The following is a 117,123-nucleotide window of genomic DNA, read 5'->3' as shown; positions in this document are numbered from 1 at the left end:
TCTCCCATAAAAAATGGCTCTGCGCTATCTTGCAGGCCGTCCCTCCCTAGGACCCGCTAATTCGGTGATTTTTATCCTGTCTGTTTTCCTTTTCTCCCCTCTGCCCTGCTGCAACCTCCCATCACTCCTCCTCGGGGCGGCTCCGGGGTCGCACTGATGGATGGCCCCCGGCAGCGCCTGCATGGAGGAGGTGATGGCTGGCGAGGGGGCTTTCAGCACGGTCCGACCCCCTCTGGTGGGTCTGACCCGGCCATTGCACCGGCCTCCGCTCCGAGGGGATGCTCTTCCCCAGGGCTGAAAGCCCGATGCGGGAAGGATCACAGCAGGAAGGGTGCAGGCGATGGGGGAAGGCGCGCGGAAGAAAACCATGAGGCACCCCAGGGCCCTGGGCACCAGCAGTGCCAAGTGGGGTTGGGGACAGAGACGATAAAGGGGCTTGGCGAGACCTGGGGAGTGGGGACAACCCTGGGCTCGCTTCTCCCTGTGCCACCCCCAGGGAAAGGGAGCCCGCGCTGCCCCGGGGGGGTCCTCCAGCTCCCCAGGAGCCCAGACTGGTATTTCAGTCTAGACGTGCTGCTATTTTTTCAGTCTAGCAAATTTCCTTGATGGCCCAGTGGTGAAGCATGAGCACGCTTGGCACGCTGGCACGGGCGGCTGCTGGAAGGTGGGGGGTTCCTGCGGGGGCATGGGGAGCAGAAGCTGGGCAGAAGGCCTGCCGAGGCCACGGGGGACCAGGAGCTGGTGAGGAGGTGACCGACGCATTAGGCACCCGCTCCTGGGGAGGCAGGAGAAATGTTTGCACTGCCAGGGGAGGGAAAACTATGCAAAACTTGAAATTTGCTCATAAAACGAGGCTTGCTGGGTGGAAAGCTTGCCGCATCTTGCTCGAGTGTTGGCCCAGTCTTCAGAGGGCTGCAACAGGCTTGCGTGAAAAGCTTTATTCAACAGCTGCCGATGTTCCTGCTGTGCTGCGTGCAGCCGCCTGGTCCCGCGCACCCGACAGAGTTGGGCTGGGTAAATACTTTGGGGGGGCAACTGGCTCGGCGCTGCTGGAAATGTCGCGGTGACTCAGGGGTCGGTCCCTTCCCCTTGATGCTGCGGGCACCGGGCTGATGCTTTTACCAGCCTGCCTGCCCCGGCGATGCTCCTCTGTGTGCCACCTGTCCCAAGGGACCCCTGACGCCTGCCTGGGGACCGGCTGGGCGGACAAAGGCGGCTTTCAGGGCCCTGGCGGGGCCGGCCGTGCTTGGGCGGCCTCCGAGATGTGTGAAATTCGGCTTTCGCCCGGCTCCTTCCTGGAGCGGAACTGTTCTCAGCGAAACCGTCCCCGCCAGCCGACCTAATGGCTTTTCTCTGTGCGCCCGCATTAATGAACGCGAGGCCCAGCCTAATCGGAGGGAAGCCATGCAAGTAATTGCTTGAATTTTTAATTCGGGGTTATGATAGGGGAATCAAAGTCACACGGCAGCCGCTGAGGCTGCCCGTGGCTCCGCGCCATTGACTCCTGCAATTTGCTTTTGATTTTTGCCCTCCTGGCTCCCCCCATGGCCCAGCGGAGACCCTGCCAGGGGCCGGGGCTGGACCCTCCTGGGGAGGGCACCCAGTGGAGAAATGCATTTGGGGTGGGGGTCCCACCTGCAGCGGGGGCTGGGGTGTGCTTGGCTAGCGTGGCCATGCCCACGGGGGGCCCTTGCCGCAGGTGCGAAGCCATTTGCAAACCTCCAGCGGCATTTGCTTGCCTCCAAAAACCCTCTCCCAGCAACGGCCGTACCTGCACCTGACTGCCCTGCCTACGGGGAGTTGGGGGTTATTTTTCTTTTTCCATTATGGCAGCTCTCACCCTCAGCCCAGGGAGCCGCCAGCGGTGACACCCTGCCTGGTGCACAGCCAGTGCCACCGTCCTCACACGAAGGGGCGGGTGATGAACGGACGGGCACCCATAACCATGGGGTGAGACATGGGACGGCGGGGCTGACCAGGGTTTGGGTTGGGGTACCGGGCCAGGGCCTCCCTGTGATGCAGCTGGGGCTCGCACCAAAGCTGCCCCCAGGGACGGGTCCCCCGTCAGCAGGGAGCTCCTCCAGCCCCGAGCATCTCCTGGGCCGCGGCACGCCGCCACGCTGCTTTTGTTTTCCCAGAAAACAACCCCACCTCCCGCACTGGTTCCAGCTCGCTTCCCTCCTCTTTGTCTAAAAATTAATAAAAAGTCAGAGGACGCGCGGCTGCTCGGTAAAGCAGAATGGCATCTGTGAAATGTCTGCCCCGTGTGGGGAGCCCGTGGCTGGCGAGGCTGCCCCTGCCTCCCTGCCCGGCACCGCTCAGGCCCAGAGTCTCGGGAACCGGGCGCGCTGGGAGAAGCCGTGCTGTGCCAGTGCCGTGCTCCGCACGGCCATGCATGAGATGAACCCCGCACGCACGGGGCAGCCTGGCTCCTCTCGGGGAGCCGCTGGCTGGCGGGCTCTGCCCCGTGACCCCGTGTTTGGGGTTTGGGCTGCTGTTGTGGTGTTCTTTATGCCGCGATTCCTGGGCAGATAGCATTGTTTGCCCTGACACGTAAGCCGGTGACAACCTGCAAGAGCTCTGGCATGGATTCCGGCTGCACAGCTCCCAGCCTGCCCCGCTTCCAGGGCCTTTTTATAGCCCAGCAGAACTTGTTTTGCTGTGGCAGCGAAGCAGAACCTGAGTGTGGGCTGGGAGCCGCGGGGGGACATGCGTGTGGCTCACGGTGGGTGCTGGGTCACGTTCACACCTCCCTACCCCAAATGCCCCCCACAGCGGGACCCTGCTCCCCTATGGTCACCCAACTGTGGTGCTCGCCTCTGGCTCAAGACTTGGGGAGGTCGAGAGAAGCCCCCAGGCTCTGAAAACGGGGGGTCTGGGGTTTTGGGGGTGTCCCAGAGAGGGCTGGGAGCATGGTGCCGGTGAGGGGATGCAGTGACCAGGCCACCAGTGCAGAAGGGCATGCTGCCATGGCCATGGGACACGCCGAGGCGGTGCTGAGCCCCTGCCGTCTGTCCCCCCGGCAGAGCAAGGGGACGCCGAGCAGCCCTGGAGGGGTCCCACCTGCGGGCGAGGGGCCGCCAGCACCCCGTGCCCCCCCGCCAGCAGCAGAGCCTCGGCAAAGGACAGGGAGGTGAAGCCGGATTATGAAAGTGTTTCTTTGCTTTGCTTTTGAGAAAGGAGAACTTCAAAGGGGCCATTTATCACCAGACAAAGAGAGTCGCGAGTTATTTGCAAAGTGTAAGGGAGAAGCATTAATTATCGGAGTGACAGACAAACGCTGCTGCCGGGTGTCCTCCTGCCCACCCCTCCGCCCTGTCCCGGCAGCCCCCTGGCAGCTCTCGGCAAGCGCCGGGTGGCACCCGTGTTCCTGTCCCTGCTGCCATGCCACCCCCGGCTCCTGCCTCGTCTCCCCTCCACCTGGGGCTCAGTGTGCCGGGTGGTGCCGCGGCGGACCTGCCTGGCTCTGGGTGATGGGACCGGGGCAATGGATGTCCCCAAGGTGGGTACACCTGCACTGCTGCTGCAGCCAGAGGGACAACACAGAGGGGTTCCCCATTGTGTCGCCAGCGCCGATGCTCTGCTGAAAGGCTGGGAGCTGCGGGCTGGGAGAAGTGCTGCCAGCAAAGTCCACCCGGCGCCCCAGCCCTGCCCGAGCGCTCCTGTTGGGCGAGACGAGACCATGGTGGAAACCAGGCGGGGGAGAAATTCGGTGCCTGAGCAGCTGGGAGCACCTCTTTCCCCGCAGCAGCCCAACTTGTCCCAGCTGCCTGCAGGGCTGGAAGCTGAGGTTCGCCCAGGATTCGCTGTGCTCGGAGCCAGGGGACACATGGGTGGAAGAGTCCTTTCTTCACCCCTGCCTCGCCCTGCGGCTCTGTGACCCCTCAGACATGTCCCTTCCCCAGGAACCCCCGCCAGGCCTGCCCTCGTGCCGAGCAGGTTGTGCAGCGTGGCCGGTGACAGGGCATCTACGGGGTGTTGGTGTCAGCGGGGTCTCTGTGCTGGGGACTGCAGGTGACAGCTGATGGTCGTGGCCAGCAGCCAGGCTGGGGGACGGGGACAGTAGGGCTCAGCCCAGAACTGGGGCACCAGACCCCTACAACTGAGCCCCTGTCTCAAAAGCTCTGCAGGGGGAGAGCCACGGCTATGTCCATCATCTGGGAGGGAGAAGACGAGGAGTGAGAGCATTTACATCCCAAAGTGCCAACAGATCCAGCCACCCTCGGAGGGTGAAAGTGGCATCCATGTCACCGTCCCTGCCACCTCTGCAATGTTGGAGGGCTGCAAATAATGGGGTGGCGGGGGTGCGTGGGCTCCCCGTGGCCCTGCTGAGCGAGCCCCGCGTGGGGCGGGCAGCTCTCCCTTTCATGTCTGATCCCTCCCAAAACCACAGCTTCCCTTCACCCCGCACGGGGATCAACTGCGGGTCATATTTAATAAAGGTGGGGATGGGAGAAGGCTTCAAAACATTACGTCACCTCGGTGTGGGGGAGGCGGAGGCAGGCAGGGAATGCGAAAATCTCGTCGCAAGTGGGGGCGGAGGAGAAAAAATATCAGCGAGGGGATTTAATGGCCCTGTTTTGGTGGGAACTCTCTTGCCCACTGCCCGCGAGGTCAGAGGCAGTGTGTCTGCACGCGCTCAGGCGTTAAATGAAACTGTAAGAAAAAAATGAGAGGCATATACGAAATGTGTAAGCGCGTCCATGGCAGAAATCCCCTGGTGCCGCATGAGTCACAGCGCTGTGCCCGGCTGGCCCACCACGGTGGCTCACGGGAGAAATCCCCGCCGGTCCCCGGGTCCCGCGGCTCCCACGTCCCTGCGTTGTCCGGGGTGAGGGTGGGCGCGAGGCTGCCCCAGCGGGGACATGGGGGTGCCCTGGCAGGGTGCCCCCGCCTGCCCCAAGGCTTCCTCTGCCCGAGATGCAGCCTCACGGTGCCAGGAGCAAAGTCCCCCGTGCCGCAGCCTTGCCCGTGCCTGACCCCGTGGGGCTGGCCACGGCGGCCGCGTCTGGCATGGGCGGCTTCGCTGCCCAGGTGGGAGCTGCTGCCTGTGCTCAGGGCAAACGCTGCAGGTCCCTCCACGGGTGATGGAGGAGGCTGTGGCTGCAGGCGAGGGATTGCCTGGCCGAGGCAATTGTGCCGGGACAGTTATTCCCTTGAGGCGATGGGCTTCTAGTTTGGTACCGGGGAGCCTCTCTGGTGCTGTGAGTGATGGGGGAGCGGGAGGCGAGGCTGCCTCCAGCCATGGGAGCCGGTGGCCAGCACCAGGCACCCAGACCCTCCCGCGACACGCGTGGGCTGCCTGCAGACCGGGTAGCTTCGGAGGGCTGGTGGGCAGAGCAGAGCATGTTCGGCTTAAAAAAAAAAAAACAACCCTGTGCAGCCGTCCTGTGTTCCCAGACGCAGTCACCTCCTGGTGAAAGCTCGGGCTGATGCTCACACCGGGCTGGTGCCTTCCCCCGGCTGGGAAACTATGTGCTCCCAGCCCTGTGGGGCACCCATCGGCCCCCCGAGCCATAATGACCACGCTCTTCTGCTGAGAGGAGTTAATGAGCTGTGCCGGACAATGATGGGAAAAGGCCGATTGCAGTGAGGCTCCTGACACCGCTCGGAGGAGCTGGGTGTGGAGGAAGGGGGAAGAGCAATAGGGTGAGAGAGATGGACCAGAAAACGATATCCACTTCATTAGCCAGGTGGCTCCAAATGTGTGGAAACAGGACAAGGTCCAGGTCACCCACTGTGACAGAACATTATTATCATGCGATGCCATGAAGCCTGTGCAAAGACCAAGTCAAAGCTCACCAGCCCACTTGAAAGGGAGAGGGGATCTTCTCAGAGCAAGAGCCAGGCTGTTCCCAGGCCGGTGGCAGGGTGGGGGGTATCCGCAGGCTGGCGCAGCCTGTGCCGGGGCGTCTGGGCGCTCAGCCCAGCTCCTGCTCACCCCCGGGCTCCTGCAGAGCTTCCTGCAAGCTCTGCCCTGGGCAGGAGTCTGCAAAGGGGGCAGCCGTGGGAGGACAGCCCAGGGGGGCACAGTGGATGTAAGCTCACGTCCTGGTGGCAGCGGGTTGTTGCTCAGGGATGGCAGTAGCTCTGCGTGGTCCCCCGGCCTCAAAGGCGGGTGGGTGGTTTGGCATCTCACCGAGCACTTGGGATCAGGGGAGCTTTGGGGCGATCAGAGGCTCGTCGTGGTGTGAAGGATGAGAACACCTATGGGTGCAAGGGACCTGGTGGGCACGTACCACTCGCTTGCCCTCAGGGGTGGGAAAGCCGGGCACAAGGGGGACGCTTACCCAGCAGCCTGGTCCCTGCACCCTATAGACACAGGGAGGCTTGTCCATTTGGGCGCTGAACTCCTTCGGAGCTGACCTGAGCAGGGCTGGCATCGGGAGAGGACCAACCCGCCGGTGCCAGGCACAGCAGAGCCTGGGAGCACAGCAGAGCCTGGGAGCACCCCCCACCCTTGCCGCAGGCGCAGCAGAGCAAGGGCTCGCCCTGTGCAGGATGGGTGCGAAGGGGCCTTTGCATCCCTGGCTGTGAAGCCCCGAGCACGCCGGAGTAGAGCCGGGGAAGATGCTCGGCCGGGCTGGGGGCTCCAGGCTGGGAGCCAGGAGGGGGCTTTTGGGGGTTTTTTCAGTCCTCTCTTCTATAGGTTGTGCTCAGTGTGCCGTGTGCACATGAAAAACCCCGTACAGCCATCGTGCGCTCGTCCACAAACTCCCTCCCAAGCACACAGAGAGGTTTCTTGCTCCCTTTGGGATACCCTTGACCCCCAGCCCTCCCGCCCCTGGCTGTGGCTCTGCCTCCTGTCCCCCAAAAGGGCAGGGGGGCTCCGAGGGCGCTGCGCTGCCATCCTGGCCCCGGGCTGCTCCAGTGCTGCTCCACGGAACAGGAATGGTTTCATCTGACTCTACACCAGTGTGTTCAATCCCTGCAGCTCCCAACATGCTCGCTCCCGCAGGCGAGCTCAGGCTGTTCCCAGCCAGGCTGCGGGGCTTTTCCCTTCACTCTCCCTGGCTCTGCTGGAAGCAAAACTGCTGCCAGCTCCCCAGAGTGTTTTGCCGGGAGGGGGACCTATGGCCAGTGGCAGCAGACACCCGCAGCCGGGCTCCCGTGGGGCTCCAAGGCTGCGCTGCAACGTGCTCGGGGTCTGCCACAGGTGCTGGTGGCTGGCAGGATTTTCTGGGGGCCTTTGTGGTGGGCAGGCAGCTACAACTTTGGGTACCCTGTAAAAGTCCAAATCTGGGCTGGAAATACTGGGTTTAAAGCTATCATCCTTTGCCAGGGCTGACGTCCAGGTGCCAGCCAAAAGCGGCAGGGAACTGGGCTACCAAACTGAAAGTGCTTTGGGAGGCTGGGGGGGGGGTCATGACCAGAGATTTCGGTCACTAGCTCTGCCTTCCCCTGCAGGGTCCCAGGCCCCTCTGCATTGTGCTCTGGGTATGGTGGTGCCCCTCTTGTATTCGCATCTGCTTTAATTTAAATGAACTTGCTGATTTTTTTGCGGGGCTCGGTGCATTTGCAGCAGTTTGCTAGGAAAAGCAGTTTGCGCTCAGATCCCAGATCCCGGCTTGGGTCTCTTCTTCTGCCCGCTTCCAACCTCGTTCCCTCCTTCCACCCTTGACGGCTGCCAAGGTTCAACGGGGACTTTGTGTCCCCTGAGCACCCCTGTCCCCGCAGGGTCCCCTTTGCTAACTTGCCAAGAGTCCTTCCACGCTGCGCACAGGTAAAATGCGGTGAGCCTGTGCTGAGCCTGTCCCCAGAGCTGCCCCACAGCGGCGGCCAAGACCCCCGTTGGAAACCCCTGGCTTGGGGGTGCTCTCCTGGGGCCTGGATCCTCACAGCCTACACCCGCTCTGTGCCGGGGCTCGTGCAGCGGGACGCTGGGGGGAGAAAACTCCCCTGCGGGGCCCGGGGGGAGTTTTCTCAGCTTGGCCCCCTCGCAGCGCGGAGCGCAGCGCCCGAGGGAGCCGAACCCGCCGCGCGGTTGTCGCCCGGCCCCGGGGGTGCGGGCAGAGGGGTGCCCGTCGCCGCCCTGGGGCGGTGCAGGGCGGGGGACGCCTGCGGCGCCGGAGGGGAGAGCTCGTCCCCGTCCCCGGGGTGCGGCTGGCACCGGCACCGCAGCCGCGCACCGAACCCCCCGACGGCAGCCGGGGCTCCAGCGCTCGGGGGCCGCCGTCCCGCCCGGCCGCTGCCCCCGCCGCGCCTCCCGCTCCTCCGGGGCCTCCCGGCGGCCGCGGGCAAAGTCCGTCCCAGCGCGGCCGATAAGGGCCGGGCCGGGGCGGGGGCGCGGGGGCCCGGGCGGCGGCCGGAGGAGAGGCCTGCCGGCGCTGATTTGCATAAGGTATATTGCCTAATGGTGGCGGTCATGGCTTGGTAGAGGGCGGCCCGCGCCCCGCAGCAGCCCGCCGGCCGGGGCGGAGCGGCAGGCGGCCGGAGGGAGGGCGGGAGGCGCGGGGCGAGCGGCGGGGCGCGCCGCCGGCGCCCGGGAGGATGGTGTCCCAGCTGAGCGCCCTGCAACGGGAGCTCCTGGGCGCCCTGCTCAGCTCCGGAGCCACCAAGGAAGGGCTGATCCGCGCCCTGGAGGACATGGTGCCCGCCGCCGGCTTCGGCGTCAAGCTGGAGAGCCTGCCGCTCTCCCCCGGCGGGCCGCCCGACGGCAAGGCCGCCTTCCCGCCGCTGGCCAACGGGCACGGCAAGGGCAAGCTCTCCGGCGACGAGGGCTCGGAGGACGGCGACGACTTCGACACGCCGCAGATCCTCCGGGAGCTGCAGGCGCTCAACACGGAGGAGGCCGTGGAGCAGCGGGCCGAGGTGGACAGGATGATCAGGTACCGGCGGGGACCGAGACCGGGATGGGTACGGGGCGCACCCCGCAGCGCGCCGGGGTCCGTCCGCAGGCGCTCGGTCCGACGGCAGGCGCTCGGTCCGACGGCCCCGGCCCCAAGCGCCCTGCCCGGGGGTCGTTCCCGGTGCGCCCTGCCCGGTGCTCCCTGCCCGGTGTGTCCTACCCGGTGGCGGGTCCCGGTGCGCCCTGCCAGCCCCGTGGTTAATCCCGGTGCGCCCTGCCCGGTGTGCGCTGCCCGGCGGCGGGTCCCGGTGCTCCCTGCCTGCCCCGTGGTTAGTCCCGGTGGCGGGTCCCGGTGCGCCCTGGCCCGGCGGGGCTGTGCCGCGGTCCCCGCGGTGGCGGGCAGCCGGGCGGGCTGGGGGCCCGCTGCGGAGGGGAGCGGGCAGGGAAAGGGGCCGGGGCAGCGCAGGCCGGAGCCCGCCGGCCGCGTCCTCCCGCCCCGTCGGGTGCTGCCAGCCCGCCCGTCGCGGCGGGGCCGGGGGTGCCGGGGCCGTGGAGGCTCGGACCGGCCGCCGGCTCCGTCCCTCCGCCCTCCCTCCACGCCGGGAGATAAAACATAAACTGCAGCACGTGGAGCCCGGGGTGTTATTAAATTATTTCTATAAATCATCAACAGAAAGATACACAAAGGGCCGCGATTAGGGCGAGCGGAGCGGCGGGTTATTCATTGCCGAGGTTGTAAATCGGCCGGGAGCGGGGAAAGAGGAAACCCCCAAAGGCGGCGGGCAGGGCTCCCGCCCGTCCCGGGGATGCGGCTCCGGGACCCGCTCCGAACCGAGCCCTGCCGGTCACGGCCGTGCCGCGCCGCTGGGAGCGGGGCCGCCGTCGGGGCGCGGCGGAGCATCCCCGGGCCCAGCGGGCACCGCCTGCCCCGGGCCCGTCGGCATCGGCTCCCGTCCGAACCCCGGGGCACGGGCGGGGGCAGCCGCCGCTTCTCCCGCAGCCGGGGGCGTCGGGGCTATCGAGGCTCCCCCGACAGTGCACCCGGGGCCGGTGTAAGCGGGTGGGGAGCCCCTCGGGGCCGTCCCTGCGTGCAGCAGGGGCACTTCTGTGTCCCCCCCCCCACCTTGCACTGCAGTTCTCGTACCTGTCTCGGTGCCCCAGCGGCACCCTGAGTGCGGCACTGATCCTGCCCACCGGGCTCAGCCCCTCCGTGCGTGCCTGTACCCTCTGCCAGCCCAGAGAGCCCGGGGTGAGCCCCAGCTCTTGCCCCCTGACAGCCCCGGTGCCTTGGCAGTGGTGTGCCAGGGCCCGGCAGGGGACAGGGATGCCGCCATGGTAGGTGCGGTGCGCGCAGCGCTTGGCTCCAGGCCTGCCCCGGTACCGGCAGGGCAGACGGTGCCTTTTGGGGCTGGGGCTGGGTAGCGGCACCCATGCCTGCCAAGGGGCTCAGCTGGGACACACAGGGTGTTAAAGAGGCTCTGCGCGAGGGAGAAATCATTGCAGGCCTTTGCTGGGTTCCCACCCCTCCTGCGTAGCACCGTGCCCTGCACCTCTGCGTGCTCCTGTCTGTCCCCAGTCCCCCCCTCTTGCTGGCTGCCTCCGTCCCCGGGGGTGCCTGGGGTGGCAGTGGGGGTGCAGAGGAGGCTCTGCCCCGGGATCGCTGTGCTCCCACAGGTGTTTCTGTGCAAAGTTTGCCTTTGGTGCAAACAAGAGCAGGCACATGTCCCTGAGGAGCCTTTGCAAAGAGCTCGTGTTTGCTCTAAGAGAGGCCTTTGTACTTGGAGAGGGAGCCGGGTAGGGGCGTAGGGAACCATTTATTGCAGCCACGCACTGGGGCTAAACCGCCGCTCCCCCGGCATCAGCGTCCTGACCCCAGGGCCGGCTCGAGCTCGGGCTGTTCCCGCGTCCCTGGGGGTGCTCAGCCCCGCGGCTCTTTTTGGGACCGCGGTGCAGGCTTGGCTGCCCACCCGCGGCGCGGGCGAAGGCCAGAGTTGCCCATCACAGTGCCGTGGTCCCGAGCGGTTCGCCCTGGCTGTAGCCCCTCGGCAAGCAGCGCCTTTGCTTGGGCCCGTTCATGGCGCCCAAAGGGCTTCAGCTGATGTGGGTGGGAGAGGGGCGAGTGCCGCACCGCGGGCAGGCTGGCCCTGACGCTGGCACAGCGGTTTCTCGCGGATCCCGGCCAGGGGTGTACCAGCGGCACGCAGAGCCCGGCTCCGGGGCGAGACGCCCTGTGGCTCCCTCCCTGCCCCATCCCACCCGCCGGGGCTCGCCCAGACCCTGCTCGGGCAAATAATATAACCCAGGAGCACCCAGATCCCATGGGCCTGCGGACTGCAGGAAAGCCAGCCGCCCTCGGGGACCCAGCCGGAGATGCCCCAAAGCCGCTCCGAAACGTGTGGGGAGCGGCGGGCGCAGCACACCTCCCCGCGCCAATTCCCTGTGTGCACAGGGAGATGCAGATTAGATAGATCATTTCTGTAGGGAGCCGGGTTTATAATCCATCTGTATAAATTCTTGGCATATTTCTCCGAGGATGTGGAGTGTATTTACCTGTTTTCAAGGCTGACAAAGGGGGTGAGAGGGTCTGGGAATCCCTGGGGAGAGGGACGGGCTTTGCCCCCCACCTGCGTGTGAGGCTGGGGTGGGAAATGCCTCTTTCTCGGTCTGCGTTGGTGGCCGGGCTTCGCCGGGGTTAATTTTGTGCAAGAAAAAAAACCACCTTTCCTTGATTTTGGTGAAGAAGGACCACGGAGCCAGGGCTGTAAACTGGTTTTCCAGTATTACAAAGCACTGCTGGGTTGGTTTGGGGTTTTTTTTGCATGTAAAGTCCTGGTGAAGATTGGACAATTAATGTGTTTTTTCATTTTGGTGACAGAATAAAAAAAAAAATGGGCTTGTGTTGAATCAAAAGGTTTTCCTCCCTGGCTTTTTAGGTTAACCAAAAAAAAAAAAAAAAAAAAGCCAAACAAACACTCAAACGTTTCATTTTGGGTCAAGTCCAAACATTTTGTTTAACATGAAACAAAATGTTTGGGTTTGGTTTCAGGTTGTTTAACCCTTTTGAATACGGTCAAGTTGATTTGTAAAGAAAAATCACTGCTCAGAAATTAAGAGCCAAATAATTGTTTTGAAAGCGTAAATGTGAAACATGCTGGAAATATCAAGGTAAAGCCTTTCTTAATAAAATGGAGGGAAACTCAGGGACTTTTTTCCTAATTCTCACGTATTTTCTCCCAGCCAAAATGCTGCCAAATTTTATTTAAATTCAGAAATCATGTCTGAAACCCCCGAGTCACTTGTTTGACATTTTAAAAGTGTGCTCTCTTGCACTGGCTCACGATTTAACTCTGGGAAAATGATGCCCTTGGCTTAGTTGTGAACCAAACTGCTATTAGAAATGATAATGAGCTCTGTTCCATTAACTTATTATTAATCAGTAATTAGCAGGATCAGTTAGGTGACATGAACTGCTCGTGACAAAAGTCCATGTGAGCCCCTCGGCTTGGGCACGGTGGCCGGCACGCTGGCCGGCGGGCTTTGCCCTGCTTCGCTTTCCCGTCCGGGAAGGAGCGGGCGGAGGAGAGCTGCGGTGGAAGGACATTTTCTTCACGTCCTTCTCGTTGGCTCCCACCTTCTCCTGGGGCAGCATGAAGACCTCAGAGCCCCGAAACCCCCTGTGCCGCGACTGTCCCCGTTGGCTCCTGGTGCCGACTGGCTTCCCCGCGCCGGCAGCCAGCGCCCGGCAGAGAAGTGCCCCTGCCTGCTGTCGGCACCCATGTTTGCTGTGGGGGCTGCTGAGCCAATGGCCCGGCCACACGCTGCCGTGCGTTTTGGGGACGGGAGCAGGCTTTTCTGTTTGCACCGTGCTTAACCCGATCGGGGGTCCGGGCTGTTGGGAAAACCGGAGTCGGCGTGTCCGTGTGCCCGTGCATATATACAGCTCCGCAGGTCTGCAGTGCCGTGCGACCATCGCCATATAGAGGACACCATATATACGGCGGGGTTCCCCTGCCCAGAGGATGCAGGACTGGGCACAGGGACAACGTCTCTAGGAGGGCTCCGTGCCCTCCTTCCTGGGGTCTGACAAAGCCCCCGCCGCCGTCAGCGGGCTGGCCCTGGTCGGGTACTTTTGCTTTGGATCCAACCAGCTTTGTTTTCACGCTGCATTCAGGACAAAAAGTAAGAAATCTACTTGTTGGGTTTTTTTTTTCCCCTTGACAAGTTGAAGGATCCAAAATAAGTAATGAATTGGGAAAGCAGTCGGATGGTTATTCCAAGCGCAGCGTTAGAGTATCGCATTATTTGAGTGCATGACTGTGACCAGGTTCAGGCTCCACACCGATTTTTCAGCATTAAGGCACTTCCTTTTAGTCCAGCGTCCTCCTGTAGCGCAGAGTAAATCCAGGGGTCTTGAGTACGGCGAAGGCGTGTTGGCCTGTTCCTCTGCCCTCGCGTTGTGCTTTCGTTAGAGCTAAAGAGCGCAGACAGCATTTTCATTTTTGGCTGTAATTTTGTTTGTTCCCTAGATTGGTGTCAGCTACCCCAAGGGCACCGAAGTAATGCGCATTTAGAAAAGAGTCATTTTACACCTGGATCTCGCAGGACCCAAATTCAAGCGTTTAAAAAATATTCAAGAATGACTTAAAATTATTGGGGGGGGGTGTTTGCTTTTCTGTTCAGGGGCTTGTCTGGGTTTGCGTGCTTGGTTTGACCTTCTGCATCTCAGCCTTTTGCATGTGGCCCATGTGTACACTTCGCTGTTGTGGGAGGGTGGAAATAGGGTTTCTTTTAAATGAATATTGAGATTTTTAGGTAATTACTCCTGAGGGATTGGAAGGGAGAAGATAAAGCAGCAAGCGTGGCCGGTGGTGTTCGGTGGCCGTGTGGGGGACTCCGCCAGTCCGTGGCAAGCCTGGGGGCCCGGGGCGCAGTGCGGGTACCGCACCCGGGAGCGGGGGCAGGAAAAGCATCCCCAGCACCTCCAAATTACAGGTTTCTCTTTTTTCAGAGAAATATCCATATGGGCTTCCCATATCCATACGTACGTGTGTGTTTGTGTATCCCATTGCGTGTGCGTATCTTCAAAGGGAGAAACTGCAGTGAACGTAAACCAGCAGCAGTTAATGGGTGGGCTGCATTTCTCCTTGAAGGATCTGGAGGTGCTTTACCAGCATTAATGAGACCTCGATGTGCCCCGTCAGGACACCGGGATCCTCTTCTCCTTCCCTGGGCGAACAGCCTGGCGGGCATCCCCAGGGTGGCCGTGGCACCCCGTGAGGCCCTGTCCCGCCAGCCCCTGCCTCCCTGGGGCAGGATGGGGCTGTTTGGGGGGGCCGGGATGGCGGTCGGAGAAGGACATACGCTCAAGGGATCTTGTGTCCTTCTGAAACAGGTTTCAGAATAATAATAATGGGTTTCCATCATGGGAAGAAGCAAATACCGGGCACTTTTCCCTCGCCGGGAGAGATTAACCCTTCGTTTCCCTCCCCCCCGCAGCGAGGACCCGTGGCGGGCGGCGAAGATGATCAAGGGGTACATGCAGCAGCACAACATCCCACAGCGGGAGGTGGTGGACGTCACCGGCCTCAACCAGTCGCACCTCTCCCAGCACCTCAACAAGGGCACCCCCATGAAGACGCAGAAGAGAGCCGCCCTCTACACGTGGTACGTCCGCAAGCAGCGGGAGATCCTCCGGCGTAAGTACCCGCGCCAGCACTCGCCCTTCGGGGCTGGCGGGGGGGAGAGGGGGTCCCCGCGTCCCGGTCCTGCCTGCGGGTACCTGGCACACCCGGAGCCGAGCGAGGAGCAGCCCCCTGCCCTCTTCCCTGGCAGAGCCCCCGCCAGCGCCCACCGCTCCCTGTGCCCGCTGCGGCTGCCCGGGGATCATCCCTGGCTTTGCCGCTAGACCCAGGCTGCCTAGCATCTTCCCCAAAATGTTTTTACAAGTAAAATGAATTTAAGGCACAGGAAAACTGGGCGAGAGCCCCTCTTGGTCACAGTAACACTGTGCGAGTTCCTCCAAGCCCATCCACGCAGCCGAATTTCTGCATATCGTTAGAGGTGGGAAAGCAATTAATAATTACACGCGATTAGATGCCTTTCCCACCTCTGTCCACTTTTCCTCTCTGTTTCTCGAGACTGCTCATTTTCTGCGACTACTTGCAAAAAAAGTAAAGAGAGAGAAAAGAAAAAACTGTAAATTGCTCCTGTCTGTAGCATGGTCTCAGGCAGTCCGTGCTATGTAAAATGCAGATGATTTTGACGAAGTACACAGACTATTGCTTTTGTGCACGTCTCCCACCAACCCCTGCTCCCGGGCTGGTCCCATATCGCTCGAAGCAGCCCAGTTTTTGGCTGAGGTGCAGGCTGGGGCACTGACATACCCCTTAAAAGGGCTCTGCCTCCCTCCTCCTAAAGGATGCGATATCCAGTGGACGGGAAGTGCAGAAAAGGGTTTAGCACCAAATACCATTGCTTTGAAAACACACCTTGAGACGTTAGAGCAAACAGAGCCTGCTCCAGCCTTGCCCTGCATTTCCCCCCTCGTCACAGGGGGAAAAGCCATTATAAAAAGAGGGAGAATTCCCCTGCAAAACTGAGAATAATAAAACCCTCCCATTAATCTCCCTTTACTGCCGTGGTGACAAGCGCCGGGTCTGAGGCGGGCCGCCGGGGAAGGTCACCTCTGGTGCCTGCCCGCCCTGGGCACGGGGCCGGTGTCCCACTGCGCTGGGACGGGAGCGGGAGCCAGAGTGGAGCTCTGGGCGAGCAGAGAGAGGCACCCTTTCGGGGGGCTTTGCAGTCGTCCTGCCTGGCTCCTAGCTTGCAAAAATCCTCCCGAAACAAGTGCACGCCGGCAGAGACCCAATCCATGAATATGCATGCCTTGAGCATGCCTCCCCATTAAACACCCGTCCTGGAGGGATGGTAATAACTCCCCCACCAGCGTGCAGGGCTGGCCCCTTCCCTGGGGTGGGTGGCAGGGAGGACCCGGCTTGCTCCAAAGCGTGCCGGGGCCGTGGGCTTGGGGTGCTGCGGGAGGGGACACGGGGGGGCCGCCTCCGCGCGGGATGGTGACTCTGAGCAGCGGCTATAGGCCAGCTCACGTCTGCTCCTTTCTCTTTCAGAGTTCAACCAGACAGTCCAGGGTTGTGGAAATATGACAGACAAAAGCAGTCAGGATCAGCTGCTGTTTCTCTTTCCAGAGTTCAATCAGCAGAACCAGGGGGCTGCCCAGCTCGACGACACCTGCTCTGAAACCCCCAGCAAGAAGATGCGTCGCAATCGGTTCAAGTGGGGGCCGGCCTCCCAGCAAATCTTGTACCAAGCCTACGACCGCCAAAAGAACCCCAGCAAGGAGGAGCGCGAGGCTCTGGTGGAGGAGTGCAACAGGTAAAGGCTGCCCCGCGCCGCTCGCCACCTCCTCGCCCGCCCCGCAGCCTTTCTTCCAAAAACCTCACACGATGCCGAGCTCCCGGCTCACAGCCCCGGCTGCTGGCTCATGGCATGGCTTTGCTGAGCTGCCTGGCCTCTTTTTGCCTCGTTTTCCCCATCTGGGTGACATCTGGGGCTGAGCGAGCTCCATGCCGGGGTGGGGATGCCACGGGGATGTTGCAGGGATGCCACGGGGATGTGGCAGGGATGCTGCAGCGTTACAGCAATGTCAGAGGGAGGGGGGATGGCTTTCATGGCATGGATGTAGTTGGAAAGAGCAGGCGGGCTTGTAGGAAGGGCTTAAACGCCCACAATTCGCATGTCCTCCCGAGGCCCCCTGCCTGGTGGTGCTGGCGGAGGCCCCCCCAGCAGCACCCTTGTTCCAACGTGTCCCCTTGCACGCGCAGGGCTGAGTGTCTGCAGCGAGGGGTGTCTCCCTCCAAGGCGCACGGGCTCGGCTCCAACCTGGTGACGGAGGTCCGCGTCTACAACTGGTTCGCCAACCGGCGGAAGGAGGAGGCTTTCCGCCAGAAGCTGGCCATGGACGCCTACAGCTCGGGCCAGCCCCCGCACAGCATGAACCTGCTGCTGTCCCACGGCTCCCCCCACCACAACCAGCCCAGTGCCTCGCCTCCCAGCAAAATGCCAGGTAAGCCCTCGCCGAGGGTGCTCGGGTGATGGCGTTGGAGCAGTTGCAGCGCTGGCTCCCGTTTCTGCTGGGAAAAGGGGTGCCGAGCCCTCGGGGCTGTGCATGGGTGGCCTCGGGGGAGAAGATGGTCACCCTGGTCCCTGCCGCAGCTTCGAGGGGTGGTGGTGGTGCGGAGAGGAGCAAGTGCTGTCGCTGCCGTGTTACGGCCGGGCGAGCCACCTGGCGGGGGCTGGATTTCTGCCCTGCCGAGGAGAAATCGGCATGTGCTTGGTTGGTTTAATTCACCGGAGTCCCTGTGCAGGTTGGGCTGGGCAGGGAAAGGCTGTGCCTGGCAGGGAGGGGAGGCGGGCTGCTCCGCGCCTGACGTGTCAATGCTGGGGCCTTGGGATGCAGCCCACTGGTGAACACTGGTCTTGGGATGGGGTGGGTGGGGCTGCGCACAGGCGATGCTGCAAAGCCCGTGGGAAGACATGGCAGCGTGTCCTGGCCTCGCTGCAGGGCTGGAGCTGGCCCAGGCTGGGTGCAATGGTGCTGCACCGTCCCCATGCCAGAGCGGAGGGAGGTGGATGAAGAAAGCTGCTCGGGGGTGCAGGGCTCACCCCAACCTCCACCTCTCCACACCACGGTCCGGCCCCGTTATGCAGAGTGAGGAACCGGCTGGGGAGAGCAGACCCGCCGAAAACTTCCGGGGGATTTAAGCAGCAGATAACGCTGCTGGGGAGGGGGCTGTGTGCCCAGGGAGGCTAATCAGGGCAGGCGGGGACGGCGCGGCATGGGGCGAGAGACATTGTTGGGAAAACAATCCCCATTGTCCCCCTACCTGCCCTCTGCAGCCAACACGCCAGCCCCCGGCAAGCAGGAGCGGGCACTCGGTGGCGGGGGGTCAGCGCGGGGTGGCAGGGGCTGCGCCCCAACCGCCCCACGTCCCCCCTTGGCCACGGCACCAGCACCGGCACAGCCCGGCCGGGGAGGCTTAAACCAGCCGCCTCTTGGAAATGATCCTGCCTGCCTCGTTACACACACCCAGCTCATTACAAAGGCAAATTAAAAGAAACCCGCGCGGCAGAGAGTCCCTGCGGGAAGGGCAAAGGTGCCTGGGGAGAGGAGGCTGAGAGCTGGGGACCGTGCCAGTCCATGGCTGGACACCAGTCCTCAGGCGTTAGCAAGCGAGGGCAGCCCCCAAAGTGGTACCCAGGGGATGCACCAGCCCCGGGTGGGTGCGCAGCATCCGACCCAGCTCCCAGCCGTGGGAGGGACAGGCAGCATCCAACCCACTCCCGGGTACCGCTCTCCCTGTAGGGCCGGCCGGCGGTGACCAAAATGTGACCCTGCCCCAGGAATGCCCCGCACAATGGCGGGGACAGGGAGGACGTTTGCCCTCCTGTCACCGGCTGATTGCTTACAAGGTGCCCTACAAGCACATTGTCAGCAAAATCAGCTGTTTTCAGTGTCGGCTGGCGGGCTTTACAATACCCCACCAGCATGCAGCCCCACGTTGTCATGGTGTTGTCCCCCCCCGTGCATGCTTAATTGACAATTAAGCCGGGGCTTTGAACGAACCCCGCTGCCTTTGATGTGCCCCCATCCTGCCAGCGCGCATGCAGGCACCCCGCGAGAGCCTTTGTTTTCTTCTATTAGGGGACGGCAATTACTGTAACCGCGGGCATTTATCTTGGGGCTGGAGGGCCGTTAAGCCCCAGCCTTTATTTTCCCGTTGGAGCAGTGGCCAGCAGGAGCTGGCCGCGGCTATAGGGCTGATGACAGCCCATTCGGAGGGGCTTTTGAGCAGGGCAGGAGTGATGGCTGCAGTGGCGGCGAAGGGCCCCTCCGGAGGGGTCAGGAGGGCTCGGCTGCGGGAATTTGCTGGTGGCCAGCGCTTGTATCCATCGGCCTTGCTGAGGAGGAGGAGACAGGCATGGTGAGGGCCACCGAGGGGTTTTAGGGCTGCTTTGGGGGCGATCGGGAGGGATAGAGCTCAGCCTTGACTGCTTTGGGGTCGCTTGGACCAAACTGGGTCCAGCAGGCTTGCAGCTCCCAAAACATCACTGGGTCCATCACTGCTTAAAGCTCCTTCAAGAGACGTTTGGGGACCCGCTGCCTCAGCGGGGTGCGGGGCAGTGCTGATGGGGCTGGCCCCGATGCCTGGCTGACCCCATCCGGGGCTGGCCATGCTGGGATTTGAACTGCCCTTGCACCGCGTGCGGCGGCGTCTGGAGCGCTCAATGCCTTAACAGCTTAATGACGGCGCTGGGACGCTGCCCGTGTCCTACCCCTGCGTGGCCCCATCCCCCCCGTGACGTCCCCCGGCAGGAAACGATGGGGCTGGCGGCATGGGGCAGCTGCAAAATCGCTCCCGTGCCCGCAGACAAAGAGGGATCGCCTGCTCCTCGGGACGTCAATGGGGTTTTGCGAAAGGGCGTAATGATGGCCGGGCTGGGATAAGAGCTGTAAAAGTCAAACATCCTCCCAGCCTCTTCTTGGGGACCCATCTGTCAAGCCTCGAGCCGTAGTTTTTAACTATTTGGAGGTAAATACTTAAAGCCTATCTATCTCAGAGGCTTCTTTCAGACTCTGGACTTTTCCCTTCCTATGGGGTATTATCAGCGATCTTGGTTCCCTGTTTGATTTGAAGGTCACTCGGGGCTTTATCTTGGTGCCATGCCGTAGACTCTGGCTTATGCCATTTTTATCTTCAAGAGCCCCGAAGACAATCAGCGCATTGATGAGATTAGGTGACGCACCACCCTGCTCGCCAGCCGCCCCCTGCCTCCCGCCCTGCATACAAAGGGCCGGCCGGCGCCCGTCAGACCCCGCAAAGCCCCGTCCCCGCGGCCGGGGGTCGCAGCATTGCCTCCAGCCCGTCCCGGGGGGTCCTGCACCGAAAGGTGGTCGGGGCGTGCGTCCATCCATCCATCAGTACCTGCTCTGCAAATATCAGAGTAGCAGAGCAATATCAGAGCAATCGTATACATATATATGTGTGTGTGTGTATATAGATGAATATACATTACTTATATATATTTTTAGATATCTCTATAAATGGAGATAACAAACATAAAAATAACTCAGTACCACCCCTGAGATTCTTCCTAAACCCAAAGAGCAATTTAAGTGTTTTAACTTTTTCTTAAAGAAGATCCCGTCAATAAACCCTCGGTCCAGAGGTTCTTCGGTTTATATCTGGATCCTACACGTTGTTCCCTGGGGTATGTGCTGGTTCTGACTGCGGACCCGGTGCCAGCGGTTGTAATATTTTACTGTTGGGTGCATTGTGGGGCTCTGTGGGTACAGTGCGCTGTTAGGAGCTTTTCCCGGTTTTATGGGGGGTAATTAGAACTTTATGACAGCAGCGAAATGGGAGGGTCCAGTGCCCATAAACAGGTTTATAATGGATATAAACTATGCACCTCTGTAACTTAGCAAGATTAACACTTTAGGGACAATTTGAGTGGCAGCCCAAAAATCAGAGCTGCCCTCGGCACTGCCTGGATCTGCATTTGGGAGGGTGAAACAGTCCCGTCACCGACCCGGCCGCTTCCATGATGTCAATAGGTGCAGCATCGCTGAGTCCAGCGTGACCCCAAAAACGACGCTTTGCCTTTCTTGCCTCGCTGCCGGGCTCCTGGTCCGTGCCGGCGGCTGCATCCCCGCAGGTTGGGCAGAGCCGGGACTGAGTCCCTGCCGCCGCCTGAATCATTGGTGACCAGGCGCGTAGTGTGGCCAGGTCCATTTTGGGGTTGGGCATCACCGGTGATTTGCAGGATGTTTGCGAAGCTCCGGGCAAAAGTGCAGCCTGGTGCCAGGGCAAGCAGCGGGCGCTGCTGCCGGAGGAGGTCGAGATGTGCTGCGCGATGGCGGCGGTGGCAGGGGCTCCTCATTTAAAAGTACACTGAGTTTTTTTTTTAAAAAAGTACAATTTAATCGTATCAATATGACTTAAAGCAGAGGAGAGCCAAGCTGCTTCATTGCTTTTGCCTGCCAGACACAAGACTGGCATGTACCTAGAAAATGGCACAAGCCTGCAATGAAGACAGCAAAGTTATCGATTGCTGCCCTAAAGCCCCCCATTGCTCTCCCCACCTCAAAAGCCGGGTCAGGGGAATGGGTCTGGTACCCCTGAGAAGCTGGGGGGTGCCAGGTCTGGTACCCCTGAGAAGCTGGGGGGTGCCGGAGCTGGCTGCGGGAAGCCGTGGGCGCATGGGACCCCCCACCAGCCGGGCTGTGCCCTGGGGGCCGCAGGGTCTGGGGGCTGTCACGCTGCCCGTCCCCGTTGGCTGAAACACAGGGTTAAGGCTCCGGGAGCCAGACCCCGCGGCTTGTCTGGAAACATGGGAAAGCAGTAAAACATTTCACGGGCAGTGCAGCTCGGGGGCCGCACAATAGCCGGGTCCCATAAACAGACTTTTATATTATGGCTGTAGCTCCAGTAAAAAAAAAAAAAATAAAAAGCCTTAAAGAGGGCAGGCTCCGCGGCCGGGCCCATTCCCGGTGATCCCCATCCAGGCTGCTCTCTCGGGCGGCTGCAGGGAGAGGCTGAGGCGGAATAAATCTCTTTGCACGGGGGCTGCTTCCAGCTGCGGAGGCACGGGAGAGTGGCGGGAGAACAGTCGTGTCAGGCTTCAATGGCTCCTGCTCAGAAACCCTGGACCACAGAGCCCCCCGCTCACTCCGTGAGGAAACCTTCATGTCCCGGTGCAAACTGCCGGAGCTGTCCCCATGCATTCACCGGGGCCGGCGGGATCCCGTGGCGGGTCCCATGGCGGGGGTGAGTGGTTGTGCTGCCGGGGGACACCTGACTCCCGGAGCAAGCACCCCCTGCGATGGCAGAGCGTGCCAAGGAGGGTTTGCTGGGGAGCCGGCGGCCGGGGAAGCCTAGGCACGGGTTACCTGCCCTGCGGCAGTGTGCTGCATCCCAGCGCCGTGCAAAATGGGGTCCTGCTGCTGCAACAGATAGAGCCCAAAAGCAAGAAAACGGGGGCTGGCAAGGTGGCTGGGGAGGAGTAGTGTGCACTTGGGGGCAGCCCGGGAAAAACCCTGAAGGTGGCTATTGCCCAGGTAGATGCTTTAGGCTAGGCTGGGCTGGAGCTCGCCGAGTTTGCTGGGAATGGGGAGCTTGGAGGAAAGGTACTCGCCATCATCGGGGAGCTCTGTTTATTATAGCAGTGACAATAGCAACAGCAATAAAGCCTTGTGCTAGTTTCCAATATTTATTATCTAATCTGCCCGAATCCAACCCAACTCTGAGGGCATATAAATAACAATACCTGTCCCATTCTAGGATGGGAAAAACCCAAGCCAGGATAATTGATGGCTTCCTATAAGGCTGCAGGGTAGCTGTAGCTGAAGAGCTTTTACCCTGCCCAGCAAGCGGTTTCTGGGCAGAGCCAGGTGCCCACGGGCTTTGGGGACGCAGGAGCCCCCCGCCAGCACAGCCCCTGCCTGCGCAGGAGCGGGGTCCTCGGTGGGGCTGGACAGTGGCACCGCTGCTGCCATCCCTGGAGCCCGACCTCGCGCTCCTCAGGAGAGTTAATCTTCATCAAGAGTCGGAGTTTTCAGCAGTTTTATCTAGAGAGACCAGTCACCAGACTATCTGAAAATCTCAGCATTGGTTATTGTTTCTCAAACAATAAAAGTCTTGTCCTTGGGATTACAGGGAAAAGCTTGAAAATCAGCTTTTAACATTTCATAGGTTTTTAAAGACAACTTCATAACTCTGGGTGTCTTGGCTCATGAGTTATAAGCATCCTCAGTCAGGTGTAGCATGATTTTGGGGATTAAAATGTGGGGTTTTTTTTCTTACTGAAAGCTTCACCGAACCCAAAAGAGATTGAAGATTGAGCAGAAACTCTGATTTTCTTTCCAATAGGAGCTGCCTGTGCTCCTTGTCTATCTTTAAGATCGAGCTCAGAAGAAAGGGCTTTATTTTATCTCCCCTCCCATTGTTTAACCAGCGCTGCAGGATCTCAGACCAGCAGCGGCTGAAGCACACTCTGCACGAGGCCGGGACCGCGGGGAAGAATGTGTGTGACAGTGCCCTGGTTGAGTAATGTTTACCCTGTTCATGGCAGGGACGTCCACTCGGACCGGCAAATATCCACCTGCCAGAGGACATTCTTTTATTATCAGGGATAAAAGGGGTTTGCTGGGAAATGATCAGGAACCAGACATCGTGGGGAGATTCCTATCTGTGGGACGTGTTTAACCAGCTGATGGGGAAAATTTGGAGGCGATTAAAGAGTGACTTTGTCGTGGTTTTGGTGAAGGGCGCGGGTCTGTGCTTTTGGAGCTTGTGGAAAGCTCCCGGACTCCAGTTACCATTTCTTTCCTTTTTGTTAATTCAGAGATTTTTTAGAGTAGCCCTTAGAGCATCCTTCGCCGAGCCAGCCTGCATCAGCTCTTCCCCTCAGACACCTGGGAGAAGGAGATCCCAAAATCCCAGGAGGAACATCCTTTACCTGGGCGGGTTTTGTAGCTGGGGGTGTCCATGCTGTGCCAGCACGGCTGGGAAGCTGCCGGCATCCTCCGCAGGCTGAACCCCTCCAGCTGGCGGTCATTTTGGGGAGCTGTCCCCAATGCCCCCGTGCAGTGGCCGAGGGTCATGGGCAGACGATGCTCTTGGTGGTCTCAGTTGCGAGGGTGGGCTTCACTGCCGTGGTTTTCTTTCCCAGGAGAGCTGTGGGCTGTCCGTCCGTCCACCGCTTCGATCCCAGGGCAGTTCAGTGAACCCGGCTGCGAGCACGGTGCCGGACTCCTCGTAATAAATGGCTTTTCGCCGTAGTCGTCAAGGCAGCTTTGTAAAAGACGCTTTTGTTTCCCGTGGGTTTTCCTCGGTTAATTATTTGTGATCTGTAGATGCCTTTCCATGACACATGGCTGATCATATGGTTATCAGCACAGGGCATTTTAGCCAAATTAAATATATTTATATAGAAGACCTGTGCTTGAGCCAGATTTCCCTCCTCGGCAGTGGTGGGCTGCGGTCCGATTTGGAAGTTTGCGTGTGTCTGGTCCCTCTGTCTTCCTGAAGTAATCTGTTAATCATACACTTGTCGAGAGGGAGTCGAGAGGGAAATCGGATGCAGAAGGGCCTGAGAAAAAAGTGAGAGCCGTCGCTGTTTAGAGCTGGGCAGCACTGGGCTGGCCGGCGGCCGCGAGGAGCCAGGCGAGCCTCGCAGAGGGAAGGGCTGGAGGATGCAGAGTCGCTCCCCACGGCTCAGGGCCCTCAGGCCGGTGTCCGAGAGCCGCGGGGACATCGCAGGAATTTGCATGACGGGTGCAAACTGTGCAAATTAAATCACAAGGGGTGCAGATGGGCGTGCAGGCTCTTGGCCCGGGTTGGGCTCCCACGGGAGCAGCTCTTTCTGCCCCACAGCATTGGGGCCCACGGGCAGCGTGGGGGCTGTAGCCCCAGTGGGCGCTCAGCATCCCTCACCATCAACTTCTTGCTATTATTTCGGAAGACGGGACTGGGGAGAAGCTGGGAAGTGGCACTGCAGGAAGGGGCACGTTGTCCGGTGCTGTCCCTCCCGTTTATCGTTCAAGGGTGTCATTTAGGAGCTTGCACGTCTGTTTGCATCCTCTTGCCGCGCATGCCGAGGGAGCCGGGGAGGGGTGGGGGGGTTTCCCCTTTGCAGGGCCACTTTCAGAGGGGGCTGGCATGGCCAGGGCACACTCTCCGGGGTGCCTGTGGGTGATGCCAACGCCTGGTGGTGTTTTGCAGGGGTCCGGTACAGCCAGGCGGCGAGCGGCGAGGCGGCATCCTCCGGGGCCATCAGCCACCACGGTGGCGGTGCCATGGTCACCACCAGCCAGGCGGTCCTGCAGCAGGTCTCCCCAGCCGGATTGGACCCGGGCCACAGTTTGCTCTCGCCCGACGGTAAAATGGTGAGTACACCTGGCCTATTGTGGCGGTGGCACTGATAAGATAAGAGGGCCCAGCGGGCAAAGCAAACACGCTTTCCCCGGGTTTCACACGCGGCCCGCGCCGAACAATGGGGCATTGTGGGGCTGGGGCCGCGGCGCGGGCGCGCAACCGTCCCCACCGCCCGCCTCAAAGGCGGCGCTCGGCCCCTGCGCTCCCCGGCAGGCAACGGCGTGTTTTCCGAGTGCGGCCCATAAATCTGACAGAGCCTCGCTCGGGTTTTTATTGATTGCATGCCTTGCAGATTGAATGTGCGCTGGGTGGATCACTGTTTGTTTTCTCCTGCCAATGACATGCGTATCGATAAAATGCTCATTCATTATTTTTTCCCTAAGCCCTCCCAAGTTTGGAGCTTCGCCGGGGAAGCGCTCTCCTTGCGAGCAGGGGCCTTCTTGTCCCAGGGCATCACCCAGGGCATCTAACCTGCTAGTGCCAGCTCCAGCCCCGGAGCTCCTGCCTCTCCCTGTCCCCTTCCCCACGTGCTCGGGGCTCTGCTGCAAGGGCTCCGCTGGGCAGAGCTGCAAACGCCAGCGGTGGCAGGCAGCAGAGATGGGACATCGGCATCCCTGCCGGGTGCCTGATGCCTCCCAATGCCGGGTGCTGCACGACCACTGCAAAAAAAGTGGTTGTAAATGCAGGGCTGGGCTGGGTTTCCCATGCCCGAGTGCTCGGGCTGCTCCTTTCTGTGGGTGCCTGGCTGGTGCAAAGCCCTTTGGAGGAGTGCATGAAGGAGCGGGGCGAGGAGGGGGCGCAGGGTGACGGGGAAGGACGGGATGGGACAGGAGAGCACAGCCCTTCCCCGGAGCAGGCTGCCAGAGGTTTGCGTGTGGCCGCTGCTTTTCCGGGAGGAGGTTTTTTTCTGCTGAAAGCGAAAGTCAAACATGGCACTGGGCGGCGGGGCCGAGCCCGCTCTTTCCTGGTTTTCACTTCCATTTTCGGAGGGTTGGCCCTCTTGGGCTGTCGCGTCGGTCTCCTCGCAAAGTTGGGTTGCTGCAGAGGGGCTTGGCATCCCCTCCCTCAGCTACAGCACTGTTTAATTTGCCTTTCCTTCTGCCACTCTCTGGCTCTGGCTCGTGAGGGTCTCCATGCAGCCCCTCGGGCTCGGATGCTGACCTTGCAAAGCCAAGCGTCCCCCGCCAAGCAGGGGAGATATTGCAGAGCAAAAACCCAGCCCTCCCAGCATGCTCCCTCCACCCCGAAAGCACCCATATCTCCCCAGGGGTGTGTTGAGCCTTACAACCCTGAGCCTTGAAGTCATAAAATGAGTCAGGAATAAAGGCAGCAGCAAGTAGGCACCGAGTGCCCGGGGCGGGGGTCCACGAGGACGAAGCGATGCAGAGCTTGGTGGCAGAGGCTGTCAGCACCCCCCCTGCCAGCTCTTTTTGCAGGGGCCATGTCTGAGGGGTGGGTTTGCAGGAGCACAGAGAGGGACCCTCGGACGGGGCAGAGGGAGCTCACAGTGGCCGGGCAGCACAGGAGAAGGCTGCGTGGAAATGCAGCAGATTAAACTGGGAAAAGCAACTTGTTGAAGTGCAGTAGGCGCTGGCGTGCGGCAGCAAAAGCCCTGCTGAATTATCCCCGCTGCACAGACACTGCACAGCGCCGTCAGGGACCGCTCAGGTCCTCAGCAGCATGCAGCTCTGCCAGCTTATCTCTGATCTTTAAGCAGGGCTAGCTAGTGCTTGCAAGTGATTTAATAAAAATATGCTGTAGGCTGTGGTTTCTAGTAAGTAAACATGTGCCTTTAATACCCCACATGAAACCAAAAGCTGCCAAGGAAGTTGCTGCATCTGAAGGCAATCGATTTTTTCAGGGAGGAGCGTTACTGAGGCTGCAGAAAGCTTTGGTGGTTCACCCTTTCATGCTCCAGTGTTGCCCTTAGCCGTGGTAGTGCCAGAGGGTCTCCCCCGAGGGTCCAGTGTCTGGAGGGTCTTCTCCAGTCATGCAATCTCCAGAGGTGATTTTGGGTGCAATGCTTTGGGTCTAAACCCCCCGCGAAAGGAGCCCAGGCTGCAGGTGAGCGGCGTGCGCTCGCCGTGAACTGTTTGACTTGTGCAGCTGAGTGTGGTGTAACCTGGCCTTGAAGAGACTTTGAAAGTGGAAAATACCGGATCAGGAAATATGAGTCACTCCCGGGCTTTGGAATTTATTGATGGATTTGTTTCAGTTGCAGCAGGGCTATCTCCAACTCACATGTGCGAAATAAACAAGGTGCTGGGACTGGTGTCCAGAAATGTCACACAAAGAGCCGCAAGGTTGGCTCTGAATCTGGATCGAGGTTGCTCAGTGCAAGAGGTCTAATGAGAGGGATTAGGAGAATGTGCAGCAATTAAAGAAATAAGGCACTTAACCCCATGTTTGTCCTGTGGACCAGCTCCAGTCCTCTCAGCATGCTCCAAGTGCCTTTGTGTGTCTGATCCCTAAACACTGACCTGAAATCCCGGGAACTGGCTCTGGCTGAGTGCACCTGGCCCATCTCACCAGTATCCTGCCCATCTGCAAAAGTGGTGACTAAGATCATCACCATGAGGCCCTTTTTATCTGCTTTCTGTCTTTTTTTTTACTCCCCGAGTTTGTATTTCCCACTTTCCTCTACAACCGTGGTGGTTAGAGGTTAATGAGTGTTGAGAGTCCTCAGCTGTCCCCGACAGCAGGAGCTTGGACTTGGGGGGCAAAATGGCAAAGGCTCGGGATGTGCCGTGTCCCGATGCCGTGCTCCGGTGGAGCTGGAAGCCAGTGCCAGCAAAGTCCTTCCCCGCTGCTGCTTCGCTATTTATTAACACGAGGTTCAGGCATCCCAGCCAGGGTCTGCAGCCCCGGGGTGGTGGGAGCTGTGTGTGCTGAACTGAAGGTGCCCCAGTGAGGCTGCAGCCCACTCGCCTCTTGGGAGGGGGCTTTGCTGACCCCCCCTCCCCAGTCTCCCTGCTGAAGCAGGCAGGCAGCAGTGGAGGGGGCCGGGAGCAGCCCCCTTGGCTGTGCCTCTGATGATGGCTGTCCTGCCTTGCTCCTTGGCAGATCTCCGTTTCGGGGGGCGGGCTGCCCCCGGTGAGCACCCTGACCAACATCCACAGCTTGTCACACCACAACCCACAGCAGTCCCAGAACCTCATCATGACGCCGCTCTCAGGAGTCATGGCCATCGCACAGAGTAAGCACGCGCCCCGAGCTCCCCTCCGCGCCCCGCGTGGACCCCCCTGCTCCTACGACGGGGAGGAGGACACCCTGCCCGCTCGCGCCGGCGCTGACGTCCCTGTTCTGCTCTCTCCCTCCTCCCAGGTCTGAACACCTCGCAGGCGCAGAGCGTACCTGTTATCAACAGCGTTGCCGGCAGCTTGGCAGCTCTACAGCCGGTCCAGTTCTCCCAGCAGCTCCACAGCCCGCACCAGCAGCCGCTGATGCAGCAGTCACCCAGCCATATGACGCAGCAGCCTTTTATGGCCACCGTGACTCAGCTGCAGAACTCGCACAGTAAGGGTCCGGGCGGTAGCTGCCAAGGGAAGGGCCCAAAAAATGAGTTCAGATGGAAAATAAGCTTGTGCTCTCTTCCTGCTCTCCCCTGCCCAAGCTTGCGCCCTTGGCTGCCGCCTCTCTCCTGCGGGTACCAGCTGGCGCGGGGCTGCGAGCGGGATGCATGGCGGTGTGGGGTGGCCACATCCTGCCTCATCCTCTCCTTCCTCCGTGCCACCCGCCGTGCCGCATCTCCCGTACCGCTCCACTGCTGCCCTGTGGGTGGGATGCAGCCCCCAGCAGTGTTTTGTACGAACTTTATTTTTCCTTCTGTGTTCTTACTGCTAAAACACATGCTTTGCCAAAGGAGGTGGCTGAGCCTGTTGCGATCCCTGCAAAGCAAACGCTCCCCCGCTGTGCCCCGAAGGGATCTGGCTTCACCCCTCGGGCTCGTCCATCATCCCGGCCCCATCCCTGCTCCAGCACCGGGCTCTGCAGAGCTACCAGTGTCTGGTCCAGCCACCGCCCTTCGGTCCCCACTGATTTCCCTGGGCGAGCTGGTAGCTGAGAAAGTGGTGGCTTAGAGGCAGGTGGTGGTTTCTTTCCGTGGCTTGTTTTATCTCTTTCGTGTCTCCGTTACGGTCGTTCCCACCCAGCACCGCTGTGACCTGCCATAACGCAGCACTCGGCTGCTCTGCCCCGGCGCGAGGGCTGTGGGTGGCTTTTCCGTGACGGCTGCTTGTCTCCCTCCTCTCCGCAGTGTATGCACACAAACAGGAGCCTCCCCAGTATTCCCACACCTCCCGCTTCCCCTCGGCGATGGTGGTGACGGATACCAGCAGCATCAGCACGCTGACCAATATGTCTTCCAGTAAGCAGGTAATGGCCAGGCAGACGTGGCCGAGGGTGTGCAGGGGTGGGCGTGCGGGGGTGGAGCGGGGCTGTTTCTCCCCTGGAGATGGGGCTGGAGGAGGGTGTAGCAGAGACCCCGTCCTGCTGCCTGTGCTGGACCTGCGTGTGGGCAGCTGAGGACGAGCCTCAGGGTGCTGAGAACCCCGTCCCAGCCCCTTCACGGACACCGAAAAACCTGCTTGCAGATGACAAGCGTGGTGGGGATTTGGGTGATGGTCTGGCTGTGCTGGATGAAGACTTGTCTGACGCCTGGTGGTACCAGCCAGGCCATGCTCATCCCTGGGACAACTTCACCGGGATGGGAGCATCCTACTGGGGTTCAGATTGGGCTGAGAAGGTCAGGACTAAGCAGGCTCTGCTGCCTTTGTGTCCAGGGTAAATCGGCCCTCGTTGGAGTCGAGCGGAGGAGCTGGGCTCCGATGCACCCCCACTTCCCCCAGCCTGTAAACCTTTATCATCTGCCTGGTGCTGGCGCAGGTGTAAGGCAGGACTTATCCTGGTTCAAATCAGGTGTGCGAGGACTTACTCAGACAATAGTCGCTTTCTAAAAGTCAGCTCTGGGGACTGTGGGAAATATGTGGCCCTTATTGATTGCTAGATAAATAAGAGAGAGCCTTGAACTTGCATTCAGATAAACTTTCTTACTGAGGTTTGACAGGGGAGAGGAAAAAAATGTCTGCAATGACCATAGAGTAAATATGGTGTGGGACTGCTGTGAGACACCCCCCCTGGATGCCCGGCGGGGGGCAAAGGAAGGGGCTAGGGCTGCAAAGGGGAGAAGCTGGGAGAGGGGCTGCCCGGGGGTTTTGGGGTGCCCGGGAAGGGGTGATGAATGCCACCGCCCCCGGCTCGGGTCGGGCTCCCGTGCTTTGTAGTGCTCGGGGTGACCGTTTATCTGCGCCCGCGCATCTCGGTCCGGGAGGCGGTCAGGCACGGCCGCGCTCCTCAGGAGCACCATTTCCTCCGCGCGGCTTTATCAGCCCATCTGGTGTGCGCTCAGCCCGAACTCCCCCTGATTAATTGTGCTCTCCCGCCACGGGCTGCCTTTGATGCCGGGCTGGCCGAAAGGAGCCCTGGGCACACAGGAAATCTCCCTGGCAGGGAGATAGCGCCCAGTCATCCCCGCTGCCCGGCCGGGCGCTGCGATCAGCCTACCTTGACGCAGCCCTGCCCGGGGTGGTGGGGGCTCCCTCGGTTTTTCTCCCTCCATTACGCTTTTGCAGTTTAATTAAAGCAGGAGGAGGCCTCGCGGCTCAGGAGGGGGGAGATGGGGCCGGGCCCCCGCGGCTGCTGCGGCGAACGGGTGCAAAATGCCGAAGGGGCACGCACCCACCCCGTTAGCCCCCCATACATGACAGACAAGCACGGGTTGGTCCTGCAAGCTCCGGGGGCAGGATCTGGCCCCTGTCCCCCTGCACAGGGCCGGAGCAGGCGCTGGGGTTGTGTGTCCCCCCCCGGCACAGCCTCCCAGCCCCTGGGTTCTCTTTTCCTACCAACCATTTGACGTTCAAGCTAAAGCTGGAAAAATTTATCCTTGAACATTGGGGTTTTTCTCAGTGGTCACCCATTTCGGCAACTGAAGTGCTGCAGAGGCAGCACGGGGGCCCGGTAAATGCTGCTCACCCCCCAGATGGCTCAAATACCTAAATATTTTGGTGATATGGGCTTCTGTTGCTGACTGGGGCTAACAGGGGCTGTCCCTTGGCTCTTCCACACTTTGCCTTGGCATAAGGCAAGCACGGCTGGGCACGAGGATGCCCGGCAGCGACAGGCTCCTCCAAGGTGGCCAGAAAAGGCAGGAGGGTCACTTGGATTCCCAGGGGAGTTGCAGTTTTCGGAGCGCAGTTTGCTGGGCGAGGGCTGGGGGCTGCTGGTGGGAGTGCACAGGTAAACCCAGGGGGTGCACAGCCCACACGAAACCCCAAATCTGGGGGGCTGCGCTGCTGCTCCCTGAGCAACCCCCTCTTTGCAAGAGGAGAGGCATCCTTGTGCAAAGCAAAGCTGCCACCATTCCCCGGCGGCTCTTCTGCACCCCACAGCCCCTGCGCCAGCCCCTGCAAACCCGCTCCGTGGCAGAGCCCGGCTGCTCCCGGTCCTGCCGGCGGGGATGGAGGCTGGAGGGATGTCCCCGGTCCCCCCTCAGGTGTCCCCTCGCAGCCCGATGCTGCAGATCGCTTATCAGATGATGCTGTTTAGACCTGGAAGGGGCAAATACCTCCTGGTTCCTTTGACAACGCTTGAGGCCAAGCCACCATTTTTATTACGTTAGCAAACACCTGATAGCCGTGGCCCGTCCCTAATGACATGTCACGGGAGGCTCCTGGCGTCTCCTTATCTCCACGTTACGATGTTTGCTGTGCGCTCCAGCCCACAAGGTCACCCGCAGCTCCCGCCCCCCCACCCCACCGGTGACTGGGGGGACCCCAGGTGGGGCACCCACCCGAAGGGATGGAGAAGGGGCCTCTGCGGTGGGACTGATGCGGCAGCGGGGGCTGCTCAGCTCCCTCCCCGGAGGTGACAGCAACGCCGGAGGACAGCGATGAGCATGGTTGCTGGCCCCACTCCCACCCGCGCGCAAGCTCCTCATGCCTGGCTGCTCTTCACAGCGCTGCTGAGCTGCGTGGCACAATCTCTGCAACAGCCTGGGCACAAACAGGCCCTTTTTTTATTATTATTATTTTTGGGAGGGGGTGGCAATATCTGGCTCAGAAAATATTTTCCCACTGCCTCCCCCTCGGGGGTGCTGGGGAGGGCTCGGGGCCAAACAGGGCTTGTGCGGCACCACCAAGGTCCCGGGGTGGTGTGGGAGGTGATGCCTCCAAATGCTTTGCAGTGCCCCCAGAGAGCCCCCCACGGTGCTGCCTTCACCTCCTGCCTGCCTGCCGGTCACTGTGCTTGTTCTCTCCCTCCCCAGTGTCCCCTGCAAGCCTGGTGATGCTCCACACCTCGCTGCTTTTGCACATAGCAACGGGATCTTATTTTCCACAACATCCCGCCGGTGACCCGCGCGCCGAGCCCGGGGAGTCGCCAGAGCGAAGCCCAGCGCCGCAGCAAGGAGCCCATCAACCCGAAACGGAGCCGGAGGCTCGAGACTCCCCGCGGCCCTTCCGCGCCCTGCTGGGGACAAGCTCGGATTTGCGGGGTGCCCACCCGGGACCGTGCCTCTCCTTCCCTCCGTGCAGTATTTCCAAGACGTGTCTTGGGGATTTTTTTTCTTAAGTATTTGCCTTCCAAGAGGCCGTTGGCTCTCCCGAGGAACTAGGAACAAGCTGTACTGGGAACTGGCAGAAGGGGAAGATGGATAATATTTAAGTTATACTCCTCCACCCGACGGACTGAGAGGGACTTGGGTCTGTTACTTGGTGTTTGGAAGGAGGAATTGCATGTGCTGTTGAACTGAGCCAATTAAACTGTAAATATAGGTACAGTCTGCTCCATCCTCGCCCTTCCCTCCTCCTATACATAGAGATTTATATAAAAGAAGTAAATTTTGTCCAATGGTTGTAAACTACTGTAATCAAGTGCAATTCCCCCATCTGTATATATTGTTCCCGAATCTCTTCTCTTTCTCCCTTTTTTTTTTTTTTTTTTTTTGGTAAAGGTCAGAGCTGAGCATGGTTTTGGTTTTGTATTTCTCTTCTTCATTTAAATGAGTTAATTTACGAGGAAAGAGCTGGGCCTATGCAAGGACACCGGTCTGGCAGCACTGGTCTCTGCTCTGCGAGAGGACAGCCACACGCGTGTCCTCTGCACGGTGACATCCCACATGAAGAAAGGGCACAGGACGAGCTCAGCGGAGCCCCGGCAGGACCTGGACGATCCGTGTGGGGACAACTGCCGCTACAGAGATCTCAAGGGACTCTTCTGCTTTTGGGGACTCTGAGATGGACTGTTGTGGGGTGGGGAAGCACTCGGCAGCCCGGTCAACACATCCAGACCACTGGGAAGCGTTCGTCGGCGGCAGTTTTCAGGTGAGCCTGCAGCGTTTGCTGCTACAGAGGTGAATGAGGCTGCAAGAAATTCTGGTGGGATCTTCCTCAAATGGAGTTCAGAGACTGTCTCCCCCTTCTCCCCTCCTTGGGGCGTGGAAGGGACTGGGTGCCCAGTTACTGCCTCGTCTCCTGCCCAGTAAATGGCCAGTACAGGTGGCTTATTTTTCGCCGTTAGCAGGTTGATGATGAGCCTTGTTGGCTCCACCCTTATCAATAAACACGGTGCTCTCGTCCTCATGGTGTCACCTCTGAGCTGCAGCTGGACAGACGGGCGCTGGGCTGTGATGTGAACACGCCGGTCCACGGTCCCCGCCGGCTGCCTGCCTTGTCTCGCCTGGCAGCGGCTCTTGGAGGAAAAGCTTCGCAGCAAGATCTCCAGCTTGTGAATGAGCCCGCCTCCGCGGTGAGGGCACATCCCAGCTGGGCACCCACTGAGAACATGGGGCTCCACACCCTCCAGAGCCCTGAAGGGGTTTAGGTGCCCAAGTCCTACCTCCCAAAGCTGTGGAAGCTGTAAAAGGCATCGTCTCCCCTCCCATGAGACACAAGCTCCTCCATACCTGCTCCCCTTCGGAAAAGGGTCTCATGCTCCTCAGTTGTGTACATTTTTTCTTAAACTTTGCAGCGTGCACCAACTGCTGAGAGTGATTTAGAGAGGTGGAGAGCAGTAGAGGTGCCCGTGGACGGATGACCACTGCTAAAATGAAAAACACTGGATGCTTTCTTTGGGGCAAGAAAGGCCCTTTTGCTCTGTGTTCGTACAATGTCTAGCGCAGCGGGACCCTAACCCTTGCTGGGACTAATAGGAGTTGCCCTACGGTGAGTAAGTCATCACGAATTGGAGACCAATATTCAGAATGACATTTAATTTAATGTATACCATAATTAAATACCATTTCTTCTGACTCATTGGTGCCGTGTGGTCTGTAAATTTCCCAGTCATCATCTGCTGTGGTTTGGCAGACATCGGTCCGGCAGGCAGCGGCAGGCAGGGACGCAGGCTGGCAGCAGTGACATGTCCCTCCTGCTGTCCCTTGCAATGCTGATCTAGGTTTCTACCTGCCTGAAGGTGGTGAGTCAAGTATTTCATATGAAGCCCCAGGTATCAGCCAAAAATAGCAAGAGGCTCTAGGAGGTTGGGAGACCCGTGTCCGCACCTTCCTAATGATGCACTAATGATGTTGCCCTTAGTCCAGCACAGTTTATTCCTCATCCTCTGCTAACTTTAGCAGCCGAGTGTTAAGCAAACCAATTAGGAGCTGAGTGCCAGACAAAGCCAAACCCCATCCATTTTGGATACTGAGCCCATGGGTCAGTAAAGCACAAGGGGGAGGCGGGAGGGTGTGCTGTGGTCGCTGTAAAGCTTCTGAAGACCTTTGATTGTGAAGAGCTGACATAGCTGCGTGACTCAGAGCACATCAATAGGAAAGGGTGGACCTTCTGAAGCAGCAGTGCAGGGCTTTGGTCTTAATCACCTTCAAAAATGCCTGGTTTTGGTTTGGAACCCTTTTTTTTTTTCCATAAGTTAGGTGTGGGCTGCTGTGGGAAAGGCTTCCAGAGCAGCAATCTGGTGCTCACCTTTGTAGCCGGAGCAGGACACCCTGATAAAAACCTTCCCACGGAGTTTCTTTGTTTCTGTGATTTTTAGCTACCCCAGACAAAAACTGGAAGCGCAAAGCTGGAAGAGGACGGGAGGCATGAAGACTTCTTGGTCCCTTTCGTGCAGACTCGGAAGTGATGCCCTCTTTTAGCAAAATTTGGAGAGAAAAGATGCAGGTTTTAATCTGAGATCCCCTTTGCACCTCCCTGCTCAGCAAGTCCTTTTCAACACACCGAGTGCCAGGCTGAGCCCTTTTCAAATTCTGCTCCTAAATATTGCGTTCCCACCGGTCAGGGTGGAAATGACTTGCATTATTCTACTTATGCCAGCTGTGTTTTGCTCCATGAGTGGCTAAGCTTTCCCCAGCTGATGCATACCCAGCACCGAGTCAAATTGGTCCTGCAGGGGCACAGGCAATCCAGTGGGAAGGAGCAGGGAGAAAGAGGCACTATATAACCTGCTGCATCTGAGCCGATGCTCCAAGGGGAGCAGTAACTTTTGGGGCTTGATTTCTGCACCAGCTTTAGGATAGACGCAGACTGAGAGGTGTGGGGCGTGGGGTGTGAAAACTACGTGTAAAGCACTGTTTGGCGAGTGGCCTGGTATCATCACTGCTCTCCAGAAAGCCCCACGGAGAAGGTAAGTGAGAACTTTGGGGAAAGGAGACTGAGATGCAGCCCCACCAGAGAGGGACCTGGAGAGGGAAGTGGGGGACGGAGCCAAAAGAAAACTGGGAAAAAAGGCATCCAAACAAAGACACTGATGGAGAAGGTGACTACCGTGGAGCAAAGAGTGTGTGACAGAGCAGGCAGGATAAAGTCAATAGTGTGAATAGAACAAATTATTAAGAACAGATAGTATTTACCCAAGAGGTGTGAATTTACGAAGTTGCCAAACAGCTTGTTGTGTGCTGTCACCCACCCCTGGGTAGCAGGAGACGGGAAGGTAGAAATCATGACTGGTTGCTAGAGGATGCTGTGGATGTTACACATACCAACGCGTTCTTGGGTTCCCCTGATTTGGATTTAACCTCTGGCTGAGGAAACCTTTCTGCCCAGGGAAATACCATCCAAAACTGCCTGCCTGAGCAGCCTCTGCAGCAGCTGGCCTGGGGCTGGGGCTGAGGCTGTCCCTGCCCAGACCTCACCTTGCACTGGAGAAGCACTGGGTGGGGTGTTTGCTCCTGCAGACACCCTGGCTGCGTCATGAAGTTGTTGGAAAATAAGATGTAATGTTAAATGAGGCTCCTGGAATATATTTTTTTTATCTCCCATTGCTGTTGGGCACGTTGCGCTTGTCCGTGATGCAGTTGTTATGGAGCAAAGAAACTAGCAGAAACATGACTGTTCATTTATGGCCAATAGAGTTTTACAGGGCTGGGTGATTATTTTACAGTTCAAAGCTGTACACAAGGGAATTCCTTGCACATGAGGACCCGCAGGCTGCCATGAGCCTTTATCGGTCACTCTTCATGTTCATAACAAACTGCAGCCTCCTTCATGGCAGAGGACAGGGACACCGCTGCATTTAATTTGAAGTGCAGGTGTGGGTGCCAAGGAAAAATCCCCCAAATCCCAGCGTTACAGAGGCCAGGGGGTAACACTCAGGGTCAGGGCTGTCGTGGCTCTCTACGATGCGAGGACCCGCTCTCTCCAGGAAGGTATCGCTCAAAGCTCGCTGTGTTTCGGTGCTCCTTCCCCAACCGGGATGCACAGGCTGTGGGGCAGGGGAAGGGCACGGACAGGCATGGGGAAGCCCCGAGAGGTGCGGAGGTGGGATGTGGGAGGGCTGGGCAGGAGTGTGATCTCTCCAGAGGAGAGCGGAGCCCGGTGATAACCTGCCTGGACGGGTAAATCCCGTGCCCCGACTGCCTCCTGTTTGTGCTGCAGCACCGGCGATGCTGCCGGTGAAGTCACTGGGTCAAAACCAGGTAAGCGCCGCCCTCGCCGCCTGCCCCAGAGCTGCGATAGGGCTTTATCAGACCGCGAGCACGAGCCCTCGGTGTGGGGCTGCGGCCGTCCCCAGGGAGCAGGGCTCCTTGGCGCTTATCACCTCTGTAATTGTGGGGAGGAAAGGAGCCAGGGAAACCCCGTCCAGGGCCAAACCCTGCGTGCGGGCTGCTGGCCAGAGGGCTGGGGCACCCTAGTGCTGGGTTCTCCATCCCCAGGTGCATGACGGCAGCCCGGTGGTGGTGCAGACCTCGCTACCAGAGCAGTGCCGGGGCTCAGCCGCCATTCCCAGTGCTCCGGTGCTGGCTGGGCTCTGGCCCTGCTGCAGCCAGTCCAGCTCACATCGGCCGGCACCGCGCACGCGAATTGCTAAGGAAGTCCCAGGTCGTCCCCGTGGAGGAGCAGACGTCCTGCTGGCCATGAAGGCAATGGCCTCTCCAGGGATACCGAAATACAGACGAGCTATTTCAGCAACTTTAAAAATGTCATTTGGCGTGCATGTAAACGTAACGCGCAGTTGCACAACAGCACCCAGCTCCAAACGTGTGGTCTTTCCAGACTTGTTCTGCCAGTCCAGCCAGATGGCCGGATCTGCTGGAAATTTCGGCAGGAAAACCAGCAGCAGCGGTGTGGGGCTGTGCAGAGCCTTGGCTCTGCTGGGGCTGTGCTCCTCACCGGCGCAGCCTGCACCCCGCACACCATTGCCCAGCGGTCCCAGCGCTGCCTTCCTGCGCGACAGGTCAAAAGGGAAAGCATTGTCAGTCCCCTGCGGACAGCAAACACGCTCTGCCCTTTGAAGCCTTTGAGCGGATTTGGTTGGGCTGGTGGCGGAGTTTGAGGAGTACACAGAGAGGAATGCAGAAAGTGCTTGCGTTGGGAGGCCGGGCTGTTTGCAGATGTTGCCAGCTCCCTGCTGCGCTGCGGTCTGGCCACGGGAGCACGTATACGGAGCCAGAGGAGTCCCCGCGCCAGGCGGGTGGCAGCTTCGGGTAGCGTGCATTGATCCCATCTCCTGCTGACATGGGGTCTCCATGATGCGTTTGCAGGAGGTCTTCACAAGTCTGTGAAAATGTGAAAAGGTTTGATGGGGAAAAGAGATGTGAGTCATAAAGACCAGCAGCAGCAAACAGCACCGTAACAGTTTACTGTCCTAAACCAACGCGTTGCTGCACGCTCTCAGCTGCCAGAGAAAACCTCACTCTCTGCCTGCTCCAGTGCATCTCCCATTGCTCCTGCAGCTCTGGGTGCTGACCTCCACACCTGCTGCTGCGCTGCCCCGCACTGGCCTCCCCCCAACAGCCAAGGGACCTGCAGATCTGGGGGCTCACCGGTCTGCAAAGATCTCAGGGAGCCTTGATATCCCACTGTCCTCCTACCACGACAGGCCAATGCGTTCAATGCTCCGCATCCCACGGTGGAGCAACCAGGGCTGCCGCTCCAGCTGCAAGCACCAGCAGGTCCACCCCTGCAGGCCTGCATACCCACCGCAGCAGAGTCCGTCCAGCAGACCCTGTGAGCTGCTCCGCGCTGTTTGCTCTGCAAAAGTCCTTTGCAGGCAGACGCTCAAGTCGCTCGCTTGCCTTCTCACTGCGAGTGCTACGAGAGCTCCCGCGCAGATGAGATGGGCAAGACACCACCCTGGGTCCTCCGGGGACAAAGGACGGACGCTTTGCAGAAGGAGTCTGGTTTCACCGCGTGTGGTCAGGTTAAACCTCTGGCGTGAATAGACTGAGCCGCGGACTGTATTACATGGGCTGGGGAGCTGGGCTAGCTACTCCTCAGTGCCGATAGGTAAACACCTAAATAAAAGCTCAGAGCCGATGTTCCCAGAGGCAGAGCCCCATGGGAGGCTCCAGGTCTCGGCCGCTCAGCGGCACAGGGAGCCCAGCTCCCCTCGGCGCTTGCAGGATGCGCCTTCGTTTAATCCTGAAGGGTAATTTACCCCTGCTGCGGATGGTGGAAGGCCGACAGGTCCTGCGGCAGCACCGGGGCAAAGGAGTGATACGTGCTGCCACGAAGGGTTCGGTGGAGCCAGCAACGGGAGTGCTGTGGGAGCCACCAGCAGCGGGGGGGAGAGGTCTCTGACCCCCTGGAATTTATTTCTCTGACCCAGGGATAAAACTTAAAAGTCAAAAAACCCAAATGTGCACTAAAGAGTTGTCCCATCCCAGTATATGTGTAATACAGAGCCACACAAAACCTGAACCTCAGACATTTTACGTTATCTTCTAATTCAAGGAACTTTGATTTTACTTTTATATTCAGCAAAATTAATTGTCCTCTCTGTAATTAATATGCTGCTCAAATGGATTCTTAATTACAGATAAATCACAAATCTACACACTCAACTGTTATGCTTTTCAAGTAATAAAAGAGATCATTTGTCTTCCTCAGATGAACAGAGACCAACCAGCACACCATTTCCCCCTTTATGAAGAATTCATTTGCCTTAGAAAGAAAGTCTTTAAAAAAACATTGCAAGGATTTCTTGAATAGGGGATCAAAGCTCCCACACTGCTGGAAACCATTTTTGCTAAATAAGATGTGGGTAAAGGAAAAAAAAGTAAAAGTTTTTTGGTAGTGGTTGGGATTACGACACCCTTGGGAGGGACAAGGACGTGGGGTCAAGAAGTTGTGACCAGGTTAGCAACACAGGGAACAGAAGGGGAGGACAAAGGAACAGAAAGTGGAAATGGACAGATGAATGAGGAAGCATGTTTCTTTGCCGAAAGAGAATGGATGCTACATCAATTCATACCGAGAGCTAAAGGATGAGGGCCTGTTAATGGATTGGGGGACACAGCAGGGATCAGAGGTCATGAGTGCACTCAGCTAGGCTAATTGACTGTTATGTGCATATTAGTGACGATAATGTAGCAGGACAGTGGGACGTGGGGAGCAGATATGCAAAAGTTCCGCTGACAAGCGCTGTCCTGTAATTCCTGTCTTACACCTGCTAAACAAATGCGCGCACGCACACACAAGACAGTGGCCTTAGCTGGCTTTCTTCAGGAGGGGAGCTCACGGCGACAGGTAAGCATCTCTGACCTGATTGTGCACGTGATGAAATAAACTTGCTCACCAGATTTGCTTTGCGATCTTACGGGTTTTTATTTCGGTCCTACGTGTTGGGCATGGCCCAACGACCTGACCGACGCATCTCACCTGGGCTGCTTCTACACCGTCGCAGAAGTCCCCTGAGCACCCCTGTGGGATGGGGGGGGCTGCTTCGGGGTCGGGAGTGTACCCTGCTATCAACCACCTGCCTGTACCTGCTGCGATCCCAGGGACTGTCTGCAAAAATAACAAATGAAAGGGGAAAACCACACAGCCTGGGCTCTCCCCCACGTCCCAGTCCAGCCCGCGGGCGTCCTGCCAGCAGCTCCAGGCAGAACGAGGCTAGCGCTTACCCTCCTCTGCTATAATTTTATGCCAGCCCCGGTGCGTCGGAAGCGCCGTGTTCCCAGGCACGTACGAGCAGGTGCAGGGGGTTTAATATAAAGACCACGAGCCGGCCCAATAAATACCGCGTTCACCCCGCCCGAGCGTGACTGTGGCTGGGGGGGCTGTCGGTGCCCCCCTTAGCTGGCACAGGCAGCTGTCTCCTGTTTGCTGCGGTGCAGATGGAGTGAGAACACCCTGGCAGGAGGCACTTTGCTTTCTCTTTACTGGTTTGGATCAATTATAGGGAACAAAGCAAGTCATCCTTTGCCTTGTGGGGTTTCTGCAGCGTGCACCTGAGAGGGGTCCTTCTCTGGGAGGCTTTAGGTCACTTTGCTCAGCAAAGCAGGAGCAACACAGAAAAAAGAGTGAAATCAGCTCCAGCCGATCCGGATACGGGATCAGTTTTGGAGGTCAGGTGCAGTTTTGAGCTGACTTTTGTGGAATCGAGATCCAGCCTGGCGAGCACTGCTAATAAAACAGGATTTCCCAGGTTACATCAGGCTGCTGGAGCATTAATCACCGCGTCCGTGGCTGGGCTGAGCTGAACGGCCTGTGCTCCTGCACCACGCGTACCCTGCAAAGGCCTCGCTGGTCATCTGGTGTCAGCGCTGACTTGGCAATTAGCGCCGAGTAATTGATAGAGCAGCATCAATCGTTTAGCAAAGCTAAACCCGACGCCATGACAAGAGCGCTTTTGATTTGCATTAACTTAAGCTGCTCCATTTTTGTATTTCACCGACTTCTCCCTTTCACCCCGGACACACGACGTGACCCATCGCAGCCCGAGTCCCGGCGCTGGCCCCTCCAACCGCTCCAGGGCAGATCGACTTCGGCGTAAGGCAGCTCGGCCCCCGGGGCCGCACGTGCTGGAAGATGGGAGCGTGCTGCCGGGGGCTGCTCCTGCCGGAGGGTCCCTCGCTCCTGGCGCACGGCTTTCTGCCCGCCTGGCACCCAGTGCTGCCGCCTCGGGAGCAGAGCTCCTTACTCCAACCACAAAGGGATTTCCCAGTCGACCAACGAAGAGAATATTTCCCCTCTCCTCACTCTTGAATCTGTTGACAGCATCTCTTGGTGAGTGATGGATATTGGAGATGATTTATAGTTCTTTGTTACACAAATGCCTCCACATTCTTCCCCGTCCTCTCACAGCAACCATTAGTCACTTTTCCCAGCGGAAAAGCAAGAGCCTCAGCCCAGGAACGGCCCGAAGGACGCGGCATCGAGTCTCTCTCCCCGCACTGGCTTCATTCGCTGTAAATACGCCATCGGCAACGGCTCAGCTCGGGGACGCAAACGAGGGAAGCGTCAGCATCGTGGTGCTCTGCACCCACCCAGGTCTCCATGCGGCTGCTTCCACCCGTCTGCCGGGAAGTCAAAAGGTTGGCAAAGAAAAAGGGCTATAAATCAGGCAGATCGGGGCTGCGGGGAGGATCGCGTTTATGCAATTTTTCATCTCAAAGTTTGTAATTAAAGTAGTGAATGTTACAGAAGGAACAGCCGTTGCCAGTATCTTTTAGGGCTCTTGGACTTCGGCAATGTAAAAACGTTTAGCCCTTGAGACTTTTATCACATAAAATAGTTTTTGTAATGCTGCTTGTTGCTTAATTGGATTTCTGTTTGTTTTACTTCAAGAACACCAGGAAAAATATCTGTATTGTTTGATCTGATACAGAGTACTAGGAGACTTACCTGTACTATTGGGTCTCACAGTTTATCATAATGAATAAATACATGAATTATATAAATTCTGATCTTAATCTATGCAAAGTTTCTTGATTGCCCTGAGCAGCTGAGCCAGTTGCTCGGTTGCTCCTGCCATTGCCTCTAGTGCTTCTTTCTTCAAGCACAGTTGTGATGCCGGATTGTATCAGTGGAAATCGAGGATTAAACAAATTAACTGGGAACATTCCTGACTTTAATTTAGGTGTCACTGGGACTGCTAACCGGTTTCATGTCAAACGCACGCTGAAATGCTCTGTCGACGTGGGTCTTAAAATCAGGAGGGTGGTGCAGGGTTGAGCCCCAAGTATTTTTTGACAAAATAGGCTTGAACCGAACCGAGAGAGAACATTCCTCTGCTTTCACGGGGAAAGGCAGGGCCACTTGTCGCAGATCACAAAGGGACTTCCCCGTCAATCCACGAAGAGAATATAAAACAAGGGATGATCCAGGCAAAGAAAAGTGCTAACAAGCCACCGTTTTGCCTCCGCCGAAATATCTAGGACCTAAGTTTACATCTCCAAGAGGCAGAGTGGTTGCGCCCAGCGGAGCTGATAATCCCTACTTGCTGGCGCTGTGATGGATAGAAGAGAGGTCAGTCCTTCGAGACCAGCTAATGATACTGTAAATCACCAAAGCACAGACATGTGTGAACAAAAACTTCCCACAAAAGCTTTTGTCCCCTTATTCAGCTGAGCCCTTCCTTAAAAACAGCTGAAGCAGTCAGCGCAATTAACTTGCCATCAGGAATACACAAAAGGACAAAACGCTGCCATCGGCCTATAAAGATGTAGAACAGTTTTACGGCTCATATGCCGGATTCGAGAGTTCTGATGCGTTCAGACCTCACGCAGATGATTAAAAATTAAAAAATAAAAATAAAAATAAAGGAAACAGGGCATCAGCAAACACCACCCTGCTGTGGGTCCCTCCCGGCCGGCCCCTTCCAGACCCCCCGTTCGGGGGGTCTGGAAGGGGCCGGCCGGGAGGGATCCACAGCCACACTGCCGGCCCGGAGCTCCCCCCCCTCGGGGCTGTGGCCGGCCTCTGCAGCGGGGAAGGGGTCGCTGCTTTCCGCCCTCGGGCTGTGGGGAAGGCCGTGCCCCCCGACGGGGGTGGCTTCTCCCGGGTGCCCCGGGCCCGGTGCGGCCTACAGCGGAACGCGGCCCGGCGGAGCCTAACGGCGCGGTTGCCATGGCAGCGCGGCGCCATGACGCCCCGCGGAGTGGTTGCCGTGATACCCGGCCAGGCACGTGCTCGGCCCCGCCTCCGCGCTCCCGGAAGTGCTCGCTACTTCCGGGGGCGCCTTGAGGGGGTGCGGCGGCATGGAGGCCCAAGAGCTGTTTCGGCGGCTGGGTGCCGGTGCCCGCTTCGACGTGCGGCGCTTCGGGCAAGATGCGCGGCGCTTCGGGGTGCGGCGGCAGCGGGGGGAGGCTGGGAGGGGTCTGGGCCCCGTCCCTTCCGCCACGCGGGTCCCCGGGCCCCGTCCCTTCCGCGCGGCGGACCCCCCGGGCCTACCCGCGGCCCTGCGCCAGGCGGTCGGGGAGGCGCTGGGGTCTGGCCGGGGGCGCCTCGCCGCATTCCCTGCTCTCTCCCCCAGGTGATAAAGGGGAGCGGCGGCAGCGTCCCGCTGGAGAGCCTCGACTTCTTCGGGCGCAAGGAGGGAGCCCCTCCGGGGTCTGCCGAGGAAGGCTGGGGGCTCGCAGGGGCTGGAGAGGAGGCAAAGGGTGGAGACCAGCAGCAGGAGGACGGAGCAGGGAATAACGACGGAGAGATGGCAGGAAAGAGAAGAAGAACCGTAGAAAGCAGCGGAGGGAAAAGGAAAAAGAAAAAAACGCGAGGTATTTATATATATACGTACGCGTGTCCCAGACAGAATGCTCTGATGTAGTTCCTGCTTCTTGCTTGTTTCAGTTCACTTCAAATCTGCAGGTACTGTAGGTCATTTTACCAGGGGAAAAAAGAGGCTCCTGAGTTCTTTGGCCGGCCTCTGTCAGAGCTGATAAAATAATTGGGCCAAGATTCAGTGTTAAGGCACGAGGATGTGGTTGCCATCCTTCTGGAGTCTTCGCTAACTTCAGCGAGAATGAGAGAAAAAAGGTTTTGAGGTGACCTTTTTTACCAAATAATTTTTGATTGAATTTTACTACTGGAAATCTCAATTTTTTTGAAACTTCCAGAAGCAGCATCAATGCCAGAGCTGTCAGAAAATAATGGAATAAAGTGGATGTCCTCCCTGGAAGCAAAATTCGAAGATGCGAAAGACAAAAAACCTACTGCAGAAAAACTCGAACGCTTGAGAAGAGAAAAGGTGGGACCACAGAATTCTAATGTAGCAACAGATAACTGGGTTTCTGTGGGTGTTTCATCTGAAAATTGAGGTTCATTTCTGGTAATTTCTCTTGGGAGGAGGGTGACTGAGTGTGGGGAAAATAACCAGAAGCTGAATCCATATATGTTTAGTTTTATGCTGTCAAAGAAAGAAAGGTTTGTCTTTTGCGTTTTAGATAAACCGCTTCAGAAATCAACACAAGATTAATGTTCAAGGAACAGATCTTCCTGACCCAATTGCCACATTCGATCAACTTCAAAAGGAATACAAAATCCACCCTAAAATCATGGAGAATATTCGAGCGGCTGGCTTCCAGGTCCCAACACCAATCCAGATGCAGGCTATTCCCGTCATGCTTCATGTAAGTTTTCTGGTACTGCATTTTATTACAGGGAACATGGCAAAGTTGGGAGAGCGGCCTCTCTGCAGCGTCACGGCAGTGGTTAGTTGCGTGGCTTTAGAGATACATCAACTGCATCAGAGTTCAAAACTTAGCTGTTACGATATTCTTGGTCTGTGTTTTTACTAATGTATTTTGGGGTAGCCTATAGCATTAATATTTACGTGAATGTGATTTTTGGGTGGGTGTTGTTTTTCCGCTTTTTTTTTTTTCCTAGTAAAATATAACACCCTTCTTGTTTTTTCTTACAGGGTCGGGAACTTCTAGCTTCAGCTCCTACTGGGTCTGGAAAAACGCTGGCATTTTGTATTCCTCTCTTGACACATCTGAAACAACCTAGGAACAAAGGATTCAGAGCGCTGATCATATCGCCTACCCGAGAACTTGCTAGCCAGGTGTGTGTTGAGGGCAGAGGGGTTGTTGTCATATTGACGTACTTCAAAGTTTTCACTCTGAATCAGTAAAATAGCAGCTTAGTAAATATTTCTTTTCCTTTATTACCCTCAGATATCAGAAAAAGCTAATTTAAATGTGCCTTTTGTCTTCTGTGAAATAGCTACATATCTAGCATCTCAGTCTAACCTAGATGATAAGATAACCAAGATTCTTTGATCATATTTTAAAACTGCCCAATGCTTAGGTGCTCTTAATACCTACCTTCATATTTGAGATTGCTACAAGAGTTTTATCTGTTTGTCCCAAACACAGAATTTCAACAAATAACTTCATATTGAAGCTTTGTTATTAAACTGAAATAAAAATTGCAACTTCAGGCAGAGTTCCGTTTTTATTCAAATAGGAGAGGGGGCTTATGGGAGCCACATCGTTAGAGTCAAAATACGGTAGCCAGACCTGTGAGAACTTCCGAGTGAGTAATATGTGTTAGAAAGCTGCATTTTTATTATGCTAAGAAGACTAGACAGCTTTCTCCTCAACACTGAAGTCGGGGTAATGTTTGAAACTGTAACTTAGGAATTGCCTCCAGTTTTTCTGGTCAGAAAAGCTAATCAGATTGGTTTGAAAATTTAATCCCTGTTGCTGCCTTTTCAGACACATCGGGAGCTGGTGAAGTTGGCTGAGGGGACAGGCTTCAGAATACATATGATCCACAAGGCAGCTGAAGCAGCAAAGAAGTTTGGGCCCAAGTCTTCTAAGAAATTTGGTAATTGCTTTAACTACTTGAAGTGCTCCTGAAAATTTAAAAAATGTCACTGACTTTTCTCTTCTGGCCCGTGTGGTTTAAAAGAGATCGGTTAATACCGCTCAAGACGTGCAATCTATTGCTCAACACTAAAAAAAAAAAAAAGTAGCTGGCATGGAAGAAATAGGAAGTGAGCCTGACAGTGGACCCTGTTAAATTGTACCTCTGGCAGACTGGATTGGAACTTGTTTCTCAGGGCTCTGTTAGTCAGGTTTATTTTGTGTCTTTTTTGATGGTTTGCTTTTTTTTTTCCCTCCCCCTATAGATATACTAGTTACTACTCCAAACAGGCTCATTTATTTGCTGAAACAAGATCCTCCAGCAATAGACTTGACCAGGTACTGAGAATCTTTATCAAATCTGGCTTTGCTGCTAGCTTTGCCGCTGAAAAGCGGATGCGTGCATCGTCCTTGCATCTGTGATGGTCTGTTAGAACTTTTGCCTTCTCCACAAGTGACTCTTACTGAAAGGAAAACCTCTCTGTTCCTAGTGTGGAGTGGCTGGTGGTGGATGAGTCAGACAAGCTGTTTGAAGACGGGAAGTCGGGGTTTCGAGATCAGCTGGCCTCCATCTTCCTGGCGTGCACCTCCCACGTGGTGAGAAGAGCCTTGTTCAGCGCAACCTTTGCGCACGATGTAGAGGAGTGGTGTAAACTCAACCTTGACAGTGTTGTTCTGGTGTCTGTTGGAGCAAGGTAGGTGTGCAGTTGCACCCTGACTCTCTCATCTTTTTTTTTCCTTTCCTGGGCAAATTATTTGCTTTCTTTGCATCATCAGTCTGCTTGGTTGTATGTCTCTGTTGTTAGTCTCAGTACTGCAGGTTGTTTGTCTCCAGAAAAAATTGCGTAGGCATACAGATCTTTCTCACGTGTTGGGGAAGGTGTTGTTTTCCTTTACCCGTTACTTTATCATCAAATACAGATTATTCTTAGAAGCGTGTACTGGTGAAATAAGTTTGTTGTGCAATATTTCTCACTCACCAGGTAATATTTTATGGTTTCTAGTGTTTATAAGTAAACCCTAATGGTAGCACGCTTCTGTTGGATTTCTGGTTTCAGAAACTCTGCAGCAGAGACAGTAGAACAAGAGCTGTTGTTTGTTGGATCTGAGACAGGAAAACTAACGGCAATGAGAGAGCTTGTTAAAAAGGTATTTTGGAGAGGCTGAGCATGTTCTGCTTACTTCTGAACTGAGCTGTGTGTTCTGTCAGAGACTCATAATTTCCTAGGGCAAAGACTTCTCTGTGACACATGTTAAACCATTGTCCAAATCTGCTGTACAAGAGGAAGAGTAAGTACCCTACCTATCAAAACTGAGAGTGTTCCCTGTTCCTGGTTATATATTTGAGTCTTGCTTAGGAGCAGTTTGTATTAACAGTCTGTTTAATTTACTTGGCAGTGTGAGTGGGTTCTTCACGCTGGGTGGAGGAAAAAAAAAAAAATCTGTTCATTTCTGTGGATTAAAATGCAGCCTGATGCTTAAGTTAGGAACCATTCCATCAAAGGCAGTGGAGCTGAACTTGCTTAGTTCTGACTCCCAAAGATTTTGCTAGTCGGGGAAAAAAAACCCAAAACAACCCCCATCCTCTAAGATGTAAAATACGAGGGCTGGTTAAGTCTCTTCAGTAGCTCAGTGTCTGCAACCAATAATGGTAAGAAAAGGACTCGAACCTTAGACAAGCTTATTCTTTTGCAGGGTTTTGCTCCTCCGGTCCTTGTTTTTGTACAGTCTATTGAGAGGGCTAAAGAGCTTTTCCATGAACTTATTTATGAAGGCATCAACGTGGATGTCATCCATGCAGACAAAACTCAGCAACAGGTAGGAGGATATAATCTCTTTTCATGAACGACTTTACAACACTCTTGCTTTTACCTTGCTTTCTAAGGCAACTTCAGGTAACTTTGACAGTAAATTACTGCAGGTTTTTGTTTAGAGGTTTAGTTATATTCATTAACATCGTGTCAACTTTCAGGAAACAAGTTCACCTCCTTTCTCAAATTGCTAATTAGGCCATTTCCAAGTACCTTTCTTTTTCTTTTCTTTTCCTAGAGAGATAATGTAGTACACAGTTTCAGAGCTGGGAAGATCTGGGTGCTCATCTGCTCAGCCTTACTAGCTCGAGGGATTGACTTCAAAGGAGTGAATATGGTCATTAATTATGATTTGCCAACGAGTGCAGTGGAATACATCCACAGGATAGGTGAGTGTTCACAAATTATGTTCTTTATCTCATTTCCTAGATCTCTAATGTAGATGCTCTTGTGCATGAGCAAAAATCCTGAAACCAGGCCTCCTCTGTTGCTGCAGCCCTGGCTTCTACATCGCTTGATCCAGTTTATATCTGGGCTCAGCTTTCAGTAAAACTGCGTTACTTTTTGTCAGTCTTCTATGAACCTTAAATATTTTGACGCTTCAGACATACCTGTGCTTTCATTCATTAGGAACAATCTTTGGGGATCGGCTGCTTGGTAGTACGCTTAGTATACTAACATGCATCAGGAGGCTGGGGCTGTGAAGAGGAATAGAATAAAGGGAGATATTTAAAGTAAAATCCCTACTCTCTGCAAAATTTGTGTTTGACAGGTCGTACTGGAAGAGCAGGGCACACAGGAAAAGCAGTAACTTTCTTTACAGAAGATGATAAACCTTTATTACGGAGGTAAATTGGAAACATGATAGAACGAAAATGTTTTTTGTGTTTTGTATAGTGTACTACTGAACCCTATGGTTGTGTCTGGTACCACGCACCTCATAAGCACAGTATTGCCATGCTCTGGAAACCCCGCACTGCTGTAAAAAGCTCTTAAAAATAGAGAGAGAAAACTCTGTATTAACATAGTGGAGCTGCAAGGTGCTACCACAGTATGGGAAGACTGAGAAGATTTCAATGTTAAGGTTTCTTTTTGAAGCCTTTCACTAACGCAGCAAGAGAGAAACTAGCATCCTTTCACTTCTTTCAGTCATGTTGCCAGTAACGACAACGTGATGGCTTACTTGGTAGCACCTTTCAGTGAAACTCAGTTATTCTGACTTGAACCTCGCTAAAGGGCAGGTTCAACAGTCTTTACAACTAACTTTGCTCTTGTTCTGGTTTTCCTGAATCATTTGCCATGTAGTAAGTATGACTACCTCATGCTGTACTTTAGGGTTTTTTTTTTTAATCCATTTTTTTAACTTGCTTGTGTCCAAAATCACTTGGTACGATTCTCTGTTTTGGCTTATTGCTTTTTCTTCATCTCCTTGAAGATTGTACTCACCTGGAGTTTCAATTTGCTTAAACTATCCAAATGGAGTCATTAGTTTCATGTAAGCCTTTCATGTCGTTGTTTCTTCCTCACCTTACTTCAAACTTGCTTTTGTGTCTTTATTTCTTGCTTTAAAAAAGCACAACAAACCAAAAAACCAACAACAAAACAGCCAGTTGTGAGGGATTGCTGTTTTCCACAGAAGAAGCTTATCTATTGTCCAAGCACTCGCTGCCAGAGTTAATCTCTTCCCTCCTCTCCTTTCCAGTATAGCCAATGTTATTCAGCGAGCTGGCTGTCCTGTGCCAGACTACATAAAACACTTTCCCAAACTGCAAAGGTACGTTCATTTGAATACTTCACCAGTTTGCTTCCCATTTTAAAAGCCTGCACGTGCGGTGCTGGGTGTACAAGGGTCACAAAAGATCTAATGGTTTGCAATAGAGTTGCAGTTTAGCTGCAAAAGGAATTTTAGACAGGGCGGTTGTGGCGGTTTTTTACCCAGACAAAAATGGAAACAAAAAGAATTCTCGACTTACGGTTTTCCTGGAGTTAACTATTTTTCTGTGAGTTCCCTGAAATCTGCTTTAGACTTCCTAGGCCCGTACTCATGCACTGGGCTTCTGATACATGAAAGTAAGGCCTTTACTCTTTTGAATTACCTTTAGAAAACTGCTATAGGGGTGTATGTATATGTATAGATAAATATTTTTTTAATTAGTGCTTCTTTTCACGCTTTTTCATAACTTCTAATAGTTTCTAAAACTAGAAATCCTTTTTTATATATATATATTAGACGTATATTAAAATAAAGGTTGGAGACAACGTGGCTGAACTGATCTTGGAATAAACAACACTGAAAATATATTCAGACCCATAAATCCCTAACAACCAGTAAAGGTTTTCATTATTTATTTACTTTAGATATTAATTTTGCCCTTTAAAGTAATTTAATCCTTCTTCACTAAATGTCGTTCTCAGCAAACAGAAGAAGAAACTAATTAAGAAACCATTGACAAGAGAATCCATTTGTACCACCCCTCAGTGCTTCTTAAAAAAAGCCAAAAGAAAAACGTAAGTAGGTTTTTCTCAAGAGGAGGTAAGAGAAGCTGTTTATCCAGAAAAGGCCCAGCAAGCTTCCTCCAAAATAACCGATAACTTACTTGGATGGACCACCCAGTCATAAGGATTTTAGTGATGGTGAAGTTTTAGTGTCTATATCTGTCTACTGGAAATTGGATTAATGCCATCAGTTTGCCTCACATGGTGCCACGTATCAGGTGATAGCAAGCTGAGTTTAAACCACTGGCCTTAGAGCCAGACTTCAGACTAGCTATCACTTGACAGAACCTATCTGCTCCTCTTCTGGCAAAGGGCTGGCTTTGTTTTTGATGCATGGAATATTAATACAAGAGGGAGATCTTAAGTTGTAATGACTAGAGCTCACGGAAGATTGGCATGTAGCAGTTTGGTATAGTAGAAGTGGTCATGAAGAACAGCATTACCCATGCTTTGGAGTGTTGCTACTGAAGGATTTATGTTCAGCTGCACTAATACATTATAAAACAACTAATGTCTGTGTCGCTGCTCTATACTTCATATATTATGTTCAGGTGCCTTGGTCTCCAATGTGTTTCTTGTAGGAAAACCACAAAGGAAAATATTAAGGAAAAAAAGAAAGTTAAAGAAGATAAAAATGGCAGTAAATTACAGACTGCTTCAAAAAGCTGAATAGCAACAGACTACTCGTGAGCTGGGGCTGACACCTGTGTCCATACTGAAGAACAAAAGAACGAAGATAGCGGCAAAAGGGAAGGGAGCAAAGTATTTCTTATGTTTCCTTCTGCATGAGGTTGGATGTTTACATGTGAGAGAGTCTCTACTGAAATTACCAGTAGAGGATTCCTGAATGCTTCTTATAGAAGCTGAAGAGTGTGCTCTTGCAGTAAATGCCTTGTGTTTCTGCACAATAGTTCAAAAATAACATCTGTTTGTGTCACTATCACGCAGTTTTGTATTACTCCTTGGAAATACTGTCAGTTCTGTGTTCAGGTTATCCCTAATATGTCTGTCAGACTTCCAGAAGATTCAGTGGCAGAAAACACACAAAGCTTACTTTGCAGCTGTCAAAGACTTCTCTGGACACTTTAAAAAACCAAAACAAACCCACTTGTATTGTATGTGAAAGTAAAGCCTTGCTCCTCCTACTTTTTTTCTTCTATAAAATAATTTTGAAATAACATACTTTACATGTCTGTAAACTCTAGTAATTTTGTTATGTTTCATATTTAAGCCTCGAAACAGAATAAACAAGGTCGTGAAAGATTCTAATACAGAGACCCGCCTGTCTATACAGCCTTGATGGAACAAGTCTGCAGGCATTGTTCCTTGGCCTGTTAACCCAAAAAAGGCCAGGCCCCATGCATTTTCCACCTCCTCATCGGGTAAGTGCGTTCTCCAGCCACCGTGGCTGTGTCAGAATTCCGGTAATGCAGGAATGGCTTCTCCTTTGCAACTATAATCCTGTACAGGATTGTCGTCTTGCTTTGTCATACTTAATCCAATTTGGAAATGGGTCCCGGGTCTGTGTAACTCATTTACAGCAGAGCGCTGTTAATTGCTCTGCCCAAGTGACGACTGTGAAGTTTTGTGAGAACCTGTGTAAGACGCTCTGCATCTTGTTTTGCTTATTCCTGAGCTAGACTGAAGCTGAGTTATTTTTGCTTTGCTTGCGGAATTGCATCTTATATTTGGATTATATAGGAAATAATGTCTTCATTTTGACATCTGTGAACAAATTTGCCTGTATAATTTAATAAAAATATCCTGATAAATATATTCTGGTAAATACCAAGCTGCCTGCTGCAAGATATTGATGACACGCTGTGGAATATGTTTGATTTGAGTAAGAAATTACCAGTATTCACCTTTAAAGGCACTGCTAATACATAGAATAGATGCACTTATTCCAGTAGCGATAGCAGGAGAAAAAACAGCTTTTGATCGTGAGCATCTTTGCCTTGCATAGTAGGGTGCGTTTCTAATTCTGCTGGAACATAATGCCACAGTTCTCTTTCTGAGGGATTTAGTTTTAAAATTTCTCTCAGGCTGGGTTTGATTTTAATGTGATTTCTAACACCGAGCAGTAGCTTATCGAGAAGTTTAAGCAGTGGCCTTTGCCAGGAATTACTGCCCTGTGAAGTGCTGAAAAGCTGTCCTACTGACCACCCTCTTTGCCCGAGGGTAAAGAACAACTCCAGAAATTCCACGCTTTGTCGTGTATTTTAGCAAGCCTCGGCTGACCTTACGGAAGAGAGAGGAGCTGCTTCTGCACAGCTGTATGACGTACCTCGTAAATCATACCGCGCCTCATCAGGAGCGCTTATTTTACCGTACTTCTGAGGTTTTTGACTGGCACGGTTACCATATAATAAAGTAGTATTTCCAGTGGCCTCAGCAGGGGCGTGTCCAGCAGCTGTGGGGGAGAGCTGCAGCTGGGCTTCGGGTCAGCCCTGGGGAAGGTATCCCCGCGGCCCCTTGACGTTTGGATGGAAGGGCGGCACTTTTTCACGGAAAAGAGATTGGGGTTTAGGTGCCTGAACCTGACTTCGCCAACACACAGCCCCGATTTTAAAAGCGTTCTTGAAGAGAAGGCAGGGCCCCTCTCCCCCCTCAGGCCGGCGTCGCCCCGACGCACGTCCTCGGCCGCCCGGGTGCGTTTTCCCGCCGCGGCCGCTCCTGTGGGGCCGGGCCGCGGCCGTGGGGCCTGGCCGTGGGCGGGCCGCGGCTGGGCCCGGCCCCGGAAGCCGCCGCCGCTCAGCTGACAGCCGCTGCCGGGGCCGGAGCGGGAAGATGGCGCTGCGGCCAGGACCCGGCGCGGGGGGCGCCGGCGGGGCGGCGGGCGGCGCAGGCGGCGGCGGCGGAGCGGGGGCCGCCAGGTCGGTGGTGGCGGAGGACGGTGGGGGTGGCCGGGCCGGGCGGGGGAGCGGGGCTGGAGGGCTGCGGCCGGCGGGGGCGTGGGGCCGCAGGTGAGGGGTGAGGGGGGGGGCGTGTGGAGAGGAGGAGGAGGACAGATGGGGTAGAGATGGGAGGGTGCGGGGGAAGAGACTGGGCGGCGCAGGCGGGCGATGGGGGGCTGAGGGGGACGCGGGGGGGCAGAGATGGGGGGAGCTGGTGGGCGATGAAGGGGGCAGAGGTGAGGGGGAGACTCGTGGGGTGGGGGCTCGGGGTACAGTTGGGATGTGGGGGCGGAGGGGTCAGGGCCCAGGCGGGCTGTGTGGGGGTCCCAGGAGGGGTATTGGGGTCTTGGGTGGGGTGTGGGGGTCCCAGGCAGGGTGTGGGGAACGCAGACACGGTGGCTCCGCAGTTTGCTGGGATTTATTCCTGTTTTGGGAGCCCACCTTATCCCCCGGCTCGTCTGGGCCTGTGGCAGTGGTGTCCGGGCTTGGGCAGTTGTAGCCCGCTTGCCATCAGGCTCCACAGCCGCAGTCTCAAATATTGGGGCGGAAAGGGATTTTTGGGATTTCGCCAGCCCTGCTTGGGTGCCGCTGGTGTCGGCAGCGATAAGTGTTGCTTATTGTTTGTGGCCGCTGCAGGACGGAGCCTCTGCTCGCCTGCCGCTGCTGTAGGGAGTTTTCTTTTCCCCTCCGTCCCACAAAGGGCACTTCAGCAAAGAGGGAGGACTGAGGAATGGTGTCAGGAGAAAGAAACAGTGGTAAAAGAGATGCGTGAACATGTCGTTGTGTTTTTGGAAAGGCTAGGAAGCTGTACTTCACTACCTTTGAAGACTTAGTAATTTTTTTTTTTTAACGTAGGCTCTTGCATGCTGTTTATCTGTTGTCCTACTTCTAGGGAGGCTGGGTAAATTTTGCATTTGACAGATAAGTTCATTGAGTTGTCTTGGATATCTGAAGCCTACAGTTTTGTTAGTGTTATTGGGAATGTGAGGAGGGGAGGTCTGCACCGGGGCGACCTTCACCCGCAAGGCGGGTGTCCCCGTCAGCTCTCTGAGCTGGGTCACTGCTCTGCGTTGGGGAAGAGGCATCCAAGGGGTCTGGAATACTTGGGAAGAGAAAAGCTGAAGCATATATGTCTGCCTGTGCGTGCTGTGGGAGGGACGGGAGGCTATCTTTTGTGTTTCCCCACGTATATAAATATGAAATAGTTCTTGTGAGGGGCTGGATAAACAGTCTAACCTCTTAGATCAACGCTGCCTGCTCAGCAATTTAATAGGAAAGTAACAAAAATGTTATCAGCAGACTATAGGTTTTGAAAAATAAAAGGATTTAAAAATCATTGTTTCCCATTGTTAGCATTTCAGTTTCTTTGAGAATGAATCTGGAGGTAGAGGAAAAGTTCCATTCTCTGTGTCTGTATGGATTCTTTGCCTTGTTTCACTTTAATTTTTGTGGATTTCTGCCATTCAAAAATACTGTGACAGTCTATGTTGTGTTGATAGAGTTGTACTGATTGGGAATTAAGGAGTTTGAAAATCCACTTGTAGACAGGAAAATGTTATGTGTAGTTTGGAGCTTTTATAGTGAAGTATGAATAGAGAAAAGGAGTTGCTTCTCCCCATGCTCCTGCATTTTGACTGAAGCTGTTGGTTTGGTTTTTTTGAAGCTCCATATTTAAAATACTTATCTGATAGGAATTGACAGATTTATGTTACTACTTTAAGAGTTGTGTTTAGGGTAATTGCTTCATCTTCCTTACATTTATTTTATTTTGTGCAGCGTATCACATATATTACACTTTCTTACTCTGTTGCCCAAAGTATGATGGCTAGTTGCATGAACCTAGGTGGAAAAGTGCTTCTGCTGTTGAGAACAACAGAAATGCCTGCAGGTGCATTTAAACCATTGTGGAAATAACAAGGAGTAAGAAACTATATTAAAATAGCATGCTTAATAGAGGTCAACAAATCTATATATTTTAAATATCTGGGGTCATAAAGGTTTCTATTGTCTAGAAAGTGCATTTGGTCATTTTAGAGCATACAGTCAGCTATAGTTTAGCTATAAATGTCCTTTTAGCCCCCAAGTAGTATATTGGTCCTTACAGACTGCTTAATTTATCATGCCCGTCTTTTTTTTTTTAAAAAGGAAGACTGTTCTAATTTTGTCTGTTTATTCTTAATTCTTCTGTCAGTGTTGCTATTTTGAGATAACTGGAAGTAAATTTTTTTTTTTAAAAGAAAGTTACTTCTGACTTTGCTTCTATCACTATATGGTTATCAAGTTCAATGGTTTTCTGTAGTGCTTCAGTTAATCTCACAAATGACTGTGCCTTAACTTGCTTTCTCGGCGATGAGAATCAGCTGCTTTAACTAGACGCGGGCATTTCTTTTGCATCTCCGAAAAGTAGTTTAGAAATAAAGTTCCTGTTGCTTGAGTAAAGAAGTTGATAGGGTTTATGTACGTGCATGTGTGGCTGATGTTGGCAATTGCACAGCTGAATCTTGGAGCGAGGTACGTGATGAATCCGAGCCGCACGTACAGAGTACTGTGCTGCAGGAGCTTGCTTTGTTACTTTTAACTAGCTCTTCTTCCAGTGCCCTCTAATTAGCTGCAGGTTTTTTTGTTGATTGTTTGGGTTTTTTTTTTCAACAGAGACTTATAAATAAATCAGGAGCTCTGTAGAAAGGGATAAATATTTTATAGTCTGGCTTTTATTTGCTTCCAACAAGCAGTGGTACCTTGCTATGCTTCTTCAGTTTACATTACGTTTGCTGATTTGGAAGAATTCTTGTTGACTGGATTCCCCAACAAGGAGGGAAAACATGAAGCTACAAACATTTTTCCATACTTGTGAGCTTTTCAAAAATAACTTTTAATATTTCATCATTCTGACAAAACTAAGAATGGTGTATTTTTATGGTAGAAGTTCTACACATCTGAAATTACACGCATTTTAAGGGGGTATATTGCTGAGGAGCACTCTGTACTGACAGCCTCGCAGCCAAAACAGCTATTTCCATAGGTGAAACCAAATGCAGCCAAAATCCAGTTAATTCACTGGGCTTCAGCCCCTGAGTGGAGAAAACAGCTTTTCTGACCAGCACCAGAGTTCAGTCGTGGGTCCCTCTGTGATTTTCAGTCAGCTGTTTGTCTTCGTGATGTTAATATTTGTCTGCTAAGAAGTGGATTAAAAATGACCGGATTGCACACCAGTCAGTTGAATAGACCCTGGTCGCAGTGTGAACTGAACCCAACCCAGAGAAGCCCAGCACTTGTTTTGAGACGAGGTAGCGTGCGTCTGCACAGTGCTTCAAACAGAGAAACCAAAAACTGGGGTGACTGAGGATGATAACACCAGGCCCCGCTGGAAAGCATAGGTGTGTGTTAGTTGTGGAAGGAGAAATTAGCACGTGGTGGTCAGGGTAAAAGAAAAAGCTTCAGTATTAAGAAGATTCCGCGTTAGAGGATGAAATGAAGACTAATATGGGTTGTCTTGGTGACTGTGTAACCTGCTGTCGGTATAGTGGGTAGGTGCAATTTGCTTCTGGATAAATGCATAATTTAAATTCCTTATTTTATCTTAGTACTCATATTACACAGCTCTTTTATATTTATAAACCAGGTTGGCTTTCGGAACTTCCTGCAGGTTTTGAAAAACTGTCTGCAGTCATTTATGATAGCATTTTCTCCTTTACTCTTAGGCAGTTTCTTTTATATCCACCCTCGTGCTGAGGAATATTGAATGTCTATAAATGCGTTTCTCTTTCATGGTATTTTGATGTAATAGCTGCCTGGGACACTGAGTGAGGTTCTTGTTTGGTAAATTACTGCTGACGTGGGTTTCTGAGAGTTGCTTGCAAATGAGACTTTTAAACTAGGTCCTTTTTTGCTGTTTGGCAGCACAGCACCTGCTTCTGTTTGAAAGTGAGGGCTAGCAATTTTCATTACGATTTCAGTTGAAATTTTAACAGTTCTTCCTCCAGGTGCACTTGGCCCTTGATACTTGAATGAATATTTTTTCCAAGGCACTATTTTTCTTGTAATTGGATGTAATTGAGAAAATAGAAACCCCATTATTTTGTGATAGTGTTTCAAAGGGGGGGGGGAGAATGCAGGAGTGGTGGGGTTTCATGGATAGTTTGTTTCTCTACAGAAAACTGTTACTAAGCAGCTGAGAACTATTGTCTGGTGCGGTTAATGGTCTTGCTGAATCAGATACTTCCAACAGGAGATGCTTATTCATTCTGCAGTGCTTGAAGGCCTAGCCTACACTAACAAACTGACCTGTTGCCAACCTGCGTAGGTGCCGAAACTCTCTTGTGGGTGATGTCGATGAGTCAAAGCCATTTTAGTGCTGCTGTGGAGGATAAGATCTATTTCTTCCTAGCTTTGCAGCCTGTGACAACGCTGACGGTGCTGGTGGGACTCTCCGGTGCTTTGGGGGATCCCTGGGAGGGGTGGCCTTTTCCCTGCGGTGGGGTTGGGTTCTGCGAGACCTGCAGGAGCAGATGAATACGCTGACCAGAAGGTGGGGGGAGGCTTTGGGTGGTGGTGCTGATGTGCAAGTCGAGGTAGCTTTTTCATTCATTTACGTTTGCACTAAAATTACAGACTTTCATGTACCCTTTTTTCCTCCTCTAGCTTCATGTTTCCTGTCGCAGGTGGTTTAGGCCCCCCTCAAGGTATGTATGAACTTAACATTTTGAGCACAAAGTTCTTTGTTTAGTTACGTTAAACAACTTAAAATAGTTCTGCACTGATGCTCAGAAGCGTGATTATTAATTGAACTCCATAGCTGGTTTTCCCCTTGAATTCAGTACCGGTAAGCTGACCCTTATAACTCCATTTATAAAACTTTCTATGCAATGTTGAAGAAGCAGTGTTACCAGAATGCTAGATGAAAGATCTAGGAAAACTATATCTCCATTTTTAACCTGAATTTGCCTTTAAGATTTTTGTGTTATTTTGAGTGTGGTATTTAACCTCTTTATGCTTCATCTACCAGCTGTGTATACCCATATTGTGTGGGTGTTGCAAGACCTGGTAAATATTTACAAAGCACAGCAAGACCCTGGGACAAGAGTCACAACCTGTGTGGAAAGTATTAATACAATAGAAGAGCCTCAGCCTTAAATTACCTTTGTTCTCATTCCTGTTGCAGTGCTGTTTAATTAATGGAAAATACAGAGAGAACTTGTAGGGAAAGTGGAGGGTTTTCTTACAAAAAGTCTCGGGGACTGATTTATGGATTATTCCTGAGTGTGTCATGTCCCTCCTGGAGTGCTTTTGCGTGTGATGTTCAGTTATGCACAGTTATAATTATCTCATGGTGTGCTGGTAACAAATGTGTGTTAGTGTATGTCTCCCAAGATAGCAAAATATGAGATATGAAAATACTGAAACATAATCCCCTTGGCTTTATCCAGTGAATTAATACATTCCAGCTTGATTTGTCCAATTTTGTTGAAGTTTAGCTTTAACTGACAAATATTGTAACCATTCTAATATATGTAGTGGACTAATTAACCTACAGACAAGTTATCCAGCCAGATCAGAGTGTGAAGTTGCGTTGTGAAATGATGAGTTTATTTCCCAAGACTTATCTTCAAAAGCTGCCAGTTTGTAAGTTTTCCCCTTCAAGAGAAACAGACAATGAACACCACCAGTCAACTTGGTTAATTAAATCTTGTTAATTGGAAATGACCCTTTCAAAAATCATACGGGAAGAAACCCACAGAGAATCCTTAGGATGGTGGGAGAATTCATCAGCTTAGTTATTGAGAAAGCCCCATAACATTTCTTCCCTTAGACTGACTGATATCTAAAGTAAGGAAATTCTGTGGCTGCCTGCAGTGTAGCATATTTTTTTTAATTTTTTAAACAGTCCAGCAAGACTGAGAGTTTTTTCCTTTCCTTTGCTGGTTTAGTTAAAAAAAAAAAAAAAAAAAAAGGCAACCCCCCTACCACCTTTAACACTAACTGGGAGCTTACCTTGTTTATTGTTTCATTGTAGGGATGATTCCTATGCAACAGCAAGGATTTCCAATGGTTCCTGTCATGCAGTCCAATATGCCAGGCATGATGGGAATGAATTATGGTTCTCAGATGCCTCCTGGACCCATGACCATGCAGGTGCGTGGCAATGAAATGTGGGCTGAAATGAGATACCTTGGTGCTTGTCTGAAAGGTGACAGCTGATGCCATAGTCCCCTTGCAACTGCAGTGGGGGTAAGAGGGTGGAACTTGGCTAGAAACTGAAGTGTGGGTATTAGTCCATAGTGGGACATTGTATTTTGTAGTATTCTCTTTGAAGATATTTCTAATTAAAGAATTCTCCAAGTTTCGTTGGGATCTGGATAGAGAGAGTGGGGGAGTTTGGCATACATTACTCACTGTTGTAGAGTAGAGAGAAATGAGGGTGTAGTGCAAGGACAGCATCAGTAATATTTAAAGTAACCTGGACGCTATAGCCCACTCAAAGATGTCAGAATCTGAACTTTCATTTCATTATACGTGTTGTGACACCAAAGTGTGATAAGAGAAGCATGGTGTCTGAACAGGAAAAGAAACAAAAGCGTCAGCAAGATGTTGAAAAGCTACCAGATGCCACCTACTCCAAAGTGTGGTTAGTAATAGTATTGAATTGTTAAGTAACTATAATTCAGAACTCCCACAACATACCTCTTCTGTCTTTTTAATTTTGCTTCGTGCTTTTTCTTCTTTTGCTTTGGTTTTATGTACTTACCATTAAGGTGGTGTATTGTGTAGTATTTTAAATGAGACCTTTATAAGCAGATAAGAAGTGACTGTGTACACAATCTGATTGATCGTGACCAATTCACTGAATTGTTTTATCCCTTTGTAACTCAAATGCTAGAGTTCATAGAATTAAGTTTCCTGAGTGTAGATGGCAATTCATAAACTTTCTTTTTAAATACCTTGTTCTAGGGAGCAAGGAATCTGTTAAATGTGATGTATTTTCTCATGTGACCGTTTTTCCCACTTGTCCTACTTCTGTATTTCATTCTCATTCTTTCGTGCTTAAAGTCACTTTGTCTTTAGCTCTGCTGTTGCTAATTGAGGAATAAGAATGAAATATGAGTAGCTAATATTATGTTTTCTCTCTTTTAATATTTTGGTTTTTTCTATTTAGCACCATATGTGCTTATGTACAAATTTGCACTTTGCTGAAATTTAATGTTTTGGCATGGCTTTGTAGCCAAATTGCTATGTGACAAATTGAACTTATTGTATCTTGCTATCTCCTTACACTCCCTTCCCTTCCCACCCCCACCTGGAATTTATTAGATTAATTTTGTAAAATTTATAGTAGGAAGATGTTTTTATGGGAGCTGGTCTAAAAATAATAAACAACTTTTGTTCTCTTTCTATGTGTTCTGATACCAAACACAAAATGAATGGTAAGAAAAGGAAGTTATTTTCTGGCCCCTTCTATATTAGGCAAGCTTTGCTGCTGTAACTGTACCAGAATATATTTCTCAGCAAATGTTTCTGATACAGATGCAGTTTATTCAGACAAGTCTCCTCTTGGCTGTTGTCGTACGCTGTCACCCTCGGACCCCTGGATAAGCTATGGTTGCAAAATGAGTAGACCACGTTTTGCCAGCATCCATCGTTGGTTAGGAATGTGCGCCTCCAGCAGGGAATTTGACAGTATTACACAATCACTCAGAATAGGAAACAAAAAACCCAAGAAAACCCAAAAGCATGGTACTGAACCACATGTAGCACTGTAGGATGCCTGTAACCTTCCTGCTCTTGAGGTAGGTTGTATGGATTTGAAGTCTTGATTTTTGCATTTGACCAGAAGACCATCCTGTCTTCTAAAATCCTTTAAGAATTGTAACTCATTATTGAGAGGGAAGAGTGCCATCTACTGAATGACCAGTGCTTTGTTCTGTAGCAGCTAGTCTGTGCTCAGACACTGCTCATCCAACTGTTCTTAACGCTCCTAATTTTATGAGATCTACCTAGTTTGCAATTTGGCAGGGTGTAATTGCCAGTGGTTTGTCTTTTTCTGTGGAAAAAAAAATATCTTGGAGTTGTATTTATTTTGTTCTAGGGTGGCATGCCCTTAGGGCCGATGCCAGCGACCGGAATGCCTTACATGGGACAGGCTTCTTTCTTGGGAATGCGTCCAGCAGCCCCGCAGTACACGCCTGACATGCAGAAGCAGTTTGCAGAGGAACAACAGTAAGTGACACTTTACTGACTCTTGGGAAATTCTTCTTTTTTTAAGGGGGAGATGTAGTCTGGAGGGGTGGCCCACACAGTAAAACTATTGATAGCTTCTCTAGAAAAGTAGTCCCTTTAGGGCTGTAGAATATCGTTGAGATCATTCTATTGTATTTGAAGGTCACCTATGAAGCTAGTAGTGGCTGTCATACAGCTCTGAGAAGTAGAAATGTGTGCACTAGGCCATCTTGAATTTGAGACAGAAGAAATGGAAAAATCAAGCAGAAGCTTACCATGAAAATTGTAATGAAAAATTATTTTTAGATTTTTTTTAATCATTTTGCTTCAGGAAGAGGTTTGAGCACCAGCAGAAATTCTTGGAAGAAGAAAGAAAACGGCGCCAGTTTGAAGAGCAGAAACAAAAGCTGAGACTCCTAAGCAGTGTCAAACCTAAGGTATGTCCTAAATAATAAGCGGGGTCTGTCTTTCTTCAGGTTTTTTTAATGGCTTTTAATGGGATGGTCTCTTTCAACAAGCAAGTAATGGGGAACTTATATGAGACATCAGATTACATCTTGAAAAGCATCTGGAATAGTCAGTCCTTTACACACTCTTGGTGTAATGTAAACAAAGTCTGGTGTTGAAAATGAAATCAGCTTTTGAAAAATAAACCAACCTGGTATGTAACATTTGGGAACAGATTGAGCTTCTAGACTAGAGAATGTTTGGTTGCTTGTTTGTTAACTTTGTCCAAAGGTTTGGACAGTTGCAACGAGCTTGAAGGCTCTTACCTGCAAGAATACAAATAGCTGAGTAAGGTTTATATATAGTTCTTGTGCACAAAGCTATGTCTAAAGACTGAGAAACACTGTTATGGTGTAGTCTGCAAAATAAATGCTTTCTAAATATGAGGGTTATTGTCGATATGCTTCAGGAAGGCACTGATGGAGAAAGAAGGGTTTAATCTAACAGCAGGCATGGCTAACTTTGTACTGAAGAAGTGTGGATATTGAAAGAAAACTGAGCTGTTCTGTGAATTTTTCAAAATGTTTTCTGTGGTGTTTCAGACAGGTGAAAAAAGCAGGGATGATGCTTTGGAAGCCATTAAAGGAAATTTAGATGGTTTTTCTAGAGATGCTAAAATGCACCCGACACCGGCATCACATCCAAAAAAGCCAGGTTTGTCATTTTTCTCATTTTCCAACTGAAAATAAAACTCTAATGTTTGAAATCCTTAGCGGGGGAACTAAGTCCAAAAAGTACTTTTATTTGGTGGTACAAAGTGAGTGGATTAACTGTTTTGTAAACTAAAGTGTCATTCTAGCAACTGCTTGCTTGGTCAGATTATGAGGGTGAAATACTAGATATATCAGCTTCTATTAGAAGACTTGAAATCTTTAAAAGAAAGCTTAACGTGCTGTGCTTAATGTGAAATATCACGGAAATTGATAATGCATTTGTTCTTTTCTAGTCAAAGCATTAATTAATGTTTTGCAGAGTGCTTTTGAAGCTGAGAAGTGCTATACAAGTGCTAAGAATGACCAAAACATTGTATGATGACTTCAGTGTACTGTAATAGCTTACTTGTGTACCATTGCCTGGGCATGGTCAAACCGAAGCCTTCTGTATTCTCTTCTCAGTAATTACTACATTTGTAACAATTGCTACTAAAGATTTCCTGTGGGTTGTAGTATAGTTTGTTCTGTGTCTAGCCTGAAACAAAGCTTATCTAGACAAGCTTTTTCCTGTATAAAATCTTTATCTGTACTGTGGATTTGCTCTTTGATAATTTTGAAGTTACAGGTGATTTCTGACAATCTTCTGTTTGTAGATTTGCCTGTCCTATGTCAGTTCTGTCAAAATGGGTAACTATGCAAGGGATCAAACAGCAGATTGTCTAAATGAGTACACATTTCTTACATATCTTATGATATATTACTGAGCTTTTGAGGATAAAACACTCCTTTAAGGGAGAATGTCCCCCCCGTGCACACCCCCATTATGTCCAGTTTGAAATGTTACTTCTCGATTTGTTTTGACCCAGTCTGTTTAAAACAAATAGTGTACTTCCATAGCCAGTGTTAAGAATCAAGTTTCAGTCAAAGTGTTTACATCATAAAAAATCTGGGAGAGAAGATGCATGGTTGGAAGTGGCTGCTCAGTTTTACCCTATGTGTTTGTTATGCTGACAATAACAACTCTGCACATCTCTGTCAAATAACGCATCCACTGCTGTTTCCCCTCACCCATCTGCTATGTATACCTAGTATTTGCCACTTTTCCTACCTTTCCACCTGTGAACCTTGTTCCTCATCACTTTGCATTGTGTGTTCATTCCATTTTACAGATCATCCCACATCATCCCATTCTGCTGTATCTGTTTCCCACTCTGCTTTTCTCGATGATGAAGAATTTAGTGACTTTATACAAGGGCCTGTTGAAATCCCCAAACTGGTGCCTCAAACCACCTCTCAGCCTTTTCAGCCTTTCCATTCTGCTGCTGAGGCTGGGCAACTGCTTTCAGAAAAGGCTGTGGTCCAACCTCTCCCTCCAGCCCAGACTCCAGTGTTATCCATCCTGCATGGTACAACTGGGCAGGTTCCTTATTTTCCTACCTCTGCATCTTCACCCAATATCCATAAAACAGGTAACACTAAAGTATATTTTTTTACATGTCACCTTCTGTCATAGAGCTACACAGCGTCTTTACTTATTTAGTTGGGTTTTTTTTCAGTCTGTCTGAAAGAAGTAATATATAGACAATTAAGTAGAAACCTGCTGATCCATGGGAAAAGATGATTTAAGTCCCCTTCTTCCTTCCCTTAGAACTGCACTGTAAAAGCAAGTCACGTGTGGATCCAAAGATTGCTAAATATGCAGATGGCTGATCTTAAGTGAACTAAGTCTTGTGTGCTAGCATCGTTGTAAGTCTGTGTAGTAGAAAAAGATAGAGTTGAGATGGTGGTATAAAAATAACTATTACGCTAATGTGGAGCACTTGTGTGCTTCCTCTCTTGGAGGCTGAATGGATGTTGGCGAGATTAACGTGAAGAATTTTGCAGATATAAGTAGATATTGGACACTTCCGATACTGATGCCTAGATGATTATGCAACGGTAATCCTAATACAGAAAATAGTTTAGTGTGTTCCTTCTACTTGTTGCTTTTTGTTTGTTGAATTTGTTGTGTATGCATGGTAAGTAAAGGGCAGAATCAGGCTATAAAAGTGTTTGAACAGGGTGGTGCTGTTGGTCTAAGCTGGGACGGATACTCATCTTGATAACTCATCAGTGGTACCAATAATACTTTTCCTTTGAAAGTGTGGAATTGTGATCTGGGTGGTTAATAACAAAATATAAATAATTCCTCCTGCTGTTTATTCAGGCTCTTCCTTGGAGGAGAAAGCCTTAGATAATGGCTCAAATGAATCTGAACAAGAGCAAAACAAACTTAAAACATCCGAAGTTGGGCACAAAGCCTCGGCTGCAAGCCAAGTTCATCCCAGTCTAACCATCAATGACTGGGATGTTGTAGGTGGACATGAAAGTGGTACCACTGCTGCAGAGGTGCACAAGGTTTCAGAACAAAACATAGCAGTTGAAGAGTGTGGTGAGCAAATGAAACATTTGACAGAATTTAAATCTAATAAGATGCTGCTTGAATGCTAACACTCTGTACACTAATTCTAAGGCCAATCCTGCATAATTTTGCTCTGAATGCCTGCTTGAATAATATGTCAGTGCCTCCTGCTCCTTCCTAAAAGTATAACAACTATGATTTTGCTCTGAACTTTTTCCACGTGAATTTACTGCTGTAATCACTTTTAACGTGTTTGTTTAATCAGGTCTGCTGTTTTAAAATATTCTGTCTTCTTTCTTGGGGAAAAAAAAGATGTGCTCTCTAAAGATTTATTTTTTTAAATTATTTAAGGAAACATTACTAAAGATGGTCAATGTCATGGTGGGTTTTCATCTTTTAACTCTGAGGGGATAAAAAGAGTTTTAGCTTAAAACTCTTAGCTAGTTAATACTTGTTTCCCAGACAATTTGCTGCTCATATGCATTATGCCTAAAACTATCTGTGCTTTAGGGATCAAAATTTCAAAAGCTGGACTAGATGAAAACTTTAAGCAAGCTTTAGTTCCAATTTGGATTTCATTAAAGCTGACTATTGACTGTTTGGTTTTGTTTTATTCCAGTCAAAATAGATCCAAGGTCTCTGGTGCACCTTGATGATTAGTGCTCTGATGTTGTACTTAAGGATTACATGAAATGTGGGCTTCACTGTAGTCAAGTATGATAAAAATAAATGTAGCCTTTGTGTACTCTCACTTTACTGGGGGGTGAGAGGAGGTGGAGAAGGGGGAGAAGGCTGCTGGTCTGTAGATAATTGGATTGGGCACTTTCTCAAGCAGTTATTTCTCTTCTAGAAGTACCATAACTTTTTATTAATAAAAACTCATGTGTTCCTCTCCTCAGTCATTGGATGTGTTGCTTTCAAGTGCTTTCTTATCCAATATATTTAAAAAACATCATTGGATGAAATTAAAAGGTTTGAATGGACATTTTTAATAAGTGGAGGGGCTTAGTAATACACAGTAAATTGCTAAAAGTGACTTAGTTTTAAAGAATATACAGTGTGAAATAGGAGCTGTTCATTTTTTCATTTCACAATGTATTCAATTCACAGTGAATTGTGTTGTTCGTTTTGTACCAATTCAACACAATATGATGCCTGATTTAAAGAAAAAGGAAAAAAAAAAAGGGCGGGGGGAGAGGAGGCAGGAAATGACCCTGGTTTAAGACTGTAAGACAGCGAGTTTAAATACAGCCTGCAGATGAAGACGGTGTTGGAAGTGATTATGTAGAGCAACAATAGTTCAGAATAGTTCCAAATGTTAAGGGTGCTTTGAAGGATGAGCTGAAGTACTTTGTGAGGAACAGAAGTTTAGTAGTTAAGTGATAATGCTGAAAAATGGCAGACCCTTAGTCACCTGGATATTATCAAAGTTTTGAGTAAGACTCTCCTATCTATCAACTAAATATGGCTGAGAATTCCTTTTTACTTTTCATACTAATTGATTTTTAAGGGGCTGAGTTTTATCAGAGAGATTCAAGGGTGAGAAGCAAGAATTGGTAGGATGCAGAAGTGTATGGAAGGGTGGTTGATGCTGAAGAATAATGAGGCTGGAGGAAGTAGCAAATTTATTTTACTTGGCTGGTGAAATGGAAGGAATTGCTTATATTAAAATGTGCTTGGAGTTGTGGGATGATTAGAAATTAGACTGCAGTCAGGAGAGAATCCATGTGGAAGATGAGGAGATGCAAGGGCACTGGGAAAGACAATGAAATCTGAAATGATTCTGATTTTTGTCAGAGCTCCATCCAAGATGAGCATAAAATCTGCTTAGAGGGAGCTAGATAGGAAGTAAAACGATGAGACTGAGGGGAAGAGTCTACACAGTGGAGAAGGGAATAACCAATTCACAGGGAGTAAAGTGTGGCAGATCATGTTATGAAAGCCTGTAGTAGTGAAGGCGGCTATGACGTCTTCTGGATCTGAAGACTATGGGGCAATGGATACGTTTTTGTGAACATGGGATAAGATCTTGCTGAGATTCAGTCTAATAGGCTGTTTGTGGATTTCCTCGATAAGGATGTTCTGGTGGAACATTGTGGTTCTTATGGTAGGTATGAATTTATTTATTCCACAAGTAGCCCTAATAGCATATACTTGATGAGAAGACTAAGTTTGGTATGGCACAGAACTGCTGCTATGAAATTTTAAGAGACAGTGAGACTTGAGCTTCTGTAGAGCTAGAAATTAAGAGGGAGGCAAATGAGGAGCTCCTTATTTCATTATGTATATAACCATATTCTGGCTGTTACTGTCGAATAATTCTAGGTATGTTGAAATACATATTCCTGCAGTAGCTGTTTTTCCTCTGAGCACAGTGATTCCTATCTGAAATCTTTGCCTGAAATGCTAAATGATACTGACCAACTATGATCTAGTCTCTAAGATCTTTATAGTCTGAATCTGTATATCCTAATGCAACTGTCTTTCTTTTTCTTACTGAATGGAATATGTTTAGGAGTTGGAGTATTCCCTTCACAGGACCCAATTCAGCAAATGATGCCTCCTTGGATTTACAACGATAGCTTGGTCCCAGGTAAACAAAGTGGGCAATATAAGGTGTGAATGTATGTGTGCTTATGTTGCCATTTATTGATCAAAGCATTATTCTTCAGTCATCAAATGAATCCTATATCTTTGATATGTTACATTTTTATGGTGGCTTTATCTGCATTTGAAAAAATATGGGTTTTATTCAAGCATGTTAAATGTTTAATCTAGAATTTGTTATGACAGAAGATTATGCTAGTAGAGGTTGCATTGCTGATAATACTGCTTTCATGGGTAGTCTGGTTTTTGGCCTGTCTTGTAATTAAGCAGGCTCATTTCTTAAGGCTATTTATCTTATATATGCAAATAACACAGTAAATAGAAAATGAAATGCTGTAGTAAACATTGATTACACTGAGGTTTAAATACATAAAGCTATTATAACTATCTTTTTATATGGATTATCCTGCAATTTCATTAAAGAAACATGTTTTGAAATGGAGCACTGACTATATTTTATATAAAATATTTATTTGCTTGTGTTAAACTTGTCTGTAAAGACCATCCAATAATGTATTTAGATGAAACATGATGATACAATACAATGCCAGAATGCTGTGCCTTACCTTACACTCAACTTACATGTTGAGTTTGAGACGAAATAGAAAAGCAATCTTAAACTCACTTGAAAACAGCAGTTGTCACTGTCTAATACTGACTCCCTCTTAACAGAGTTGTATAAGAAAATTTTAGAAACCACTTTGACTCCTACTGGAATAGATACAGCTAAACTCTATCCCATACTGATGTCGTCTGGATTGCCCAGAGAGACCCTTGGACAAATATGGGCTTTAGCCAACCGCACTACCCCTGGGAAGCTCACAAAAGAAGAGCTCTACGCTGTCCTGGCTATGATAGGAGTAACTCAGGTATGACTAACACTTTGGAGATCAGTGCAAAAAGGCAGTTCACTTAACTAATCTGCCATAGATTGCGTGTTGGCAGAAGTGGCTGGTATACCACACCTGTGGTAAAATACTACTTCTTTTGAAGTCCAGAGGAGAAGCTCCCCTTGTACCTTCAGTGGGATTATAATTTCATCCCCTGCATTTACATTTCAGTTACTCCTTTCTTTAGTGCCAGTTGAGGATAGTTCTTAGATATACCTACCAAACACATGTATATGTATTTCTAGTAGAAAATACTGACTGTTTTTGTTCTGTTGTATACACATCTGTTTTCCTCAGACTATATGGTTCCTGTATCCCTTAGTCTGCGAATAGCTAGGCTTGCTACCTCTCTCCTGAACCAGTGGAGTGTTAATTTTAGGCTTCCGTTCTTTGTCAGCATAGTGTCATCTCTTAGCAGTTTATTTCCAAATACCAGCCCTGTATGAAAACTAAGGCAAGAGCATCTCGAGCGACGAAGATCAAAGCTGAGGTACCTTGTTGGAGTGGTGTGTAGGAAAGATGATACAGCACACCAGGTTCAACATAGCTTTGCTTGCCAGTGCTTACTAGATTGGTTTATTAAAAGCCAAACAAGAATGCTGCCAAATGCCTCTGCCCACCCAGACAGGTATCGTTACCCTCTGTGTAACTCCAGCAGTCAGGATTCACTTATAGAGGCTCTTGACAGCATGTTTTCCTTTGGAAGGTTTACTTGAAGCTTGACCAGTACCCTGCTCTATCATGATTTCAATAATACAAGCTAGAAACTGGGGTGAGAATGCAATATGCCTTTTTGTTGATGTGTACGTGTGTACATGGTTGTCTTTGCTTTTCTGCCTTTGCAGAGAGGAATACCTGCAGTGAGTCCTGACGTGTTAAACCAGTTTCCAGCTGCCCCTGTTCCTACTTTAACTGGATTTCCAATGCCGCTGCCTGCCACAGTGAGCCAGCAGCCTCTGATGCCCTCCGCGCCGCCCGTCTCCATGCCTCTTAGCATTGGGACGGCCGTGATGGGAATGAACATCACGGCACCAGCGGGCGGAGCTGCAGCACAGCCTTCGGGAGGATTTGTGCCATCCTACCCGCCGAGTCAGGTTAGCTCGCTCTTGTTGCATGGCAAATCTCCATTGTCCTGGAAAGAGAATTAGCCTGACTCTTTCAAAGCTACGTAGTGACAACAGACTTTAAGTAAACAGGAAAAAATGGAGCTGAAATCTAGCACGTGACATCTGAAAACATGAAGTCACGCCACTAAGGATGTTCTTTTGTTTTTTCTGTTTCTTTCTGGTGGCATTAGAAGAGGTATAAAAGCATTCTCCATTCCAAACTAATTGCATTGAAAGGGGGTTTTAGTTGTAGTTAGGATTTTGTAATGCACATAAAATGGAATTTTAGGTTAAACTCTACAACAGACTCTATTAGCTGGTAAAATAAGTCAGACTTTTCAGGAGAAGCTGAGAACTATGAAAACCTTTGGTTTACAACACTGTAAATCATGTGGGGGATAAATTTTGCTGTTTGCAAGTATGGTTCATCCTTCTTCGGAGAACATTTCTTCTGATGCCTTTGCTGTGTGTATTGATTTTAAATTGTTGATTGATTTAAATTATTAATATTTGTCCTGTATTAAAAGATTACATGGCTATGATCAATAATACATTTAATGTGAAAGGAGTAGAGTTCCTTACTCACCTGTTCTTCATGCATACTACTTGTAATCCTGTACACCTTGTGTGTGTTTTGCGTTGGGTGAGGAGCAGGCGAAGTGGAAGGACTGACCATGCTAATTTTGCGTGCTTACGTTGAAAGGCTTTTTCTGTCTTTTGCTTTGTTTTTTTTCTCTTAAGTCGATCATGCAACTCTGAACTGCTTTCGTGTTACATGACAACTTGAAAAGACAACAGTATAGCAATTTACATGTTGTTTGTAATTCAGGTAGTAAAACCAGAAGATGATGACTTCCAGGAGTTTCAAGATGCCTCAAAGTCTGGCTCACTAGATGACTCTTTCACTGATTTCCAAGGGGATGTAGCTGGCTCCTCCAAAGCAGCCAGTTCACAGCACCGGAGCAGGTAGTAGATCTTTGATTTCCACCCCTTTGGTGTTTTAGAACTCTTTTAAGAAATGAAATGTTTTCCTCTTTTGTGGGTAGCTGTCTAGCCTGTAATTTTCTTCTGTCACCTGACTTCTACTCTGACAGTTTCTTTTGAAGGTTGTTACTACTACAATTAGGCTTTCTGAATCAAAAATGGCATTTGATGTGCCATAGGTGGTTGGCTGTTCTTTAGCATTCTAGTCATCATGCTGAGGTAAATTGTGTTTACAAGGTATGGGGATAAGTTTTCAAGTGTTTATACTACTGCACAGGCAATTGAAAGTTACTTCATACTGTGCATTCAGGTGAAAATCTTACATAAAGCTATTCAGAAAAAATAACACTGGGACAGAGGAGTTCTGCATTTAGTGCTGTGTGCTTCCGTTAAAAGTATGACCCCATGTTTGTTGGAGTTGATAAGAAACAATTTGCTGACATCGAGGTCTTTCTTCAGGCCCTGAATACGGACCCCAAAATTCATGCAAAGAGCACGACGTTGTACTCTTAAATGACTGAGAACTCCAGTGGACAGTTTTCGTTATTTCTATCGTTTCTCTGGCCACTGCTTAAACTTCCGATAACTGACTATAAATCTCAATTGAAATCTCATTCAGACTTCAGCAGTCTTGGCTTTTCATTTGGGAGACTGCCAAAATGTAATTCCAGATCAGGCAAATTTGGTATAACAAAATAAGTAAGCATGTTTAGTCCCTTTGAGAGTATACATTTAATCTTTCAAAGTCCTGTGATTACAACATTTCAGTGTTGTTTCCTTTTACTGCATATGGCAAACTTTTATGTACCTCCCAGGTGTCTAATTGTAGACATACAAATTTTCTGTGTGTTGAACTGACTGTTCTTAGTTGCAAATAGAACTAGCGCTTTCCAGGTAAGCAGTGATTACCAGTTGCTTCCTCAACAGTGACGTCAAAAGCATAATAAAACAAATTGTTCTGTTACACTGTGCCTAACGGCATTCTATGTAAGAAATTTAATTTTGCTGATGTCAGTCACTGCCACGTGCATCTGAAGATGCTCTGTTTTAAGTATACCTTAATTTGTTAGACATCGTTTTGCGGTTAAAGCTATTCTGTTACTGAAAGTTTTAACAGAAACATTGCTTGTAAATTCCACAATGGGAAGGGGATCATAAAAAAAAAAAAAATTTAAAAATGGTGTTTCTTTTTCACTGCAGCAGTTCTCTTTATTCAGTTGTAAAAGCGTTCAGTTTTGAACAGAATGTTACAACGAGCTATAATCTAATTGCTTATGGAGCTTTATTAAAAAAAAAGCCATCTGTAGAGTACAGATGATTAACCATTACATTTGCCAAGACTGCATATCTAATAGCCTGTTTTGCAGTGATGTGAAATTTAATTATATTACCATAAGCTATATTTTTTTGACATTGCACTGTCTGTCTGCAAGCATCACAGACCATCATTAGCACGTGTGTGCAAGCGCTAGGTTTGTATGTTGCTTGTAGGCTGCTGATAAGGAGATTTAAATGGCTCTGGAAAGATTCTTGCTTCAGGCCAAAGAAGACCATAGAAATTCATTCACATTTTCAATGTGCATAGTATTGAATGACATAAACTAGAGGTAAAATGCATCATTCATATGTAAAGGATGTTGTTCTGTAGAACTGCCAAGGTCTGATAAGGGGGCTTGTGTGGAGGGCAAGCAAAGCTTTCGCAGAAGTCTTCTAAATCTTACAGCAGTTGCTAACATGGTGTTAGGTTATTATGGCAGTTTTACTATATAAAGTAGAGTGTGTTTATGTGCAAAAAGATTTGCTTGTGTAACTGTGGACTAATCCTTATTTTGCTGATTAGATAGCTACCTAAACTCGCTGATTTGCACTGACAGAAATTCAAAGTTATCCTTTCCTTCCTTTTGAACAGTGGTTCCACTTTATTCTCTTTATTTTGCAATATGTAATGAAATATAATCAAAAGTAGATAAGCTGAAAGAATGGAGCTGGCAAAATCTCATGTGGTTTTAACTCTGTACTGTATCTAGTTCTATCAGGGAGAATTGTCCTTACGCTGTCCTGGGCAAAGTGATAAATTAAACAGCAGTGATTCCTGGGGTATGTCTGTGTGCTTATTGTCTCCTGGGCTAAGAATTCCTGTGGTGTAAAGTTCTGGAATGTTTTGTGCATGTTTTGGTACAAATTAAAATCAAGAAGGGTGAAAATTGACTTCTGGCCTAAAGAAATATGATTAGGTGAGATAAACTGCGAATTCACCCATCAGTTACCCAGCTGCCTGCTTACATGCTCTTATTCTTAATAGATACTGAGGTAGTTTACGTCAGGTTCTTGATTAAAAACTCTTTAGGGTACAAGCTTAGGTTTAGTGATCCAAATTGTGTAGTCATAATAAGAGGCTCCTTTAAATAAAACCTGGAAACGTAGATTTCTTATGGATAAATTAAGGAACTTCTGCTTTTCTCTCTTTTGTTTTTAGTGTTCCTTCTTTACTAATGCCGCTCCCAGGTAATAAGACACTCTCATCAACTGATAAGTATGCTGTGTTTAAAGGAATTGCAGCCGAGAAGCCTTCTGATAGTACAGCTACTTTTGGAGGTAAAAGGAAAAATATACAACCACTATGAGCAATTTATTGCAATATTTCATATATCTTGGTTTTGGCATTGATAAATTATTAATATTTCAAAATCAGAGCAATTATATCAATATAAAATTTATGATATGAATTCCTAACATCTTTATGTAAATGTATTCCTTTTCTCATATTCACTAGATTGTGGAGACAAGTATAGTGCTTTCCGTGAATTAGAACAACCATCAGAGAGCAAATACTTGGGTAAGCAGTATGTTTTTTGGTGCTGTTTTAACGTGTTTTCATGATTATTTTTATGAGCTGCAGAACTTCCATTGCTAGAATTCTAGAATAATGGTGCTTCCGCTCCTCTAAACAACTTAGCAGGAAGCATCCTGAAAAATAGTGTAATATACTATTGGAACAATCTACAAATTGTAGTTCTAGATGATCCACGTCTGTTTTGGATGCTTCTGAGTTTTATTTTTGAATAATAGTATGGCTGGAATTTGTCCATTTTAACTAAGGAGTCGTGTTCTTAGAAGACAGAATAAGATGCTTCTGGACAAAATTGCAACTTTTTTCTATTGTTAGGGCAGAATTTAAACTTTTCATGGTCTCTGGTGCTGTAAGAATAAATCTGATCGCTAATTGTGAAATTTGTGTTTAACTGGTTTTGATTGGGAAAAATAAAACCTGGTATCTGAGGTGCAACATCTGTGTAATTACAAAAGCAGAGTCTCCCTAAGCCTTTTCCAGAACCATCTATGTCTAACTCATTTATGCAATATGAATGGTAATCTCATCTTTTTAATCAGATGGGGAAAAACTTTCATTTTTCTTGTCAGTAGACAGATCAGAAGATAAACATATTACTAACTTAACCTGACTTCCATAGATTTATCTTATACCCAGCATTTTGACTCGTTATTAGAAGACAACTTCAGATTCTAGGATAAAACTGCTTACCTGAGTTCACTCCTACTCCTTATTTTTCAAAGACGGAATTCTTTTTTTCAGACACTGAGTTTCTGAAACTCCTGTAATGTTGTGTGAGGTTTTCATGCTCAGTACCTCTTCAGGATTAAATGCATGCAATGAAATGAAATCACAACATTTTATCTCTTTCTGTACATGTTCTAGAATATAGAAAATTACTATATTTGCCTGCTATCCAGGTCTGACCACTCTTAACCCTTTCACCAGCTTACATTTCTAATGGAAAAGTTTGCAATTCATCAGTAAGTTTAGTTTGCTGTGGTGTTTTAGTTTTGATCAATGAATAGCAATTTCACGAATATTTGTATTGTTACTGGGCCAAGTGAATTGATTTGGAGGGGAGGGAGAATGGCATAATGTGTCAGGTATAGTCATGGTCCTTTACTACCATTATAAAGAGTATTCTTTTAAATCTTGGTTAAACTAAGTTAAAGTATGACATTGTGTGGTAGCTTAATTAAATGTTAATGGTGTACTTCTAAAATAGAACAAAATCTGTTTATTGGACACTTGTCTTAAAGTATGCATCAATACTTTAAAATGACAAGAAGTCTAAATATGTACATGCTGGTGAATGGGTTAAACAACTCAACATTTTTCATGTTCAAAAGAAATTGCCTTATTAAAAAAATAATTGTGTATGAACAGGAAGAAACTTATAAAATTAGTACACCAGAATATTTAATGTAAATTCAATGAAAACGTTGTTACCTAATGTTCTAATCCTTACATAGTACTATCTTACATTCAGTATGTAGTTGAACTAGAGATCTGCACATTTTAGGATTAATCATGCTGACTTTCATGCGAAAGTCTGTCTCCAAGCTTCCTAGTAAAACTGTAATCAGTCTTAGCAGAAGCTAGAAGATGCCTGAGTTATACTGCATTTACTGAAGTTCTGATCACTTAACGCTTTTGTACGTTTAGGTGAACCTGACAGAAGGAAAACAGGATAGATTAAAATGAGAGCTTAAAAATGTTCTAAACCAACATGTTAGGATCACCACCTTGCATTCATTTCTGCTTGAGGCTTTGTCTCTTCCACCCGTCGGGTTCCCCATTACGCCCAGTTGGATAGGCTTGTTGGCTGTCTGCCTTCTTTCAAGTGAACTTTTTTCAAAAGTACCTTCAGCCACCGGGCAAGTCCAGTTGGTCTATACTATGTTCCCCTTTCAGCTTATCAGCAAGGTTGCTTTTGTCTCAACCCTCTGCTGACGCCCCATGAATAAACTATATTTAGGCAATATTTTGAAGGGAGGGAGGGGGAGAATTGCTTCTGTAAGAAGGCAAATACTATATTGGTATAGGTGAAATTCAAGATTACATTCATTGCTTGGCAATTATGGGAAGGATGAGGTGGGACAAAGAACTTATGTGGAAACTGAGTGAGACAGTACGGATCACCTTTTGAATCTATTGGTCATGGTTTGTTTTGATATTAACTCAGTGTAAAGGGAATTTAATATAACTTTGAGGCTATGTGAAAGACTTAAGTGTTTGCTGGAATGACTGTTAGAATCGCTGACCTTGAAACTTGCGTGGTTCATAGAAGTTGAGTTTGCAGTTCTACGTGGAACCTGAGGTCTTAATTTAAATAGTTTGCATAAAAACTTCTGACATTGCATGAAATAATTTGCTTGCTTGCATGGTGTGAGTATGATGTATTTGTTGTCACTGCAGTATCTTACTGGTTTTTTGGTGTGTTTATTCTCAGGAGATAACCTTGCAGAATTCAAGCCTGCAGGAACCGATGATGGTTTCACAGATTTTAAAACCGCTGACAGTATCTCACCATTAGAGCCACCTACAAAAGACAAAACTTTCCCTACATCCTTCCCTTCTCTGCCTGTTCAGTCAAAACAGCAAACACAAGCAAAGACCTCTTTGAATCTAGCAGACTTGGATCTCTTTTCCTCTACTGGAGAAAACAAGCAGCCATCCTTTCCACCTGCATTTAATACATCAAAATCGGGCTCCTTTCCTCCACCACCTCTTCCATCTACCACTGCCCAACCAGCACCCAGCAAAAGTTCAAGCTTAGCTGATGAGTTTGGAGAGTTCAACCTCTTTGGGGAATTTTCTAATTGCGCATCAGCCAGTGGACAAGATGACTTTGCAGATTTTATGGCTTTCAACAATAGCAGTGGATTTTCCGAACAAAAAACAGATGACAAATACAATGCACTTAAGCTGGAGGCCGGTCCTGTTCCTCAGTCTGGCTCATCTGCCAGCACGGTGAAGAGCGGGCAGAGTTCTGCCACCGCTGCTACGCCCACCAAATACGATATCTTCAAACAGCTTTCTCTGGAAGGCCCTGGAGCAGGCTTTGAGGAGGCGAAGGACAACACGCTTTCTTCAGTGAAGAGCGATGATGATTTTGCCGACTTTCACTCTAACAAGTTTTCCACATGCAACAGTGCAGATAAGTCCCTGGTGGACAAAGTCACAGCTTTCAAGCAGGCCAAAGAAGACTCTGCTTCGGTGAAGTCTCTGGATCTCCCTTCTATTGGTGGCAGCAGTGTCGGCAAGGAGGATTCTGAAGATGCGTTGTCTGTTCAGTTTGACATGAAACTGGCTGATGTGGGAGGAGATCTTAAGCATGTCATGTCTGATAGCTCTTTGGATTTGCCAACAGTTAGTGGCCAGCATCCACCAGCAGCAGGTGAGGAACTGGTTAGATTGCTCTGGTAACGTAGGTGATGGAGATTTCGGTGTTCTTCTGTGTGCTAAATTACAGTATTATGCACTAGTCTTTCAGCAGTGAAAGACTTCCAAATCTGTGCACCCGCTAGCCAACAGCCCCTTAGCAGGGCAGTGTTTATTTTTTGTCTTAGATGACTAAAATAGATTGAACAGTTTGAACTCCATGCCAGTTTATTTTTGAGATTTGGCAACATCATATTACTGGTACCTGTTAGCTGTTGTCACTTAAGGGATTTGAGTGGAAAATTTTCCACTAATACAAACAATGTCATTCCATTTATATTAGCAAGATGAATGGCAGAGTGTCTCACTTTAATCTCTTGGTTTCAACAAAGCTTGGGGACTTAACCCGCTCTGCGCTTTTAAAAGGGTAGGCAGAACACTAATTTGTGCTGTTAATGAAAAGCTGTCTAATCAACAACACTAGTATATTCCCGTTATGGTGGGGCTTAATCTGTCTAGCCAGTATTTTGCAGGACTGCAAGTAGAAGTATTGCGTTACCCTTTTTAGAGTTAAAACCCCCATTGGAATAATTGTGCAAAGGGCCTGTAAATGCTAGCCTCGTGATTGGTAACTCTTGGACCTAAATTTAAAACCATGGGACTTTTACTTTATCCTTATCAGGTTTTCACCTTCTTTAATTTCCCTTTATGAAAGTACTCCTGAAAGAGTGAATTGACCGTCTCTGATCTGATCGCGTATCATAAAACAGATTTCCCAAGTGTCCTGCTTTTTCTTTTTGTATGTACATAGGAAGATAAAATGTAGTTAAATGTTCTGTGGCCTTCAATAATACGGGAACCACTACTGTGTTCTAGCGACAAGTATTATGCAGTCAAAGGCTTTTCTGAACAGGGGGGAGCATACAAACTGTAAATGTAAAAGCTGTTACTGCAAGAATTGGTTATTTCCATATGAAATATTTCTTCCATTTTTGCAGATATGGGTAGAGAAAATATACAGTACTGTAATTTTGCATTATATGATATTTTTAAGTAGGGGAGAGAATTAAGTTGGCAACTTTGACATGGAAGATACTCTATAACAGGGTACAAAATATCAGGAATAATTTATTAGCAAAGACGTTTAATTTTCATATTACTGCTTGGTAAAATTCCAAGTTGAGTGAGCTGTCAAAAACGTAGCACCTACAGTGTATTCTTGAATGTTTACTTTGGTTTTGAAAGCACTTTTTCCTAATATTTTTCTAGCCTCTTTTGGTGGTAGTTAGACTTATGTAGCTCTTCTACAGGATGTGAGCTTTTGCCACAGAAATCGGTGATTAATAATTGCCGTTTGTGGCAGGAAAGACTTTTTTGGTTTGTTTAAAGGGGTTAGCCGATCATGTGCTTGTTGCTAAACTTTTGAACTCTGAAGTATTAATTAGAAGCTATTTTTATTAAACTTAAACAAGTCTGTATTCTCCTATGGTGCCAAGCTAGATGTTTTTCCACAGGGAGAGTTTTACTCCATTTAACTCTGGATCTCGTAGCGGAGCGTGCTCTGGACGATCCGTTACGAATACTTCTGTGCTCATGTGTTCCTTTATGTATGTTTGATGCATTTCAAGCTATGAACTGCTGATGTTCAAGTCCTTTTTTTCAGTTTACATAAAGTTAAAAAGCAGATTTTTTTTCTCTTAATTTTCTTCGATCTGTAAATCTAATGTCAAAAAGGGACAGTATCCCTTTGTCATCCTCACTGCTGAGAAATGGGAGACTAGTCATTGGGAACTGCATGTTTGCAAGCACCGTGTAACATCTCCAGTGAAACAGCAGCGGGACAGAGGTGCTGATAAATGATTTGACTTTTCTGACATACCGATACAGAGGTCTTTACCCTTTGGCTATTGAGATTTCACGTTGCATAGCTTCCAGGTACGGGCAGGTAGGTTGCTTACGCTGGGAATTAGAAAGAAATCGTTGGGTTGCTTCCCATACGACAGACTTTGGTCTCTGAGGGAAGAAAGGTTTTCAGTTTTTCAGTTTTTCTCTCTCCAAAGGGGATACTGTCTCTTTAAACTTTGCTATAATTCTTTGTGTGGAAGGTAGATTATACTAATGTTGCCTGATTTCTCTTGCATTTACTCCATATAACCCTTTGAGCACTGGCTGCATGCTGTTAGTTTCAACCAGGCTGCTTCTTTTAACCCAAATTTACATTTCACTCTAAGACAAAAGTATTTTAATTAGCACCTAGTCACGTTATATGAACCTAATTTGTTCTGCGTCCTGCCGAACGTTGCAGCGAGAGCGTACCCTCGCCCGGGTATTCTCAAAGGGTTATCCATTTGCTGCACTTACAAATCTGTAAAGTACCTTTTTATTTGGCATTATTGGAGATCTCTGTACATTTTAATCAACTTCAATTTTTTTGCTGCTTTTCCAATGTCTAATTTCAGCGAAACATTTCCTGTGTGAATGTGCCTTCTCAGATCTGCTTTGATATCTCTCTTCTGCAAGTATTGACCTGCATGCTTTATTCTGGTAACGCCCTTACGAGCTCCTATGTATCACTATCTTTTGTGATCTGTAAGTCCTGCTGTGTTAATAAATATTATCTTGGCATATTTTGAAAATGTGGGGATGTGTGTGATTTGTTGCAAACCAGCAATGTCTCTTTCCTGAAAAATACAAAGTTTAAAGTTATAGTATCCCCTTAAGCTGGCAGGTGCCTTTCTCTTGCAGAGCAGCGTGTGGGTGAGCTTCTTTCTCCTCTTCCAACGCTTTGACCTCTCTCCCTGTGCACTTCTGAAACTTTACATATCAGGCCAAACAATATTTTTTAAAAGAGCAGTTTTTGAGAGGGATTGAATAGAGGAGATGTGTGGATGGCAGGGTTGTTTCTGTGAGTTGGTTTTGAGGGTATGGTGGTAGTTCAAACTGAAGACAGAAATACTGTTTTCTCTGTCCCGTTGTCTCCTCATCTGGATTTCCCTGCTGCCAGCCAAGATTATGATACACCTTTGTGAAGGGGACCAACTGGAAAATGTGTTGCTATCTAGGCCTTTACGAGTAGGAGCCCATTAAACAATATTCTGATATTTATTTAGCTAATCTAGAGTGAGTTAATTGGCGCCCCAAAGTAAAGGGCCCTGCTTCCTTGTTCTGTTTGGGAAGTCTTGGCTCACTAAATATTGAAGCTTTCAAACACGAATGACAGCTGCAAACTTGTGTCATGTAATTATGTCACTTCGAATTCCTCCAAATCCTGGGCCACTAACAGTTTGGGACTAATGTCAAATTAGCAGACAAGGTAAAAAGCTAAAAATAATTGAGATGTGGAATAAAGTTAAAGCATTACGCCAGTGCAAACTTTTGGTTTTTGTAGTTCCTTGCCACGAGCAAAAACCAGACCAGAAACCGGAATAGGTTTTTTTCTTCTTTACGCCAATCTTGAGAGACTTTAATAGAAAAAAGAAAAAAACCAAAACAACACTCCTCTCATTCTGGAGAACCAGTAGGTTATGCCTAGCCCTAAAGCTTTTTAAACTGAAGGCTCGAACATAAACCTGAGAGACTTAATTCTGCAGGGCTTGTGCTATTAGTATTTGTTCAGGTAATCATACCTGGAGGAGGGAGAGTAATGTTCATGACTCTTATACTTTATTACGTTTTTGTCCAGACTTGACAGTCAAACTCACTCACTTGCTCTCGTTTAGTATAATTCTGCAAATAGAAGAGCTTAACAACACTTATTTATCCTGCGAAGGCCTCTGACAGTGGAGGGTGCGTACGTGTTTTCTGAATGCCTTCCCAGCTGAGCCAAAGGGCGCAGAGATGCAGCAGCTGCCCTGGGCTTCTGCAGGACTGAGCTGAGTTGTCTCTCCGCTTCCAGTGCAAGCTCAGGGGGTCTTTATTTTGCTGTGAAACGTTGTTTATCATGAGAAATAAAAAATAATTAGCAAATTCTTTAATTCCACAAGGTTTGAAGGCTTTTCTCTCCTTTTTCCTTCATTTTAATTTATCTTACAGTCAGCATTCTTGACGGTTTCCACCTTAGCGGTGCTAGGTACTGCCATCTTCAACAAAAGTAAATTGGAGTAACTCCCTTATCGTTAACGCTGTTCCAGACTTCACCAGCTGAGAAACGGGCTTTGAATTTTTCTGAGTGCTGATAGGCATGGCACAGATGGCAGTAGTACATACAAGCCTCTGTATTCTTCAGGTTTCATCTCTGCCTTTATCAGGTGAAGCCCCACTGGAAGCGGTAAGGAGGGGGTGCCTGTTCCCGTTCAGTCTCTGGACTTCTTGCTCAGGCTGCTGGTGATGTTCCCAGTGTAACAGCTCTGGTTGTGGTACGTCTGATGCTCCTCCACTAGGAACAGAACTAGCTACCACCTGCATCACCCTAACAACCAAAAAATGACACGAGTTATATTTATTCATCAGAATTTAATATAAACTGAAATATAAAAACTTGAAAGTCTCCTATGTTGGTTAAAAAATCACTAAATATATTACAATCTTCTGAACTGTCTTTTTCAGTTTTCTTTAGCATATTGCTAATGCTGTCAAGGGTTTTACTTAAATGATTAAACTGTTGATACTGAAGGCTCCAGCTTGTAAATTGCCTCCAGCCATAACTTAATCCTTGGTAGCTGAATTAAATTGTTATAGTTGGCTCAAATGAAGGATGTCAGGTTTTTCTGTAGATGAGATAACACTGGGAAACAGTGTTTTAACTGTGTTTCATCCTCTGTCAGTATTCTCCCGTACATTCCTTGGCAGCTATTGCTCTGCCTCTCTCCAGCAGCTGCGTGGCTGGCTTGTGTCGCTGTAGCTGTCCCCCGGTGATGATCAGGCAGGTTGGACTATGGTATTGGTAGTTCAAAATGGATGGAAAGTAAATGGTAAATATTCCAAACCCTTTGCTTTGGAAGAAATACAAATTGGGTTTGGTTTCTAAAGCTTTCGGAAACTTACTGCACTCCAGCATGACACTGTGAAGATCACTTTTTCCATTCTTGGTTCACTAGAAAATATTTTTAAGGGGGGGGGGGGGAAGTGGTTACGTGATATTTGAATGGATCCGACTCTTATTTTTACAGACACACATGCACCCTTCCCACCCTGCCCCCATCTTTAAACGATTTGAGAGTTTATATCCAGTGTGTTTAATCTGGGGTGTGTTTTGTGGTCTCACCAGTGCAAAGCTGGCAGTGCCAATGACACGTGGTTTAACTATATTGGGCATAAGAGCTTTTGGATTTTTAGAACAAAACTAAACTCAAATCTGCTGTGTCGTTTCTGGAAGACACCACAGATTGCTACTGAGGTTACTACGGAATACTGTTTTATGACGATACATTTCACTGAAATCTATTGATACATCTCTTGTGGTAGGATTATAGGATTCCTAACGCATGATCAATTTAAGATTTGCCCTGCTTCGACAGGGAATTTGCTGTATGCTCTCCAAAAACGCTAACTAAGAAATCACTTTTAACCTTACAAAAAAAAGATTGCTTAACCCTGAAACAAAGCATTTTCATGGAATTTTGAATGAATTTAGTCTTTGCTCATTTTTTTGATAAAATTTGATGCTTCTCGTCAGTTCGGATTCTGTTCTTACTAGAAGTGTCCTCCAGGAGGAAACGGCAGTAGCTCCGTAGCATCTGTCTTCACTAAGTGTGATGCTTAGAAGTAATTCATTTTTTTTTTCCACTTAATCATCTCTTGCTTCAAAAAAATATTACTGATACACATGCATCTTTTTAAATTTTGAATTGCCGTACCAGCAAAATGAAGCTTTTATTACATCAGAGGTGATAACTGCAGCATTTTAGCTGGAGCTTTTTTATTCATTAAACCTATCTGTGGCCTTTAAGAAAAAGGCTATTGGAGGAGCAGTTCTTAACACTGCTTAATAAAACAATCTTTTCGCCAATAATAAAGATACCCACATCATGAAGAGCTCTCTAGGGTCAACCAAGAAGTGCTTTTCACATGTAAACTGCTTCTTCACTTATTAGTCTGGTGGCAAGTTGCTCTGCTACCTGTCGGGGGGAAAAATGCTCCTCTCTTCATTATGCAGCAAATGTGCTAAGAGCCTAGATAAGCCTTTAGTTTTGCCGTAGCTATGACAGAGGTTGTGATTTTACTTCCTCTATTCAAAAACATGTAACTTGTGGCAAATGATTCTATGAAGTGCAGTGCATGGCACAGTGAAACGTTGGTTTTGTTGCAATAGAATAAAAACTCTTATACAAGCTAGTTTACCTTGGATTATGGACAGTTACACATACATTCTTATTTTTCATACTTTTCAATAAATTGTTTTAGGACTGCTTTAGCTGTAAACACTTTGTCTCCGAGCGCAGTATTTTTCCTGTAATATAATACTCTTAGGAAAGTTTATTCACCAGAGTAATCCTTTCATAACTATCTAAATAAAATGTATAGAATTGAACTATTACATTTCATCTCAGCTCTTACACCTATGCAGATGGGTTTCATGTCTGCGTGAATTCACGTCGAGAATCTTGAATCTTAGTTTGTGAATAATTAAAATATTGTTCTGCCTTCCCTGCCGTGACCTATTGATTGCAGGCAAAGCATGGGGAGTTCAGAATTCCCACCGAAGCCTGCTGTTCATCCTGCCTGCCCCTGAGCTGGGATCAGATCAGGAGGAGTACACCGACCTGGTCCTTTAGGATGTGTTTTCAGCTCAAACTCTTACCAGTTATCAAAGAAATCATTCACAGTAGATTGTGCAGATCTTCATAGTAGGATCATCAGTCTTTTCATTTCCTGGTGAACACCGAAACAATAGCAATGCTTAAATCTTTCCTGGGTTTTGGAGTCAACACAAATTGAAAAAAAAAAAAAGGGGTTGCCTAGTACACAGCGGTATTTTCAAGATCCCAGGATTAATTACAGTTGGCTAACATTTTGGAGGTTATTCTGGCACTCTCTTTAATGCTAGCAAAGCTTTCATTTAACTTCTTTAAACAAAACCGTATATTTGAGAGCACGAGGTGTGGTTTCTTGTGATAAATTACTGATCCCTTGCAAGTCAGCTCCTTTTCACCTCGGAGCCTTCTTTTTATTCAGTTTTGCCATAAGCAGGTGATTTCATCTCTCGTCTGTTTACCCTTCTGTAAACTGCTTGCTCTACAAATTTAATATTCGAATGGCGCTTTGAAATCTTGCTGTATGTATGCAAGGTGCTAACGTTTGTTATTGAGATGCTGTCATGTGCAAATGTAGCAGCTGCAGAAGACTATCCCTTAGGAAAATCTGACAGGTGACACACCATGCCTCGCTGACCCATTGTAAAGGGCCTTTTTTCGCCTTTTTTTGTAGTAGCCATTAAACTCTATCATTAAATTGTATATCTGTTGGACTTTTTAATTAGCTATGTATGTGGGTCATGCCTGGAAAGCAGCCTAAAGCATAGCGTGCTCTCCCCTTCCAGTAAAATGAGTAAGTGAAGGCAGAAATGTTTTGTTAAAATGGCTTAATCCTCAGGCTGGTGTGGTCCAATTGAATAAAGAGGGCGGCTGGAAAGTCAGCTTGTTCCCACTCTGGCTGTATTAAACCAAGTTGCTGTTACTGCGTGCCAGCCAGCCAAGACCATAACGTTTATCAGAAGAGTCTCAGCTAAAATGATGCTAAGAGAATGTATTTTCTGTTTTGGGTTTGCTTTACCTTGAGCCCGTTTGACCCTAGGCACCGAGCAGTGTCTGAACGTCTAATCCAAACTGACAATTGTTAATGCTGGAAAACAAATGCCAAATGTAGTATAGTAGGGCTTTTTTTTTTTTTTTTTTTAATGCTTTAATGAAAACTACCCAGCCCTTGGCTCTCTGTGCCTTCGCTATGGATCAATCTCAGTCTAAACGTGAAAGATCAGTTGAATGAGTAGCGGACAAAGCCCGCAGACCCTGGTCACTGTTGTAGGCTCCTTTGCTGGCTCTAATGTAAGCAACCAGGCTATATCTTATACCTGCTCATGGCAGTGAGAAGAACCTATTGGCCCATGTAATTGCCAGGTGAGTATAAATGTTTGGAGCTTTCTACAAAATAATTGGATTTTCTGTATACTTAACTGAATAAATAGTTTGTAAAAGCTAAAACAAGATCTTCGCAATATTCATGTCATTCCTGGAACCTGTAAGTTTGAAGAGTCGGCCGTGCAGCACTGCAGTAACTGTGATAAGCTTAAACAGGATTTCTATTTTTTAAAAATTCTTGCAGCACATTTTTATACATTATTTGTATCAAAGCATGAATATAAAATTAAAGTATATTAATACTTCATTGGAGAGAATAGGAAAGTTAGCCCAGTTTTCTGTGTGGTTGGTTTTGATAAGATGAAATAATGCAGTAAGATGTTTGAGTTGCTAATGTTTACATTTTGATTGTAGATTCTGCAGCCAGCATCAGAAAACTGAACTGGTGATCTGTGCAGTCTGTACTGTCTAGAAACATTTATTTTTTTTAGTGTTTCTTCACTACCCGTAGTGGGATGGTGACTTTCAGCTTAAAATATAAGGCAACATTCAAAGGTCAAGGCTTACGTTTATTAAATGGAGATTTTTTTTTTTTGTATGAAATACCTAGGTATTTTTCAGGTTATTTTTGTGCAAACTCTAGTTTAAGCTTCATTGAAACAACAATTCACTGTGTTTGTTCTTGCAGTTCTTTAAGACTCTTAGCAAGTTGCTATTGTTTTTATGCAGTGTAGAGAGATTAACGTTTGAACTTCAGCTTCTAATTGTAGGGGTTTGTTTTTCTCAGATATAGATGACTTAAAATGTGCCCCATTTGGAAGCTATAACAGTGGGTCTGCAGTGAGCAGCCTGGCAAGCTATGACTGGTCCGACAAAGAAGACATTCATCAGAGCAAGAAGCTCTCCTCCTTTGTCCAGTCTTCAGGAAGTGGATCCTCTGCGGCTACTTCTGTTCTTCAGAAGAAGGAGACCTTCTTTGGCAGTTCAGAAAACATTACCATGACGACAGTTTCCAAAGTGACAACCTTTTCTAGCGACGATGCTTTACAGGATGTTTCCTTTGTAGCCTTTGCAAACTTTAAAGACTCTGGACTAATATCCAGCGGTCCAAGTGACGATGACACTGGAGACTTTGGTGATTTTGCAAGACCTTCATCAGAAGCACAGGATGCAGCAGCAGCAGCTGACACAAATCAAGAGGCAGACTTCCTTGCTAGTGGTATCTCTTCCGAACTGCGAAGAGAATCTACAGATGACTTTGGAGAATTCCAGAGTGAAAAGCCAAAAATCAGCAAGTTTGACTTCTTGGTGGCAACTTCCCAAGGCAAGGTGAAATCTAGTGAAGAAATGATCAAGAGTGAACTGGCTACCTTTGACCTGTCTGTTCAAGGTAAGCCTGCTCAGGGTGCAGGAAGCTCACAATGCATGTGCTTATCAAAGGCTAGTTTTTCTAACCAAATTATAAATTAGCCAATGGGGATTGTTCCAAAGGCTACTGGAAACAAGCTGAATCTTCTCATTGATTTGTGTTCCGTTTGGAGCAGGTCTCGTTCTAGAAGAAAAAAATTGTTGTGCCAAAAAATTGTAAGAATTGAGGAACTGGGGAAATTTGCACCAGTCACTGAGTAAATAGAAGGCTTTCTTCTTCTGGAGTAGTAGTGCGTCCCTTGCTACTACTTTATTCATTTTAAGTAGTCTGTGCCTTTACGAGTAAAAGACTAACTTGTTTATATCCTAACTTTTTAGGGTCTCATAAAAGGAGTTTAAGCCTAGGTGACCGAGAAATAAGTCGCTCTTCACCTTTACCAGTTTTGGAACAGCCATTTAGAGATCGTTCAAATACTCTAAGTGAGAAGCCTGCTTTGCCTGTCATCAGGGACAAATACAAAGACTTGACTGGGGAAGTTGAGGTAAGGAATTATCTGGAATACAAGTAAATTGGTGATGACTTTCATCAGTGTGATATCAAGGGTGTTCTGTATCCCAACTCTTTGGGACTTTAGCTATTGGAATTTAGGGTGTGATTCTAAGATGGCATCTGGGTAAGGTTAGATGTTTTGATTGGAAACTGCTCATAAAGGAGGTTTCTTCTTTCCTGTCTTTAAAGTCTTGTGAAGTGGGGAAAAAAATGCTGTTGTCTGAAAGTCAGTCAGAATCACTTGACCTTGCAGTCTAAGCTTGTAACTAGAAATTAGTTACGACTTAAATCTAATCCCAGCTTTGGCACTGAGACCACTGGCTTTGGGAAATGGCTTAACTTTTTTGGCTCTGTGGTAGTTATGTTTCTTGCTCATCTTGAGAATAGATGGTAAAAGGACTCAGGTTAAATTCTGCTAATCCCCATTTCTAGAACAGCAGACCTGTAATAAATGTGTCGGGGGTAGGTATGTGCAATGCAAACTTTTTACCCATTCATATATGTTCTTCCTTTTGAAACGAGTTCTAACTCCCAGAAATTAAATTCTAGAGTTCGGGTGCAAAGACAATATTTAAAGAATGGGGGAAAATTATGAACAGGTATGTTAAAAGTTTACATGCCTAATCTGCAAATAGTCTCTTAAAATACCTGTCTACTGTATGTCTATGGTGATAGGAGAAAAGGAAATGTGTGTAGGAACAAGATTCAGACTGTCCTTTTCTTTCAAATAGGAAAGTGAGAGGTATGCATATGAATGGCAAAGATGCTTGGAGAGTGCCCTGCAAGTAAGTGTATAGTCTCCTCCGAAACCTTTTCCTCCTTCCTGTAGGTACCATCTCATTCAGCGTTTAAGACCATATAGGCATAGAAAGGGTGTGAATCAGCCCAAGCGGATTATAATTTTTAAACCAAAAGCTGTCACACAGCAGAAGTGTTACCTCCTCAGTTAAAGGTCCTATACTAATCTCCCTGTCATTTGTGATTAGTTTGGCTTTTGCCTAAATTTTCAGGTTAACGAGTTAATTTGGTGTTCCTGTTTTTGGGTGCCCAGTAAGGCATGTTGTTCGGGGCATTGATTCCAGCATCTGGCTCTTCAGCACTCCTTGAGAAACAGGCTTGTTTAATGTGCTGTGCGGAGGGGCCATTAATTTTCTGATAATGGGTGTCAGATGTTTCACAGCCAGATTAGTTTTCCTTAAAATTTCTCCTTTGCGTTTGAGTATTAGACAGCCAAAACTGTGAATGCTATTATTAAACTAGATAGCAATGCATACATACTCTTAAAACTATTATTTTGGTAATGAAAATATTTGGGGGAATACATTAAGGTTTTAAATGTTCATACTTTTCCCCGATCTCCTTACAGTTACAGCATGAATATATAAAAACAGGTGATGGAGTATGGCAATTATTTCTTATTTAATTTGCCTCCTTTTTTGCATAGCAGTTTCTGTTGGGGACAATCGTGTTCGTAATAATTATTTTAAGGTAGATAACACCATCACTTTATGAAGTTCATTTCCACCAGGTCATAAAGAAAGCAAATGATACCTTAAATGGAATAAGTAGTTCCTCCGTTTGCACTGAAGTTATCCAGTCTGCTCAAGGCATGGAATATTTACTAGGTATGTTTTAATTTACCATGTCTCTTACATTGAAAGTTCTCCTCTGAAAAACAGTAATATATAATCACTCTTTCCAAAATGGTATTATTTTTTCGCTTAATCTTTGCCTGCACCAAAATAATGAACCACTCCTCTGCTAAATAAATGTAACTACTACTTTGAAATAACCGTCCGCGACCACCTTTCGTGTGCCATGCCTATTTTGTGCTATTTCTGAGTTAAAGTTTCAGGAACCTGTGCTTGCAGTGAATTCTCTGCAATCCTCCACTGTGTTCTATATCAACAGGGGTTGTTGAAGTCTACAGGGTAACAAAGAGAGTTGAACTGGGTATCAAAGCAACTGCTGTTTGTAGTGAGAAACTCCAGCAGCTGCTGAAGGATATTGATAAAGTGTGGAACAACCTAATAAGCTTCATGTCACTTGCTGCTTTAACGGTAAGACCAAAAATAAGCTATGTCTTTACTAAAAGAAATGTCATAATTATATGTAAAGTGACTTCACGGGGTGTCCTGACTTTACAGTTTGTATTTTTCTCTTGCAAAATGGAAATGCACTTATTTGTGAAATCCAGTTTAAAGTTCTCTGTAAGAAAACTGTTATTTATGTACAAATGTGATGTTATCTTACTTAGTGTCTTAATGATTTAGATGATATCCTATGTGTCTGTGGACCTCTCCAATAAGGGAAATTTAGTAAAATTTAAATAAGCCATTTTATGGAGCCAGAATAATGTGGACATATCCTGTCTTTGTAATATCCCTGCAATTAGTTTTAATGCTCACAATACAGGAGCACACAATGTAGCAACACAGGAATAACTAAACTGTTTTCCTTTCTCCCTGCATTTGGAAATGCCTAAATTTGTTTTGGTTCCTGGTACAGACTAAATAGCTTTTCCTCCTCTGAATAGAACTGCCAGAAAAAGCTCAATTGCTCTGAGACAGTCTGGTAGGAGCCTGAGAGCTTTCTACTTAACTGGGCGAGTGTTACAAGGAGAGATGGTGAGGGGCTGTCTGAGGGGTAGCCTTTAAGAGAAGGAGTGCCCCATGGGAAGGGTCTGCAAAAGAACTGGGAAAAAGAGGGGCACATTGGGGCCAGGTACAGAATACACACAATTAGCAGGCAAGAAAATCACCTTGCCATTAAATACCATGCACTTTTTTGTTTATGTATGTTGCAGGAAACACAGTGTGCAAAATTACTTTCTTTAACCACGGTAAAACTCCTATTTTTAGGGAATCATCCGTCTGTAGGTGTTTGATATTGTCTTGCATAATGGATCCCTTCAACTCAGTATGTACCTAAGGAGTTTTTAACTCTTAGTTAGTATCGGTACATCGCATCAAGCATCAATAAGCAGGTCATTACCATGGTTATGTTTTCACTGAGCATTTTAATTTGTGGCCTCCTCCTTGCAATGCTACTTTGGCCACTAAAGCTTTTTGCTCCCCAATAAACACTTGTTTATAAGTAAGGCCCAGACTACTTGGTTTCTGCTTGAAATAGCCATCTTCAGCTCACTGTCATTCCCTGCAAAACAGGTACTATAAATGATCAGTACCTTTTTACACGCCTTTTACACATTTTAAACCTCTCCAGCACAAACAGTGTGGCAAGCAGGTATTTTTGGTGATGTCCTGGTGTTGCACAGAGCCTGTCATAATGTGAAATTTATACTTTCAATATTTTACTGCTTGGCAGATGAAGTTAACAGACTGGGATTCATCTGTTTGAACTCTGGCATTGTTGATAGTAACAATCTAAAAAGCTATCAGGATCCTCTCCTGATTTAAGCAAGTGGATTAAAATGTAGTTCTTAAAGTGCTTTTCCTTGGAAGATTACAGGGATTACCTTAGAGTCCGAAGCTTGGCCACCTGTTCTCCGAGCCGCAGCGGCTCCTGGCTGGTAGCAGTCCAGCTAAATTTTAAACATACTAGGAGCTGCGAATAACGCCTGCTCATATACACACAGTACCTCTGAAGTTATCTAAGAGACAGGGACTCCTGACTTCTGTAGCTCTCAAAATTGTCCCTTTTTGTTTCTCCTCTTCACCCGTGTCACTGCAAGGTGTGGAACCATACCTTCTTCCCCTGGTGTTGCAGTCACGCATCCCAAATGATGCAGAAGTGCCAGTTAAGTAGAGAGAAATATTCTAGCTCAGAGGCATGTGCTTGGAAAGGTTAATTTTATCTTTTAAAGGATTTTGTTACAAGGTAATTTTATGCACAGCCTTGTGGTTTTTCACTGCAAATTACAGGATGACCTTCTCATTTGCTTCACTCATGCATTTGGTAAACAAATATTAGAGTGCCTTTATTAATTTGATTGATCTACTTAAACATTAAAGGGTGTTTTTTTCAGGATTCCAATTATTCTCCAGCCATTCAGCAGGGGAGCGTGATCAGCATACCTAGAGTATGGATTAAGAGTACACGTGTTCCATGATCACGCCATTTTTTTAAGCTTCTTGCATTTCTAGTCATTGTTTTTATTTGAACTACTGTCTTAAAGCAAAACTTCCACAGTTTTATACCATCCTTATGCAACGTTTTAAATTACCATTTATCTTGTGGCTGAAATGTAAGATTGTGTACTGGAAAAGTGACTATATTAATTTATTACTTATTCGCAGGCTTATTCTCCCATCCTTTGCCTCCCTTTAACCTGAGCTTGCGTATGGCTGGTGACCTTAATTCTTCTATGGTTTGGTTAACCTTAATATCCCATTTTGTACTGCTGTGCCATATTCTAGCTTCGGAAAAACCTTCAGAAAGAATAACAACTGCCCTTTTTTGATCAGGCAGTAATATGGAATTCAGGACAATAAACACTGATACAGACACCACTTCAAATACTAGTGAAAGCTGTGCTGGCCGGTGGCTCGTTTCCTTGCAGCTGCACAAATAGTTGTTGCATACCACTGTTTATCTTCGTCCAGTTCTTAATACGCTGCAGTTGAAATGTAGCAGCCGCCGCCTGGGCTCTTTCCTCAGAAGTTTCTTCCCCTTTTGATGTGGGAATGTGGAACTTAATTCTTTCTTTTTGTAGTCTAACCCTTTTTCAACAGCTTGAGTGTTACAAATTGATGCTGATGGAGATTGCATAGCAGGGTTGCAAATAGATACTAATGGTTTTGATTAAATCACGCATCAGTTTATGAGAAAATGTAATATGTCATCCCTGCCATGTTGCCGGTGTGATACCATGGCTCTCAGTAGCAACCAGATCGATAATTTTTATCATGATGTCTGAAACTTTTTCAGTCACTGAAAATGCCTAAATTTTGTTGTCTCGTTTCTTTAGCCAGATGAAAACTCACTGGATTTCTCTTCTTGTATGCTGCGTCCAGGGATTAAAAATGCCCAAGATCTCGCCTGTGGAGTGTGCCTCCTAAACGTGGATTCAAGAAGTAAAGTAAGTATAATGGCCTCTACTGTTAAATTCATCTTTAATTTACAGTTTGGACTTTCATTTAGGCCTTGGGTGTATTTAAAAAAATTTCATGGCTATAATTTGTAACTGGAAGTGGCAAAGGCAAAATCTGACCTATAGATGGGACTCAAATAGTCCATGTCCTGTATTCATTGGGCTTTGGGTATGACACAGATGTGGATAAAGGGTTGAGTTAAATTGTTCATAATGGGGAAGAAACTGGGATACTAAGACTTAAAAAGTATATATATTTTTAAAAAAAATAAAAATCTTTTAATGATTTTTCTTTATGAAATGCATCTCTGAGGATGACCAGAAGGGGACTATTGCAATTAGCAGAGCTGGGAGGGAATCCCAGGATATGTACAGAGTAATGCCAACCAATTAACATATATCGGCAATTTTGCTGACTTTTTGGTTTCAACGTTATTTCAGAAAGAAGAGAAACCTGTGGAAGAGCTTCCTAGAAAAGTATGAATCTGTAAAAAACATATTCTTTATAGAATCATTCTTAGTTGAGTGTGGAAGGCTGAACTGCTAACTGGCCTTCAGCTGTCATTCTCAATTGTACCAATCATGAATCCTTTTCTTCTAGTCATTTTTTGTGACCGTAACACGTGATCTGATCAACTAACATGCTCTAGAGCCTCCCCTTTGTCTTGTCTGCATGCTTGTATCTTGTGAATAGCTTTCTGGTTTTGTGCTACTTCTGTTGTGTGGTAGAAAATTCACTGCAGTGAGTTTCTGAATTTGTAGCTGCCTGCGTGTCTGTTGCAGAAGGGGGAAAACTGTAGGGGTTTTTTTGCTACAAATATTGACTTTTGGCTATATGTAGTAGGCAATGGCATTTTTAGAAATCTCTGCAGGAAATCCAGGGTGTGGGGAATAGGGTTAGAATATTTTTTTAAATAGGTAGCTGTGAAGCATTGGAAAGTATCTCCTAGCAACAAACATTGAGATGTTTTAAGCTTGTTCATGGCTTCACACACTCTTCAGAAGCTCCTATTGTAAAGCAGATACAACTAACAGAAGAAAGTAGATCAAATTCAACCTGAAATAACACTAATATCAAGAATTGCACCTGCCTAAATCACAGCAAAATTTGACACAGTGAAATAAATGCAGTAGCTACCTACTGGCTGGCAAAACAAGCATTTATCTTGCGTGGATACATAGCAGAAGATGCATGAAACAAGGTGAGTTAGTTGCCAGGTGTCAGATCAGACAGCATGCTAATCAGATGGCTCCCTTAATACAGGGTGTAACAGGCAAAGTATGCATCAGGTGTGGTGGTTGGACGTTTTTTTCCACCTGCAAACACTTTGCAGACTAAAATAAAATTTTGTTTATTGGGTGGTCTGTTCAGAGCGAGAGGGCCCTACCATGCTGTGCCATTCAGGGGTGATACCTGTGCAGTACCCATTTTCCACTCTAGCTTCTAGATCCCGGAGTAGATGAGACTGTCACACTTTGTTTCAATTCTTGTTATTTTAGGCCTTTAATTCGGAAACGGATAACTTTAAGCTGGCGTATGGAGGGCACCAATACCATGCAAGCTGTGCAAATTTCTGGATCAACTGCGTGGAGCCAAAACCTCCAGGTCTCATTTTGCCGGACCTGCTCTGAAAGCAATTGCACTGAAGATGGAGTATCAGGTCTAATAATGTAGGACACTTGGGGTAAATGGTGTGATAGGGTAAGTGGAAAGGCTTGAGGTGTGGTTAGTGTTTGAAATGTTTCGGTTTGATTTTTGTACCGTAATGGGTTAAAGCCACTGTCACATACAAATTGCTCATGAAGAATCTCACTTGAAATGGCTGGGGTTTCAGAAACAACCAGAAAAAAATGTAGTATGGCAAAAAATGTGGCATTTCAGTCTTTCTCAAGATGAAAGCGGGTTAGTCTTCGTAAAAAGCAGTCTGCTAACCAAGTGCATAAACCTCTGAGAGAGGCCAGTACCTAGCTTCCAAGAAAAACTGAAATGCTAGACTGATTTGCATGGAAGTGACCGCTTAAATACTTGAAGTACATATTTGCAAATAAATCTTTTCTTTAATGTTTTTGGTATATGGACCATGATGTTTTTCCTTAAATATTTGCTGCTATAATATTACAATGCATACAATGCATGAGTCACAGTAACTTTCAAGGCAAAATGAATTATTGACTTAGAAGGAATGAGACTGCGGAGAGCCATCGTGTATTTATACTTCCACTGTTCTGTATTGTAATTATAATGTATTCGTATGCATAACTGGTTAGTACTGGGGGATAAGGACTTGAAAAAATTGTTGAAATTTTCCCTATAATATCTGGATTCTTTAGTACAGGCAGCTGGATTTTAAAACTTGTAGTCTTTGCTACTCTGTTGTAAATACAGACAAACTCTTTCCTTGGACTTATCCTGAACTACAGATATGATTTATGTTTCACCTGACCCTTTGGTAACTGTGTGGCTGCATCACTGTCGAAAACTGGACTCCACTGATACAGCGTGTCTGCTCCTGTATATATATATATATATAAAAAACCTTTTTTGTACGTTACTGTGCTTTTCTTGATGGGCTGCCCGTGTGCAACTTGTGCAGTCTAGTGCTACCTGTAGTAAGGTGTTTCTCTGACTCAGAGCTGGCAGCACAAGATGGCCCTTGGCTCCTGCTACAGGTGGGTGTGATTTAACACTGAAAGTTGCTCTTCTCAAGCAGGCTGTTTTTTGAGGCGGGCTGTTGCACACCTGCCGCTTCGTTGCTTATGGTAGGTACACCTATCTGGACAAAGGAGGTTGGTATAATAGGCTATCACAAAATGTTACTCATACATCTGAAGTACCTGATTCTCTCTTCAGATACAGTATCCAGAGGAAGGTGCAATCAGCTTTAGTGCTAGTTACAGAATTTTAAACCTCGTGGGAGCTTCATGGCATTATTATAAGAGCCTTATCACTATACAGTCTTACTCAGTCTGCAGTGAACAAAGCGGGGTGTATATCCATCGGGTACAACTTGCTTCTTAATTCTTTGACTTAAGTTTCTCAGATCTCTAGAAAGTCTCCCTTCTCTCCAAAGATCTCAACAGCTTTTCCAAGTTAATCTTGCCTCCATTATGAGTAGCTGACATTGACCGGTGGTTATTTGCTGAAATAGAAATTACAGTGAGGAAAAATGATGCTTCATATTTAAAAAGGAAAAAAAAAAAAAGGCTTAGTTATACTGAACTATTATACCAAATGAAACAATCTTGGCTAATAAGAGTGCTAGGTGTCTGGCCCCTTATTGAGACAAATTAAAATAAATCTTCCTGCTGGCTGAAATTAGCTCATTCATAAAATAAGCAACTTGTGCCTCCCGTTGCAAGCTCAAGCTAATCAAGTGGCAGATTTTCAATAGTGTGACAGTGACCGCCTGCCTTCTGTTGCCCAGTAATTATCAAAAAAAGGGCAGTCACTCATTGCTTGCTCTCTATTTCATTTATTAGGTGTGAAATAGTTACAGCAGTCAGCACCATAGCTTTTGACCACATACATTGTTTTCCATCGTAATTAGGGGCTGCTGTACACATCACCAGCGCAAGTGTTCCTATCGATGTTTGGGGTCTCCTCAGCACAGTGAGCCAGCGCTCGCTTTCGCATGCTGAATTACAGAAGCACTTAAGCATTGTCTGACTTTTCAAGCAAATGCCTCGTCTTGCTGCCAGCAAAGGGACTTCTCAAGTGGTTTTGAGTATCTGGCTGACGCAAAGGCTGTTGCTTATGAAATGCTATATTAGGAAAAGAGCGTTTATTGTTAGCGTGGGTTTCCACCACAGTTCCTGAACACTTTGCTAGATAGGATTTTTTTTTTTCTAATTAAAAGAGAATGCCACAAATAAAAGAAGCCACAATGTGAAACTTAAAGCAACCGGTATTTCAAATACAGTCCCAGCTATATTGTCATAAAAGCATTTTTCAGTGATGTTTTTCTTGTACTTGTTAATGTACTCGTTAAGCAAGTAAGTTCCCTCTCTGAGATGTATCCAGCATGTCTTCTGGCCCATAAAAATAAGGAATCAACATTTACAATTATAATTGCAGCAGAGCTTACTGAAGTATGACACTACTGCTTGCTTGCTCCCTACAGAAGGGAAAGCAGCAGGCAATATTACTGCGTTTGTGGCAAGCAGAAAGCGTTCTGAACTGAACACCTTTACATCATGGGAATACTCCAAATGTTTTGCATGTAGATACCCTTGATAAAGGCATTGCACAATGAGGATCATCTCACTTACATATCTTAGTCATTAAAATGACTCACTGTTGCATTCAGCATCTTCTCAGATATTACATTGCCAGCCAAAGCCCAGTGTCCTTGCGATCTGTATCCAAGGTTACAGTATTTTCTACAGTGCATTGTAACAGACCACGTTCCCCGGCTTCCTTTGCATACAGGCTAATGGACACGCTGCCTTTTGCTTTGGTTGTGTTGAATTTTATAAATGTAACTCCTTTTTCTGCATGTATTCTTTCAGTAGGAAAAAAGTGAGAAACATGGTTTGTTTGTTTTTTTAATATATGTGTTCTCTCGCGCTGCCTTGGGGTTACCTATGGAAAGTGATTTTTCTATATATTTGTGTATACTTGGAATTTTAACAGATTATTCGCTTGGTTATTTATATATCACTTTGCCCGGTTGTATTCCTGATGCTTCTGTGCTGTCTTCGTGTGTTGCAGTTTCTCCTCGGTGGCAGGAGTGCTGGGGAGCAAACAGGCTGCTCCAGCCTATTCCCCCCCCCGTCCGTTGCCGTGTTTTGGTGTGGGTATCTCCCCAGGCTTGCTGACCCGCATTGGCTGTAGCCGCTTGGGGGTTGTTTGTGGCGTGGGAATTGTTACGTTCTGCATTTGACCGTTCGCTGACTTTTCCTCTCTGGCAGCAGCTTCTCTTCACCTGGGTTTGTTCTGAGCAGCTCCTTCCTTGAAAATCGTGCAGTGTATATGTGAAGCAATAGTGAAGTTCGACCTAAGGTTGAGAAGAAGCTCATGAAAACCCAAGGAATGCTCCGATTTCTAGTCAGCCACATGTCAGACTAATTAAACTTGAAACAAAGCCTGCCTTTTCAATAAAAGCTGCTATTGTACAAACTACTTTTTCTGAAAGATTTTTTCACTTTCTGGGCCTGTATTTAATGCCAGTTCTCAATATTAAAATATAAATGTCGTGATTTTATGAAGAAAAGTGGTCAGAAAACTTCCCTTTATATTGTGACTTTTCTTTCTTCCCTCTGGGTGAATGTTATTTGTCTTCTAGAAGTGGTTTTGCGATTAGTAGTTGGAGCTGTTTTGGTTTGTGCTATGCTGGACTCACAGCTGATATTTGAAATCCAATGAGAATAAGTGTTATTAATTGACTTTAGTACATTGTTTACTCCCTTAATTCTTGCAATGCTTTATAAATCCTTTGTTGACATTCAAACCTTGTTTTCAATAAAGAGCTCGTTTCATATCTGACCAACCTGTGAAGTGGCTTGTTCCAGGATGGAGCCAGAAAAAAATGTTGCTTTTGCTGCTTGCTGGTACCCAAAGGTTGTCATCTCCGGTAAGAGCTCCGCGGGCGCTGGCCTGGGGGGGCTCCTCCGTAGAAATACACGGGCGGGGTGAAATCTTCCTGTGACTTGGGAGAAGCCTTGAACGGTTGACAAAAAGGGCCTTAAACATAATGAAGCTGTGTAAGTGAAACCACCTTTGTGGCTAGTATTTGAAAGGTGTCTCGCCAAATAACATATAAAATATTCTGCTCACAGCAGTCCGGAGTTAAAACTGTGACGCGCTCTCTTTGGTTTCTACAGATTTGAGGATGCATGAAAAACTGGACTGGGGGGGGAACAGACACTCATGTAAACGATCTTCTCTTAGAATGCACACAACTTTTGCAAAGAAATACCTACAAGTATTAATACCATTGTACTTCTCCATAATATAATCTCTAATGGGTATTTCAGGTGAATTCTTTATTTCATAATGTGCTTTATTAGGCAATTACATTTTTTTATAGGTCTAACTTTCCTTTTTGTTTAAAAGTCAGTCTTGATGCTTTCTTGGCCGAACATTAGCATCTTCCCCTCCCCTAGGTACTAGGGCAGCGTGTGTATAAAGTATATATAATTACTCAAAATAGAGAAATTTTACCTTCCAGTTATAGAAAATACTATTAAATTATACATAGTCCATTTTTTAGGTGGTTTAATTTTGAAAGCAGATTTCAGTTTTTAGTATTTTTTCCCCTTTGAAATGTCATGCTTTCAGAATGTCTCCAGACTAATGATTAGTCTTGATCTTTAATCTCTATTCCTTTTCTTGCTTACCATTTCCCTAGTGCAGTTTAACTCATGATAAAAATAGTGATGAGTAGCGTGTATTTTTTAAAATGGATAGTCAGTCTCCTACGTCTGCTTGTTTGTCGCTGAAACCAGGGCCAAGAGACACAACTGTGAAACCTGAACTGCACGCAGCTGATGGCAAAGCTCACTTTTATGTCAGGGGGCCAAAATGTCATTCTTGCTCATCTGCAAACGCAGGAGGAGACCTCCCTCTGCCAGCGCGGGACTGCGCTTTGTACTTGTGACACTGAAGGACACCGAGATCCAGGTGTTGATATTGTTGGGGAAAATGGTGTTGAAGTATTTTGTTTTTTTTTAATGTGCGGTTTTGTCTAAGTGCATCCTGGATAACGGATAAGAGAAGGGTTTGCAGGGGGAAGGGGCTATATGTAAGTGCACACAGGAAACGTCTTTTGGGCTTTGGGTGCCCTTGCAATGTTGAGGGATGGGCAGTAACTCTTTTCACAGCTGTGTCTCCATGCGCAGGTTTGGCATTAATGCCGTTTGTTGAACCTACGGCCAACCTCGTGACGTCCATGCCCATAGGGGTTCAGAGCGCTCTCATGTGCCCGTGTGCCTCCAAGACGCCCAGTAAGTGGCCTCGGGCCTAATTTAAAGTCTGTGAACTTCTACATAGTTCACAGACTTGACCCTGCTGGACCTCTACCTGGAGCCTAGAAATTACTGAGCGCCGTTTCCTTCCCCTGGTGAGTAACTTTTAAGCAAGTGGCATTTGCCCACTCTGGTAAAACTCTTGCCTCTGCAGCAAATTTGAAACCTGACTTCTGGGTCGGAGCTGATCAAAGCCTCCGTATCAAATTCCCTCTGATCTAGACTTTTATTCCAACCAGGTCTGGTTTTACTCCTGATCCAACTGAGGTTGAGGCCATTTGCACAATTTCATATCAGTGATAACTGTATTTCAGCCCTAGGGGCTTTTAGTCTGGGGAAACCAGAAACCTACTTGTGCTGCAGTCCTCACGCAGTGTGGTTCAGCTTGGAGAAGACCTTTAACCGTGTCTACTGTTCCTTAAAACCGCAGCTGCTCAGCTACGACTTCGGAAGAGAAAAATTTTGAAATAGCCAAATTAATTGCCTGGCTTTTGTGATGAGGATCAGGAATTGCAGGACACCTGGATGGACTGTAAACTGCTTAGCCAAGTGACAGGAACAGATCGTGGTATTTTTCTCAAGACTGAGGTCCAGATTTGTTTGAAGTCACTGCTCAGTATTACACCATGTTCTCGCTGTTACTTGAGATACATTAGGACAGTTCTGAATAGGAAACCAACACATGTTCTTGTTTAATCTTTATTGATTTTTTTTTTTTTACAAGTATAGAATCTCATTTAAATCAGATAGCTATCTCGGCATCCAGCAATCTGCGTATTCCTCCTTCAGAGATGCAACAGAGGACACAAATGTCTCATCGAGGAATGGACTTGCCTTGCTCTCCTGGTGGTCCAGTTACGCTCCAACGAAACCAGTCCCTTCCCATCCGCAGGGAGGGGAGCGATGTCCAGGAGGCAGCGGCTACGCCACGGAAAGGCTTCTCCCAAGTCTCAGGTTGGAATCGTTCTCGTCTCACAGAGAACAAGGCAAAGCCTTCTCCGTAAAACCATCCTTGTCCGGGAGGTTGAACAGATCGCCATTTTGTGCAGAATAATTCTAGAATGCAACATAACCTTGAGGACATAATGAAGTGATTTAGAAATGGGCTAAGGCAGATCACGACCATACTTAGAGCTAAGTAATCAAGCAGTTTTACCTACTTCCAATTTACTGGTTGATTGAATATTAGAAAACATGGCCCAGCCCCTTTGGAAGATGGCTATGCACACACAGTTTCCTAAACGTTTCTTTGGCTGTCCAGTGCGGGGAGGGTTAACCTCTCGCCTCTGTCTTGAGCCATGTTTGGACAAGATCTCTGTTTACTTTCCACCCACAAAAACCACCAGCATTTTTCAGTAGTGTAAGTGTATTCCAGGACTATTGCCCTGGCATGGAATGAGTGAAAAAGGATCTTGTATTTATTTGATTTGAATAATTCAAATTTTATTTTACTTGTGGCCGACACAGACTGACTTCACTCTTTTTTTTTTTTTTTTTTTTTGACTTTTAATACAGATTAAGAGCTGACTAAAGATCTCAAACACTATATACTGAGAGTCACTACAGATGTTAAAGAAAACACCAGCACTAGCACCACAACCCTGCACGCCTGCTTTCCTGGCTCTTGGAAAAACCTGCTGTCTTAGAGTAGGACCTCGCTCGTTCTGTGCTAGTGCCGCTCCCTAGCCACTACAGGATTTTGCAAGGAAGCAAACAAGCTATTAACGAAATATCCAGGCTACCGCACCACAAAGCGCACTTTGTTCATTAACTCTGCCAAATGCCTTTTAGGCCTTTCCTCGTAGGATACTAATAAACTGACTAAAAAAGGGAGGGAGGCTTTATGAAAGGAATAAACTTATAAGGAGACCTCATTCTGCTAAATCAGAGAAATGCGGATGGGGGAATCCCTGTAGAGAGATGCTTTGAAGGGAATCGTTGGCCTTGCAGGTTAGTGAGGTGAGAATTAGTTGAGGTTCTGCTGTATGGTAAAGAACCAACGTTGGCTGTAGAAGGAGAAGGGAATGTCTCCAGTCTGGTCGACTCAAAACAGCGTGTCCCTTCTGTTGTGCTTCCTGTCTGCAGTCACATTAAATTCCCCAGTAAGGCATCAGGGGTCTCCTCTCGCTCTCATAAACGTCTGGGATGACGCCATACGGTGTCTGTACCATTTTAACCGTCGTCTTCCCAAAGAGCTTCCTCTCGTAGTCTATCAGTTGCCTCCAGAAGCCCACGTTGGGGCGTATAACGGGGCGTCTCGATTTGACCCAGTTGTATGCCTCAAAGAGGGACACCTTGTGGTATTTCATCAGGTAGGCGATGCAGAGGGTGGCCGACCTGCTCACGCCGGCGGCACAATGGACTAAGGTGGCCCCGTGCTTCCGCGCCACGCTGTTTATCTTGTCGGCAACGCTGTCGAAGTACAGGGAGATGGGGGCGTTGGGCATGTCAGCCAAAGGCACTTTCACGTATTCAAACTGGGGCCAGTTAAAATTGGGAATCTCGATGGTCGCATTGATTATGCAGGTGATTCCCCGGGAGAGGAGCAGGTGCCGGTTGGAGGCGACGCTGCCCCGGCTCAGGTACAGCGAGGGGGTGATTTGGGCGATGCCCCCGAGGGCACTTTCGGAAAGCATTCGTGGAGCCATCAGAGTTCTCGGTAAGGAGTTGTGGCTTCTGGAGGTCATGGAGGATATTGACACTCACGCTTCCATTATGGGGAGAGATCCAACGGGATCTTCAGCCAAGGGAAGGATTGTCTGGCCTGGCGGTGCTAGGACAGCAAGAGCTTCCTCCGCTTAGTCACTGCAAAACACAAGCAACGCCACATGAGCGGGGCAGCTGTCCGATGAGACCACGTCTATGCAAGAGAACAGGAAAACCCAACTCACCCTGCTGTGGCCTGGACGACAACCTGCTGGCAAACCTCCGCGGGGTAAAGTGGTTCTGGGTTTGCGCAGTGCTTATTACCGTGGGGCCCCCAGGCATTGCCTGGACAGATATTAACAAAAAAGTCTCCCAGCCTAATTAGCTCCAATTACTTGTCAAGGGTTTGGGCAGCCTACCTGTGGGCCTGAACAGCATTTCACCCGGATTAGCACGTGGAAGATTAGCTACGCCTTTTCCATGCTCAAAAGCAGCAACTTCGCAACTGGCCAGAGTCCAAGGGGATGGTGAGAAACAGCTCACTGGGGCTGGATGCAGATGCCAGCAATTTAGATTACCCTGCCCTCTCCCCAATGCCACCCTTCTCCTTTTTTAGGTATATGAAAGGCCCCACCAAAGCACATAAACAGAGGAAAGTCGCTCATTAGAAAAGGCAGTGAGTCATGTCCATCCAGATCAGTAATCGGCTCTCATCTAGGCTGGGGAAGTGTGGAAAGAGTGACCTGGTTATGTCAGAAGATGAGAGTAAAACCGAAGCAGAGGCTGGGACAAGGGAGGCTCTTTTCCTGATGCTTTAATGACTGACTAATGCTTTGGAGAAAGACATGTTCTGCAAAGGCTTGGGTTCGCCTGTGTGAGCCACGCATTCCCGCCTACCTCTGCTGTGGTCCCCAGGAAGGACCCCCACTTTTATTTCCCCTTCTCCTTTAGGACTTCTCCGAAGCCAGTGGAGAAGCCACAAGCAAGGGGATGAGCCCCGAAGCATTAATAATTTGCAAGTCCCTTTTAGCCAGTCTCCAGCCAGAGACGCGCTGTGGGAGAGGCTCTGGTCAGTGCGGGCTGGGGAGCCCCTGCTCTGCCCAGGTACGTCTGAGCCCACCAAAGCGTCGCTGGGCTTCGCACGGAGAGGATCTGGGGGATGCTCAGCGCCTCGGGTGAGAGGGTGTCTGTCCCTCCAGCAGTTAACTCTCCGGGTCAGAGAGTCCTTGAAGGGCTGAGACACCCTGACTGTGGCTCCCCCGGCCCTGACACGACAGTGCAGCCATCTGTCTGCATCCCGCGCTCTGGGAAACACCGGCAGGTCTCAGCAGTATCTGGTAATGCTGCCAGCAGATTTTTGGCATGGCTTTGCGGTACGGTAACTTAATGAGCATAACACCGTCTCCTCTGTGGCTTGTTCCCTGCTGGCAGCTACTTGAGCAGCTCCTGCAACCACGGGCCCAAAGTGCCGGCGCTGCAAGAGTTCATGCCCTGACAAGAAGATTCTGGCTGCAGCTGTGAGCGCTCCGCTTCCCCTGCGGACACCCTCACCGCAGTGACCCAGCTGGAGCAGCAATGAAAGGCACGGTTTTTCAAAGGAATAAAGTCCATTGAGCAGGGGAAGTCCCTGCTCTCAAATAGCTGTTACGGACAACACAAAGGATTCGGGCACTTACGCTCAGTAACAAACTGTCCTGCTCCAAATCACCGACTGGCACACGGACGCCGTGGGCTGCTGAAGCTGGGATGTTTCATAGAGAGTGTCCAACGCTGCGCTGGGGAGAAAAGAGAGCATGGGGTTTACTGGGATCTGTGCTGGACCCAAACAGGATACCAGGCAGCCCCCTCCCCTGAGGTATGTTTAAGCCACCAATTTAGGTGTTGTCCAAGAACTGGGAAGGAGGACCACAGCTTCCCTGCCTGCTCCCCAGGGAGAGGCAGAGGTCTCGGGAAGGTGCTTGCTGCCGACAGTGTACTGTCACCAATTGCTGCCAACACAGTATTCAAAATCACGTTAGGCCCAGAGGAATCTGAGGCTGGCACAAAAGTCATGACAAAAAAAAAAAAAAAAACCAAACAGTTTAAGTAATTAATTTGCTCTAACGTCTCCTTTAGCAGTCACCAAGACTCTTGCCTAGTCCCGGAGAGCTAGCGCGGGTCTGCATTTCTTTTGATGGTGCCCAAAGCACACTCTCCTGGGAGACCCTCTGCAAGGGCTGTGCTACCTGGTCCTGCTCCCTGAGGCACTGCTGGAATTACAGGGGCAAACAGGAAGGGGCAGAGCTGGCGCCACGAGCCGCAGCATCCCGCTCCCGGAAAGTGGAGGATGGGGGCAGCATCCCCTTCTTTTATTTCTCCAGCCAGATCAGAAATAACACAAGTCCCCAGAGTGCAGGTGAAGCAGCTGCCTGCTGGGAAACGCTGCTGGACCACAGGAGAGTGAGAGTAACGCCTAACCCCAAAACAGCTCTGAGCAAGGCTGAACTTCCCTTGCCCTCCCTGCTTTCATGCAGCTCATCCGTCAGCCATCTCCAGCACAGCGGGGCTGACAGCAAGGGGCTGGCGGCTGCTCCGTGCCCCCTCCCTGGGACAGGGGCGTGTGGAGGGAGGGCCAGGGAAAGGATTCAGTTTCCCTGTGCATGGCCTTAAAATGATGAAGAAACCTGCACGCTGAGGTCCGGAGCGGGAGCGAGGGGGAAACAGGCCGGCTTAGCTTTGGAGCCAGGGTCAGAGAAGGGAGAGCTGCTGCGCCTGGTGGGTCTCGGTGCTTCGGGGACGATGGCTGGCTGGGAAGGCTTTGCACAGTGCTGCAGAGAGGCCCGTGCCGGCACGGCCCGTAGCGCAGGGCTGCTGGGAGGCAGGGTGGGCCAGGAGGCTCTGGCAGGCGCTGGGGAGCTGAGACAAGCCTGCCAGAGGCCAAACGACAAACCCAAACGGGATTTTTAACGCTGTACCTCCTTTGAGGATGGCTGGGAAACGTTAGCAGAGGGTGACCTGCAAACGTGCTGCGGGATGGCAGGAGAGGCCGGTGGGTGCTGCCGTGGCACCTCGCCCTGCTTGCCTGCCAAGGGCCTGCTGGTGCCTCGGCACCTCTGGGAGCAGGGCAGCAGCGTCCCTGCCTTGCTCCCACAGACCGGGGCACCCGAATTGCTGCCCCAGTGGGGCCCTGACGTGCTGCTTGGGGTTGAGCATGCTCACCTGCCCTGCCTGCCCCATGTCCATGCTGCTGCACCTGGGCTCCAGCTGCTCCCCATGGGACTCGGAGTGCTCCCTGGGGCATTTTGGGAAGGGCTTTGCTGCTTTCCATAAAGTGGTTCCTGTTTGCAGGCAGCAACTTATCCAGACATTTGCATGTGACAGGCTGGGCTCGCTCTGCAAACTCTGCCGCCGCCGGGCTGGCAGCAAACTGCCTGCGCACCACGTGCAGCCCGCTCCCAAGCAGCCACCCGAGACGGCATCGCATGGCGGCCAAGACGGACGGTCAGTCGGACGAGCGGCTTCCTGCTAGGGGACACACTGCTCCCCCGGGAAGAGAGGAGCAGCGCAAGGGAGGGGCCCGTCTGTCCCACCTCTGCTTGCTGTCAGCAGCAGCAGGGGAATGGGGCAGATTTTGGGGCCAGCTGGGAATGCAGGCAGGTGCCCGCAGTCCCGTGTCCCAGTCACACACCACTTCCCTGGGGCTCCAAATGGCCGACACCAGGCAGCACTGCCTCCGCTCGAACCAGAACAGCTCTCATCCAGAAAGAGTTAATGTTTTGGAGAGGAGTTCATTACATAAGCGAGAGAGAAGGCTGCTGTGCTCCCTCAGACCAAATCCCTGGTAGCCGAGGATGCTGCTCGGCTGGCCGCGGCAGGAGCAGATGCTGGGGGAAAGGCGCTAAGGGATTGGGGCCGGTGCCAGCGGCCCTTCCCGTGTTTCACGGCTCTCGCAGCAGGAGCTGGCTGGCATGCCACCGACTGCGACATGCTGTCTCAGGCATGTGACAAAGCCGCGGTCCTCCTGCCCACACATACCAGGCTGAGCAGCTGCTGGCTTGCAGGGAGCCTGAAAATGAAAGGGGCCTCGTCTGCCTCCGATGGCAGAGGCTGCGTGCTGGGTGCAGCACCTTCAGCTGATGATTAGGAGCTACCCCCAGGCTCGCAGGTGTGAGTCTTTATCTGTCCTGATAGCTGCACCTTCTCATAACCCTCCTGCCTGGCCCCAGCCAGCTTCGGACAAAGGCTTGCCTGAAGTCTGCTGTTTCGCTCCCGTGAAACTCCATTTGCCTTTCTCAACACACCCTCTTTATCCTGCCGTGTCCCTGCTGTAATCCAACACTGTTGCTCTTCATGCAGTAGTTCCCGTCATTGTGCTGGGGCAGAGAGAGAGGAAAAGAGTGAAAAGCCTCGTCCCAGCCGTTGCTGTGAGCAAAAACAAGAGAAAAATAGCTGAAGATCAAATGAGGCACGCACGCAGCCCAGCCCTGGCTGTGCCACCTGTGGTCCCTGCAAAGGACAGTGGCAGAACAGGCCAGCACAGGGGTAAACAGGCTCCTTGCACGGGCATGGGGAGAGGCGCTGGCTGTGGGTCCAGCTGTGCCTCATTCAGCCTCTGCACAGAGATGGGGAGAGCTGCACTGATACAGCCAGTTTGCACCATCTCATGTGGAAAAAAAAAAACAAACCAAAAAACCCCACATCTTTTCCCATTTCTTCTTGGTTTGAGTTTCTGAGTGGTTGCGTAGGCTGGGGTGGTCACACAAGCCTGAAGTCAGTGTCCTCGGGGTGCTGGAGCCTGTCTCAGCTGGCTCGCTGCCACGCGTCACCCTGTGAAAGGGCCGTGGGCGCTCCCCGGCACGCTGCGCCCGGGCTGTGAGATGGCGCAGGCTCTTACACTGAGGGTCAGAAGCGGGGCTGTCTCTAAAGGAGCAGCCGAAAGCCACCTTCCAAAGGAGACGGGACGTGGTTGTGTTTCCCGCAAAGGGCTGAAATTCCCAGAGGGTGCAGCGCGGTCCTTCGGGCAAAGACTGGCTGGTGGTGGGCCGGTAGCAACCAGGTATTCCTGCCATCGCATCCTCGTTTGCTGATCTGACTCCAATTAATGGATTAATTAATCTTGTAACAGCCCTGACCCACAGCAAATCCCTTTCTAGACTCTGTCTTGGTCTTCCCCGTGCACAGAGACCAGCTGCCGCCGCGTACTCACCCTGCTGGGCTGCTGGGGAGGGCTGGGACCCCCCAGGGTGGCAGGGGGTCCCTGGGGTCCCTGGCCCTGGTGACACAGGGGCGGGACCAGTGCAGCCTCCTCCTTCCCCAGCAGATTGGTGGGTTCTGCCATTTCTCTCATCTGCATAATCAGGGGTGGGGGAAGCGAGTGGGTAATTAAAGCCTGGAGATGACTCTGATCTTCAAAGCCTCCAGGTCCTTTCCATGCAGCTCCTGGTCAGTACTGTCCTTGGGTACAGGTTTACAGCGAGGGGATGCTTCTCCAGCACCCGCTGCGGCCGGGACCTCATCCTGCACCCACCGGCTCTCTGCAGACCCACCACCCCCAGCCACGCTGCTCGGGTAAGTCTGGCTGGCTCGTATCGGGCACTGCGCACGTTTCTGCTGTACTTCAAAGGCTAAGCTGCATCATTCATCTGTGGTTGGATCCGCTGGGAGAAGGGGCAGGCGCTTTGCCCATGGCAGCTGCTCCCATGGAAGGCTGGTGGTATGTGCGCCTTTGCAGGGTGACCAGTTTGGCACCGGGTCGTATCCCACCTGGGCTGGATTTCGTGGCATCAGAGGGGCTCCTCTCCAGGCAAAGGGGTTTCAAAAGCAATACAACGATACTGATGTAATGGTTTGCGTATCAGGTGGTCCAGTCCCTCAGAAAGGTTGCTGCTGGTCATGCTTACGGCTCCGTTCTCCCAGATCTTGCAATAGCTGGAGTTTGTTTCTCTTGCTTTTGTTCCCGGGAATGTGGTCCTGCTAACAAAGGCTGAAAGTCCCACAGGAAAGCATTCCTGGTTCCTGAACCTCCTGAGAAAGGCTTGAAAACACCTCTGAAAGCTCAAAAGACCAAGGCAAACAGGCAGATGTTAGTTAAATACGCTGTGATCTCTAGGACAGGAGGGGAGAGCCTTGCTTGTCTGTCTCTAAACAATGAGTTGGCAAGTCTGAGCTTCTGGTTTCTTATTCTGGTGCTGCTGGGTGGTTTTCTCTGATTTTGGGGGTGTTTTTTTCTTTTTTAAGGGCTCCTCTGGCTTGAGAGCAGAGGCTGTGACTTGTTCCTGAGGGATTTGAGTAAGACTTGTAGTTGGTGTCGGACTGTATGTCAGTAACATGGCGATGTAGCTGGTACCTGGCAGAGGTGAGAGCATCTCCCCAGTGCTTTTTCCCCTGGACCGCATGAAATTCTGCAGATGTGAGACTCGGTAGCCAGCTCACCAGGTGGGAAGGGATGGCTGGTCCTACTCCCAGCTTTGCTGCTTCCCACTGGGTGCCCCTGGCTTTCTGGCAGCTGTTCTGCTCCTCTTGTCCTAACGCCGTGGGGAGGGCTGCAGCTGAGCAGGGCATCCTCGGAGAGGTGCGGAGGGCAGGGCCCGAGAGGTACTCAGCAAGTTTAATGTGTGGGGATGACCAGGTGAGTCATGGGCCCTGCTCTGCTGATAGAGCAAAGACACTGAAGCCCCTGGTTTTATTCCCAGAGCATCATCTGGGATTCGAAGCAGGCTTGTGGGTTGGGTGTGTGAAATGTCAGTACTGAAGCAAGCCTTCTCCCCCTTCCCAGGAGAGGAAAAGTTATTCATTTTAGAGATGACAAATGCTCTCTAATGCTGCAGTAAAGAGAAGAGTCAATATTGCAGGCGCTGAATGAACGAGCCTGCTCAGGGCTCTTCCTAGCCAGGCTGAACAGCAAATTGCTTCAGAAATGGTCTTGGAGAACGGCATTTAAAATAAGTTTCAGTAGAGAGCACAAACTGCAGCCGTTCTCAGGGTCAGGTCTTGCTCATGCTGAGTCCATGGGAGTTTGAAGTGGGCTTGAGGCCATCGCCTGCCTCTCCCAGGCGTCACAGCAGCGATGCAGCTCACCCAGAGCTGCAGAGTGAGAGGGGAGAGGATGTGTGGGAACCGCCGGCTTCTTGCTGCTCTTCCCATCCCTCACACAGCCGTTTGCTCTGCTGGGGTCTTTGCTTTCCTACCTTCAGCTGTTGTGGATGTGCTCCTGAGCTGTTACAGATTCCTCTTGGGCGCGTGGTTCAGAGCCATCAGCACATCCTTGTGACGGACGGTACAAGCGGTTTGGTTTTGAAACGGAAAAGAAGGAAGGGGAAGCAGGAGGGGACAGTGGGGTGATTTGGGCTGTGACAGAGGATGACTTGACTGAACCCTGATTGATTCCTGCTTGCAGCCTGCGTTATCCTCTCAGGCGAGCACAGGATGGAAGCTGTCAGATGTTAAATCAAGATAATAATCTCTCTACCCAAAGCTCTGAGCAGGCCTGGCTGCTTGTGCAGCACCCAGCACAACTGGGTCCCCCGTGCTTGCGAGAGCACGCTGGTAACTTCCCAAAGGTTTCGTGGTGTGTTTCAGGCATGACTCCCCTTTACGCAAGAAACTCGCAGGGTACAGCTGCAAAAGGTCCCAGGCTTATCCTTGCTCAACAACCTCAGATCAAACACATTCAGTCCGTAAGCACAAAGTCTTGTTTCCCCTGGTGCGGCTCTGCCTCCTCCACACATCTGGAATTCAGGCTGCTCCCATGACCTGAGCCAGCTCTCTAGGCTGCAGGGCTGACAAACCCTAATTAGCCTGTCCCAGCCTGCTGTGACGCTGCCTTTGGAGGGGTGACAGCAGATGCTCCTGCGTCACAGCTCATCTCCCTCCCATGGGCACCGATGCCGTGCCTGGTGCTCCGAGCAGGCTTGGGTAAGGCCGGGACTTTGCAAACCTCACCCGGCTGCCTCTTGCAGCCAGTCTCTGCTCACACCGCAGGCACATCGCACCACCGAGCCTTGGTTTGTGACCAGGCTGCTGAGGTTAATACACTGAGCAAACTTACGAGGGGTTAACGAGCAATTGCAAAATGCATGAGTAGCATCGCAAGTATTTACAGACCATCAGGGCATGCCTTACACTTGGCTGTAAATCAGCCCAGTGTGCCCAGCTGACGAGCTCCCAAGTGTCTAGCAGTAGCCCCTCCTCACTCTGTGAGCCAAAGCCTGGCTCCCTGATTTGCTATTCTCCCACCACCAAAGGAGCAGGAAAAAAATGGGTGGTGAGGTTTTTGGAAGGATCCACCCGAGGATGCTACTTGGCCCATCGGCCAGGGTTTCTGACCGCCTGCTTTCCGGCTGCCTGCGTGCCTCTCCCAGGCAGGGGGGAGGCAGTTCCACAGAGTCTTTATGCACGCTGCCACTATTTCCTTGGCGAGGCAGCAGAGCCTGCCCACGGGCACGTTACGCGCTCCCTGCCACGCAGCTGCCCCCTCCTTGCCGCTGCGGAGTGGGAACAGGCAGGGCTGCTTCCTCTCCGCTTGACAGCTGGATCCTGCCAGCTGCGAGCAAAACCTCTCGCCACGGGGAGAGCTCCCGGCCGGCGTGCAGTGGCAGGGATGGAGCGAGACGGGGAGCAGGCGCGGGTGCAACGTAGAGCACACTGATATTTATAAACTCCTGCATGATACAGCCGCTCCGCGGACAAGCTTCCCTCGGCAACCAGCAAGAGAATTTTATGCAAGAAAAACAAACCGCCTTTCTTTTTTAAAGCAGTGTCTGCTATTTTGGAGCCACTGGCTCCTGTCCGGCTCTAATGCACCACGGTCTGCATGCCAGTCGCTTGGAGAGAGCAGCGGGAGCACAGGGCTCACCTGCAGGGCCCCAGTACAAGCCAGTAGTGTGGCCATCTGCATCTTACTAAAACTCTGGTCGGGTGCATGAAACACTCTTAAACAACCAGAATTAAGCCTTGAGGAGGCATGAATGGGATCCTACAGTTGTGTGCAGCCTCAGTTCTGTAGCTGGCTGAACACCAAGGGCTGTTTTTGAACCCCAAGTGGAGATATCATCTGTTCTGAAGCGCTACACCTTATTTCAGCGCCAGCTGATGGCATCTGAATTGCAGCTGGAGTTTAGAAAAGCTCCCCTGCTCCATCCCCTGCTGCCTGTGTCCAAGTGTGCGTGACCCTGGGGGGATGCGGGTGGAAAGGAGCCAGGGCACGCTCCAGGAGCAGACCCACGCTTAGCTCTGTCTCCTGGAGCACTGCAAGATGGAACCTTGTTTTTCCTGGGACATGCCCTGCACATTCACAGCTGACAGGAGGGACACAATCTCTTCCTTATTAGTTGAGCAAAACACAGGGACCTGGTGTGTTTGCTCATGTGTGACCCTGCTCTCTGCCAGGACCAGAGCTGCTCAGCTCGCACTGCAGGGCTCGCCCAGGTCTATGCTGCCAGGGGTTGTGCCTCTTGCTTATGTGGCAGGGCTGTGCACTGGGGCAGCAGCTCTGGACTCTGCCCCGACCTTGCCAGCCCACCTCAAAAACCCATAAAATCGAAGACAGCTGCAAATTCACTGCAACGTGCCCTGGAAACTGTCCGGTGCTTCCATGCTGGCGCTCACCCGGACCTTTTCCAGGGGTGCTGCCAACTGATGCATGCTCTGAATGCAGCCCCACTTCTCCAGGGGGTCTCAAAGCCTGGTACCCCCCAGTAAACCTGACCTGTGACATACCCCTGCTGGAGAAATCCCCTGCGGGCAGGCAGGCAGGGGCTGCCCACACCTTCCAAGGCCAGGCAGCGTTTTGGCATGGGGCAGTAAAAGCAGGAAGCAAGAGCTGAAGGGAGAGCAGCAAGAAAGCAGGATGGGAATGGGCTGGTTGGCTGTGCCCAGCCGCCTGCCTGCAGCAGCTGTACGGAATGAGGTCACCTTCTGAGCACATCGATGGGGTTGCTTAGGGTAACAGGAAGGGAGGCTGATTTTTAATCAATTAATTGGAAATCAAGTTTACATGCGGTAGCAAATGCTTCCCATGTAAGCAGCGCAGGGCCAGCACCCCTCACCTCCCAGTACGTGGCTCTGTCTGCTCAAGGCTTAGTGAAATTGTATTTTGCTCAGCAGAAGGGATGCTGAGCAAATTCAAATTTCCTCTGCGAACTGGGACTCCTGCCCCTGTGAGCTGCTGCTCAGCCTCCCCCCAAGGGGAAGGGACCTGCAGCCACCCTCTGTGCTGCGGGGTGGGATGCTGACAGAGGGGAAAATTAAGTCTCATCAGTCCAGGTACCCCAACTCGCCCGGCTGTGGGGTGCAGGGCTGGAGTGAGCACAGCGGCACCTGTTGAGCCTTCCTGCTGGGAAATTAAAACCTGCCTGATTTTTTTTTTTTAAGTGGGGGAGTAGCCTTGTGAGACTAGCCCACCAGCTGTAGCGCTGGCACTAGGGAGTGCTCTGCAGGCACCACCGCTGGGGCAGCCAGCCCTGCGGTGCCCAAGGAAGGGTGGGCAGTGTGTTTGCCTTCTAGTTTAAGGCTTTATTTCCAAGCAGCTGGGGAGCTGGGGCTGCTGTTCAGAGATTTCTCAGCTATTACCAAATGCCAGAGCCCTATCTGCTAGATGTTCACATTTCTGTTTGCATTATGGTTGCTCAGCACGTCTTTTTTTGAAGCGGTAAGTCAGCATGCGTGTGGCAAGGGTTGTGTACCTGGAAAGGAAAGGGGCTGGGAGAAGCTGCTGTACCTGGTTCAAGGCATTACCCCCATCTTCTAGGGAAAACCACCCTGGCAGGCTGCCCCTGGAAGGAAGGTCCTGCAGCAGCGGCAGGAAGCCTGGAAGGCTTCTCCGCTGCGCTGGTGAACAGCCTCATGTAGATGGCTCTTCTGGGACCGGCACATGGTGAGCAGGAGCAAAGCTGCTCCCGGTACCCACTGCCTTGCCTGGATGCCTTCCTCCTCTCCTCATTCATGACTTCTGCCTGGACGCCCAGATGTGCCATGTGGCTGGTTCCCTGGGACAAAGCTGGTACCGACCCTCAAGACAGAGGTCTGTTTGAGACTTTCTTGTGTTGGCTTTTGCATTTCTTTCCTCCCTCCCGTATTGTCTGGCTTAGGCGACTTTTTTTTTTTCCTCCCCACACCCTGTATGTATCTGAGCACTAGGGCAGCATGAGCTCTCTGCCTTCCCAGCTCTGAGATTCCAGCTGGGATCAGGTATTGAATTAAGCCATGCAAATGTCAGTATTGCCCTTACTGACAAGGAAGTGGTGCCAGAGCCTGGATCAGACCCCGCAGAGCAGCAAGGGCTTGGATGAAATCCCTGGGATTTCACCTTTGTTTCCAGAGGAGGGATGGGATGTGCGTGCCCCTGTCCAGGACCCAGGGGGCAGGAAGGACAGGCAGAGCTGCACGTTCACACCTCCTAGGCGTAAATCGATTAAAACCTGCTGTATTACTGCTCCCCTCTTGACGTTCACCAGGGTCGCGTTAGCCAAGTCATAGCAGCAGATCTCCGCCGGCGGGGAACGGCATGCACTCTCCAAACTGGGGACTCTTGTTTTTCATTGCTTGGGAACTGGAGTGCTACAGAGCCTGTCCCAGCCCCTGGGAACATAGCACGCACCAAGGTGGATGGGGAGGCCCAGGGGGAAGAATCCGCTCCCTGCCAGAGCAGGGACAGCTGATCCGGTGTATCATAAGGGAAAACAGCGTTTTGTCAGTGCTAATCCCTCCACCATTCCTGTGGCAGCGGCATTAGGGATAAACTGAACTTGCAACATGATATTAGGACATCTGTCGATACTCAGAGCTTCAGAATAAAAGACTCATTTGCTGCCCAGTCAAACAGGTTATAATCCTTCCCAGCCTCCCTACAGCCAAATACCACTCATTCATTACTAGTGTTGCCCAAAGCAGCTAGTCCGGAGCTGAGTCAAGGGCCACGCATGCAACCCGTTTGGTTTTGAGGCCGGCCAGCTAGCCGCAGGCACGCGCCAGGGTTTGCAGGCACCGGGGTGCCCTGTGAGCTGGGGGTGCCGAGGGCGGCCGGCTGGCACCCCGATGGGCACGAGCCAGGGATGCACGCTCTGCTCCGGCACTGCCGGCAGCACGGTGTGGGCTGAGGCTTGTTTCCATGTCGAGGAAACACCCGACCTCTGTACCTGGCTATTCTGGTGCAGGTCTGAAACAACTCCCTCCCTCCAGCCAGGCTTGCTGGGGGTTTAACCACCCGCGAGCAGGTTTTTGCCTTGTCCTGTTCTTTTGGGCACCTTCTGGCAGAGCCGCCTTGGTGCTCCGCACGGTCTCACCGCAGCCAGCACCGTCCCCGGAGGTGCGGGACCGTCCTGACCCCGGGAACGACCACAGCGCGGGCAGCCGGACCGAGGGCCGCCGGGGCTGCATCCAGCCCCTCTGCGCCGGGGGGGGCCCATCCCGTCTCGCCGCGGCGCAGCCCGAGCACCCCGCTCTGGCGGGGGGGGGGGGGCATCTCCTCCCGTCCCCGCGGGACGGGGGAGCGGCGCTGCCTCGTCCGTACGGGCAGACCCGAGGCCAAGATGAGGGGCTGGGGCACCGGGGGGAGGCCGGTGGTCTCCCAGGCGGAGCCGGAGCTGCCCTGCCTCCCGGGGAGGGCACTTTAAGGCACGTTTACCAGGACGAGCTGCAAAGAACGCAGAAGCAGCGTTACAGCAGCAGGGAGAGCCAGCAACCACGGCAGCCCCCGGCATCCCGGCCCCCGCCGGCCGGAGCAGCCCTGGGAGGCGGCGCTGGCCGCCGGCCCGGGGCGGGGGCGAGCCCCAGCCCCGCGCTCCTCTCCGCCCCCGCGGGGCCCGGCGCCCCCTCCTCGCCCGCCGTCTCCCTCCCCGGCAAAGGCCCGGGCGGGCGCCTCTCCCGGGGCCCGGCCCTGCTGCCCCCCCCCCCCCCCCCCCCGGCTCGGCGAGGGCCCGGCCCGCTCTTACCATGGCTCCTCGGCGGCGGCTCCGCGCTCCCTCGCGGCTGTGGCGGCCGGCGGCGGGGCAGGACTTTTATCGGGCGGCGGCCGGGCTCCGTCTCTCGGGCTGCCACCTGACCGCGGCGCTGCCGGGGCCGCCCTCCGCCCGCCGAGCGGCGGTTACCAGGCTACGGCGGGGCCCGGCCCGCCCGGCTCTGCCCCCGGGCGGAGGCAGCTGGCGCCCGGCCCAGCCTTAAAGGCGCCGCTGCCCGACGGGGCCGGGACCCGGGGGCCGAGCGGGGCCGGTGTCCCGCGGCGGGTGGGGTGCGACGGCGCTTCCTTGGCCCGGGCCCTCTCCCCGAGGGCCCTGTGGGGGACGTGGCGGCGTCCCTGTGGGGACAAGCGGGGGTCCCTGTGGGGCTGGGGATGTGTCAGAGTCAATGAAGGGACGTGGCGGAGCCTCTCTGGGGACGTGAGAGGGTCCCTGTGAGGACATGACAGCGTGTGGGGATGTGGCCAGGCCCATGAAGGGGCATGGTGGGGTCCCTGTTAGGCATGGGACGTGTCCTGTCCCCACAAGGACCTTGCCAGAGTGTGTGGGGATGTGGTGGGAACCCTGTGGGGATGGGGACAAGTGAGGGTCCCTGTGGAGGTGGGGATGTGTCAGAGTCCATGAAGGGACATGACAGGGTCCCTGTGGGGATGTGGCAGCATCCCTGTGGGGACGTGACAACATGTGGGGTCCCTGTGGGGACCGGGATGTGGCAGGTGCCATGAAGGGGCATGGCAAGGTCCCTGTTGGGGATGGGACACGTCATGTCCCCATGGGGACCCTGCCAGAGTGTGTGGGGACAAGGTGGGGTCTCTGTGGGGACAAGGCGGGTGCCCTGTGGGGAGGGGGACAGCCCTAGGAGAGGGAGCTGAGCCTGGTTTTTGTGGACTCAGGACATCCCCGAGCCACAGCCACTGCTCTCTCCTCTGTGCTGGGGACCGTGGGAGAGGAAGGAGGCTGGCCACGGCGGCCCCTTGCTCCCATGGCCCCTTGTGGGTGCCATGCCGGGGGCCAGGCTGGTCCTTTGCTGGCGGCAGGGTGGGCTGGGGTCCCCATGGAGGGATGGCGAGGGCAGGGGGATCCACATGGCAAAGGGGAGAGTTTGGCTTCGGCTGGAAACTGTAGGGCTAAGGTGGAAGGGTCTGCTCCCACCCACCTCACCACCATGGCAGGGATGGGACAAGGCTGCCTGGCACAGGGGAGAGGAGGAGGAGGAGGAGGGTAGCCTCTGCTTTAACCCTCCAGCTGCCGGAGCGAAGCATTGCCACTCCGGCCCACTTTTGTTTGGTTTCTGGTTTTGTTGTCGCATGTTCAGACTGAAATGGCAAAAATCCCTAATAGGAAGCTTCCCCTACCCCGAGCCCTCTGGCTTGTATCTCACTTCAGCAGGTTTCATGACTCAGCAGCCCAGATGGAGCCATCCCTCACAGCCCTCAGCACCAAATCTGTTTATTGCTCCAGAGGCTGTTTTTCCAAGAGCCTCGCTGCTTTATAACAGCCAGCGCTCTTCCTTAAAACCCTGCCTCTCCAGCGAAGGCTCTCGTCACACTCAGCGCGGAGGTGGGCGAGGAACAAAAATAGACAAATTAAGAAAACCTCAAAAGGCCAAAAAATGAAAATGTAAGGATTTCGGCTCTGCAAGCTCGAGGTTTGCTTTGCCTCCGCGTTGCATCAGCTCTGCTCTGCTCTTCCTCTGCTGCCTTCCTTGGAGCTGCACTGTCAGGGGCAGAGACGAACCCCCGGGCGATCTCAAGTCTACCGAGAAGCTGAGAGATGGGCTGAACCTCCGGGGTGCCTCCTCGGGAGCTGGGGTCGTGGGACCATGCCCTCGGCTGGGGGCTCAGAGCCCCTGCAGTGCAAGCCTGGGGTGGTGTCGGCCACGGGCAGCGTAGGGAATGACGAGGATGGGTTTTGGAGTGGAAGCCTCAGCAACCTGTGGGGTTCCCTCCCTAAGCTTCTAAACCCCTCCTTTCCCCCTCCATTTGACCGTCATTAAATGAGAAATAGGCTCTTGCACAGCCCTAGCCGCTTGTCCCAGGCGGTTCTTAACTACTCGCACAACTGTGCACGGATGTTTTTAATGCTGGTGTAATTTGTGCTTTTAACCTTTGCCCCGCCGGGAGCTTTATGTGTTTTTTAGCGTGGGTTAGAGGATGCAAAGAGGGAAACTTGGGAGGCCTTTGACCCAAGGATGGAGTAAATGCAGCGGGTACCAAAGCTAAAAGGAAATGTCAGCTCCTCCCCGCACTCAGCCCCGGCAAGGGGAGGTGTTGGGCAGCGAGTGCTTTCTCAGATGCCTGCTCACCCTCTGCCCTGGCGTGGGGGGCCAGCGGTGCCTCCGTGGGACACCCTGCCCCAGGAAGGCAGCCCGCGCTCCCATCGAGTACCGTCCGGGTTATGCGGGACAGCAGCAGCTCTCCTGTAAGGCAGACATCGTGTGGTGGGCAGGTTTCTCCCCCACTTCCAATAGGAGCCTGTGCGTTTCTTGGAAGAGGTATGAAGACCATGTCAGGGAAAAGATGCTTGAAGCGGGACCAGACCCTCTCAATTACGCCCCACGGTGCCTTTGGGGGCAATGGCATTGGAGGGACTCGAACCCGCCTTACCGCAGCCCGGCCTGGCAGATACGCGCCGGCCATGCCCAGCGTGCTGGGGCGAGCGTGGCACGGTGCGGTCCTGGGCACATTCCCGAAGGGTGGGTCTGGCTCGCAGTCCATTAGGTGGTCATTAGGGCTATTAGCTTAATCACTGGGGTGTCTTCCTGCCACGCTCTGTGATCAGCACCTGATCGGCAGCCGCAGGGTCACGCAGGCCGGCTGAGTGGGGAGCAGATGGCTGCTTTCCGCATGGCCGTGGCATGCGTGTGCAGGGATCCAGCGCCATCCATCCATCCTCTCCAGTTTCCATGGCTACGCCAGAGTTTACTCTTCCCCGCCTTCGTCCGCCTGCACGGGCGTGATGCAAAAAAAGGTCCCCACGTGATGCAAAAAGCCCAGGGACGTGGGACCTCCTGGTTTTTTGTA

The 117,123-nt window shown here is 49.8% G+C and overlaps 4 protein-coding genes across 9 annotated transcripts; 3 read left to right on the top strand and 1 right to left on the bottom strand.

Annotated features, from left to right (window-relative positions):
* The first annotated feature begins 8,463 nt into the window (after nucleotides 1-8,463).
* HNF1B (HNF1 homeobox B) lies at nucleotides 8,464-34,046 on the top strand. Of its 2 annotated transcripts, none has more exons than XM_076354621.1 (9): nucleotides 8,464-8,828; nucleotides 14,285-14,484; nucleotides 15,994-16,180; nucleotides 16,630-16,871; nucleotides 24,592-24,755; nucleotides 27,808-27,940; nucleotides 28,069-28,260; nucleotides 29,000-29,118; nucleotides 32,066-34,046. In XM_076354621.1, exons 1-9 carry the CDS (start codon nucleotides 8,491-8,493, stop codon nucleotides 32,084-32,086), a joined length of 1,596 nt encoding a protein of 531 aa, XP_076210736.1. In that variant the 5' UTR covers nucleotides 8,464-8,490; the 3' UTR covers nucleotides 32,087-34,046. The 2 variants fall into 2 exon arrangements, with proteins under 2 accessions (XP_076210736.1, XP_076210735.1); XM_076354620.1 differs by having other exon boundaries at nucleotides 15,916-16,180.
* A 9,119-nt stretch (nucleotides 34,047-43,165) lies between these two features.
* Nucleotides 43,166-51,868, top strand: DDX52 (DExD-box helicase 52). Its single transcript, XM_076354441.1, has 15 exons — nucleotides 43,166-43,267; nucleotides 43,456-43,696; nucleotides 44,036-44,166; nucleotides 44,363-44,548; nucleotides 44,839-44,982; nucleotides 45,638-45,749; nucleotides 46,054-46,126; nucleotides 46,279-46,482; nucleotides 46,846-46,936; nucleotides 47,483-47,605; nucleotides 47,837-47,987; nucleotides 48,371-48,446; nucleotides 49,301-49,372; nucleotides 50,014-50,106; nucleotides 50,676-51,868. Exons 1-15 carry the CDS (start codon nucleotides 43,181-43,183, stop codon nucleotides 50,761-50,763), a joined length of 1,872 nt encoding a protein of 623 aa, XP_076210556.1. The 5' UTR covers nucleotides 43,166-43,180; the 3' UTR covers nucleotides 50,764-51,868.
* Nucleotides 51,869-52,884: 1,016 nt separating this feature from the next.
* On the top strand, nucleotides 52,885-97,041 carry SYNRG (synergin gamma). 5 transcript variants are annotated; one of them, XM_076354676.1, is made up of 23 exons: nucleotides 52,885-52,970; nucleotides 57,633-57,673; nucleotides 59,005-59,123; nucleotides 61,075-61,205; nucleotides 61,537-61,642; nucleotides 62,255-62,366; nucleotides 63,535-63,834; nucleotides 64,572-64,796; nucleotides 67,282-67,359; nucleotides 68,046-68,242; nucleotides 69,109-69,357; nucleotides 70,199-70,335; nucleotides 72,830-72,948; nucleotides 73,127-73,189; nucleotides 75,639-76,586; nucleotides 85,373-85,975; nucleotides 86,332-86,495; nucleotides 87,235-87,288; nucleotides 88,032-88,128; nucleotides 88,415-88,563; nucleotides 91,434-91,544; nucleotides 91,998-92,033; nucleotides 93,057-97,041. In XM_076354676.1, the coding sequence occupies exons 1-23, from the start codon at nucleotides 52,885-52,887 to the stop codon at nucleotides 93,186-93,188; spliced, it is 4,257 nt and encodes a 1,418-aa protein (XP_076210791.1). In that variant the 3' UTR covers nucleotides 93,189-97,041. The 5 variants fall into 5 exon arrangements, with proteins under 5 accessions (XP_076210791.1, XP_076210794.1, XP_076210793.1 ...); XM_076354679.1 differs by lacking the exon at nucleotides 63,535-63,834; XM_076354678.1 differs by lacking the exon at nucleotides 91,998-92,033.
* A 2,164-nt stretch (nucleotides 97,042-99,205) lies between these two features.
* On the bottom strand, nucleotides 99,206-114,213 carry DUSP14 (dual specificity phosphatase 14). The gene is made up of 3 exons (XM_076354675.1): nucleotides 114,077-114,213; nucleotides 102,845-102,943; nucleotides 99,206-101,327 (listed from the first exon to the last, which is right to left on the bottom strand). The coding sequence occupies exon 3, from the start codon at nucleotides 101,207-101,209 to the stop codon at nucleotides 100,613-100,615; it is 597 nt and encodes a 198-aa protein (XP_076210790.1). The 5' UTR covers nucleotides 101,210-101,327; nucleotides 102,845-102,943; nucleotides 114,077-114,213; the 3' UTR covers nucleotides 99,206-100,612.
* Nucleotides 114,214-117,123: the final 2,910 nt, after the last annotated feature.

Source organism: Aptenodytes patagonicus, chromosome 17 (assembly GCF_965638725.1).
Source record: "Aptenodytes patagonicus chromosome 17, bAptPat1.pri.cur, whole genome shotgun sequence".
NCBI lineage: Eukaryota > Metazoa > Chordata > Aves > Sphenisciformes > Spheniscidae > Aptenodytes > Aptenodytes patagonicus.
Note: the sequence above shows the minus strand (reverse complement) of the source record. Positions and strands in the feature narration are given on the sequence as shown.

What these genes read in the sequence shown, in the direction of transcription:
- HNF1B (XM_076354620.1), top strand. Translation starts at nt 8,491, where the DNA reads ATGGTGTCCCAGCTGAGCGCCCTGCAACGGGAGCTCCTGGGCGCCCTG. An exon ending in GCCTCCCAGCAAAATGCCAG is followed by an intron (nt 16,872 to 24,591) that starts GTAAGCCCTCGC and finishes GGTGTTTTGCAG; the next exon opens with GGGTCCGGTACAGCCAGGCG. An exon ending in ATATGTCTTCCAGTAAGCAG is followed by an intron (nt 29,119 to 32,065) that starts GTAATGGCCAGG and finishes CTCCCTCCCCAG; the next exon opens with TGTCCCCTGCAAGCCTGGTG.
- DDX52 (XM_076354441.1), top strand. Translation starts at nt 43,181, where the DNA reads ATGGAGGCCCAAGAGCTGTTTCGGCGGCTGGGTGCCGGTGCCCGCTTC. An exon ending in GAAAAAGAAAAAAACGCGAG is followed by an intron (nt 43,697 to 44,035) that starts GTATTTATATAT and finishes TGAAACTTCCAG; the next exon opens with AAGCAGCATCAATGCCAGAG. An exon ending in TGAGAGAGCTTGTTAAAAAG is followed by an intron (nt 46,937 to 47,482) that starts GTATTTTGGAGA and finishes ATTCTTTTGCAG; the next exon opens with GGTTTTGCTCCTCCGGTCCT.
- SYNRG (XM_076354676.1), top strand. Translation starts at nt 52,885, where the DNA reads ATGGCGCTGCGGCCAGGACCCGGCGCGGGGGGCGCCGGCGGGGCGGCG. An exon ending in TAAGCAGTGTCAAACCTAAG is followed by an intron (nt 61,643 to 62,254) that starts GTATGTCCTAAA and finishes GTGGTGTTTCAG; the next exon opens with ACAGGTGAAAAAAGCAGGGA. An exon ending in AGTTCACAGCACCGGAGCAG is followed by an intron (nt 70,336 to 72,829) that starts GTAGTAGATCTT and finishes TTTTGTTTTTAG; the next exon opens with TGTTCCTTCTTTACTAATGC.
- DUSP14 (XM_076354675.1), bottom strand. Translation starts at nt 101,209, where the DNA reads ATGACCTCCAGAAGCCACAACTCCTTACCGAGAACTCTGATGGCTCCA.